Raw genomic sequence first — 144179 nt, 5'->3', positions numbered from 1 at the left:
TTTCTTGAGCATATTGTGCAACCTATGTTTCATTGCAGCATAAATTGAAGCTGATAAAGGCACCAATCTTTTTTAAACTGGTGATGTTTTGACTTGCAGTCCTTGGAAGCCAGCATATGCAGTTCAGTCCAGATTTTACTTAAATATACAAAATTTAGCCATTGAGGCTGGTCTTCATATTCAGGTTCATGGTATAAAACTAAATTATAGCTGACCCAGAACGCTGCTGTTGGTGTTCTCACTAAAACCAGGAAGACAGACGTCTACAGTCCTTCCACTGGCTCCCTGCCGCTCAGGGAATAGACTTTAAAATACTGTTGTTGGTTTATAAACCATAATGTATTGTGGCTCAGCACCACAATATATTAAAGATCTGCTGTTGTTGTCTCGACCTTCCAGAACTCTCAGGTCTTCTGGTTCTGGTCTGATCTGGATCTCCAGAACCAGAACCAAACATACAGAAGCAGCATTCAGCTTCTATGCACCAGAAATCTGGAACAAACTTCCAGAAAACTGAAAAACTGTTGAAACACTGAATGCTAAATAATAAACTTGATTAATTGCTAAAACTCAAATAAACACATTTAACTTTGTGATTGTAACTGGATGAAATCTGAAAAGCATTGAAACATTCCTGTTGTTATAAATGTAATAAATTAGCCAAACATACAAAGGATGTGTTGAATGCATTTCTAAACCTAGCAGAAATCGTTTTGAGCTAATAATTCTACCAGTAGAATAATTCTATTCCATTGTAGAAAGTTTCAACTACCAAACCATGGGTTGCAGTCTTCAGGAGGATAATGAATGTCAAAGCAGTAGTACAAACAGAGTTTGGCTCTGCTAACAGCGCGACATAGCTACAACGCACCAGCAGGCTCCACTGCCCATCCAATGTTTGGGTGGAAGCACATTACAGCAGACTGCGCTGTGAAAAGCTGCCTCCGTCTACTGCAGTCCTCTAATGAGGTTGGGACTGTCAACAGGCTTTGCTAGCATTTCTTCAGCCAACCAGGAAGCTTGTTCCCAAATCACAGTCTACTCCCTCTGGGCCTGCCACACACTTTACACTTTCTGCACCGATTAATCAAATAAGGCCTTCTGCTGCTCTCTTTTGCATTTTTTTTTCCAGATTACAGTCCTTGATAAGTGAGTCTGACACTATAATAATTGCGAACTCTACTAGCATCATTAGCAAGGCTAAACTAGGGTGATGATCATTCTCCCATGCTGTAATTAAATATTTGCAGCAGCAGCGCTCCAGCGACATTATGGACACATGTCAGCGTGACAAGATTGTTCTGTGATAAGCATCTGTCAAGACTCTCCAGTCTACATCTACATACACGCTCAAAACTGAATGAAAGAACATTCTACAGTAGAACAGTAAAATGCATACTGAAGATAAGATATTTTGAGAGTACTATGGGATGTGATGATAAATACAAATGTCTATTTGTAGTTCCTTGAAAGACAAAGTATGTAAAAAATATTGTCTTAATCAATGACAAACTTATTGATCTGAAAAGATGCCTTCACCCCCCTAACAGCATTTGAATTGTTCTACTGTTGTTCATGTCTTTTGATGTTTGATAGCACACAAAACAAAGGGTGCCAGGTGAAGGAATAAGTACTTTATGATGAAAAAAAGGTGCAAGAAACACAAGAAGTTTGATAGCAAAACATCCTAATTAATATGAAGGTGAGGCCAATTAAGGAAAAAAGGGTTTGAGTTGATTTGCACACAAAACAAAAACAGGAAGACGCCTAGATGGAAAAGCACAACTGAAATGCATTAACCTTCACTCAAACAACTCCTTTTAGTGTCAGACACAGTTTGCAAGTGTATGTACTCTAAATGTTGCTGCATTCAAAACAATCACATTTGGGTCAATTTGGTAAACTATTCATGGTTCAAATACTGACTGATCCAGCCCTGGGTTGACTCAACACAACAGAGTAATAGATTCGACCCCAAATGTTTGAGTTTTCAACTCGAAAAATGCCTTAGTGTCAAATGTCTAACTTTCAGGCTACCAACGCACAAGTAAAAGAATATTTCTTAACCTGGATTATTAGTACTTTCTGGATTGAAAGGAATTATTAGTCAGCATGTAAGACTATAAAATATGTCCTGTCAATATTGATCTTCTTTGATCAAAAAGTGGGTAGAAGATAGCTAGCATTAGCTCGTGCTAATAAAAAGTAAAAAGCTAATCTGATCAGAAATGAAGAAACTTGCCCAATAAAATGAACACAATGCTTTGACATTATTTTACTGCACCAACATAAACGCCTTTATTCCACTTTTCATTCAGCTATAAAAAAAATTACACAGTAACACCTATCAGTTTACATAATGTTTTTACTTTGCAAAATATAGAAGACTGAAATATGAAAACAGGATTGGAGGGGGAAAAAAAGTAATTTGTAATAACGAGTGTATCTCATGGCGTGGCGTGTGTTTTAATGACTTATCTCATGAACAAACTTGTTCATGTATAATTTCAGCTGCATTTCTTATTTAATGGAAACACAGCAATAGTAAAATTGTGTTTTTTCAACATTAGTGGAAAATTGACAAATGTGTGCAAAACAAAAGCTTTGCACACATTTGTAATTACAAATCTGACTCAGGTCTGATAACATTAAGAAACATGACAAACGCTAGCTTTGAATCAAAAATACAACTTTGTGAAGGAAAAAAGAACAACATGACAAACCCCAACATTAAAGATCCAGGAGAAACTCCAACATACTAGAATAAATCCTAAAGGCATTTTACTTGCTAAACCCTTAACCACCAATTAAGTAGCAACATGTTCATATTTTCTTATGATTTCAACACTTTAATTACAACAAAAATGCAGTTTTTTGTTGCCAGTCGCCACAGATTTTACAATCAACCTCCAAGCCAAACGAGCTGTTTCCTATTAGACCAAACAAACATATGCTCTAACTCTCACATTGCCTGGAGCCGAGCTGAGTCAGTCTCCTGAAGCTTTAATTACGTACCTTTTTTTGTTGTTGTTTTCACAATTAATGACTGTTTGAGCATGATTGTAATTTAGGCCTATTGCTTTCTTTAGCTGTAGCTTGTAGGGAAATAATGTAATGAAAGCAAAAGGAAAATAAGCACAGAAAAAATATGGGTGTATTTGCTGAACAGAACATTTTCACTATTGATACACATGAACTCACCTTTGTTTTGCTTATATTGGAAGTCTAGTTGATATGAAGATACAGAGTTTTTGGACACATTAAATCTTCAAATGTTTTTCTAACAATCTCATTTTGAACCAGACATGGAGCCAAAATGTTTCGATAAGACTCTCCTCATTCTGCATGATGGAGTATTTCATTTTCCCAGACTCTTTCCAGGATCTTAAACAAGCAAAACTACAACATGTCACTGTCATATTTCAATAAATCAGAATATGTTCAGATGAGGCCCATTTTGAAAAAAAAAATAATAATTAGGCAGGTATTAATACTTTTCATTAAACAAATTTTTCTGTGTTATAAAATGTTTTTTAATTGGTCTGGTGTAAAAGTGTAATTATAAATGTCATATTTTCATTACATGTAAGTGGGAAATGATCATATTTAACAGAAATAAAGACTTTCAAACATCCATCAGTGTGTAACTAATCTATATAATGTAATGCTAAAGTTCATGAAATCAATCAACTTTTCACTGACATTCTAAGTTTTTGAATGGGTGTGATTATTAAAGTACGTTATGAGCCACTACCTATCTGCAGTCTGTGAATGTGTACAAATCAAGCGCACCTTTTCACAGTGCATGCAGCTACAGCTTACACACCAGCCTGCTTTCACGCCTGATAACATGAACTAAAGAGTATTTATAAGATTTGAGTCACAAATCACAGGTACAAGTCACGTAATGAGACTTTAGAGTATAAGTCGAGTCTTTTTGTTTTTGTACCTTCAGTAGAACTTGAGTCCATGTCTCAAACTCGTCTCATCACCTCTGGAAATGTCCGTGTGCTTATGCATTTCTGCTTCGTAATTATGAATGGTGAAGGTGGAAACATTTAGTCAGTCATGGGAGGAATCCATTCTGAGTACAAATATTATTCAACAAAAGAAAATGGAAAATGAAATGAGGAAGGATTCAGCAGGGGGATAATTTCCCAGAGCTACAGGTGCATCTCAGTGAATTAGAATTTCACAGAAAAGCTCCTTTCTTTTAGTAATTCAGTTTGTAAATTGAAAGTCATGTTTTGCATAGATTCAATGCACACAGTGTATTTTACCCCTGCACCACCACAGCACCCGCTTCTGACTCTTTTCTGACTATCAGAACAACAGTCTATTGTCCCTGGAAGAACAGCGTCCATGAGGTTAAGCCTGGTACTGCATGAACCAGAGAAACTCTGTGTGTTGGGGGAACCCAAGTTTGACTCTGGTTCCTTGCGGTGCCTTCCTCCAGCTCTGCCGAGTTGCGAGGCCAATTCTTGACAGTTGAGGAAGGCACCGGTTTGGGCCGGTTAGAAAGCTGATAAAAAATATTCGAAAAGTTTTGAAACATATTGAAGTATTAAGTAATGTACTGGTTATAGGTCTGAGAACAAACACACAAACCGTATGGTTCCACTTGTACACTCACAGTTAAATTAATAAGGACATGCCAATGAATCATGAATATTTATGTTAATGTTGACATATATAAACACACATTTGCCTATCAAGCTGCAGCATAGGCACAAAACGCTGTAGTTATTTAACAATAAACACAGTTAAGATAAAAGAAATATCAAAAGTGCTCAGAGTAGAATACAGTTCAGAAGCAGGTTGCACCAAGTCAGCAGCAAAGAGGCTGTGTGGTTGGAACGAACCACCAGTGTAAAAAGAGGGGGTGAACCGCTCCACTGCTTGTAGTGGAGCGGTTCAATACAATATGCAATACCTTGCATATTGTGTCAACACAATATGCAAGGTCAGTAATGACTTTTACATACAAGTAATAAAATGTACAGAAAAGAATCACAATACTGCATAATTTAAAATGTGATAAACCCCTGTCCAATAATAGAATTTTTCCTTAACCAAAAATCAACCTTTTTGATCATAGTTCAACATTGAATTACCATCTTTGGCTATCTGGGCTGAGACTGTAGAAAACACTTTTCCTTCTTGTTGTTTTATTTTCTTTATGTAACTAAATCTTTATGTAAAATGCTCATTTATTTACTGACGGTAGACCACAGTATTCTGAATTCTAATAAAAGTGCAACCTGCTTCCCAGGTTTTTCTTTCTGGTTATTAATGTTTAAAAATCTAGAAAAAACAATAAAATAAAATAAATAATAATAATAATAATAATAATAATAATAATAATAATAATAATAATAATAATAATAATAATAATAATAATAATGTTGTTCAATACAATATAATTAAAAAACACACATGGTTTCATAGTGATTTGCATTGAAAAGGGTCAAATATTATTATTTTTTTTTTTTGCATGATTTTCTTCACGCACGTGTGAATTCTCCCCAGGGACTCGAGTTTTCTCCCACAGTCTAAACGCACGTGTGTTAGCTTAATTGGCCGCTCTAAATTGTCCCGAGGCGTTAGCGTGTGCACGCGCTGCTGTCTGTCCTTGTGTGTCTCTGCATCATGTAACCGCGATAAATGTTTTTCCCTGAGCCTAGTAACTCACAGTTACTGGTGTTATTTATGAAGGCACAGTGGCTTGAAATGGCTATTGAGAAAAAATATAAAATGAGGGCGGAAAAAAATAAGGTTTGCTGAAAGTGCGGCGCCAACAACGACTGTGGAGTGAGAGCTGGGTGGCTCACAATATGGAGACAGTTTAAGGGTGAGTGCAGTTCTGTCTCTGTCGTCTGTTCGCTGCACTTTGGCAACAGGAGAAAGCAGAGCATATCTGAAGCCTGTTCTGGTGCTTCATTTGGACCTAGATACATACTGTGAAAAAAAGAGCAGCAGCCTTTTTTTTTTCTTTTTTTTTTTGGAAGCTTAACATGCTCGAGCTCGGTGATTTTGCTTTTTATTCGACAACCTCTGCGTTCAGTGCAACATCTGGAAAAGTGGCCAATATGTGCAGGGGTGTGAATGGCAATTTCTTTTTTCCTTGGAGAGGCGGGTGCCAAATTTGGAGGGGGGTCTGGCGGCAGATGGTGCGGGTGTGAGATTAGAGTAGGAATTGACACATGGCGGGAGGCTGAGCTGGTGTGAAGCCACAGTGGATGAGAGCAGAGTTCAGAGATCTTCTCTATGGGGATGCATCACCGGCTCTGTAGTTTCTTTCAACTTTAGGGGAAAAATATTAAATGCAACAACTATTTTTTAAATAGTGTGTTGATTTAAAATACAGAGTGGACACACTCTGTAGACAGTATGATTAAAAAAAAAAATGTTTCATTTTCCCCGCCGGCCTGAGCTGTGCCTGGGGTTTATATATAACAAAATGAATAACTAAGTAATCACTGGCCAGGACTACTTTGCATATGGCTGTGTTGTGGGAATAAAGTTCTTTATATTACTGCTGCCAAAAAACGGGATGATACTGCTGCCGGAGTTCATTAATAACAATCGTGGCCCATAATTTTTCAAGAAATATGATGTGTGCTTTTATGTGCAGGGCCATATCAGAACAACTCTATTTTCACTGGTGCAATTAAGGACAAGATGGTTGCTCAAGGGCATAAACATGGCTCTTTGATTCATCTCCCTGGTGCTAAATCACAAGGCTTTTGACCCTGTGTAATACCCACTGCTGACCCGGCAGAAAAAAAGACTAATTACAGAGCTGCAAAAAACTGTTGCGATACACTGGAGGCCGGGAAATAATTTTTAATAATAATAATAATAATGATAATAATGGTAATAAGTTGTTGGTTTTTTACTTCTCTTCCTATAAACAGCCAGGAAAGACTAAAACATAACTTTAATCTTTACGCCTCTGATCAAACATGTTGAATGTTCTCATGATTTAGATATGTAGTAACCAATATAGGCAGAAGAGGGCGACAGAGACTAAAAATTAAAAATAATGCATAGTTAAAAAAAAAATTGTTTTGTCCAACAGAGGGAGGCAGAGGATTATGGGGGAAAACACCAGCATTTCTGCAATAGTCTAAACGGGTCTGATTCTAGGCTGGCTGGCTCTGTATTCTTTATCCCTGAATCAAAAATGTATTAGATTACACTTTCCTCCAACAACACCTGTAATTGCTTTTTGAAATCTGCAGCTTTTTTTGTATTATTATTTCTATTGGCTATCTGTTTGTTTTTGCAAAATGGCTAAAGCTGAGTGTAACTTAATGGATTTTAGTTTGTTTTCTTTTGCCTCAGATTTCCAGCTGAATTTAGGTTTGACCCAAATCAACTGAGTGTAGCTCCAGTTCTATATTCAGGGTTGGGGTTCTGCCTCTCATGTCTGGCAGCTTCTTAAAGTTTTTCTTCCAGTACCTTATATTTAGTTCTGTTAGCGCTGAGCTACTTAAGGTAGCCAAGTAAATAGATAAATATCATATTGTTTAAAGCTAATTATTTAGTTCACTAACTGAATAGTTTCACTAACTGAACTTGAAGCTAAATATTTAGCTTGCAACTTAGCATTTTGTTAGTAGCTCATTATTTAGCTTGATAACTGAATATTTACTTTGCAGTTAACATTTAGCTTACCTAAATGTTTCATTTGTAGCTAAACATTTTTGTTTGAAACTGATTATTTAGCTTCTGTCAGGACTCTGGGTTTTTGGGTTTGGTTTTGATCTTTATCATTATGTCTTTGTTCTCTTTAGGTTAGCCCTTTATGGACCTTTTGATTTTATTATTTGAGATATTTAGTGTTATTACAACTGTCTTGTTATTGCTCTCCTTATTTTCAATCCTTCATAGTGTTTATAGTTAGTTTTTTTTTCTTTAGTTACCTTAGGTTCTGTTATTCTTGAATGTCCATGTCGAGCTTTCTTTAGTGATTGTAGTTTATTTTTATTTAACCCTTCTAGTTATTCCTTATTTCAGTCTCCCTGTAGTGTTTCTAGTAATGTTTATTTCTTAGTTATTTTCATCACCCCAGGTTCAGTTATTCTTACATGTCTGAGTTTAGGTTTACCTTTCTTTAGTAGTTCTAGTTATTTCTTAAGTCCTTCTAGCTTTCCCCAGTAGTGTTTCTAGTTTTCTTATTTTGTCACTTTAGGTTTAGTTAGTCTTTTGTCTGAATCTATGTCCATCCTTCTTTAGCGATTCTAGTTAGGTTATTTTTTTGTTTAGTCCTTCTAGTCACCCTAGCTCTACGTCCCCTAGGTCTTATTATTGTTAGATCAGCCTTCTTCCTGTTTAGATTTATGGTTTTTTTCCCTCATGTCTTCTAGTTTATCAGGTTTTCTTTAGTATTAGTGTTTCTTTAGTCTTAGAAGTATTTTCAGCTCCCTGGTGTTTCCTCTCTTTGTTTTCTGCAGTATATTTTCTTAGCCTCCCTGTGCCACCGTCTCCCCTCCAGCTCCTGTGCCAACTACTCATACCTGCAGTCAGTTATCTCATCTAGTTAGGCCCATTGTTCCATTTACTACCTCCCAGTACTTAAGCTCCTCTATCTCAGTCACAACTCACCAGTCCGTCTTGTTACCCTGCTCATCACTATACTTCTTTCTACCCATGTAACACTTCCTGGATTACCTGTTGTTCCCTGTTGTCTTCAGTTTGCTTTGTTTTTCTCTTTGGATTTCCCTGGATCATTTAATTTTTTGTAATTTGAATTTCTTTATTAAAACATCCACAACATTCAACTTCTTCTGCCTGCTGCTACTGGGTCCCAATCTACACACATCATGACAGCTTCATAACTAATTGTTTAGTTTGAAGTTACCACTTAGCTCGCTAACTAAATAGTTTAGAGCTAAATATTTAGTTTGTAAACTATTTAGCTAGCTGATTAAATATTTATGTAATTTTTAAATATTTATAAGTTATTTTTTCTGCTATGACAGGCTAAATAACCAAAATTATTGCTCTTAATTTATTTCACTGTGTAACTTTACAAGCAGCACCCCACAGTATGATAAGAGTCAGTTTCAGCATCACTTTCCCAACAAACCATTTGCATGTTTGTGTGTTTCCCATACATGGTCAGTGTTGGTCCCATCTGACAAGAATGCTTTGTTTCACATGTTCTCCGTGTCCCTTATATGACCTGTGCCAAATTGCAGTGCAGATTGTTTCTATTCTTTTGAGCAGTCTTTTGTTTGTTTCCTTGTCTGGTCTTTTCTTCTGGTTCCCCAAAGACAAGATTTGTGGCGTACATGGCGGTCACTGCACTGAGCAGAGGAACTCTGCAGCTCATTTTATTACCCAACTCTGCTCCAAACATCTCCACAAGTTTCTCCTTGACTGTCAAACAAGTTACTTCAAATAGAATTTAGAAAATTAATTGGTTGCACTGGGTTTTATTTAGGGGGATCAGAGTTGGGGTGTGAATAAAAATGCACTTGACACTTGAAAATATGACAGGTCACACTTTTACAAAGTCATCCATGATACAAAACCAGGACTGGGTTTTTTTAACTCAAACATTGCCAAGCGAATTAACGATCTGCTGCTTGATGGTTTTCCAAGTCAGTCATGAAATGAGTAAAAGTGCCAGAGGCAGGCAATTGATCTTAGTCAGAGGGGTTTTTTTCTCAGATATCAACATGAGAAGCTATGTTTGAGCCCATAAATGACACAAATGACAAAAATAATGAGTAAAAATGATTGTTATCCCAGGAGAGATGGCTGCCTGGTAGCTCAAGTGCATAATTGGGAGTTTGCAGCAGGGATCAGAGGTCGGTCAAAGCCATGGGTTTTAAACAGACCATGTTGGAATGGACTGAAAGAAGAATTTTGTTGTAAGGCTGATGCAGAGATTTTTAGGCTGTGTGTGATATCTGCTAAGAGTTTAAATGAGTTGGAGAGAGATAAAGGATACCATTCCTTCTCATAATTTCTTAGGCTGTGTGTTTTTTCTACAAAGACCTGAAAAGCTTTAATAGTAACGTTTATTATTCTTTGAAAATAATCCATGAAACATTTCTGACAATCTGCTCTATGTCTAACCACATGTCCAGGTTTACAGGCTGCAGCTAAAATGGTTTTAAGGAAATTGCTAGATATTCTGAAGGGGTCTTAGTTCTCCAGAGAAGGTTTAAATCATTCATTGTCTGTGTTTACCTCAGTTATTCTTGGTTTTAATCAGACCTGCCTTGTTTCTGTTCTGCTTTAGTTCACTCTAAAGCAGAACAGAGTTGTCTTAGTTAAAAATATGTATTTCTTGTGTTTAGTTATTCTTTATTTCACATTTCCATTGACATTATTGCAAAAATTTGAATTCCGAAAATAAATTCTGTTTAATGGAAACATGTCAATTTTGGAAGAAATTTCTGTTTTTGGATAAAATGTTTTTGTGTAAGGATGTGGTGGTTTTTCAGCTGTATCAAAATTAGTGTATTTCACAGAACTGCATTGGAAACACTTTTTTTTGCATTACACTAGTCATTTGATCAACCGACAGATGTTAGCACTGGCAGAAACCATGAAGAAGGTGACAGGAAGTGGTTGGAGAATGGTGGCATGGCAGGTTTTTCAATGACACGTTTTAGTGAAAACATTTATTTTAATTGTGTTTCTGATTTAATGGAAACACCTCAAATGTCAAATTATGTTTTGTCGACATTAGTGGAATATCGACAACATTTTCCAATTGTAATGGAAACACAGCTTTTGATCATTTACAGTAGTTGTTCCTCTTATGTTTTAAATAAAAACAGTTTGATCATGTTGTGCATTTTTGTTTTAAGTATTTACTGTATTATCACAATACAGTGACACAAGGTTGGCATACATTGACATTGACATATGGGGAGAATCTCGTAAAAGTCCCAAGCCTAATCTTGACCTAAACAAACATGGAGAAAAGCAAATGACCTAGTAATTATTCAAAACTAATAATGTCTTTTCAGTCTTGTGACATGTTCTCATTATGTTCACTGGAGAGAGAAATAAGAAGACGCAAACTGTTAGATGGGTGATATTCTAAGCAGGAAAGAAAAGGGGGCAGAGGTGGTGGGGAGGGTTGACTTCATCAGGGCTTGGTGTGAGCACCAAGAGGTCAGTCAGAAACTCGATTACTGGGAAATGGAAGTCTGTTGTTGTGTGACTCTGACAGTGTGTAGTGATGGGTGGAGGGGGTGAGGGGAGGCATGACTCCAAGATGATACCATCAAAGTCCTCCTTTATTTTGCCTGATGAGGAAGCGACGTCCCATCTCCCTGAGCTGTCAGAGGCCATGCTGATCTCATCTGGCTGTCAGACGCAATGATGGGAAGGCTTCTTGCTTCCCCCAGAGCCACAAGTAAATGAACGAATTAGTGAATGGACTCTGCATCAGGTCTCACAATGAAACTGGATGGAGTGCATTAGCATTTTTTCAGTTAAACTGACTGGATATATCCTGTGCTGTGATAAGACGTGTGCTATCTTTGATGAATCCAAGTTGCGCTACGCCGCTTGGTGCTGGAAATTCAAAGCACTGTTATGAGACACTCCTCGGTGCATCTGGGGGTTGGTTTAGGTTGTTCTCCCCTCTTGTGCTCCACCCTTGATCCTCAGAGACACAATAGAAATGGCAAAACAGAAAAGAAAGCAACTGCTTTGGAGTATTTTTAGAGGCAGATGCAAATCATTGCATTTATAAAAATGTATATAAAAAAAAGTTTGCTACATATTTGTTAAAACTGTCACCATGTTGTGACAGTTTGCTTTGAGACAGATATGAAAAGATCAGTCTCCTCCACCTCCTCTCTGAGCTACTATTGCCACCTGAAGAAATGCACCGCTCCCAACCAAAAACAACCAAACAGAGCCAGTAGGAGGGGTTTAGTGCTGTAAATCAATGTCATGTACTTGCTTCTAATTGTGCTAGAGGCAGAGAAACAACTTAATGTTACATGAATACTGTTTAGCTGCCATCATAGTCCAGTTAACACCAGGAGAAGGCAGAGCAGCTCAATCCTTTCACAGATGTTCTATCTCATGCCATACTATCACAGCATAGTGACAGTTCAACAAATATTTAAAAATATATTTTTTTATAAAAGTTACATACTGCAGCTTTAAATAATTCAAACCTAAAATAACTAGATACTTTTTGTTTAGTTGTACATAAACTAAATAGCAAAGACATTGTACGTTACATTGGAAAAAGCCATTTGGTCAAGACTTTTTCAGGGTAAGCTATATTCTTAAACTGATCTGAAAGTGTCATTTTTCATCATCAACAACAGCCTTATTGTGTTACATGAGATTAAAGAATGCATGCATGTCGACATGCATGCATGCCTGCATGCATTACAGAATCATGATGTCATCAGAGCATCCATCCATCCATTATCTTACACCCTTGTCTCTAGTGGAGTGGGGAGGGATGCTGGTCCAGCAGGTGAGGGGCGGGGTCACCCCGGACAGGTCACCAGTCCATCGCAGGTCATCAGAGCATATTTTAGTTTGCAACAAGTTGTACACATGTTGAAAACTTTCTCTTTCATTTGGTTTTTAAATGAGTAGAAAAGGAGTAGCTTCCTGACCCTTTACAATCCAAAATCCTCATCACTTTCAAACACTTCAGAGTTGATGAGAACTAAGCTATGTTCACTTGAAATCTTTTATTAAACAGAATGTTTTGTTGTACAATGTGGTTTGAGAATAACAGCCATGTAGGGGATGTTTAAATTGTGGGATTTCACGCCGACGGCAGGTCACAGATGCCTGGGTTGTAAACAGACTGCGCCCTGTTGAAGCTAGCAGCGGAGTCTGACACCCTTAAACGCTCCGAAGAGCAACACCGCCTGGTGAAATAAATCCAAACCTTGACTACTCCTCCAGTCAGACAGTGCTTAATGAGATGCAGCCAAAATACTAATTGACTTCCCTGGATACCACGTTGCATACATCGCCATGGTAACTGAACCAGCCATAGCTTTTCATACTCAAACGAAATAAAATCCTTTTTTATCCATATCTCCATTTTTTCCGAGTCTGAATAAAACATTTCCTTTTCGTAATCATCCCAATCTGTTAACTGCTAATCTTATTAAAGAAATAATGAGGTTTAATAAATGTAAGACATGATTAAACAGATTATATCTGCTTGAGGAATTGGTTATAATGGCTCCAACGTATGAGGCATGAAGAGTGAAGTGCTGTGGATGGAGGCCGTTAAAGGAGATGCTGTTAGTGCAGGGAGGAGGAGGAAGCGCCTGGATCCCCGCTGACACCAACACGGCCCGTTCTGTTCCCTGTCACAGTGACATAAAGCAGTCCTGAGTCACTGCTGAATCGCCTCCTGAATCCCTCTGCTTGGCTGACACCCTGACCCCCGCTACTCCACAACCCCCACCCCCTCCACACATCAGATCATGTATCCTAATCAGATGGATAACAAGATCCAGAATGTCTCCTCCTGGGGAACAGACACTTGGGCAATAAGCTGGAGAGCAACATGTTAATTGCACAGAAACATGGTGAAAGCAGTGCAACGTTTCTGCAGGTTTCACCAACTCAACTTTAAGACGTTATGAGACCTTTTAAGACCATTATGAATACAATTTAAGATCATATCATGATTATCATAGTTAACCAAAAATAACGAAAACTGAAATTGAAAAAATATTTTTAACTTTCATTAATAAAGATGTTAATTAATAGTTAACATAAACTATTTGGAATTATATTGTGCATTTATAATACTATTTGCAACATGCTAAAAATATAGATACAATATCCTTTGTTTTTATGTATATGAATCTTTTGAAATGATGTGAAATAGATTTTTTTCCCCAACACAAGCAGCTGTCGGCATGATACCGAACTCCATTCTCCTCCTGGCGGCTCTTAAGCCAGTCCACAAAATGGTTACAGCTAAAGTCCAGCCAACTGAGAAGACATTTGCACTTACCCAAAAAGCTACTTATCTAGCTGGTAAGGGCATATTAGCAGCTAGTTAGCGGTAGCTACAACTGCCGCGAGTCACAGAACATAATGCAGGTTTGCACACAGTTCAAAACCCCCCAAACGACTATTTAATATACAAGATTAAATAGTCCTGGCATGACAACATTTAAGACCTGTGATGTATTTAAAGCCATCTTACTTTTTTTAATGAATAAGACATTTTAAGGCCTTAATTCTTACATTTAAAGATGCGCGGACACCCTGTAGGGATTTGGCCCAGGCTTCACTAAGCTGGGCAGTTTACAACCTGCATATCATTTCCTCTGCTGAGGAAGAATGTTGTAAACTTGAGTCTTTATGGTTCTCTAATATTTCAAACTGACAGTTTGGGATTTCTGCATGTATCCAGGCCCCATGGCTCTATAAAACAGCTTGTTTTAGAGTGTTAATATTTTAATGCAGGGCAGCGCACTGTGCCCATCCATTGTTTAGATACATTAGATTAATAACAGCAGAAACTGGGCTGCCAGCATCATGTTTTAGTGGCTTTAAGTGCTTAATGTGAGACAGACTCCATTGTCACACTGGATTCTGTTCTCATGTTGTGAAATGAATACTGTTGTAACAAATATTCAGACACTTTGATCCAAAGTGTCTTAGATGTCAGGAACAAATTGGGGCCAGTGTGGTTTACAGTATTTGACCAAAGGACAGTTTGACATGGCATGGATGATAGGAATAATACCAGACTTCAAATTGTCTAATGATTACTCAGAATATAGTTTCTAACTGTACTAGAAAGTCAAACAAGTCCAGAAAATCATTAAAGTTTAAGAAAATAAACTTTGACTACAATTGTCTTACTGGATATTCAGATTTAATAGCTCTACAGCAGAGACCAAAACCTACAGTTTTCTTTATCTCTGTGGTATAGCCAATCAGTGCCATGGAAAATGAATGCCACTCCTGGATTGGCTTTGCAAATGCCAGCCAATAGCACATCGAGCCTATAGCTGCATGCTTCAGGTTCCAAAGTGGCATTTTCTAGTAAATGTTTTAGGTTTATTCAATGAAGAATTTTATGCGAATAATTTGGAGTTACTGTTCACAGAAAAATACGTAAACAAGTGACTTAGCGAATATGCAAGGGTACACAGATATTATTAAGCTGTTACTATTTTATTACAGTGTAAAATATAACTTTAATATTTCTGTGAAATAATTATAGTTACCAAAATAATTCAATGCAAAACAAGAAAATGTTTTATTCTATAAAAAATTCAAATCAAGTGTAAGCTTGTGAAACATTTCTACAGCAGAAAAATGTCAATAGTATGAATTCCTTTAAAACTTTAGCATAAGAAATTCATTTTAAAATCTGACATAAGATTCTTCAAGAGTTTTCAAGTTTCAGCTAGAAAGGCTTTTCTGTCAGTTATTGAGAAGGTTATGAATAATGTTGGATTTATGTATCCAAATAAACATTTGGATAAATATAAATTTTAAAAAGCTAATGTTTTAAACAGTAATACTTATCTTTTGAGACGTACCTGTGTCAGTTTCCAAACAACTTTCAGTAAATCAAAGTCCTCTTTAAGTGTAAATTTACCAGTCAACATAGAAATTACACAGGATTTCTATGTTATTTCCATGGCTGTCCATGGCAAGTGTGCCACATATAACTGTATGTATAACTGAGGCACTTTGTTTGACTATAAAGTATTTAGTCAAACAAAGTGCAAAGTGGATTAATTTCTTCTACCCCTGCTGAACCTTCAGTGGGTGTCACAAATCAAAAGAGTGGAAGAAACTCCATCTGTCTTCCAGTAACTAAATTAATAACATTAGCTAAATGCCTCTTGTCAATCTTTAGAAGGTCATGATAAAATAGAGCTCAGCTTGTCATGTTCCGTGTAAGATTTGATTTGAGGCTTCCGAGTGTTGGTTGCTAAATAGCTGAAGAAGAAAATGTGGCAGAGATCGATATGTATTCATACCAAATTCTTTGTTTTTTTGTTTTTAATTATCTAACCAAACAATAAGGGGTGCAACTGCATAAACTTGTGATTTATCACTCCACCTAATGCTTCACATTAATGAGAACGTGAGAAGACAATGAAGCAAATGAAAGGGATTATTTCCATTGATTGCAGGTGTGTTTCTCTTTAATTCGCCTTAGGGCTAAAGACTTGGTTAGATGGGGTTGTAGATTTAAGTTTATTGATCTGTTGTTGGGCCCTGCTTTAAAGCCACTTCGCTGGTTATAACCTGTCCTCCCATTCCCCTGTGGGCAGCGTTTGCCCCTGCTACCAAGCATGCTGCACCCCCCCCACACACACACACACACACGCCCCCATCTCAGATGGCTCCATAGGACATTTAATTGAAACAGACAAAATAACACCACTGTTATCCCGTGGGCTTGATTCTATTAGCATCTTACGTGGGGGCTTAGGGAACGCAGCCGCAAGCGAAGGGGGTAACACGGACAAAACCATCCACATCTTTGGAACTCCTCTGGGGGATGATCGCATTGCCTACAGGGCTGAGATGGAATCTTTCCCCCATTCCACCAGAGCTGATGAAAGACATCCTGCTTATCAGGGTCCCGATGATGTTTGTCCAAAATGTCTGTTCACACAGAAATGAATTCACATCCAAACACGGATGGCTGTAGATGGATTTGAGCTTCCACTCGTCTTCGAAGAGACATCGACCTTTTTGCCCTGGTACGAGCGGACAGGCAATTATTTGCATGATCACACAGTCATTGTGTTGCGTCCAACCACTGAGAAATTTAATTATCTCATGGTAAATTCTTTCGTAGAAGACAAGTCAGGCCCGTCCTCATTTCCCGCAGTGGTTCATGTCCATCACTGTGTCTATGTGATTGGATTTTTACTCCGTAAGGATTCATGTGTGAAAAACTACGCCTGTTTGCTTGCTTTGACTAATGCAGCACATATTAATTATAAGTGGCCACCTTCTGCTGCGTTGTCTGATTCTCAGAAATAATGGTTGATAGAATTGGAGTATGGATTCTGCTGAGCAGTGGAATCAATTGTCTCACCTGAGTAGTCACATAAACAATAGGCTTCAACAGACAGTAATGCTGCTGCACGCCTGTAAGACCCACATACGCCTCATTCAGTGACAGCACTCCACTTTATCAAGAGGGCCGCACTCATATCACTGAAGGAACAAGAGAGTAGAACCTTATTCCCCATTTCCTCCTTTGTTAAATGATTGACGGCCGCCTGGTACCATTCTAACTCAAATCTCATTGCAGCAATATTTGGATTGCTATGGAAACGGCTTTTCACCCAGACATGATGGTGTCTCCCAGCTTTTATTGGGTAACAGGATGCTCCTATACAGTCACTCTCATAAAGAGGAAATGATTCCACGAAGACATACGATGAATCTCCACCAACAGAGCAAAGCACGGTCCCTGGGGAACAAGTGCCTACGCAAAGAGCAACCTGCCACGGTAAAAAAAAAAAGCCTTCTCCCAGCCGGCTGCTGATATTAATTACCAATTGAAAGATGTGCCTCCAGCATTTCCTAAGTATGGCTGGGAGGGGAAGCTACCGATGTTCACACACACACGTGTGCACCCCCACACACACCCCGACATGTCTTCTGGTAGAAAAATGGGAGATGCTCTTGCTTTATTCTCAGCTCCTTGCAGCACGTGTCCTGGTAAGAAGTGGGAGAAAGCCTTCTTGTAATAAATCACAGCTCCCTCCAGATAACATGCCATGCGCTCACTCTACCTCTGTGTCAACTCCCATAATGCTTCTGTGCAGTGTAGCCTACAGCGTGCAGAAAATCACAAATAACTCTGAATAATTTCCTTCCTGACTTGTTTTTGCAGGAAACCTTTCCTCAATAACTGTATTGCTTTTGACAAAAATTTGAGATAAATGTAACCAAATTCACTCCTAGCCTATGAATATATCACCAATTCACAACATGCCATCTGAAAGCCCTTTACAATACAAACAGATCCCATTTTAATACAGGGATACAGTGGTGGGCACTCTTCTGCTAATCTGCTAATAGTGGAGCAAAGTTTTTGTTTAGCGCTTTAGTGTTTTGGCTAACTTTAAAAATGTTTAGTTGACTTAGCTTCCCCTAAATTAATTCTTCTAGATCAATTTTAAAGCTCAAATTTACTTGGCTGTTTTGTGAGCTTTTAATTGAAAAAAGTTTGACATCTCTGTTGAAGTTATTGACTGTTGAATGTTGACTGATGTTTACATTCATGCTCTTATTTTAAAGTGAGTGAAGACTGTTCAGTTTCCTCTCCTCTCGTTCTTTATTCTCCCCAATAACTTTATTTTAATCAAAACATACAGGAACAAAATGGATACTCAAAGTCAATGTAAATACAATAACTAAGGGCTTAGTAGAACATGTACAATATAATGTCAGCATTAATTTAGTTCTCCAGGTATATCTACCTTTTAAGGGTAGATATAATGTGAATTGAAGTTAGCACTTTAGCATTAGCTCTTAGAAATTATTTGTTTGTGAATACAGCAGATGTGTGCGCAACTTGACTGCATCAAGAGCCGGTTGGCCTTTGAACTCTCACTGGTTGCCATAGTTACCCACCCTTATTTAGTTGTTTTAGCAATGTTGTCAACAATACAACTGTTTATCACAGTATGATAAAATAAGTTATTCTACCAAATTAACATTAGTGGATGAGATGCAAATTAATAACCCATAAGCAGCGTTAGTGTTAATGCAACTAACCTTTTGGCTATCGGTTCCCACCACTGGAGAATATAATCAAATCAGCTAAATTATGTTGATGGAATACCATGCAAATACATACATTTTGTTGCATTCAGGTTATTAAGGAAATACAGTCAAAAAAGTAGTGCAGCATAAAATTTAGTGATTGTTTTTGCAATATACCATAATGCACAATATTATTTGTCTCCAATCTTAGATGGATCTCATTTGTTTTGGTTCTGTATTTCCTTTAATTAAATACAGACATGTTTCAGTTTTGGACTTAATCAGACTTTCAGTTTGACATATGACCCTATTTAGGACACAGAGGACATATATTTTCAAAATGTTTTACTTAATGGATTTTAGCAGCCTCGCCCTGCTGTACACAGTTGGCAGCCCTAAGGTCTGCACTATTTAGATTGAATGAAAAGAAAGCCTGTGTTGTACCGAATAACATCCTTGGAAAACCCAACAAAATCAGTTTTATATTGACCTTGCGTTGTGATTTGTCAGTAAACCTAACAAATTTACAATCAGAAATGTTTGAACTGGGAGCAGACTAAAGTATTTTCATTGCAAGTTGCAATAAATATTTTAAACATTAGCCATATTTAAAGTGCCTCCACCTCTGTGTGTGTTTCCAGGGCTAAAAGTGCGGCATGCTCACCCACCACTAACTAAAGGTAGTCTTTGATAATGCGTGCAATTAAAAATAAAATTTTCCGTCCATTTGGTGGGTCTGGTTTGAGCTTTGTGCCTCTTTTCATTTCTGCTTAACCAATTCACATTGACCTTGCAAGCAGAGCCACTTACTGAATGCTCTCCAGTTTATTTTTTTTGTTCTGAATTTCAATAAATCCTAAGTAATTTAATTATACATCTCCTTTTGCAGTGGCTTCTGGGGACCACTGCTGACTTAAGTGGCCCATATTGCAAATAATGAAACCACCAACTGAGCTACAAGAGGATGGGGGGAGGAGCAGCTGAAGGAGTTTCGGGGCCCACTGCTGCGACACAAGGTAGAAAAACCTTGTTCATACCCCACTGTGAGGAAAGAAAAGCACATGTTGGATGTTCTCTTTGTGTAGGTGTGAAATGACAGTATAAATGAAACCTAACTTATTGAATCATTGCCTTAGTATTCCCTTAATGCAAACATCTGCAACAAGAGAAAACAAATGATCCAAACTGGAATGAATGAACAGGTTAAATCTTTTGTGAAGGCGTTGAATTCCACTTTAAATAAATAAAACACTGGTCAGCATTGTTATGAGCTCCTGACAACATAATCCATCTTCATTTTTGATGAAAGCCTATAGGCTGTCTCAAATAGAGCAGGCGAGGCAGCACACAGGCTGCATATTTACTTCCAGCTCATTTATTCTCATTATGCAGCTCTGAGGACGTCAATGAGGGGATTTCTGCCCCACAGTGATATTCACAGTGATATTTGAAGATGCAGTAGGAGAGAGAGGGAGAGCAGGGAGAGAGATAGTAGGGGTGGGGGTGATGCATCAGACGGAAGAGGAGCAAGGGGGGTGCATGCCGTCATGCTCTGCCCATGAACTTTGACACCTTTGACAGTGGTACCCTCTGTTTTCAGTCCCCTTGTTGACGGCACCAGCTCATTCTTTTCCCCCTTGTTCAGTCTCCGTTGGAAATGTCACCACCCCCCTCACATAATGAGACCCTGCCCAGTCTAGCTGAGACAGATTCACAAATTTGAAACTTTGTTTTACCTCTGTGCAGTAATTAGGGTTTCCAGCACTCTCAATACTTGAGAAATGCTCCTGAGTCAGTGTGAGGTATTACTGTAGATATTCTAAAAACAAAGCTGTCCTTGTCCATTTAATGGTACTAGACTTTTTCAAACTCAGATATTTTTTCTGATTGATTTAGGAGCTGCTTTTCCACTAACCATAAAAGAGTGCAAATTAAGATTGAAAAAATAAATTTGCTCAAGGGAAACAGAACAATTTCAGAAAAAATTGTTTTTTGATAAAATGTGTATGTTCTAGGATGAGGTGGTTTCTCAGCCTTATTGAAATTGGTTTATTTTGCAAAACTGCCATGGAAACTCGTTTGACAGAATTACTGAATTACTAGGGGGACAGTTAGTTCCCCTCATAATTGGTCGCAGTACAGGAAGTGTGGCCTAAAACTTCTGTTGTTCTAAGCCAAGAATCTGCTGACGGTAATGACCAGAGCGTTGTGGAGAGCCTGTGTCTTGTCAGTGTGTGGCGTATCGTTGGCACTCTCCAACTCTGTTGACATTTTTCAGGGTCACTGAGTGAAAGAGATCACTTGGATTGGCTGTGCACTATAACAAATTAGTGCAATAGAAGTGATGTGGCTGATACATACACAAACTTCCAAAACTTCTTGTACATTGCAATTTTCTTCTCCACAAAACAGGAACACAACAATAAGGAATTTAAATAACAGCTAATAACTGATTCATTGTCAAAGTATTTTATTTTATCAACAGTAGACTGACTCTAGAAAGGGGAAGAAAAGGCTTTGTTCCCTTAATCTTTTAATGATTAAGGGAAGAAAATGATCCAATACAACTAAGATCCTTGTGAAGAATAATTCATGATCTTTTTCAATCTTGAATTAACTGTGATTTACTTTTTTATTGTTCACAATCTCTAAATACTCCCAAACCTGGGAGTATTTAGAGATTACTCCCAAACCTGGGAGGATTAATACATCACTTACCTTAAGTAAACCTGTCTGACAACATGGAGCTGACTAATTGATCTGTAGAAAGAACACATCGGGCCCCAATTTAAAGACATTCAAGAACAGGTGAGGGAGGAAGTCACTGACACCTGTCAATCTGGAAAGGGTTACAAAGCCATTTCTAAAACTTTGGGATTCCTGTGAACCACACTAAAAACCATTATCCACAACTGCAGAACACATGGAATGGTGGAGAACTTTTGTAGAAGTGACTGACCAACTAAAACATTCTCCAGGACTGCACCGACGACTCATCGTGGAGGTCACAGAAAAGCTGGAACAACCTCTAAAGTACTGCGAGCCTCATGGTTCTGTCAAGAACAGTGTTCAGTATTTAATACTAATGCCTCATTTCATCAAAAATTAAGTTCAGTTTTATTAGACCACAACACATTCCCCTCAAAAGTCACAGGAAATTTTAGCTCTGTCAAGAAAAAGGCTTCTACATGCAACCCTACTCCGCTGCTTAGAGACATGGACAACAGATGACATTGTTGGTACATTAAATACTAATGGATAAATATGCAGGTTTAGTTATGTACCATATTTCCTCTAATTGTTGTTGGATGCCTCAATAATAGTATTGGGTGGTTTGCTATTTTATCCTGACTGATACCTTTGCTCAATGTTTCCCTTGATTTGTGATTTTGTCAATAATTTCTTGCTTATGATAAGATGACTCCTTAAACTAATTCATTAGTTGTTTTTGCAATTGTAAGACACTGATCAATTTGAGTGAGAATGATTAATTTATGATAAATAAAATTAGCTGAGCCTAAAACTGATGGTGTTTTCCATAGATTGAAAATTATTCCCACACACAAATCTATGAAAGTATCCATGTGTTTTACAGATGATGCCACAGTGTTGTGAGAACTTAAAGACACAACTGAGAACTAAGACTAAGGGCTATAATAATGAAACAGGAGCAATGGAAAGGGTACACTTGTAAATACATGAGTAATTACAGAGCATAAGCAAACTCAATAGATATTGACAGAAATGTTCACCATAAACAGTCTGAATTGGTTGCCTTGAGGTGTCGTTAGGTTTGCCTTTCAACTGCAACAAACCCCAACGCTTCTCACATTTTCATTTAAATTTTGTTCAATGTTTTCAAATCATAGCCTGTGACATGTGCTTTTTAATGCTGCTTTAAGCCTTTATATGCAAACAAAGACAGAATATCATGGTGACAGCAGGAAAATAGGAACCAGCCTAATCAGTTTACATATAAGTACACCTCTTTTAACCGGCCCTCCTACAGGTTAGCTGAGAACAAGACCTTAAGCCACTGTATCTCATTTAACACTTACAGCCGAGCCAGATTCACACTGAGAGTAGGAAAGAAGCAGATGTTCCACCAAATCTAATTAGATTTGATAAGAGCACCCGCTGCAGCACGGTGCACCTCGCAGAGGTATCGTATTCCATTCGTTGCTCTGTCTAACCATTGTGTAATCCACTCAGTGCAATTATGATGACCTAAATCAAGTTATTTGGATTCAGTTCAATCTGTTCATTTCCTTTCTTTGGGAACAGAGAGCTCTCAAGGCTTTTCTTTTTGGTAACACCCAGATGAAGATGATTCCAGGGGAGGAAGAAAACCGGGACATTTCCAGTTAGCTTTTAACCAGAGCCCTGTTGTAGATTTACACCTTCTGAGACTATAGAGTGTACATATTAAATATGGTTTCCTGCCAAGGAAGCATAACCCATTCATTTCAGACATTGGATCCATTACCACTGACCGCATAATTGTGCAATTTAACATTTAAAAAATAAATTAACTTAAAGGAAATACGCTGATTTTGAAAAACTAATTTTTTCATAAAGTTTTGGCGCTAGGATGAGGTGACTTTTTTGACTGTATCAAAATTGGTTTATTTCGTAAAGCTGCAATGGTAACACTTTAATCACATCACAAAGTCACATGATCAACAACCAGATTTTGCCACTGGCACAAAATATGAAGAAGAAGAAAAAAGGAAGTAGTTTGAATTTGATGGCGCAGCATGTTTTTTTAATGACTTGATGTGTGAACAAACCTATTCACTTGCAATTTTAGTTGTATTTCTTATTTAATGGAATTGCAAAATTTTGTGTTTTGACATTAGTATAATAAAGACAAAGTTTTGTGCACATTTGAAATGAAAACTGTTTTTATAAAAAGATAAATAAAGCTGTCTTTCTTGACTTAAAATAACATAAATACTTGGTTTAAAAAAATAAAATAGACTTACTTGTTTTGCATTAAAGTCAAGCTTTTGTTGTTTGGGTGGTAGGGAAACTCCTGCATTAGTCGCTGCCTGTTGGAACTTTACCAAGTTGGACTGTGCTGCGATACAACCACCGGTCATCACATCATCCACTCGAGGTTATGCACCAGCATTGACTTATCTTGAATTTTCAAAACACACTTCTTCTCAATGTGGCCAAATATCCCAGTTCAAGTCTTGTCTGACCATCACCTTTAATTTTCCTGAAGGCTTTTGGTTTGTCCAAGTTGACAGATGGACATTCATGGTAAGCTGTAGGGTGCCAACTTTGGAACAGTGGCTTCTTTCTTGGACATTTCTGTAAATGTAAAACTGGGTTCTGTGTGATAACCATTGTGATCCTGGGTTAACCTGGTTTCTGGACTGTTATTAAACATTTTAACCATCTTCCTTATGCATTAGATTCTTGAAACCTAATGCATAAGGTTAGACAATGGGTTTTCCAACAGGACAATGAACCCAAAGAAATATCTTATAATATCTTATAGTAAAATATTCATTATATAATCTATCTCAAAGCCCTGATGGAAGCCATATTGTAAATTTGTGGACTATGCTAAAAGACATTCACTGCTCTCCCAGTTCTGTCATAAAAATTAATGAAATGTGCAGCCAGACCAATACAAGAAACTTGAAGAAGTTAACTAAAGAGAGGTTTCATTTTCAACTTTTTATGGCGTATGCATCCACATGTACACATTTGAGCCTCTTCTGACCCTATGTGAATTAGCACAAAATTAGCCTTAGCACTTAGCCACAGGATAATCAATTCTTTTATCAGTTGAAACCTTTTTCCATTTCCAAGCTCAAATCAGGAGACTTCCTGTCTTACATATATATCTCAAACGCCCCGATGAGTCAAAGATGACCGACAGCAAGCTCTTCAATATTCCTGGCACCGGCCAGGAAGCTCTTCCCACCTTGTCATTTCCCAGGTTGGAGATCGGCCCCATCTCTGCATCTGAGCCTGAGGTTATTGGATAAATTGATTTCTTGCTGACCTTTCCTGCTCGCTCCACTGATGCGAAGAGTTCCTAATGATCCCGAACTGTCAGAGGTGCTGAAATCACAGATCCCAACAGACACCATTAGCGTGCAATACTGGGACTGGCTGTGTGATCAAAGCAGTGGAGTTCCCTTGATATACACCAGGTTGACAGCACAAGAGCACCTGTTAATGTGCCGCAATCCGTCACTTGCAAAAAGCGAGACCACAGAGGTGAGGCAGATGATACAACTTTGTGCTAAGGTTTTAGATGTTTGATGACTTTAAGGATTTAGATGTTTGATGACTTTAAGGTTTTAGATGTTTGATGACTTTAAGGTTTTAGATGTTTGATGACTTTAAGGTTTTAGATGTTTGATGACTTTTTCTTGCCCATTACCTAGTAAAACAAAAGAACAGTCCTATGAGTTAAAATGTACATTTTGTTCAACTTTTTAATCACGTCTTACTGAAATGTTTTGTTGCATTTATGTTTAACAGAATGAAATCACTTTTAGACAGTAAGGTGACATTGTCAAAGGAACTGACATCTGAACGGGGATCAGTTCTAGTTCTGATTTTCGGTTTCTTCAGATTTTGAGATGTGAAACATTTTGAAAGGACAAAAAATTTCCGATTTTTGTTTTTCTACAGCTACCAATTTCCAAACAGACTTTATCCTCACATTTTAGAAAATGTATGGGGACAAAAAAATGTATTAAAAATGTTTATTCAGGGAATATCTTAAGAGAGACTTAAGATAAAAAGAAGATGGCTTTTAATCAAAAACATGAAAATGTACTTAAATACTGTAACAAACAGAACAGTATTTAAGTACATGTCAGTTTCATGTATTATCTGACAAGATCAAGCCTGGCTTTATTTTATTTGGTTTTTATTTGACACATCAGGTTTAGAAAATGGATGGATAGTGTGTATTTATTATTTTTATGTTGTCTTGGTCAAACATATGAAAACCTTGCAAAATACATTCAATGGCACAAAGTGGAAAAAGTTGCAGGGGTATAAATACTTTTATAAAGCACTATAATCAAAACCCATCATGTGGACATGTTAGTGTTACAGGAGCTGCTGTAACTCCAGTTTGAAGCACGGAAATTCGTTAAATTCTGTGCAGGGAAACGCATTAAACTGCTTACTGATGTAGGAAATTGAAACGTTTTTGACTCTCTCCATGTTTGAACAACATCCTCACCAGCAGAGTTTAGTCCCCGTCCCTCCTCTCCGCCTCCACCCTTTTTAACCTGCTCTCTGTGAAGCCTGGGAATAATGTCAGTCACAGTTTTTGGGGGGTCTGGACAGAAAGAGGTGGGGGCGCTTTAACCCGGTCACAACGCGGGGAAGTTGTGTTACTGCGTTGCCATGGGGTTTTGTGAAACCTATTGACTGCGATAGGGTCCCTGCTTTTCTTCTGAGTCTGTCTTTGTTGAAGGAGGAGGAAGAGACCCCTATTACTTTTTTTTCTTCCCCCACCAAGTCTGGCGGAGGCGCGTGAGGAGGAGAGAGGAGGAGGAGAAACGAAAGGAGCAGCCGCATCCAGGAAAGGTGGAGAGGGAAGAGGAGGAGAAACGGAGCTGCTCCGGTTAAGACCAACAGCGAAACGAAGAGGCTCTACGTTTTTACCGGTTACACCTCCAACCTCTTTCTTCCGGCGGTGGATGCAAATCAACTTTGGAAAGAAGAGCTGCGGCATGAGTTGCACCTGAGGGTGAGTTTCTGGCTCTGTCTAAAATTCTCCTAGTTGAGAGTTGTTGATTTTATAGCATGTGAATGTCGCTGGTTTGAACACGGAGGTATTTGGTATCACCACTAGAGTGGGCGAAGCACCTGCGTTTGTTTCATACTGGCAGGTGTCGGCTGTGTTCATGTTTTTAAAAAGGGGGAAACTGAGATAGTGAGGCGTATTTTGGGTTTTTCTGGACTCCTTTTTAATATTTTCATGACTTGAGTGTAAAAGTGTGTAAAAAGTAGCGGGGAACCTAGGTTAAGGTATATTTTATCATTTCCCCCGATAAGTAAAATGACAGTAACGATAAAACTCTACAGCTGATTTTGAATTGTATATATTTTAGAAAAAAAATGTATGATTGGTATTTTTCCGACGTAAATGTATTTAATTTAATTTTATTTTTTATGACAAGTAATGACCAGAAATCATCCTATGTTCTATTCCTCTAGAGTGATTTGAATTTCGTCTCTTTACTGAGATTCTAATCATTCGGCTAAGCAGGAGAAGAGTCGGCGGTTCTCTCTCTCATAAGCGGCTTCAGTGTTTCTAGACACAGTGGTTCATATCTGCCATCTTCATATTTATACTCTTGGGTGTATTTTTTCACAGTAGAAATGAACAGTATGAGGTTGCAAATCAAGAAGCAATTCTTCATTTGTTATTTGTTATTCTTCATTTGTTAATGATATAAATATTAAGAGCATACTTAGAAATAGTTAAAAAAATAAATAAATGAAATTCCACTTTATGTTGTCATTGTACCCCTGGTTAATTTATACTCTGGGTCACTTGTTACTTTGTAGTTTGGCAGATAAAATAATAAGTGCTTGCAGGAAGTATTCACCTTTTTGGTTATTTTATCCTTCTTACTGTTTTTATGAATCAATAATGATAAAAATATAAATAAAAAATTGGCTTCTTTGACAAAAAATGTTTGTTTTTTTTACCCCCCTTCAAGTCCATATTAAGAAGATGTACTTTTGGTCATTTCAGTTTTTCTCCATTGATCTTTGCAAAGCTGTTCAGGTTCTGACAGGTTGCATGGAAATATTCTTTGAACAGCCCTATTAAAGTTCTGCCACAAATTCTATATTGAATTGAGGTGTCGGCTTTGACTAGGCCACTCTAGAACATTCACCTTATTGTCTTGAAACTATTTCTGTGTAGCTTTAGCTGGATGCTTCAGGTCGTTGTCTTGCTGGATAATAAATGTTCTTATGGGTAAATGGACCTTCCAGACACAATCACTCACTACACTCAGGTGATCTCCATCCGACCTGTGTTAATTGGGGTAAGTCACTTTAAAGGGGAATAATATTTTTCAGGCACTCATTTTTGGTTATATATTTATTTAATTGTCCTTATTTAGTAGAAATCAGTTTTACTATGACAATAAAGAATGTTTTTTGTTTTTTATTTTGTTTAAAAAAAGCCCAAATTGTTGATCATGATTAATTTATAAAGCAATAAAAGGAATAAAACATCCAACAGGGTGAGTACTTTCTATTGGGACTACACCTTTATCCCTTGATTCAATCCATTTAGATTTATACACCAATGCCAAGTCCCACACCTCTATTTTTATTGAAATTAGTAAAATCAATGTCATGTCTGTGCTTGAAAACATGGTAGTGGTAAAATAACACAATATTTCATCATTCAAAGGTTTCAGTCAACGATCAATTCTGTTCATATTTCTGCAGTATCTCCTCTGTATTTTGCTGTGAGTGATGTATTGTCCCAAAATTTGTCTTAAAATGCTGCTCTAACATAGGTGAACTCATGCCAATGTTGGCATGTTTTCTTTTTGTTTTGACATAAGTTGTTGAGAATTTGGCTAGTAACAGATTTATTGGTGTTCCTAGTTAAACATGTGGGAGCAAACCTTCCAGAAAAAATGACTGTTACTCTTCAAACTTAGTGCTCCGCTTTGAAGGCTGAATAAAAGCTGGCTGCAGAAAATGAAACTGCAAAGTCTGTATGTCATGCAACTGGCAAACTTAAGGACAGTACAGCAGCAGCAGGTAGCAGAGGTCAGGATTTGTTAGAGTGTCCACTACAGAGCATTAAAAAAAAATCCTGTATTGGGAGTCTGGCTTGATACTGTGGATCATTAACAGAACATTAGTATGCACTGAATCATAGTAAGGCTGTGTGGATGCAGTATATAATTTGCAGGCTCTTTGTAAACAGTAATGGTCTGCAAAAACACAGCTAGGTGATTAGTACAGATGAATAAATATGACACAATTTATATAAATATACAAAGTGCAATGTTTACCTGTTAAACTAGTTAGAACAATCTGGAGAAAATCTGGTTACTTAATGTACATTAACACAAATAAAGAATAAAAATACCAAAATAACTGTACAAAAATGATATACTTGTTACACAAAAATGAATGTGACTAAAACCTACTTACATAAGAATTAATGGCCACGCCTCACCTTTTCTGTTCTTTTATGCCCTCATAAGGAGTATACCACTGTGCTCTCCCTCTGACTATACTTTACTGTGATTGTCTAGGTTTCTCTTGTACTGCTACAGTGTTTTTAACTTGATGAAATGATTCTGACCTGATGCTGGAGAAGTATTAGCTTTGGTTCAGCGGTGGGTAAATATCAAGTCAGATTTGCATAACACAAATACAATATTTGAAGAATTTTATTTATTTAATCATTTATACTTTTTTATTAATTTTTTTTTATCTATATATTTTTTATTATTATTTTTGTTAATTTTTTATTTAATATTTTTGTTAATTGAAGAGAGACGTTTGCTTTTCATTTACATGAGCAAGTCAGTAAATAGAAACGGTTTGGTCACTGCCCATAACACAGGCGTGTTCACTATTCGCTCACATGATGAGAACTCACCAACACTGCAGGACGGATGAGACTAGGGCTGTTGTAAACGAATATTTTAGTAATCGAGTAATCTGTCAATTATTCTTACGATTAATCGAGTAATCAGATAAAATAAGATAAAATAAAACCAATGTTGATATTCACTGCTTTGTGATTAATCTGCACTGCATAGTGGTGTCCAGGTTTGCATACATGTAGTTCAATTCCAGCAGATTTTCTGTTGTGCTGTGAATTTATCACAAATTTCATAGTGTGATACAAAATACCCTCAAAAGCCAAAATATGTTTACAGGCAAACTCAACCCTCCCAGCCCCCTAAGATGTTTCCATGATTAAATTACCTGAGCTCTCCTGAATCCCACTGCACACTTGAGGAAACAGCTCATCATTACAGGCATCAACGACTGAGCGTAAACACGCCTGCCAACAGATTACGATGAGTGATGAGAGTTAAATCTGCATTATTAAAATCGCATTAGAGTGACATTTAAATCAGAGACCTGGTAGCGCTTATCAGTGGATTCTGTAATCGATGGGATGTGGATGGAAAACTTGTTAGCTATTTCTGTTGGGCTTTAACAAACACCCCCTCTTTCTCATATGGTTGATGGAGAGATTCCCCTTGTTATGAATATTAATAAGGTATGGAAATGCATGTATGGAGCTAAGTGTTTTGTTTCCTCACTGCTGTTTTTCGGTGTCTCTGTGCAGTCATCTGCCTTTGAGGGAATCCCAGAAAACAGCAATTCTCTGTAGTTTACTCCTAATTCGGTATTTGTATTCTCTTTGATGCTTTTCTCGGTTTGCTTCAAAAGCAACTTTCAACTTGGCCTATATTGTCACAGAAGAAAGCAAAAAATCTCCTAGTAAACATGCCACCAAAAGAAAACTTCTTCAGCTGGTGCTTTGGGTGCCTGGTGATATTTAACACTAAGACCATGTGAAGTGGAGGACACCGTGAGTTCTTTTAATTGTCTTCCTTTTATGAGATGTCCGACTCAAACCAGCGGGTGGGGGGTGCCCAAAAGCACATAGGTCCTCCAAAGTTCATTATCACCCATCAGGTGAGCAGAGGAAGCCTAAATTTAATTTCTAGGCCAAAGACAACAACCTCTAATAGCACTTGTTATCACACGTGGACTCCTGCCTCCCCCCTCTGAATTCAGGCCAGCAGCGCTTTGTGTCCAGAAGTAGGTCGAATGCTTCTCACCAAAGAACATTTGAACCAGAGCCAGTAATTGGACAAGCAATGTGTCGAGCATCTCTCAGCCCGTTCCATGTCAGGCAGTGCCACTTAATATGCAGCTCCAACCTGCCGCATTTCATGGACCCTTTTTCATCCCTTTTAATCATCCGTTTAATCATTTGGATTTCAACACAGCAGCAAACAGAACATCCGTTGTGGCCGAAGTCATACAGATTCTCAATCAGGATTCAGCTGACTGAGAGTTCCAACTTTAAGGGACACCTGGACTTTCTCTTGCCCCTCACGTAGATGTTTAAGGAGTAAAATATACAAAACCAGTTGTCTTTTTAGAAACTGTAAGAGTGCCACCTCATAACAGTCAAAGCTAACAAAGAATCTGTTCCTCAACAGCTACTCTGTACCTTCTAGGTTCAGCCCTTCTCCAACACACCAATCAGGTCTCTGCTGCACCTAACAACGTCTGGAGGAGGTAATTCAGCCATTAAATTCAGCTGAAAATTCAGCTGTATTATGTGCTTTGTGTGTATTTCATTCCTATAAAATACATTCAAGTTTGTAACTGTAATGTGGCCGAATGTGACCAAATGGTTCTTGTCGACTGAAGTTGCAGACCTCAATTTAAAAGCATTCCATCGTAGCTGTGGGACTATCTAAGGGTGGTTGGCCAGCTGGAAGTGGAACCTACATCCCACTGTCTCAAGTGTTTTGTAACCTGTAACAGGTTTACTTCCAGGGTTGCCCTAGAAGTACACTCATCAGCTCTTCTGCTTCTATTGTAGAAAGAACTCCCACAATGTAGAAGTGTATTTTTACAGGACCCTGTTGTATATCTGCGTGCCTGGGTGTATGCTTGCCTTGCAGCGTCAGTGTTTAAGCCGATGGAGCGCGTTCTCTTTTACTGTCCCGGTTGCAGCATGTGGGGCTCGAGAGTTGGAAGCAAGAAAGAAACAAAGTGCTCTTTGTTGGTAGCCACAGGCAGCACAGGCAGACCTGATATGGAACACAGGAGACCCAAAAATGCACTCCGCCTCAGTCGAATTGAGAAATAAACACGTTCTCTGGTTGAATATTTGAAAGGTCTGATGGTTTACTGTCTTCATACTGCAACAGATACATTTCTTATCAGCCGCAGGAATGTAATTTCAGGTTGTAATCCAGCTTGTCGAATAAAATCTGGAGTATCAGATGGATTTTAGAGATTAGAGAATCCTCTCTGCCAACAGTGAGCGTCAACTTACCTGCACTATCAGACTAATTGTCTATCTAAGCAGCCACCCTATCAGGAGTGCTGGTGCTGTCTGTGAGGGAAGTCAACCTCGAAGGTGAGGCATGTATGTCTTGAAAGCACAGTGCCTAGCAATTGCCCGGGCCCTAATTCATGTTCAGCTCAGGCTCCAGCGCTAGAAGCAATTACAAGGAGGACCGGTGCTCCTGGTGCTGCAGGCGGAGTAGGGGGGTGCCGCACCTCAACCGTACTGGAGCCCTCCTCTTTCATGTCTGTCATCGATGACAGCTGGAAGGGGCACGATTTTACACAGCGTGTTTGGTTACATGAAATATTCATCCCGTTGCCTACTCTCTGGCAATATACATATATTAATACACCAGATTTATTTTTAGCGTACCTGTGAGTGGTCCAGAGAGGAGCCTGATTCCTTCCACTAAAGAAAAAGATAAGAAGTGCTGATTACTAGAATCAAGGTTTATTTCTTATTTAACAGGTCAGTGCATCATCAATGGAAAATGTAGCTGGTGTGATCTACGGCTCGGCGCTGTGCACGGATAATTAACCTGGAGAGTCAGGACAGAAGGACAAACCTGTGGTGTGGTCAATGTTATCTGGTACGCTCAGCGCTTCTAGCAGCTCAAGGGAGGAAGGAGCCAGGAGCCTGAGCTGACGGAGTGTTATGCATGCATCCCTGCACCTCTTAGGGTGTAGCTCTGCTTGTCATTGTTCTCTATTTTTGCTATCAGAGGTTGTTTTCTTGGAACATTTTTTACTGGTATTTTCTGCCAACTATTGAAGACATTTGGAACAATCAGCAGCTCAAATACGACAAGATGGTTTTGTTCTATAAATTTAATGTCTACAGCAATGATCCCCGAACTTTTTTTAGTCTACATGAACATCAACCAACAGTATATTCTTGTGCTCTTTTTTGAATTCAGTACAACTCAGATGGTTTTCAAGAAATATTAAAAATTAAATTGGGATAATCTGGTAAGCTCTTAATTTTCTCTTTAATTTTAAACCAACTGTATTAAAGAGCCTGCAACACATTTTTCTGTTTTATTTGCTAATTTCAGTTTCTATAAGTAATGGTAATAAATTGGATTTCAGTTCAACTATATATTGACAAATTAGGCAACATTTTCAATTTAAAAAAACATTTTTGCTGCTAAATTATTGAATAAATAGAAATATGAGCTCAATAGTAGATACAATATATTTATTGTTTTTAATCTGTTATTTGACAATTGATGGCTATATTATACTCACCTCCTGTAAGTAGAACTTGAACATAGCAATAGTCTTTTGCATCATCTTATCAGATTGTTTTGTGAAGCAAAATTTAACCCCCAGTAGGCCAAGAGAAGCGACTTTGTTGTATATTGCTGTTGCTCGTGGATGATGCTTGTGCATCACATTTACCGGTGTAAGAAAATCACCTGAATACAAAGATTCCTGGCGTAACCTTTGTATGTAAACAAAAAAGCAATTAAATGCATAATTTTTTTTATGCATTAAAATTAATCAATCATAATTAACAAGTAAAAGTACTGGCCCTACTTATAATTCTTGAAAACACTCAAAGTAGAAGCCAAGAAGATAAGAAACTCAGAACTAGAACCACCAACAGAAAAATCCAATCAGTAGATCTCCACTTCCAGTCATCCCATGTTGTTTGCCATTTCTTTGTGCTTAAATATCTCAAAACCAAAAAGAAGATAAAAAAAGCAACAAAGAGAGTGCCTTGTTCTGATTATGTCCTAGTGACTGTGTTCCACTTGTTGTGTTCTAATCCCAGCCTCCAGGCTGCTTTTCAGAAGCGTTTCCCCTCCTTTGTGGCATTCACTGTGAAGGCTGTGATATGTGGTGCTATTTTGCTTCATCTGGCTTTGAAATTGTAGTCTTTATGTTTAATTAATCATCTGAGATTAGGCTTACATGAAAACCATAAGCAATAATGAGGACCAATGAAAGGAGCTTTTATGAGTGGGTAACCGCAATCCCATGATGAACTGCTGTCAGCTTCAAGCTCATTCTCCAAACTGGTTGTCCTGGTTTTGGCTAGTCAGCACAGAATTATAATACCTCTATTGGGCCAGTGTACATATCCTCTGCCTTCCCTGTTCATATATTAAAACATCGACACATGCATGAGATTCTCAAAGGAACAACAAGCTTGACATTTATACCTTAAAGAGGGAAGAGTTATTATCCTATAGTCGGTGTGTAACATGGGTGATTTCCATTTCTATTGGAGGCTTGGTTTGGAATAATTCATTCATCCTGAGGTGAAATGAACAAAGATCACAAGCGCAAAAGTGACAAATGCAGAGAATGGAACAGAGGAGCATGCTATCTCCGGCTTTGTGTCCAATGAAGGGTATTGTGCATGGCTGCATGGATAAGGTTACTGAAGGACCCTTGGGAGATCAAAGTGAAGGGCACCAAGAGGAGCATTTTGACAGGCAGGGGACACAGAGGACAGCACAGTGAAGAAATGCAACATACCCAGCGCTGCAGAGCTGGGACATTTGCTAGTAAATGTGTCAAAATTGCTTCTTTCAATGCAACAACATCCACACATAGTTGTTATTTCAATAAATGGCCCAGGAAAATACAGGGGCAGATGACTGAGACCGACAAAAACAATGATGCAGACTTTAGTCAGTTTGACTGATGTTCCAGCAAGCATGCACTTTATTCTGATGAATAGCTTTTTCTAACCATGTGCCTGCAACCTGAAGTTACTTAATCAGTCCTGGTCAGAGGAGAGTCCAAGATCAAGTTGATTTTTATTTTTATTTATTTTTTACCATTCTCAATCAACTCTTATTCACAAAATGTCATACCTTCTTCACAGAAGCCTGAAGGAAATAAAGACAAGACATTTTTTGCATATCCTTTACAGGCACATTAAGAAGCTGTTTGCCTATGTCTGCCAGCTGAGATTTCTACCTAAACCACACCTCAACATGGAATCCTGACTGACTGACTGACTTTATCAAGTAATAAAATCAGCAGCTTGTACTTTCTGATCAAGTCTAGTTATAGCTATAAATATTTGGACATCAAAGGTATATTATCTATGCAATACTTAGAATTTTTTGTGTTTCCAGAACAAAATCACTAAAGTGTTACCATACTGATCTGTAATTGGTGTGTATGAGATAATCTCTGTCTGGACATAGGCGATGACGATGAGTTGTAGACCTGGGAATGTCATAATGGCAGCAATTCTCCGTGTTCCCCTGGGATCTCATTACGTCGTGTCGGGGGCCTGTTGGGTCCTGGAAGTGGACTGTTCACCTCCGTGTATGTTGATGTGGTGTGAACCTATGAGGCCAGTGTCTGATGTGCATACAAAGAGGCTGTTTACAGACCCATCGCGCCTCAGAGTCAATCACAGAGAGAGCAGATCAAGCATGATTAAAGCCCTGAAACAAAGAGGTAGAGTTGAGTGGTCAATTTGTTAAGTGGGCAAACACATGAACAGAGTAATCTATGAGCATAATCACGGTGTTCTCACATCCTCTAAAGCTCTTAAAGTTATGCATCTAAAATCAAGGCCTTAAAATTACTTTAGAAATGCAAGTTGGCCTTAAGATTGATAAAGTCTTAAACTTTTTGTTGTGGCAGGACTACTTAATCAAGTTAATGTAGTTTTTTTCACAGTAATCTTGTCAAACGTTTTTGCATCTATCACAGGGAAATGCAAATTTATTACCAGATGGCTGGACGTCCTGCCTTGTCTAACCCACATGATGCTAACTGTACAGTGCTAACCTATATGATGCTACATTCACAGAAAGCTTGGCACTGTGGTTCCTATTGCTGTCAAACAGACACAAAACAGATCCTTCTACTACTAACGTAAGAATGTGGCAAAACCTTTAGTTAATCTCACACTTATTTATATTTTTTAAAATCTATACAATACATACTTTTTTGCACATTTCAGTTGTAATATAGGGCTTATATTACATAAGGTCATAATGGTCTTAAAAAGTTTAAAATTTGAGTTGGTGAAAACAGCAGAAACCCCAATAATGTTACATTTTTTATTTAAACCACAAGATAAGAGATAATACATAAACTTAACTTTTCATGCAAACATACATTAAATACTCCACATTTGTACTGATTCTGGACCTGTGTGTCGTTTCGCAACAAGAACAATTTCAATATTCTTCTCCATTCGCTTATTTTGAGAACTTTTCTCAGAACAAACTTCCCAGCAACTTGGGAAGGTTATTTATCTCTGAAAGTCTTTGCAGTTGCCCTTCAGGGTCCTGCACAGTGAGCCAGATCTCAGCATGAATATTTCTTAATGTTCTCACCCCCAGACACAGCAAATGTTAGCGTAAAAGAATCTTGCCAAGCTGGTGCAGATCCAAATCAATTCATCGGCTTGAGGAAAGCTCCCATCTTCATTCTTTTTTTCTTTTTCTTTTTTTTAACAAGCATGAACCACAGAGCTCCTTGACCTCATTTTTATCACAGCTCCAGAAATCAAGACTTCTTGTTTTTACAGCTCTATATTAAATTGGAATATTTAAATGGTTTACAGTGGAATTTTAACAAAAATTGGAGGGTCGCCTGTTAGTAAAGTTGCAAGGCTGGGTGCCTGTTCGTGGGACCGCTGGTGTGTTTGGGGGGTTAAAAAAATAGCTTGGTGCTAAATTACTTCACAGTTTAGTCACTAATGGACTCATTTAGAGACACAGCAGGTCAGTGGTAGGAATGTAAGTTTAATTGCTGGAGCTAATCAGTCTCATGTAGCCTTTGCTAAGCGCAGCTCCAGCACCAGAGTGAAGTGTTCACTATGAAATCTGAACCATATCAGTATTAATTGTAAAAAAGATTCATCATCTCATGGTAGAGCTTAATACACATTTAGTTCTTTTCGAAATATGACACAGACGTCGAACTTTTCCACATGTTGTCACAACTACAAACTGAATTGTCTTTTATTGGGATTTTTTGTACATGTGAAGTGGAAGAAAGAGGATGTGTCGTTTTTAAAATGTTTTTTTTTTTTCTTGAATGAAGAAGAATCTGAAAAGTTTATATTTGGAATCCACCTATTCTTGGAATTACTGCTGCATGCATTCTTTGCTAAATAATTCAAGCTTAGTGGCATTAGAAAGAGAGCATCTGTGAACATCAGTTTTGTGATGTGAACATCACTGTATGCCTGGACTTTGATTAAGCCTCATCAACATGGATCTCGGGCTGTTTAGGAACCTCTGACCTAGTGCCATATCTATTATGTCTTTTCCCTGGATTGCCCTGTATTTAACTGCATTCATCTTCCTATGAATTCTGATAAGCTTCCTTATACATGGTTAGAAGAAGAAGAAGAAACATCTCCTTTTTTGGTTTTGTTGGCTTTAGTTGCCTTTGAGAGAGCTCAGTCAGGAACCTGGGTAGTGAGAGAGGGGGAAGACATGCAGCAAAGGTCATCAGGCCGAGAATCGAACCTGCGACAGCCGAGTCGAGGACTAAGGCCTCCTTACGTGGGTTGTGCTTTACCTTTGCACCACCACAGCAACCCACTAATCATAATTTAATTGAAAACTGAATAGCAACATTTTCATTTCAAAATCCTTTTTTACTGCCAAATTATTGAATAAATAGATATAAGAGCTCAACAACAAAGATATTGTCTGATATTGTTATTCAACCATCAGATTGGTTACTATTGTATTGCTGACATTAGCGTTGGGGCCATCTGTGCTGCTGCAGTATGTTTAGCATAGAGATGCTATTTTAGGCTTAAGAAGTTTCACTAAAATGGCTAACTCATTTTAGCACAACTTGAACACAATAGTGTTTTTGAGTGTCCAATCAGATTGTGTTTTGAAGCAAAAACCTAACTCCCTTTTGGCCAGGAGAAGCAGTTTTGTCCATTGCTTTTGCTTGCTGATGTCGCTTAGAAACACATGAATACAAAGGTCCCAGCTCTGGATTTTTGTATGTAAAAAAAAAAATAAATTATGTAAAAAATTTTAACACGTTAAAATCAATGTAATTGATGAATTAAAATGAATACATTACAGGTCCAGCCCTAAAAGTAGCATGACTTGATGTAAAAAAATAAAAAATCTAATAGGTTTGAATATTTCACAAGGCACTATGAGAAAATAGTTTTTGTCCCAGTGTAATTTTAGCTTTAAATTTCTTCTATCAAAGCTTTTAAGGTTCCTCTTTATGAAGCATTCACGCTTCGTTCAGCTACAGAAATACAGCTGCGGGCTGTTTCCATCACCCATGAACCCATGAGAGAGATAACATTGTGTCTGTGAGCTCTGAGTGGAGGGCGAACTGTGAATATTTCCAGCAGAAAGCAAAACACTGAATATCTATAATGACCTGCTGCAGTAAACTGAACAAAAGGCTCAGAATGAAAATATTGGCGACAGTTTTGTGTCATAAAAGCAGAACCTGATTAAGTGCCGCTTGCTAATTAGCTGTGAGGGAAACCTGTGTGTACCTCTGGAGGGTGGGCGGTTTGTTTCAAATAAATCATGTTGTTCTTAAAGGAAACATGTACGTTTATAGATAGAATAACACCCTGCAGCTATGGAATTAGTGCTTTTGCTTGTCTGCATTCATCAGTGAAGATCTGTATTAGTCTACCGTGGCTAAGACAGAAAAAAAAACAACCAGGAAAAGAAAAGAGCAAATGGTAGAGCATTTCGCTGAGTGCCCCACCCGTTTGAAGAGGCTTAAAGGCTTAAACCAGAGGCTTTGGGAAACAAAAGCAGATCAATAGTTGTGATCCGATCAAAATCCTGCTTTGATATCTTGGAATCACACTCGACAGTCTTCGCATGTAGTGCAACTCTGACTCGTTTCTCCATTGCCTGCCACACTCCGAGGCGAGTGTGTCATCTGTCACCGGTAAAACTTTGAGGCGCTCGTCTAGTTTTAGAATGCACCTTCTTCACCAGGGCTTTTCCAGAGAGTGTTGTCTTAAGCGCTGGAATTTGCATTTAAATTGACTTTCACACGTCGCCACTTATTTTCTCGAGACCGAGAGTTTTATCATTGACTCGGCTCTTAATTCTCTTGGATCTGCTACAAGTGTGATAACCAAGACAGGATTAATATTCGGGGAAATTGCAGTCCCAGGTTTGTTCCATGGTCTGCTGTAGATATTCTCCAACCGCCCCACTACCAGTGTGTGACAAACTTCACAAAAACTAGAGATTATGTTCACATCATTCACACACAAGGAATTTCTTCAGGAATTATTCCAGCTTTGAAATTTTTGTGGACCTTGTAAAATGTTACATTTTTTCCCAGTTTTTCAAAAAGTCATTTTTCATTCTTAACTTATACCAAAGTTTCTCCATATTGTCAATCTAACCGTTACCCATTCTTTATCATTAGTGTCAATCTTAAGCCTTCTTAAGACAGCTTAAGATTGCCCAGTCTCCACACGTTTTAAATGCTTACATTTGGATTTGGACTGTTCTAAAATATCTAATCAGGTTCTTCCTAGTTAATTCCCTGCATCTTGGTGATTATGTGATGCTTTGATATACTGTACCTGTAGAGAACCTATGCAGGCACAGAGAGAACATGCAAACTCCATGCAGAAAGGAAATAAATTTGAGTCCAGGGCCTTCTTGTTGCAAAATAACTGCTCCACCATGCTACCCTAAAATAATCTTTCAGGTGTAACATTGTGAAAAGATTATTTGCAAGATTGCTTGCATTTTTAATATCTTCAGAACATTTTAGTCAACCTTGTTGATCATAATAGAGTCGTTATACATTCTCCCATCAATTGTTTCTGATAATTAAATATTTATGATTACTAATGAGCTCATCAGCTTCTTTGCACCAGTAATACCTTTATATTTTTACATTTTTTATAGCTTTTCAATATTTTCTCTGAATACTCTGGTAGCCAAGCAACATGTTTTTTTTTTTTCGAAATTCACTGTTGTCTTTGTGCAATGACAGTAAAGTAAGTCTAAGCACATTTAAAACTGTAGTCTAATTTTCATGGTATTGTAACGCTTGGGTTGTGTTCAGTGGTGGAGAGGAGACTCATCAGTACAGTGAAAAACTCCCAACCACACTGATACTGGGAATTCCTCAGTTTGTCTTTTAATAAACACTCTTCACCAACCTTACAAAGCTCTGTTGAATGGCTGCTCTATTATCAAACATGAAAAATAAGCAAAGTAAAAGCAACCTGTAATGTTACTAGAGTTAGGGAGATAAAATATACATGTCCGTCTCAGTAACACATTTCTTCCACGCTCTGTACAGAGAAGCAGTGGCGCATACTTGTGACATCACTCACAATAACTGTCTTAAAGAGACAGTACATAATTATTACGGCTGTTACAGTATGACATTTTTATGATTCATTTTAAACTTCCTTATCCAGTGTTACTTGTTTAACTGGCAAGTGCCACACATTTAGAGTTAGTGATAGTATGAATATGCTGGTAAAAGCGTTAAATAGAGGAGCCATGTTGTGATAATTTCCTGCAGGCAGGGTTCTTGAAATAGTGGGAGTTTTGAAAGAGTATGAGGCCCAATTTCAAGGCATTGAATTACAATGTAAATTTTCTTTTAAGTCATATGTGATATACAGTATATAGCATTTTTATAATAACTGAAGGTAACATATTTACTTGAATATTCTACAAAATGCCACTATATCTGAAAAATATGTTATTTTGTGTGGAGTTTCCACCATATTTTCCCTAGTGTTAGTATTTAATTTAAATGTTTTCACATGATATAGTTAGAATTTTTCACACAATATATTTATAATTTCACATTTTTGTGGTGGTTATTGCATTAGGCTGTTTACTATTATGGGTGCGTTTAGTAAACATCTTATGTTTATTTGGATCGTTAACTGTTTTGTTTTGCTGAGTTTGAAGGACTGGCTTTGGGAGAGGACTGGTTGTAAGGCAAACCAGGAAGTGGAACAATCCATCAGGCTGCTGGAAGCAGGGGACTTGATGATGAACAGTCTCCCTCTCTCTGCTAATAGCACATCCGGTAAAATATTTTTGGTGTTAGGTTGTTTTGTTTTTACAGTTGTGTTGTAGTCAAAATGTCTTGGTTTGAATTAGTTATTTATGTTTATGCATTGTTTGTCTCTGTCTCATCTCCCACCCCTCCTCGTTTGTGTAAGCTAGCCTTTGTGTATAAATTCCCCTGTGTGTTCATGGTGTGAGATCAGTTTTTGGTTTGTTCTCCTGAGTTAGGTATGCCTTAGATCAGTGATCCCCAACCCCCGGGCTGCGCAAGAAATAATTAAATATTTCCGTGTTATGTATTGAGTCTGGAGGATCTTTTATTTTGAAAATCCTTTAACTGGATTCTGTCGGTTACGTCTTGCGCGGCAACATTGAGCCCACAAGCAGCATCGGTTTCGGTCTCCTCCTTACGTGCGCGTAGGGAGGAGACTTAACCGGTCCGCGGTACTAAAAATTTTGGGGACCACTGCCTTAGATGATTTATTTTGGGCCCATTTTGCTATATTCTTGAGATTGTTAAGAATTTTTGGAAAAATAAACAGAAGATATTTTTTTATATATGCCTTTGTCCTTGTGCCTTACTGGTTGGACCGTAACATTCTGCCCCATAAAAAAATTTGCAAATTTGACCTCAACTTTTTGAAACATTTTTACTTTTAGGCTGCATTAATCACAAAAAATATAGCAACATCCTGGAGGAACTGATTTATTTCTGTCCACTGCACAGCTATGCACCACATAATGTTGATCTAACATGAAACATACCAGTAAAATACACTGAAGTCATGTGGTAGTAATTTGCTAAAATGTGAAAAAGTTCTGGCAGTATGAATACTTTCGTAAGACTCTGTAAAACAGAAGAGTCCAAGCCAAGAAACAAATCTGCAGCTCTTTTGAGTCATGTCAATGTGACCTCTGTGATTAATCCACCTCGCAGAAATAGAGGAGCAAGAGTCAGTCGTCTCTGCGGGGGGTCATGATAATTTAGGGGGCCGCGGTGCTTCTGGGCTGACAGTTTGACGTGGAGATCACCCCAGAAATCCTGTTTAATTGACACCATTACCCCCGAGGTGTGTCGGCTTTCTGACACGTGTGTGAGCTCACACATGTTTTTCTCTTGCCCTAAATAGTAAATCCATGCTTCATGTTTTTAAAGCATTGTACACCTCAGTAATCCTCTCTTTAACAGCTGCTAGTCCCAGCTGAGCCACAGTAGGTGTCTTGTGTCAGCGGGGAATGGGGGGAGGTTTGCAATGACCCTTTTTATGATTGACTCAGAGACCAATATACTTTCACTAGACAGTCCGCAGGTCGTTTCCTCCCTCTGGGTTTGTTCTCCTAGCCCTGACGTTGAACCTGCGCATTAAAGTCCCCTTGCACTGTAACTCACCCGCTGTTTAAACATTTGGACCGCATACCCCAAGCCCCAAGCCATCCTCTGTCGGCTGTTCACGGGCATCGCCTGGCCACAGATGGCTCTCCTTCTTCCTGAGATGTGCTGGCAGAGGAGGCGTGAAGAGTGTGAAGGTTACTAGGTCTTCCTCTCTGGTTCCCTCTTCAATTGCTGTCGTTAACACCCGGAGACCTTTTGATACTTGAGCCACTCATATCCGCATCACTTGCGGTATGAGGAGATTTTATTTTGGGCCAAAAGTTTGCCAAGAGCACTACTGTTAACCCCCCAGTTCTGTGTCTGCCGGTGAAGGGCAGACTCTTTGTCACTACATCAAAGAACAGAAATGACAAGAGAGCATTTAGACTTCACTATTTTGCTACAGAGGATGCTCTTTTCCTCCTCCTTCCACAAACTTGAGGTAAACAATCAGAGGGTAAAACAATGTGTGTAGGAGTTTGTCCAAAAGAGTGATGCTTGTAAATTGACAGGGGAGGTTTTTCTAGCGTTGACGACAATCAATGCTTGATGTGCCGGATCAGGAGGATGAGGATGCTGCTGTTATAGAAAAGAAGGAAGAATCTGCATCTGAAATAGCTCATCTAATATGCACCATGTGTCTGCTTACAATCCTCAGTATACAATCAAAAGTAGTCCCCTGCAGTCTTTTCACATTTACAATCCAAAACTTTGGAATTTATTGGGTAAACCATCAAATATTAGTGTGTAATCGCAAAGTGGAAGAGAACTTCCACTCTGTTCAAAAACACTTCACTTATCCCTTATAGGAAAATGAAAATTCATTACTCATATCATCCAAGTCCAAAGAGTTGTTGTGGATGGTGAAGCTGTGGACAGCAATAGGCCTGCTGTCACAATAAGACGTTTTGCTGGACAATAAATTGTCCAAGAAATTATTACAATAATATTGTCGTTTTGAGACCATTCTCAGTATCAAGATGTTTGGTATATTTTCACCCTCACAAAGGCGAAGTAACTTAAATTTTATACAGGACACTCCACACTGGAAGACATTTTGAATTTCCAAAATAAAACAAGAAAGCCAAAAACAGAAACCAGACCACACATAAAATGGATTATGTAAACAAAATTGCCTTTTCAAAAAATATTAATCATCAAAACGGAAGTTGTCAATCTCATTTTCATTTATTATGGCATTCATTGATTAATTGCTATTTGCGACAGGCTTTGGAAGGAATGGTCTCCAGTAGCAGTCTGAGGCTTCTGACTAAAGACTGTTGCTGTTTGTCATTTTGGAAAGCTTAAGCTTAATCCGGTAGGATTGAGTGTACTTGTGAATATTTGTCACACTTCACCACAGATTTATAATTGTATTTAAGTTTGAACTTTGACTAGGCCATCCTAACAAGCTACAGCAACTCTGGCAGGCAGGGAAAGACCTGGGGTACAGAGTTGGAGCAAGGCTGCCACTACCCGAGACCTACACCAATGGAACCACTCAAATGTTCGAGGAAAGGCCTCCACACCTTAACATATCTTGATACATTATTATTGAGAGTGGATCGTACTTTTTCAAGATGTAAACAAGAAACCATATTATTCAGCCAGCACTTAAAACAGGGTTTTTGAGGCAGACTTCCACTCTATAAGAATGACACATTTAGCAACAACCATCCCAAATAAATAATGGCAGTACCAGAACTGATGTCCAAGGGTAGCTTTAGGGTGTCCACACATGCTGCAAACACTTGAAAGATTTGGGAATATTTTACTTAACCATGCTTTAGAATAGTGCAGGCGATGTACCACTTTAAACTGGATTAACTGCAGCCTAGCGTTAATCGAGTAGTCCTTTATTCCTATCAGAATGTGATCCAAAAGTGCAGCGGAAATTGTAACTCCTAGATCTTTGAACCATGCACCCGTGAGACCGACTTTTCAGATCACTCAGTTTCACCTTCAGAATGCCCTAGCAGTCCACTTCCTGCTTTTGGAGCAGCCTCTGGTCCACTTGCATCTACATACATCTTTGAACTGAACCGAGACCTGGGATTTTAGGTGGAGTAGAGTTCGATTGCACATTCTCACCAAACGAACCGGACTTTCTGGACAAACAAACTGGAGTTTGATTAAAACGGACCAGATGGGGCTGGTGTGAAAGCACCTTATCATTTTTCTTCCATTTCACTATTTTGTTTAGGTCTATCATAAAATCTCAACACAATAGAATAAGGTTTGCAGTTTTAATTTGATCAAATGTAAAACAAAAGAAGAAAAGTTCAGAGTAAGACTACTTTTCAAGGCGCTGTTTTTTTGTAACTCAGTCTCAGTTAATTACTCATTAATGATATTTGCCTGTAAACTGCACACACTGTAGCTGAGACCAAATAAGTCTCTAACTGTGGCGCTGTACTACAGATGGCAGAACAGCTGCCATCGAATTAGTAAATTAGGGGAAAAAAAGGATCAAATAATCTAGCAGGCCTAGACTCATCTGCATCGTTTTCTGTTGGCCCTTGAGAATCGCAGCAGATAGTCATCTAGTGTGGAGGCTGTATGAGCACCGGAGGAACATATTGCTACTAAGATTGTGTTGGTATTGCCAGTGGAGTCACGTCTGTCTTCCTCTTTTTTTTTTTTTGTTTTCTGAAAGCTGTGAAATGGGGACCAGTACTGATCAAGCCAACCATAAGCTAGCTCCATGCGGGGGACTCCATTACGGTGCTCAGAGCCCATAGTGGCTCCAAAAGGAACCAGAGGGGGGGATTTGATTTGTTTTGGTCAATAAGTGGTGAAAATGGCTGGAAATGCCCCCCTCCTCCTCCTCTTTCTCTACACAGTGGCTGATTTATAATCCTGCCTGTCTCCAGTTTCCTGCCGCTGTGTTAAAGTGGGAGGTGGGGCTATTAAACGGATGGTGTAGCATTGCATCTCTGTCACTGACAGCACGGAGCCCCCAGGTTGAGGGATGACGCTAGCCACTATTTGTGTGGAGCTTTTCTTCTTTTTCAGTGCAAACTGTTTTAAGTCGAACATTAGAGCCTTTAGATAAAAGAGACAGCAGCATACAGAAGCACAGGATTGATCAAAGCAGCGTGAGCTTCAGTGGATCAAAGGAACATTGTTTCCCAGACTCCCTTGCATTACCACTATTATTTCTGTAAACTGTTTTAGTAGGGGTGCACTGATTGTAGTTTTCTGGCCGATCTCTGATTATCAATCTTTAAAAAGCCTGACTGCCGATTCTGATTTTGGCCAATTTCTCTCAGTTGGCAACAGTGAGGTGAGTATTGTTAAATGCAAATGTGCACATATGACCTGGTGGGCGGGAACGATCAAACTTTTCTCATGGGAGAGCAGAGACGAAGATTATGATGATGATGATTTTTAGGCCTTTGCTGAGGTAGATAAGATCGGAGGATAAGATCAGCTTCAGATGTAAACATTGGCCAACACTAATCTCCTGGAATTAAGGAAATTGACTGATCGATAAATCGGTGCACTCCTAGTTTTTACTGTTGCTAAAAACTATCAGTCATTCATGGGTCACCAATTTGGGGTTTACCACATTTTGTTATGCTTGATTTGAGTATGACCTACTTTCTGATGTGCTAAATACTTAGCTCATCCAAATGAACTATTATGCTTGCTAACTAAATAGTTAGTTTCAAAGTAAATATTCACCTTGGTAAATGCGTAGCTTGCTACATAAATATTTACCGTAGTTGTAAAAAAAATATTTAGCACTATGACTAAATATTTTATTTGATATTTAGCTTACTAACTAAATATTTGCTTAGTTAGCAAATATTTAACTAATATTTTAGCTTTATACTTATAAAGCTAAATATTTGGCTTTATAACACTATTTAGCTTTCTGGGCTAAATATTTTTTAAGTTAGTTATCTAGCTTGCTAACTAGATTTTTTGCGTGAAACTGAAAATTAAAAAATTAAATGAATGAGTAACATGGAGAAAATACGATTTTGGCTAAATAACCCAAATTGATGTTGATTTTTGATTGTGTAACTTTATAAATGGTGCCCCAGAGTGGAGCATCTTCAGATCCAACCTATAAAAATCCCAAATTCAAATGACATCATATTTCTTGTTGCAATTTTGGTTAGCCATTTTGTCTTTGGCATAGAGTTGGTGAAATTTGCGGTTATTTTTTTGGTTTAATTTTGTTCCTCACGTTACCACCTCAAAGAAAAGCCCAGTTCTAAGCAGTGTGGTTCCAGTTGTAACTTTGTATAGGCAGATCTGGTATTATCTTCCATGTTGGGCAAATCCTCTTCCGTCTAGTCAGAGCCAAAATGCAGAGCACAGCAACTTCACAGCCATCATCATTAGAGCTGTGGGGCTGTGGACCCCGATGGCCGTCCCTGCACTGCTGCTGCAGCACATTCAGGAAACCCATACAAGACTCCAGGGTGTGAACACATGAACTGATTCAGATGGATGAATTCATAACTTCCATTTCTTGCTTTAAAGCAGAGTTCAAAACACAAGAACCTCTGCAGCAAAGAGCCACAATGAGCACATTAGCTGTGCTGTCCTCTGTGTACCCTACTGAAACCATTAAAGGAGGCTAATTGGAAAGTTTGCCCCCATTTGTCTTCACTCTGAAGGCAGGAAGAGACGGTGCTGTTTACAAGTTGCAATATTGAGAGTGGGGACAGTCCCAGTGGTGACTGCCAGTGGTGGTAGTTTTGGGTGGGGGAGGGCTTTGTAGAATCAATGCTGTTGGAATAAGCCGTCCCCAGACTCCTAATTTTCTTCTACGATTTCAAATAACCCAGAAAAGACTTTGCTCAGTGGATGCTAGCAGGTCAAGTGGCAAATCTGTATGCAGATTATAGCAGAAGAGAGATTTATTATGCACATTTATCAAGAAAGGGGCAAACCCCGTATTTGAAAATCAATACAAGATTATAACAAGGCTCATTAATCACGTTTATTTATTTTCACAGTCCTGGTAAAAAGCTCTCAGTGGTCATCTTTTACGAATTACATGTTGTTTTTAGTGGGCCAGTATGGATTTCTAGCCACCCAAATGAACTCTTTTAGAGCCTGGAGTCATTGTTCTCTGCTTTGCCTCTGGTTTCGGGCACCATTTCCCCTCCTCCTCCTCCACATGTACTCTTTCCCAATCAATACATTTTCACAGTACTATAACTTCATGTGCCCCTGAGAGCTTGTGGTAAATTCACCAGCATACTACAGGTTGGAATTAAATCAGTGCATTTCCTCATTGTCCTGTCTTCTGTTAGCCTTGTTACTTGATGGCAGGGCTATATACTGGACACTTTGTTGAAGTTACACACATTTATTTTTGTGCCATTTACCCAGCATTTCTCTACAGATGGTTCACAATTTATGTTTTCACCTCAGAGTCTGATTGGGGGGATGGTGGAGTTGCAAAGTTTAACACTACTGATTCTCATTAGTTCAGTGACTGTGCTCAGCTCTTACCTGATGACAATCAATACTCATACAGCATCAAATCAATTCCCCCTATGGAGTGGAGGCTGGGGACCACAGTACTAATTTGTGTGTTGGAATCTACCCAAAATCTAATTTCTGATCATGAGTTTCAGCCAAAAAAAAAGACTATCAGTTTTTCAAGTCATTAGATGATATTGTTGTGAATTATTCTTAGTGTTCATGTTGCAGTCTTTTTAATTTGCAAAGATGTGGTATGCTGCTTTTCTGTCTCACGTGTACGCCGACACCAATCTGTCTTTGCTCAGACAAATGGCTTCACCAATAATGGGAATCTAATTTAGTTTCCTTCTGATCTATGGAGGCTTGGAAATGTCAAATCGAAACAGGGGTTATTTGGGAGTGAAATGGTACAAAATCTTAAAGGATCAAATTAATACAAAACTAGAAAAATATTAAATATAAATAAGTCACCATGAGCCACAGCATTGTTTTTCATATATGTTATCTAATTATTCAAATCCAACTTGTGGACACAAAAACTCCCTGCTCTCAAAACCAGGCATTACTACATATGGATTAGACGCAGCCTGATTAATACAACTGTTTAATACAGAAAAGCATTTAATGCTTTATCTTCTGACTGTCAAAAACCTCTAGTGGTCTCTACAGATGGTATTATTATATTAAATCAATAAATAGTCTCCTCAAACGTTCTTTTAATTTCTATTCATGGTAATCTTCTGCAGCAGCCATTTGTTTTTTCTCAGTATCTGAGCAAAATAAAGCACAGTTTGGCCAGGCCATGTTTATTAATAAAAACATATTCTTAAACACTGCGATGGACTGGCAACCCGTGCAGGGTGACCCCGCCTCTCGCCTGAAATGTCTTGCTGGAGGTAGCCACCAGCATCCGTCCTGACCCCACTAAGGACCAGGGTGTAAGAAAATGGATGGATGTTCTTAAACATTTTATGTAACAGAAATCCTTTGTCCGTTTGCAAGCCGTTTGCTTGGCTTGTTTGATCGTGTCAAACAAGCCAGTTAGCTTCACATTGTACTTTTTTGGAATTAGACTATAATTTGTAACTAAAGCCACAGGGGGGCGGACAGAGCACAGGCCAAGAAAAACTAACTTCAAAAGTTCTGCTTGCTGCATTTTTGTTGTGGACATTTGTGTTATTACAACTTCAATACCATTTTGAATGTTAAGAGCGACTCATGCAACGCAAGTTTTGCAAGGTGACATTTGAAATTTTGGAAGTGCATTTGAAAAAGCCACAGCATGCGTCTAAGCAAAAAACGTCAGATCAGCAAAATAACTACATTCAGTAGGAATGTTGGTAACTTTAAATGGCTCATTTTTACCATAATTTTGGCTCGTGAAGTCCAAAAAGACAAATATTTCCTGTAGTTGGTTCGTATTGAGGCTGGTCTGTATTCACACCGGAAGCAAACCGCACCAGAATTTATTTGGAAGCGGACCGAGGCCAATTCCAAAAGTGGTCTGGGTCTGATTGTTCACTTGAGTGTGTTCACACTGGCACAAAAGGTCTGGACTAAGGTGGAAATAAACTGGCAGGTGTGAATAGACCCGAATTAAATAAATTCTAAAGGTGTATAGGCTAAATTAATATTTTAACTTCCCCTCCAGCCAGCATGTGTACCGTTTGATTATTTTTAGGACAAAAGAACTTGTTTTGAGGACATTAACATTAAGTTTATAGGGTTAAAGTGGAATGGCAGACCGTGTCCTCAGAACACCATGTGATGTAATTTCATTCCAATTGAAACAAAGGTAAAGGTAATTTTATTTATATAGCACATTTTCAGCAACAAGGCAATACAAAGTGCTTCACAAGTGAGACTGAATGTGAGTAGAAAAGTAAAACTTTCAGCTCCTTCTGTTCACTATTGCTGTTCTACAAACCCACTGTGTGGCTAGCTGATTTGAAAATAGTGTAATTTTAAAAAAAAAATTATTGTGTCTAGTGCGCGTAGTACTACAGAGAGGTATTCATTTCTAGGTTGGGTGCCGGTTTGATAAGTCTCCTATAGACCACCTTTCTCCTGACTCCTTCCTCCTTCCCCATGGAAATCATCGTGTCATTAACTGACATTGAAGCTGAAGACTTTGATATCCCTCAGTCTTCCACGGATGACATAGCCAATTTCTGGCTACTTCTGACTGTATATTTTTTAAGAGTTCCTGACTTTTAAAATAGAAAATATGCAATTATTTTGTGCAACAAGCCTGAAAACAATTGAAAAATAAATGTGTTATGTTATTAAAAACAGACTGAAGCATGCTGTCCAAGAAGATAGTCTTTATCCTTTGATACTAGCACATTCATTAATACTCCATACCAATCCAATTCTTATCCTTGTCATGATTTATTTTTTCAAAATGTAAAACAAAAAACACATCACTATAACCTCCCACCACTTCCAGCCTGATTGTCCACAATCACAATGTTTCTCCATCCTTTGAATTTCAATCAGTCCTCTCAATAAGCTCATTTGGGATTAGCAGCTGCTCACTTGATGGCCACCTACAAATGCTGATTGACTATCAGCGCTGCACACTGAGGTGTACCCACGCTAAGGTACAGCTCACCCGCCATTGTTCCATCATCGGCCACAGCTGAACAACATGCATTATGGATGAAACTCGCCCTCTGCATGCAACACGTGAACCGTCGAAAAGCTCAAAGATGAAAGCGAGAGACGTCAGACGGCGGAGAGTCTGCCTCACGCTGATCGCGGTTCCTGCTGCGACCGCAGCATGAGGTGGAATCACAGATCAATCACAAGGCTTCGTTAATGGACTGAACAGCACTGACGGATTCTGCTCGGCCCGTTACCAGCTTCACATAAGAACATCATTGCTCAGTCTTTTAAGCTCTTCTGTCTCTGCAAGACCTTCAATCTGTTTTTGTCTGAACAAAGACGGACAGCCAAATGATGTGTAAATATGAAGGCACAGCAGCCTGTTTGAGTTGGCTTTTATCAGATGAAGGATGTAGAGAGGAATGTAGGGTTAAAATGAGTGAAAATTGCAGAGAAACTAGTCAAAGTTGAAATAATTTTAGTGCTTCCTGTTTTAGAGGTGGCGAAGCGTCTGTTTACGAAACATTTTGTTGCGTAATTGTTGAAGACTATTTTGTTTTCTTGGAAAATCTACTGTTAAATGTTCTCTCCATGCTCTCCCCAGTCCAAAACAGAGCAATTCCTAAACCTCCCTTTAATAGAGTCTTTCAGGGAGGCACAGGAAGAGGAACAAATGGCTCTATTCAGCGGCGTCCAAAATGCTAATGCCTCCAGCCCTTTATAACGTTTACACGTTTATAAGGGTTCCCATGTCACGACATGGCATGGTCCACTCCTAATGGTGGCTGTGGCCGGGGACAGCACGAAAACGGGCAGGCGCCACAGAATATGAGAAATATGACGAGATGGGAGGTTTCCCCTGGAGACAGAGCATCTGAATCTGCTTTTCCTCATCAAAGGTTCTGACTGCAAAAGTACAAAACCTTACCAAGTATTTTGGTCTAGTTTCTAGTGAAAACATGAGTACACATGAACTTTTGAGCAAGATGTAGGGGCTTGTTTTTGGTCAGAAAGATAAAAAGTACAACTTCCTCTGGCAGATTAGTTCACTTATAACAGGACAATTTTCCCTTGTCACAAGTGAACAAATATGCCAGTAGCAGTAGTTCTTTTTCATTACTAAGAAATTATTGACTTAAAACATTCACTTATATATTTCTTAAAAGTTGCTTCTAAGTTAGTTTTGTCCTATTTCAAGTATACTAAAATGTTTCCACTAGAACACTGACCAAAAATTTGGTGTGTGAGAAATTAGAGGGTTTTTTTTGTCTTTGTTGTTTCTTCAGTCACTGAAGTTTGTGTTTTGAACACTTTCTTAGCCCCGGTGTTTGATCTAACGCCACTGAGTGTTCTTCTTCTAATTTTCTGGTTTTACAAGAAAATTAGGCAGCAATGCGACTGATAACAGTTTCAGTTGGTTGTACCATTATAGCAAATTCCAGTAACGCAATAAGTTTCTAAATTGAATAAGTTTTCTGGAGTCAAACACATGAAGGGCCAGGCAGCGGTTAGTGATTGCTTGGGAAAGTAATTATGGCTTATCTGTATGGCTGCTGGAAGGCAGTTTATAGACCTGTGGCTCCAGCCTCTGCAAGGCTCTTTTTGAATTGAGACTACGTCAAATGCTTCGAAGCCGTCGAACAGTTCCAGTGTGGTATCGACCTGTTGGAATGATTGGATCAGAGTCCATCAAAGTTTTCTGCTAACTTCTAATTCCATTTATGATACCACAGAGGTTATTCCCTGATTCAAAGCATGTTCGGGTGTTTGGATTGACGTTAGTGAACTGCTTTAGGTGATACTACTGATGTTTGAGTTAAGACTACCCCATAAACAAAGGTGAAACAGAGAGAAAGCAATGGGGGGATGACTGGTGATGACTGCTATCAGTGTCGTTTTTAATAAGTCTCCAGTCCTCCATATGTGGACTATACTATGACAGAAAGTTTGTTGCCGTTTATTTTTACATGTTTGACCAAGGTAGTTTAACCCATTGTTTTAGTCAGTCTCTATTTATTTATTATTTATTTTACATTGGTAAATAAATTTATAAATAAGTACATTTATGTCTGCGTTGAAAAAAAGGAACGTCTTAAGTCAATTAAGCTGTTTTTCTGTATTGCATCGGAATCAGGCAATAATAAACCTCAGATATCTGTATCGATATCAGAAGTCAAAAAAGGGGAGTGATGCATCCTTTAGTCATGTATTATCACATTAGGAAGTTTTCAGACAAAACAGGTTATCAACACGTCAGGCTTTTTTAAAGATCGGACAAAAAACTGCAATCAATGCACTGCTGATTACAATTGCACACCTTAATTTATTGGAATTTTACGTGCTAGAAGAACACAAAGTACATAGTGGAAATGAAAATGTGTGACAGTTTTAAAAGTCTTTGACAAATTCAAATGTGTCATTTTCATTCATCTTCCCATCAGTTCTTATTAGCTTCCCTGTTGAAGAAAATCATCCCTACAGCGTGGCGATTGTGTTTAGGGTGTTAGGTTTTCTTTTAACATAGGACTTTGAATGAAAATAATAATAATAAAAAGTTTCATTTTGATCTCATCTGACCAAAACACCTTCTTTCCTGTTTGCAGTGTATTCATCTGGACTTGTGGCAAAAGAAAGACAAGGTTTTCTTTTCATTCTTCTTTGATCGCCAAACTTTGGAATCACACGATCAAACAATCCCAGCTGAGTTTGGGATCTTTGTCACTTCTCCAGAGTTCCTGTGGTCCTCTAGATTGCTTTTTTGAAAAATATTCAGCATTCTTAGATAATGGATGGTGGATATTCAAGCTTTTTAACCAAACCCTCATTTCAACATCTTCCCAATGTTCTCTTTGACCTCCCTGCTGTGTTTTTATCTTCATAATGCTGTGTTTTCCCCTAATGTTTGCAAATGTGGTGGGCATTTAATACTGGGATTAAATGCCCACCACACTTTTAAGATTTTTCTCTGTAAAAAATATTTAGAAAATTATGCATTCATTTCTTTCTACTCCACAATTTTTTCACTACTCTGTTAGTTTTGCAGCTTAAAAGCATTGAAGTCTAAAGTTGCAACGTGATGCAAGAATGTAAGATATCATTTTGAAATTATTTTTCGAATGTTTATGGCATAGAGAGTCACACCAAAACCAAATGAGTGTTAAATTATTCCTCTTCATCACAGTTTTATAAAGCTGTGATGATGAGTTTGATGGCATGGATCAGATTTCTTCCTACCACGTTGAAAGGCTTCTATTCAGGATGAAATATTTGTGCACTGTGGAGTGAATGAAAACTCAACAATTGTGCCAAAGGAAATCACTTTACCCATCATGCGGCTCTGCAAAGTGAGTCATCTCTTTTCTGTTTTTTTGTCTACCCCCTTTTGTTGCAGTTCTGTTCTTTTGTCCCTTCAGTTTGCTGTCACGTTTTGTCTCCAAACCAAAAAGCAGAGGCACTACTTTTAAAACCATCAAAGTAACATATTGAGACTGAGGTTGCTGCTGGTTTCCCAGTAAACATCAGCTCTTTGCTTTGGTTTCAGTTGCCTTTTGTGGACAAAATAAAGTTGCTTGATGAGTCACTGGTTGACTCTTGTATCCAACCAATGCATGGAGGTTGTACATCAGCTGAGCTGCGTTGTGTTCTGGAAACTGCCAAACCAACCCACATTGTGGGGGTTTCTGCAGCAGTAATCGATGGCAGAGTGCACAGCTACAGATGGCACACCAGCATTAATGATTTTTATCTTTATTTCCTCCCCTCGCTGTGTCCTGTTGGAGGTTCGATTTTATGATTAAGCAAATTGGATTTGATCCCACTCAGCGCCGAGCGCAGCAACAACAGCTAAATGATGCTGCTCCATCAGCACTTTAATAACCCACTCTCCACCTGAGGAGGCCCAACTCTTTTTTGCTCCAGCCACTCAGGGCCTCTTGAGACCTGAATGAACTCCCCCTCACCCCCCCAACCTCTCTTGCTCATTTGGAAACATCCAGCTTTTATTGCTGTTATTTCTTTAGCGTTCTACATCCTAAAATGTTGAGCAACATGCAGCAGTGAATGCTAAGTGAATGCTTTGCAAACTTAACACTATGTAGGGTCGAAATTGTGAAAACCAGGAGCCGGAATGAACATTCAGAAAACGGAACTGGGACATTCATGTTGCCAGGATATGTGACACGAATGTTATTGATTGCCCTGCACAGATTACTGTAACAGCCTCCAACAAAGCTCGATGTGACTGTATCAGTTTATGAAGCTGCAACATGTGACTAAACTAATTGCTACATTGTGGGACAATTTTAATAGCATAATTCCTACACATTTTATTGTTCTGCAAAGATTTTTTTGTTGCTGCTTTTTTTATTTGAAGAACAATCTTGGAAACTCTCTAAAGAACACTTAAAAAACCAAAAGTAATCTTTTTGCACAACTTTTTCAGTGCTTCCAAATTCTAATTCTAACAGCAGGATGTGGAATTGTTGAAGTGGAGGGGTCTGGAATTAGAATAAAGTTTAGTTTTGAATGAAACATAGACCTTATATTAACGAGATACTAAACATAGGACGAAACATAACATGATCACAAGAAGGAAGTCAGACATATTTAACAATATTTCGTGGATAACTAAGAATTCCTGTTTTGTTGTTGCCACAAGTAAAGTAAAAGTTTCTCAAAGGTCAAATATGTTTTTAAAATGTGTGGTCAATGTAGGATATTAAAGTCATATTAGTTTCTCAATTTAAGATAGTATTGTCAAAAAGCTAAGCCTAAATCTCAAGCTTTGTTTTAAAAAATAGTGCAGAATGAAGAAAAAAATAACTGTGAATAGTCCTTTACATTAGTGCTGATAAGAAGTAGACCAAAACTTTAGCATCTAATTGTTAGCCAATTGTAACCAATTATTGTCGAGCAGAACAACAAACAGACTTTGTTAGTCTACTTGGTCCACACAGTGGGACAGCGAAAGTCCAACTTCCTGTTTTTTCTTTCACAATAAAAGTCTCAAACAGAAATATTTATCCACACGACAGGATGCAGCACCACTGAAAACACGGTAGCAGATATTGCAAACCAATCGGCAGTGCTGTCATACCAGCACAACACCTGCACAACGCCATGTTTGTTATTGGCCAGAGTGAGGTCAGGTAGAGAGAGAAATGGAGCTACAATATTATTGTTTCAAAAATGTTGTGGCTCACATGAACACACAGAAAGATGTACCCACTCTGGGACACGGTTTCAAAAATAATCATCTTTATGTTTTCCAAAATACAGAATCTGTGTGGACATACAGTCTAAATGACAAAAATTATTTTGTGGGTAGCTACACCTGAAATCATTTCAGTGTGGACAGGGACTTATGGTGTAGACTTGGTTTGATTTGGGGACCAAAGTTAAAACATTTTTTACATTTTCAGCTGCTGCAGTTTGCTTTTACTGTGTCCAATGATCCAAACCCTTTGAAAAGCCTGCTCCCCTCCTCACCTGTGGGGGCGCTGCATCACTGAAGGAAATGACATGAAAACCTCTGAAGAAGATGAAAGTGAATTGTAGCCGTTGTAGGATTTCCTTTTGTCGTTGTCAAAAGACTACGACCCATTTCACCTCTGGCGAGTTTGTTTTGGTTGTATTTACCCAGAATACCATGCGCTATAGTCTGCTTCCTGGTTCTGGAGCAGTCTCCAGTCTGCTTGGCATTCACATATGAATTCAAATCATTCCAGAGTTTACTTCAACCGAACCAAAGCTTTGGTTTTTAGGTGGACCAGAGTTCATTTTTCTCGTTCGCATCAGAGTTCCATTCCACATTCACATCTCTCTAAATGAAACAGACTTTCTAGGCAAACGAATTGACATTTGATTAAAGCGACATAGCAGGGCTGATCAGAATGCAGCCTTTGTGTATTTTACCATAAAGACTGTCAGCATCTGGACAGAGCATCATAAAGCAGATTGTGTCACCTCCCAGACTTTTCTTCACAATGTCTGTGAGCTTTAGTGAATCGGCCACTGTAGACATACATCAGGTGTGGGGATTAAGGACAACCGCATAGATTCATTTTTGCTTTGCAGAGCATGACTGAATGACTCTTGATGTTTCCAAGTCTTATGTCCAAACAGTATTTAGGAATTTTACACACTGACATTTCAATGATAATTGTGATGTGATAAATTATGCTGCTTTTCATCACACTCCTTCTAATTAGTGGGTAGACTAACAGTTCTCAGTCTTCTGTGATAACAGGGGACTGTTATCATGGTGGCTATCTAGTGAATTATTGTGATGATAAATGACAATAAGTGGAAGATTAATCTGCTTCAATGTGACTTGAGTTCAGCAAACAGTTGCCCTCCACCTACTCAGAGAAAAGTCAAGTGATTATCTGTCTGCAGGCGAAGCGTTTGATGTTACCCTGTCAAAGGCACACACTCCATAAGTCCTTTCACTGGATTTTTTACCCCCCTGTTGGGGGATGTACTTCCTATTCCCTTTTTAAGTGATGAAAAAATAACTTTCAGGGTGTGCCTTGTTTTGCAGTTCGAAACAGACATTTGTTTCATTTGTTCAAGCTCCCTTTCATGTGGCAGCAACTCTTGAGAGCCTTGAGTTCTTGATCTGGCATCCAGCTTTATTTTACTGGAGACACCCATGATGAAATCAGAGGACACCCATAATCCTCTGATTTCATCTCCTGTGTGTTGGTCGCATTCCTTCTACTGTACATTTACAGTCATAAACTAAACACGCACTAGAATATTGTGGATAATTCTACACAAATGATAAGTTTGTTGCATTCTTATATTGTTAAGATATCATCGGTGTTACGTGTCATCTTGTCTTGTTAGTCAAATTTGTCGAATCAAAATAAAACGCTCCCATTTTTTCAGTCTGTAAACACATTGCTCAAGGATTTTGAGATTGTCTTTGGGATATTTTTAAAATCAAAATTACAGATTTTTTTTAAACTACTTTAGAAATATTTGCAATATCTTTTCTCCAGTAAACCATTTCCAAAATCTACATAATCCACAAACAAAAAATGTGGGGAATTTGAGGGAATTTGGCAATTGTGAAATCACGAAAAAGGAAATGACTGTTTATTAGTAATAATCCTTTGATGCTTTGGTTTTTTGGTGTTATTTCAAATCCACTTCAAGGAACAAGCACTTTTTTTATTCAGAAAGTCTAGAACGTGAACTTGAATGAAATCAAATTATAAGAAAATTCCAAATTGGTATTGGCCTGATTAGTGCAAATCTGCTTCTGTAACAAGGAGACAGTTTTTCCCTCCAAGTCACCAGGTGCTGCTTTATGCACGGCTCTAAATTTTCCAGGCAGCGATGTTATTTATGAAGCTGCCTGTGTCATTCACTGGCCTGTAGGAAAATGTCACTTCCTCAACAAGCCCTCCAAGGCGCAGTGAATAATTTCAAATGATTTTAGCTGTAATAAGTCATTACTGCCCCAGGATCTCAAACATATTTCATTTTCTAGAACACATGGAGCATAAATGACCCAATCAAACCCTGAGAACTAATAACTCTACTGTTGCTGTGGTCCTGGGCCCACACACGCAGTGAAGAGCTCTTTTTATGCGCTCGCTGAATGGACATGACGATGAGGTTTAAAAAGTTATGCAGCCAGCCTTTTGATGAGTTTGTCTGGATAAAAAAACACACACATACACATTCACCCATCTTTTAATTTGTCTCAAATATTGCGCCTGCCTCTCCGTTTCTATCCCACGTTGTCCAAGTGAGACGAAGCCCTCCATGGTTTTTCCACCGCAGGATTAGTGGTGTGCTGCAGCAGGCTGATGCGCCTCAGTGGGCCTGAAGGGCTGACCCCTGTAGGGCTGACCCTGAGGTGAGGCGCCCAGCAGGACGCTCCTTAAAAGGTTGTTAGATCCATGTGGCTTATTATGACGTTTCCCGCTCAACCTTTTCAGTTAAATATAGACTGGAAAAAAGACAGTTTTCTGGAAATAATTAATCCCAATTGTTGCCGTTGTGTTATGCAGGTGAAAACATGTCTGCTGCTTTGGATTCCTTTATGAACTTTTTAACAACGGTCATGGAGCAGTATTATGTGTTTTCCAGCCACATAGTGTAGTTTTATAGGACAACCAAGTAACTATATTATCTTCAGTTGTCATATAAATCAAATATGACTTAAAGGAGAAGTAAATCAACTTATTTGAGTTTCACTTGATGTTATTCCCTCATAAAAACATACCTGGCACATGCCTAGATTCTTTCATGCACATTTGAGAACAAACAGCTCCCCCACTCAGCTCCTTCAGACTAGCCAGCAGCCATTAGCAAACACCTGAAACTGCTGAGCTCATTATAGGAGCTACTTCTCAGAGCACTGCTGGTAAAAATGTTGTTAAAGGGTTAATAGAGGAGCCATGTTGGGATGACTTGATGAAAGTGGAGTTTCAGGAAGAGCAGGAGGAAGACAAATTGGCAACCATTCAGCTGTGCAAAAACATACCTCCAGGTATATGGAATAACATTATAACAAGAAGTAAAACTAAAAAAAATGTATTTCACATAGTACATAGTACATAGTAAATTTGGAAAAATCAAGCTTCACTTGTGTGTTCATCAGTGGAGGTCTGAGCACACTGTGTTGGTATGGATGTGCACCCCTGCTTATCCCTCCACCCGTTTGGAAGGTGTGTGTCCAGGGTATATCTTAGAGCAGAGCCAATCACCAAGCCCGGTTACCATGCCGACACGTCTCACCGAGTCACCACGTTTATCTTAATGAATTCATTTTCAAGCTCATGTTTGCCTCTCTATTCTCTGTCAGCTGTGTACACACACTTAATGGTGGTGGACTGTTGTTAGTGACCTGGGGGAAATACCTTATTGATTCTGGGTGGGTGGGGCACGGGGCGGATTATTGCATTTTCTTCTTAGCTGACGCTTCTTATGAACTTATCCACAGAGGAGGGAGGAAAGATGAAGTGCTAATCTACTTGAATACTTGAGAATTTAGGCATTTCTTTTTACCAGTCACCTGATATGTTGAAATTTCAGAATTTTTCCAGAATTCTCGTGCTCTCTGTGTACAGAAATACACAAAGAGCACATTTAGTGTTTGCTAAATGTGTTTACTCACCTCTCTGAGGTGTTGTACACACAACATACAACACCCAGGGAGACGGAGCAGACGGTGTTGTTATCATTGTGTTCAGTTGGTGTGCTAATCAGGACCAGGGATCCCCCGATTGCTGCCACAATTGCTGAGCTCACCATCTGTGGTGCTCTGACGGCCGGCAGCCTCGCTGAGCGAGCAGCAGAACCGTCTGGCCCAATTTTACCTCAGTCTTCACACGTCCTTACAACCCTACTGTCAGTCTGAAGATGCTTCTTAACAATACTCATTTCAATTATGTCACTGTGCAAACACAAATGTTTTTGTATTTTATTGGGGTCTTGTGCAATAGACCAGCAGAAAGATTCTACATTTTTTAATGGAAGGAAAACGATACAATAATAATCATAACAGAATAAATACTTTAGAAGCTTTTGTAGCTTAGGGTTTTCTTCCATAATTGCTATGTTGGTCCATCCATCTTCCTGTCATCTCTGCTGAGGAAAGCAACTTCACAGCATGTTGTTACCACCATGTTGAGGATGGTATGTCCATGCCAGAATGATTTTAAGTATAGATATGTGCCAGTTTAATTTGGTTTCCTCTGACCAGGACGCCTTCATCTACATATTTATAAGCATGTCTCTAAATATTATGGCTTTGTTTTAAAAATGGCTTTCCAATAATCAGAGATGCACTGATATAAAATTTGGGCCAATATCCGATATTTATATTTCGTTTTTGATAACTGATATTTATCTATATTGCTTATGTTATATTTCTATTACTCTACCCTTTCAACACCATTAAAAAAACACTCTGCTGACATTGCATGATCACTATCACATGACCAAACAAATACGACATGACCAACTATCTTTCTACTCCTCGTAATGAAAAACAAATGTGAACGACAACAGGATGGAAATAAACAACAGTTATTGGTATCGGGCCGATACCGATAAATTAAAAAGTGAACAGCAAGTTACTGGTACACAGAAAAAAAGAATTGTACAATAAGAGATTGTACAATAAGGCAAGTTTTAGGGGTGCACTGATTGCAGTTTTCTGGCTGGTCACCAATTATGATCTTTATAAACCCTGACCTACCCATTCTGATTTTGGCTGATGCCATTTTTTTTTCTGAATTGTTGCTAAATATAGCAAGAAAGTCTCTGAGTTGGTAATAGTGGGGTGAGTATTCTTAACTGCAAATGTGCTGACTTGACCTGGTGGGTGGGGGGAACAGTCAGATCTCTCTCAGGGGAGCAGAAGAGGACAGTGGTTGATTTTTAGGCTTTTGCTTAAGTAGATAAGATCAGCTTCACGTCAGCATCAACCGATCACAGATCTGACAAAATAAAGGAAATCAAAGCTGGTGAATGGGCTGGGCAATGAATCTGTGTGATGCTGTGAGAGCTTGGTGGAGCCAGCTGCACATTGTCTAAGGAGGCCGGAGCCTGCAAATAAGGATGATGCAAACTGGTGTGACTTGTGCGTCACAAAAAAAAAAAAGTTTCCGTTGTAGTTTTGCAAAATACACTAATTTTGATACGGTTGAATTTTTTTTATCAAAAGATTTTTTGAAATTGGAGTGTTTCCATTACACAAATTTATTTTCAGAATTTCAATTTTATGGTCAATAGAAATGCAGCTAATGATGTAAAAGTAGGATAAAATGTGACATGACAATTCAGAAAACTATCAGATATGCATTTGATGTGTGACATAATTCAGATTTTCTGCTGTGAAAAGTTGGATTTAGGTTGCATCTGCCTGCCTAACAGCCTAATTGTTGTCTGGTCTACAGATTCTTCTGGAGAAGCTGGAGAAGTTCTCTTTTTGCTCAGCTGATTAGGTTTTTGTAGTAGCATAAGGATAATGGGTTGATGTGAAGCTTTGAACATTGCTTGTAACCTAATCCTGCATGTGACATGACATGATGTTTCAGAGTGATGTGGGACTTCCTGTTCAGATTAAACAGCTTCAGATTGTGACTGCTGCAGAATGCTGCAACCCTGTGAAACTTTTAAAACCTCGATAAGAATAAAGATAGGGGCACCTGTTACCATGGTAACTCCAAGTAAAACCGCACAGAAAACCATAGTGGTTTTCATATTGATTCAGAATACAGAATGAAGACCTTGGTATCAGTGAAAAGCAGGTTGCCCAGCTTCTATCTTTCCAGTGCCAGGTTAGAGGCTTATTGACCGTTTTTTTTGACAGACTGACTAACAGACGAGTTTTTCAGTGAAATGGGCCGCGAGCCCGAAGTTCAATTAAAAGCCCCGCTCTGCATGAGAGCAGCATATTTGCCAAACTGGGAGAAAAGTGTAAATCAGTCTTCATGCTTCCTCAGCAACCTGCTTGTCCTTGGGGAGTATTGATGGTTCTGGCTCAACTCATTTTTTAAAAACACCCATCAAAGCTGCTACATTTATCTTATCCTGACAGGTTGAGGGGGATTTTATGCGGCACGAGTGCTTTGGAAACACATGGCTTCATTTTAACATGCTAGCAAGGCTGAAAGCTGCACATGAAAACCACCTGCCTTTTTTTTTCTGTCCCAAGCAGCAGGAAAGCAACCTGGCTTTAGCTCGAAGCATGCTTTTGTTTTCTCATTCAGCTTTCTCTTGCTTAACAGACTCAGCAGGTCAACAGAGCATTAGTCTAATTCCATGCTCACGATATGGCTGCAGACTTTCATTTTGTAGTGGTCAGATAAGGTTGTGTGAATCCTGCTGAAGGAAGATAAGAGACTTGTCATAAATTAAGACTCTTGTGGGGAACCGTGAATTTTTTGATATTATATCGTCACCTTCCTAAAATAATGGTCTAAGTAAGTTTTTGCCAAAAGGAATTTTGTGAAAAAAATATCACCCCTATTTTAGAGGAATTAGACAAAAACAATCACTATGGCAGTAAATAACCATTATTTAAGGAATGTGACAATATTGATTACTGAAGTACATCTGACAGTTGCTGAGTGTCCAAAACAAATGTGCGCCAAACTTTGTCGCTATTCTGCTAATGTTGAAAAATGTGCCAGTTTAACACTATGAAGCTTACTGGAAATTTGCCTGCGCTGTAAACAACTGTCCTCCACTGAGAAGAGAGAAGTGCCAAACCGAATGAGATAGTTGTTGATGTTATCTCAACATTTAGAAGTGTGACCAACATGGACTGAATGGCTTCCTTGACTTCCTTCCTTACATTGCTAAACCTACAGGTACACTGCAATTCTAAAAAGAGTATAAAATTGATGTCATTATTTACAACTTCTTCTGTTCGCTGACTGACCCGGTAGAAATTGACCAGAGACAATCTGAGTTAAGGGGAGTGTGCTGGAAGTAAACATTTATTTCAAGCGGAATTGCACAGGAAGGCAATGGACAGGCTAGTGTTTCCAACAAGCAAATTTATTTTCGGATTTCCAATTTGCACAATTTTAAGGTCAATGAAAATACTTTTAGTATAAGGTATGACAAATATCCCCAAATACAATGAAAATAGAAACTAGTCCTTCACAGGATGTTGCTGGTTGGTTCCTGGTGTGAATAAATGTTTGCCTTCTCACCCGTGTTTGTCGTGTCCGGATGGTTTAATCAGCAGGGCTCAGAGTGTGAATGAGCCGCGGCGGCGGACAGAAAGGGGAAGAGGCTTTTCCCGGGGCAGTGCCCGGGACAATGTCAGGTTTGTCTGGCCCGAGTGCACCAACACTAAGCGTCTCGGAACTGGCAGCCCGCCTCGGGACCTACCCATCCCGTCCGGCTTCCAGGGCCGTCCAGCCCCGGAGCACTAAGCAAAGTTCATAAGGCTTCCTTCTGTTTGTGCGGCTACAAAGGAGGCTCCATCCTGTTGTAGCTCAAAGAGGAGCTTATGGGCTCGCAGATTCTGGCACTGGCTGTGCAGAGGAGTGAGAGTGTTCTCAGTTACTGACTCTGGCTGACTGCTTTCAGTCATTGATGAAGATATTCCCGCTCCTCATCACCCCAGCTACCGCCATACCTCCTCATTAGATCCAGATCTGGGCCTTCACTAACAACACTTAATTTGTTCTCAAGTTATTCACCTTAATCTCCAGGTGAATTAGCATCCATCCATCTCTCCGTCAGTCCATTCATCCATCGTCCATCCATCATTCATCCAACATCCATCCAATATATTCGTTCGCCAATCCATCCATCCATCTATCCATCATGCATCCAACATCCATCCATCTATCCATCCAATATGTCTGTCTACCTATCCACCTTCCATCCTATCTCACTCCTTTTTCTAAGAGTAACTGCAATATTTAAAGTCTAACCACTGAAGAAATGTCTTCATTCATAAAATGCAGCAGAAAAGGACAAAGAACATGGAAATCTTGATTTCTGGAAATATATTAACTCTTGACATAGGAAATGTGTAAAAACTCTGAGTAGTGGTGTTCTGTCTCATTAGGACTGTCAGCTTTTTCCGATTCTCCCCGTCTGCCCTCCGTAACCTCCCACCGAGGTAACAACCTTGTCATCTCAGGCTGTAAGTCTGCTCCAAGCAGCCGTGCTTTGGTTGCTGTTTTTCCACCGTGGTTACGACCCACATCAGCATAATTCAAGCATGACCCTCCTCCCTTCCTTTCATTTTCTGCCTTTTCTCTCTCATTTAAACGCAAGCCTCTGTCCTGAGTCCACATTGTACATCATCCAGCACCGAGGTTTGCCCTCTCTCTCCACCTCCCCCTGCATGTCGTGGGAGAATTTCCTCCCCCCGGTCCTTTTCTTTTACGTTTGAAAACCGGCATCAACAGCACAAGCCCTCACTCCACAATGTCGGATGTTCTAGGCCAGGTAACAGACATGGTTCCCTTTCTGACGTAGACCACGCTCCTGCAAGCTTCTTAAGACATTTGAACATTTTCTTGCATTAAGGAAGGGGGAGAATAAAACAAAAGGTCATCCAACAAAGTGCAGCGCTAATGCTGGCTGACAGTCTTAAGCAATTTGATGTGAGTCTCCAGCAGCATTAGCAGAGAATTAAGCAGATTGTCAGTGGCTGACAGAACGAGCTTGCAGCAGAAGCAAAACTCAACAGATTCCCAGTCAGCGGGGAATCTGGCTTCCCATCCTGGATTCTGCTTTCCATCGGTTCTCCCAGCCGATTATTGCAAATAAACACTTTGCTGAGCCTACAGGTGCATCAAACGTCTTTCATTATGCAAATATAGGAAGCAGGAGACGGGGCTGGGGGTGCAAGATGAAACTCACATTCCTCAACTCTGGTTTGTGCACACCCGCTGAATAGCCCTTAGATCAGCCTTTGTGGGAGTGATTGTCAGCAGCTTAATGAGCTTCTTTGCCAAGCTAAAGGCTTTGGCAACATATGTGACTACAGTGCCTCTTCGCCTCTGTCTCCAACCTGCATGATACAACATAGAGCAAGCTCAGCGTTCTTCCTCCCTGTAGACGTCTGAACTCCCATAACTCATCATTTTCCTGTTTACTCTGGATTTGCGCGACCTGGAAAAAGGAATTGCAACTCCTCTCATGGGGACCAGGACTGAGAATGAGAAAGTCCGATTTTGTAGGTAACTATATGCTACATCTAACGATACCTTCTAGGGAATGTTCTGGTTCCTCCAGGTTCACTTCAGCCAACACTAATAATCCTACACTGTCTCAATAGGATTTTATTTAATATGGAATACAAGGATGCATAAGTAATACTTTCAGCGATATTTTCATTATATTATTGATTGTAGTTCTTACTGTCACTCTTTCCTCTTAGTGGTTGTCTTTATAAGCCTTGGATTAATTTTAGTTGACCTTAATGCAGCCAAAAAAACTGTCTTAGAGACGTAGATGTTACTTGATGTTTTGGAAAAAGACACTGATAGCAGGTATTTTTTTGATGAAATACCTTCTATAGGAAATTTTTAAAATAACTTTTATTTTATTTCAATTTGTCTTTATTTTATTTCGCTTTCTTGCTTTCAAAATAAGAAAAACATAAAACTATTCCAAAAGCAAAATGGATATGTTTTCTATTACATATTGTGAAAAATGATGTTAAAAAAGGCAGTTTCCAACTGTTGAAAAAAAGGAAAACCTTTTGGAAATTTAGTGCAATTATTCCATTAAAAATGTAAAATAAAATCTTGCTCTTGTTATTATGTCTATTTCTAAAAATAGTTGGTCCTTATTCTTTTTAGCCTGTTAGTAAGAGTCATTGAGGAAGATTAAAATGTGTGTTGTAGACAAAGCAGCAACACAAGTCATCCCCCGCCTCATCCAGCCTCTTGCATCTAGTTATGTTTGGATTAATGGTGAATTTCATGCAGATCAAAACCATCTGTACTAGATCTGCACTGATCAGGGTTCTGGTTTTTTATTAAGTCTTTGTTCTGCCATCTCTAATTTTATCTGGTTTTACAGTTACAGTCAACAGTGATCAAATAATTATTACCAGCCTTGCCACATTTAATGAGTGGTCATTAACCAATTATATGAGGAGCAGAGGTGATGTCATACTACGTGTTATGAGAGCAGAGTTTTGCTAGTTAAAATACACAGATGACTGTTAAGTTGACATTTTAAGCTGTCTGTGAAGTTCCCCTCAGGCTGCAGGGTTTGTTATGCACATGCAACAAAAACAATGGTGAATAACATCGTGCTGTGTGTGCTGCTTAACCTGTTCAATTTAACACAACTTCTGATACGGAACATTATGTGTGATATGAGCATGTGGCTTATGGCAGATTATTGTTCTCTAAATAAAGTGAAAGCAAATGAATTGGTAGCTGAGTATCAAAAGCACATGGTGTTTTGATGACATGCTAAAATCACAACATCATCCAGTGCCCTGGCATGACAACTAGAGTGGATTCAAGGTGTCTTGGTGGTGTCATGTAAATGTGATATTTTAGCTCAGTCAACATCTGAAAATACTAAGGGTACATTTAGCCTTAGTGATTAGCAGAATTGGCATAGTAGCTGTAAATACGTATTTTCTGTTAGCATGCTTCCTCAGACTGATTAGTTGTTATGGAATAGGTTCAGATTGCGTGCCTTTGACCATCAATGTTTTGTCTAGAGTTGGTGCCTATATCTATCCTTTCTAGGAACTAATCATGTATCATTAGCAGGGGGCAAGATGGTGAATGCCCTGTGTCACTGCCACGCTTTTTATTTGTCTTCAGTCTGACCAAGGGTGACGTCACGATTCGTACTGAAAAACAACGTATTCCACAGTGTGTAGCTGAAACCAGATTTGGCATTCTGGAGCTTTGCTTGGTCACCCAGTGGAAACGTGACACTGGTTCAAAACCATTGAATGGACTATGAATCATGTTGGTAGCAAAGCCTTATGTCAGTTGCCTTGGTTTCCAGTATATTCTAAGATTCATTTGCTGAATTCTCAAATATAAAATCCCAAAGTTTCTTGAAATACTTCTTGTTTTCTTTAAACATGGATTTGCTTTGAGTCTTCATTGATTAAAAATGAAAGGATCATTCAACAGAGTCATAAAAGTGAAATGAAAAGCAGTTTGGGCCGTGTCAGGATGATAAATCATCTCCTCCTGAGGGATCAGGGTCACCTTTAAGTCACATTTTCAGCTTTCACAGTCTGCCGCTTTGACCTCAGAAAGCCTGAATCTTGACTTGTTTAAAGCGGCAGCAGTCTAGAGACACAATAGAGAGAGGGCGGATGAGTTCCAGAGCACTCACTGAACAAATACAGACTGTATCCACATGTAGCTAAAGGTCTGTCTGTGCTGAGCTTCCTGCCAAGGCAAATTTACATCAGGGAGGAAAGGGAACTGTTTCATTAATGACTTTAAATAGACTTCCAGGACCATCGCTTTGGTTTTCTTAATTAGGATTATTTACCAGGATGGTCATCCTTTGAGAATCTGACCTTAACTGACTGTAAAAATCATGTAACTCTACATGGATACATTTTATTTTGGCCTACATTCTGATGTCTTTCTCTTACATCAAAGTGAAATATTCATCAGAATGTAAAATTCTCCAATGCTTTACTTAAAAACTAAACCTTTTAGCCTTAAATCTTTCTATGTGATGTGTTTGAACGCAGGCCGTTAGGCAGCAGAGAGCCACAGGAACTGGGCCACATATCCGGCAACTGTGTCAAACAGCTTACCCCGAGTAACACTGTCCAGATGTTCTGCTGCTACACAGGACAGGATTTTCAAATGATACATTTTGGGGCGAGGGAACATTTCATTTTATTTCACAGGCTGAAATCCTCGCTTTAATTGCGTGTTTGAGACTCCAGGAGGGAGTACAATGTGGACCGAGCAGCAGACATTTCCGTTGTTTCTTTCCCACTACAGGGATGCTCGTTGGTATAATTAAATTGCTTGAAGAGCCGACAGAGGTAAGGATTGGGGATATAAGAGCCATTGATCATGCCTTGCTGCGGCATGGTCTCGTCAGGGTTGGTAGACATTGCCGGCATTATTCAGTCAGACGAAGAGCGAGAGGAGCATCCTGCATTAGTTCACTCAAAATATTATTCCTGTCCTCAAAGTCCAGCTCATGAATTCATCTCTCTGCCTGTTCCTCTGAGGGGATCACACATTAATGTGATTATTGTCCTGAGCAAGAGGCACTCCTGGGAGACTTCAAAGAGAGCAGATGAGAGGGAGAGGCAATGAAAACCTGGGACAGGTGCAGTCCACTTTCTGAAACACCTTCTTTCACCTCTGACTTCAGGATGATCAGAACATCTGTGTTGCTTTTCAGACACAGCTTGTACAACCTGCGTGGCTTAGAACCATTCTCTGTCCTGCTCTGTTCAGCTCTTCAGGTTTGTTAATTGAACTCATGACTTTGATTGGAAATAATTCAGAAAGAAATTTTGTCATCTTATTGTTATTTGTCCTGCATATTACAGCACCGCAGTGAAGCAAATTCTTCTATACGAGACATTAGTCATGTTCTTTGCCTCTAGAAAAATGACTGAAATGTCTAATTCACTTATGGTTTGAAACCTTTCAAGCTGTTTGTTTTTTGTCAAACCTGTTCATACCTGTTTTACTGGAACCAGCTGGTGACATGATTGTCCAGTTGCTGCATTGCTCGTAGTTAGACCAGGGGCTGCAGGATGGATGCCCCCTTTCACAGAGGACTTGGTTCACCCAGGGTCAGAAAGGTTCTGGATAATTAGTTCATTCAGAACATAGGGGGCAGAAATGGTGCAGTCCATCAGTGGATCCCTGAGTGTTTGTGGCCAACTAGCACTTGCTCCCTTGCACCTGAGACACTTCCTCTCTTCTCCTGCCTTGTATAAGTGGTAGGGTCAGGCTGCATCCTCCATACTGGTCCTGTTTGTCTTTATCCCCTGACACCCCAAAATATGAATGGCATTGTAAAGGAATTACATTGAGTGAGTTTTTCACAAGGTTTCCTGTGGAATTTGAATTGGATGATTTCTGGGTATGCACTATGAAGATAAAGTATTGAAAAACAGTTTTATTTCCAGACTTTATGCTCTGTCTAAATGTCCATTCCCTTCCTCCATTCATCTTTCCATTCTTTCATCTAATCTGTCCATCCATCTTTACAATCTGTCTATCATTCGTCCATCAATCCCTGCCTCCATCCAGTCTCTTCGTCCATTATTCCATCTGTCCATCTAGCTAATCTGTCTATCCTTTCTTAAAATATGTCTGTCTATTCCTCCATTTATCTATCATTGAAATATATTTGTGAATGTACCTTTTTCTTGTTTACTGCTGTGGGTTAAATTTCATTCTGGAAAAGTATGAATATTTGGTAAAAAATAAATGTGTTGGAAAAAAGACATACATGACCTTGACATTATGCTTTACCAAGAGATGTGTTTTTCAGTCCATTAAACTTATCAAGGTTGGAAAAGCATTTCCTTTCAGATTTCAGAGATGAAAACTTTATGCTCTGTCGGTCCATTCCCTTCCTCCATTCATCCATCCATCCTTCCATCCTTTCATCTAATCTGTCAGAGATCAAATCTGAAAGAAAACGAAAGCTGAAAGAAGAGAATCAGGCTGATTCTTTGGTTTCACACTCTACAGCCATTGTTTTCCTCTTTCCAGACTGCTTTTGAAATCTTTAAGTCAACTGAGAAACCGGCCTCTTGAAAACTTTTGTGGTCTTTCTAAATGAACAAGAAGCAACTCGAGTCCTCTCAGAGTTAATCAGCTCAGCTGCTGTCTTAATTGTTCTCCAATGATCAAATGGGAATGAATGCGGAGGGATTCTGGACCGTGAGAGGGAAGCGTGGAGCTGCTGTCTACCCGTTGCAGGTCTTTAGCAAAGTGAATATATTAATCCAGCCTGACAAGACGAGGATCTGCTTAATCCTATTAAGGGTCTGCACATTAAACTACAGTAGGTCCGCACTTCTCCTCCTGTTGTCTTTGTGTGAGAAAGGAGCAGATGGTGCCAAATTAACAGCCTAGTCTACTGTAGTGAACTTTGAATGGCTGAGCTCGGACTGGCACCCTGTTACTAAACAACACGATCACAAGTGGAGGGAATTCTCCAGATTTCTTCTCTTGGTGGGAGTACATTGTCTTTGACTTTATATCAGTTTATATTAGGTGGGTGGTCTTCTCGATTTTGAATAGTATATTTGGATGTTTTCAGTAAAATAAAACACTCTCATTTAATTTACTTTACCATTAGTTTTTGAAGTATATTCTTCTTTTTCATTAGTAAATGCAACAAAGACAACTTTTTTACTTTTACAAGGTGTTCTAAATAAATAATATTTTCCTTTAATTCTGCAAATATTGCTAAAGATGACAGTTTGACAGGCATAACAAATCTTTAGTATAATAAGGTGATTTTTATAAAGCTATTAGGCAACATACACAAGCCGGTGTGTGTTTGTTGTGTGTCTGAAAAACTGGATTAAAGTAGTCAAGTTGAGGTGAAAAGAACTGTGTCAAAACCTATTCCCCATATAAAAGATATTAAATATATGTTGTTTTTAATAAATATGGAAAAAGCATACTGCCTGTCTCATTCTCAACCAATGGCTCTTTAAGAATCATTGTGCTGAAGCTAAAACTGCCACTTCAGAAGTTTTGAGTAGAATAGATTTACATACAAAGGGTTTTTTTTATTCCTAAATGCAAATTGTATATTTGCTTAATATACAATTTTAAGCTTAATTATGGCTCTGACTACACTGTTCTTTTAGCAAATGACCTTTTCTTTGGTCTGTACACTCCAGTTAACGATTAATTGAATTCTAAAGTAGCTGACTATTATTTCATCACGATTAATCGTGCAGCCCTACAAAAAACTTACATTTCTCACTGGAGGTAAGGGAATGTAAGGTTACAGACACCAACAACTTAACTGTTGTTTTTGAACCATTGCCTGTCAATGTAAGAAGTAATGGAAACATTGTTTTCATGGAATGGGGCTCCTCCACACTTGTACCAGTGTTATCTGAAAATGGTTGTACCTTTGGTCAGGTAGGTAATAGTCGACGGTGTTTTTAAACTGTCAGGCAGAACAAAGACAGTCTTTTCTTGGCTCACATTGCTTTATTTCCCCTCCAGCACTGAGCTTGTTGGGCTTCACGCTGGCCTTCCCACAGCGAGCAGCATTTAACCCCCCACTGTCTCCCTCAATCTCAGGATGGTGTGATGGCTCTAGAGAGAGGCAGGGATTAGGAACAGCCTGTGGTCAGTAAATCAGACATGAGTTCAGGGCTGGGCCTCAATGATATAGGCACCATACCCTCAGAGTTCAACGTACACATTATTGCTCACAGCAGTTTGGTTTTGACCGGGCCTCTCTCTCAGCCAGATGGCCGGGTCGGGCCTCAGCAAATCATTGGGCAGGAGGAGAACAAATTAAATCACCAGGCCCAGTTTGAACTAACTGTAATCCATCTAAGCCGGTGTTAGGAAGGTAGAAGATTTTGGCCAGGACCATAAGATAATGGGAAACACTCTCTTGTGAGGATTGAATGGCCCACTTTGCTTAACCCGGCCAATCTCACCGATAAAGCACAAACCAATTAGAGTGAAGGGCTCACCGTTTCCATTTTAATTTGTTTTCAACTACATAAATCACACACTGTCTGGGAAAGATTAAACAACGGAACGAGTGCCCTGGGCTGCTCTTTGAGATCACTTAAATCTTAAGCATGAACTAAAATCAATGGGTAAGAACTGTGATTAGATCGGGTTCATTTGGATCACGTGCAGTACCTTTCCAGAGCATTCATTCCTCTTGAGATTTTTCACACAAACCAAGAACTTTCTTCTAGTTTTCACTGATTTTATGTGATTGACCAACACTACGTTGTGCCTAATTGTGAGATTAAAGCAAAAATGTTCTTCATTTTTATTTTGGAATGTACAGTATTTAAATGTATTCAGCTCCCTTCACACAGATACACCAAATTATAAATCAGCCACAATATGTATGTCATGTGGTGGAAAATCCACAGTTTTTAGCATGACTTGAAAATCGATGTTCACAGAAGCTTTGAATTCAAACTGCCTGAGTTTGATCTGTGTTGATGGTGAATTACTTAGAATTTCAGGCACCAGGGAGATCAGGTGTATTCCACAAAGGTTTTTTTTTTTTTTAGGTTTAGGCTCTGCATCCACACAGATCCGACATTTTGGGAGACCTGAAACAGTAATTGTTTGAAAACGGGTCCCAGTATGGAATAATTTCAAATACTTGTTTCATGTTTCAGCATACAATTGCAGGCCATGTTTTTCTAATAACAAACATGTTGCCGTTTGGTGTTTTTCGCGTCGTTCTGCAGCAATCTCACAGTACCACCAATTGGCCCAGCATACCTACTACCGTATTTTCTGTGGTGGATGAACATTTTCTCTTAATTGTTTGCAAAGATTGATGTCTCCATGTGGATGAGGCTCCAGGTGTGCAAACTTTACAAACTTTACACTTTACAACTTTGCACTACTTTTTTCAGTATAACACTTATAATCATTATTAAATAAATAGAAAAAAAGGTCAAAGGGCAAGGAATCAGCAATGAGTATTTATCATATCATTGATTGATATCATGAATCATCATTAGAAATTGGGGAAAATTTTTTGTAAAAACAATAAATTCCAGTTGAAGTTTGAAAACTCCAAAACCTGGCTGTATTGACATAATTGTTACTTTTACTATTTTTTCCACAGGATTTTGCATTTACTGTTAGTGATAAAAATCACTTTGTTAAGTAATAATTAATAAATTATTTTATTTTATCTACAACTACTACTCAGTGGTAGTTGTTATTGTGTCTTGTCTCTATGCTGTAACTGCGAAGTAATTTCCCTGCTGGGATGAATAAAGTACTTCTATTCTATTCTATTCTATTCTATTCTATTGTTGTCCTGAAGAAGCATATTCTGAATGGAAAAGTTTTTCAAGAGCATTATTTGTGTTGTGCCATGCAGTCACAGCCATAGTGTTATCTAAACAAGATGGCAAAGAAGCAATAAAAATTTTATACCTTAACTTTTGTCATAATATTATTACAAAATAATGTGAAAAATCTTATGTTCTTACCCACCACCCCTACTAAGAACATGTTTCCAAGACTACTTTAGTTTGTACGATGAACACTTCGATCAAAGGCCTATTCAGAATCGTTGTAGTACAGTCAGTCATCAGCACCTACGACAACTCTTTGAAAATTGTGGAATATGAGTTAAAACATTTAGCTTCACCCTGGGGGGAATAAAGCACTGAATTGAAACCTGAGCACTGCTGTAGGCTGGTAGCTAGAGGTCCCTGTTAGTTTAGGAAGGCTCTTGTTGGGTCACGGTTAATATTATTAAGTGTGGATGAGAAGTTCAGAGTTCATGTTCATATAAAAAGAGGCTCAATGGAGCCAAATGAAGTGTGCTGTTCAGCGGTCGGTTATTCAATTCCAGCTCTTGACCAGGAGGCTGACCTCAGTGCTGCCTATTGATTCTACTGAGGCAGAAGGAAGATTAGACCAGAGCACCAAGAACATTCCAGTCTCCTAATGTCTCTTAGTTGAATATCTCCACATAAAGAAGGTCTGCACCCATGGACACCTACTTTGAGATTATATAGACTTAGAGTTTAGATTGGACCTAAAAAGTCCAACCCAAACCAAATCTATAGGCATTATCTTAACCCGATCCGACCAGGCTAATTAACTTTAATCATAGTCCTGAGGCCGAAGTAAACCTAATATTATTTTAATTATGACTTTACTGCTTTGATTTTTAGACCATAGTTTAAGTAAGGTTTAAGTTTTAAATTTTTAGCTTTTGGTTAACCTCTTCCAGCTCCGTTTTGTCACTTGTTGTAACCGCAGGGTGAGTCATGTACAAATTTTATGGGATGTGTGATGCAGTGCACTTGTTGCAGTCTGATTAACTTGTACTTAGTTACTTTATTCCTTCAACAAGTTCAACTACCTACTTCTCTAGTTACACTATAAGTAGATTAACACAACTGTATTGTACATTCTTATTTGGTTTTCTCTGTGCTGTATAGTAAATCAATAACAGTATTGTGATATATTTAAAATTTAATAATTTTACTGAACTTTGATTCAGAACAGGACAGTGTTCTGGGGGATGTAGGCAGAGAAAAGGTTTTAGCTGCTCAACCTCTCACAGCCAGCTAAGTAAAAGGAGTGGCATCAACTAGCTCTTTGGTTACTTAGCAACAACCTGTTGAGTAACTTGTGGGTATCTAGCAATAACCTGTTGAGTAAAGTATGGTTACCTAGCAACAACCTGTTGAGTAACTTATGGTTACCTAGTAACAACCTGTTGAGTAACTTATGGTTACCTAGCAATAACTTGTTGAGTAACTTATGGTTACCTAGTAACAACCTGTTGAGTAACTTATGGTTACCTAGCAATAACTTGTTGAGTAACTTGCACAGCAGCAGTTTCAATCAATAATTATCAACATCGACTGATAGGAAATGTCCAGCCGTACCGTCCAGCTTAAACTGTATGTACTTCAGGCTTATTAAACGTGTCACAGAAGATCGAGCTGACCCTGTCTTCAAAGAACTCTCACCTGAATTTCAGGTCAGGCTCTGGCTATAAATCTAAACTCTAATTGGACTCCCTATCTCAGCTGCAATAAGTGTAATTTCTGGACTTTTGCCATTTTATTTGCAGCCTGAAGTCCTTCTAATGGAATTCCAACATCTTCATGACATCATGTTTCTCTGTTCCCCTATAATCACTCTATTCCGTTATTAGGGTGAGCTAGCTATTGTGCTAATTACTCCACTGTGACCCGCTAAGCCAGGTCAGAGCTAATATAAGGAAGAGTAATGAAGGGACACTCTAGAGGTTTCCTAGAGAGAGCATCATTCCCGGCATTGGCGTTCCCATAGCTACCTTCCTGTCCTCCTCTGGTTCAGCAGCCTGGACCTCTCACACTTCTGTTCTGTTAGCTGCTGAACGAAGCGCCGCTGTGTTCTTCTTCTGTCTGATTCCAAACTTCGCTTTGCTTTTTTGTCTCCCCTAAGGCGAGCCTGCAGTATCTGCAGTAATAGATAAAATTGCGGCCGCATTCTTGAAGTCTTTCAGTCAACGTTATCCAAAATCTGCATCTCCAGATGAAAACAACACAATGATTAAATCAGCCGAGCTTTGATGTAATGTGGCTTCAGTTTTTCCTCTCTTCTCAGCAAGGCTGAACATCTGCCATGCATTATTAAACCCACAAGGTCCTGGTGTTTTATTTTTTATTTCTTTTTATTGTTGCATTAGAAAAGTACTCTGTGAAGCTCACCTCAGCAGACAATAAAATATCTAAAGAGGGGGAAAAGCAGAACTTGAGTGAGTTCACAGTGTGGACTTGTGTCTGGGTGGAAAACGAAAACGTGTGACGCTGAGCAGAGAGCTGTTGTGTTCCCGGTCAGGGAGGCGGGGGATTTATTACGTGTGGGTTTTGCCGGAACGTGGGTTGGATTCATGGGGGCTTCTCCATCTGTGCTGCCTTCACAGGTACGGCATCTTCAGCCCGTCCCGGAAATGAACTGAGCTCATCGAGGAGAGCGCTGGTTGGTCGATGAAGTCCTGAATCCTGCAGTGAAACCATGAGGTCACAACGAAACTCCGGATTGGCTGGCAGGCTGACGCTGCTGGTGGTCACCTGCCTCTGTGCCTTTCACACAACCACAGCCATCGATATTCCTCTTGAGGGTGAGTTCAGATCAGACAGGAAAATATGGCTTCTTTTGTGACGGGTAGCGTCATAAAAGGCATCCCTGTCTTTTTAGGTTATATATTAATATGAGGGGTCGCTTTAACGGAATATTTTCCATATTTGATCGGCTTTGTTTTTAAACGACGGAAAAATCTCACCGAAGTTGTAAAATAGTCCACTTACATGTAAGTTAGCTCTAAATTACTGGACATTACTCTGTTATATACTGGATAAGTTTATAGCAGAGTTGTTATAAAATAATTAGGTTTATCCAAGTAAATTTATTAAGTGTATTAAGTTGTCATGCTAAACAAATTTTAAAAAAGTACATTTAACAAACTTAATTCGATTATATGTGACGAATTAACACAATTGTTTTTAAGTTGGAGCTCCATTCTTTTTTTCCAGTGTACAAATAAATGCTGTTGCAGCTTTTAAACCCAAATGACTCTGCTCAAACTGTAGCTTCAAACAAGTGCAGGTTAACTTGGAGTCAAATCATGTCTGATTTCAACCAAAAAAGCAGCTTTTCATTTCACTTCCAACAGAAAAAAACAGACTTTTCATTTGAAAAGCTGTCATTAAACTATCAGCTTGCATTACTCATCATCCCTCTTCTTTTCTTTATTCTTTTCTTTTCTAACGCAATGCCTGGACTGTAAAAACAGCGTGAATAACATCCTTTATGGCAACCTGAGCACCACAGTGGTGACATTGTGATAGAAAACATTATGGAAACTCTACCAGCTCAGCCTGACTCATTATGAGTGCAATAGATGATAGGAAATGAAGAAAAAATATTTTTTTAACTAGTCAGAATCACAGATGTAGAGGATAAAGAAATGCTTTGGCACTGATTTTGCTTTGCATGCATATTTTAACCTTGGATGGGTTAAATAAAGAAGTATTTAGTAATAAATCACCCCACAGAGATCTGTTACGATTGCCATGCATCATGTGGACCGAACACATTCACAGACATTATCATGTTTGAATCAGGTTTTTGCTTCATTCTGTGTTAGATCTGCGTGTCTCTCCCTGTTCCCTTGGAAACGCATCTCAAACACGTCCTTGTAAATTATTCAAATATTTCTTAAGCCTTGAGGAAAAAGAAGAGTTCTAACAGGTTATCTAAAAAGGCTAATGCATTGTGGGATCACTGTCAGACAATTTCTCTTGATTGTTGTTCTTGTGTGTGTGCTTCAAGCCTTTCGTGTCGAGAGATTACTTATGACAGGCAGGGATTATTCCCAAACCGCTGACTGTTTTTTGTTTTGTTTATTTCCCCCCTTGCTGCCATGGATTATGTAGTTTTGGGTCACGTAAACAGTAAGTTCACTCTGCATTACTGTTGTTGTATTAAAGGGTTCTCGTTTTCCCTCTGTGGCATCTTTACTGACGGTCATGTTCTGAAAGTCATCGGCAACAGTCATTAATCCATACAACTTTTTTTGTCTCTTTGACCCTAATCTCAGTTTATGGGTAAATGTTTCATCAGATTGAGTTGAGCATGTTTCATTTCACCGAACATCATCATCACATTTGTGACAATTCTTTCAGTAAAAGGTGGATTTTATTGCATTTATTTAATAATTTATTTTTTAAGTTTTGGGTACACCCATAAATCTGATGCACAAGTAACATCCTCAAGCAGCAGCAACAGATGTTTTAAATGTGCTACAGGAAATGCACACAGACCACTGAAGTTTACACTAGTGAATCACACAATACACTATCAACTACTGGCCATCCACTGCAAGTGCAAGAAATTTTTTCTTAAATCCAAAACAGGCGAAAAAGCATGAAGACTAACTTAGGAATATCCAGTCCCTCTGTCTACCGTACAGATCTCTTGCAGATAAAAAAAATATTGTGAAATCAAGTAACCCCTAAAGACGAATACTACGGATGTATTTTCCAAAAAACAACTTTGTATTTAGAGAAAATTACAACTGATCACCTAGAAAAAAAAGATCCTATAATTTTTTTTTTTACAAAAATCTTTCCATCTTTATGCCTTAAAAAAATAAAAACACTTTTGAAAAAAATCCTGACATAAAGGATCATAATTCATGCATCAAGAGTTAATAAGTTTTAAGTACAAACAACACCTTCCACATTTACGTTTCATCCTAGTAAATATGGGAAAAGAGCCTGTAAATGAATATAAATTTTATAATATTTTATGCATAATCCATCTTTGAAAAAGTAGAAAAATCCAATCGATAATTTATTCACTGCAGATCTCATAAAATTCAGAAAAATGAACTCATGTTAAAGGAATGAGTCATATCAACATCCTTGGTGATGAATCAGTGACTCCCTCTAACAATACTTGTGAGATCAAAGGAACTGAGGCATATCTGTTGATAAAAGTTTACTTTTTTCATCTTAGCAAAGTCTTGGGGAATTTTTAAAAGGTTACCCATGATTCCATGTTTCCCTGGGGCAACAATATGATGTAACACAGTGGTTCATTTCTTTTAGTCGCAATAAACAAAATGAAGTAACTTTCCATTTAAAAAGCAGATGTCTGTTCATTTTCCATTAAATTTCAACATTAAAACAAGTTCATCTCATCGAGTTACAGAACCGCAATTCTGTCTGACACCTCAGGGTCAACAAATCTCCATAGTAACACCATTTTAAGGCTTTTGTGCATCTTTGACACGAGTAAAAATAATTGTGGAGGATGCTATATTTCTATAGCTGCATAACCATGATGCTAGATAAAAATGTGCAGCTTTCAGATGTGCATCACTCAATAACCTCCCATAGTGACCATCATCTGTAGCATTAAACATTAGATCCACTGTGCATTAAGCTTAATTAGTTATTTTTAAATGTGGAAAAACCAAGCAGAAAACCATTAAGCAAAATAAATAAATAAAAACATTTCCAATACGCTAGAGAAGACGAGGATCTTCCCTGACCCCTGCACCGTGTAACTGCTGTGAAAAGAATCCATTAAGGGATTAAAGTGAACACTGGCACAGAAACGGAGCTCGTGTAATTAACTCACGCAGTGAGTGTAAACAGGAACCATCAGCATTCACAGAGACAAGACAAACTTTTAACAATCAAAGCTTTCAGGACGTCAATTTGCCCTCTGCTTCATCACAACACACTGGCAGGATGACAATAAAATAGAATTATTCTTCCTCAGCATCAAGTATAAAGGTTTTTACAAAACGCGTTTTTATAGGGACAATATTATGCAAAATCAACTTTTTTGAGCTTCGCATCATGTTATAATGTTATTTTATCAAAACATACCTGGAGTGTTTATGTAGATTCTTTAATGCATGTTTTCGAAATCTTTTAATCTCGCTTACAACCATTCAGCTGTGATACACAAGCTGCCTTCAAGCTGCAGTTTCCAAGCTTCAACACTCAGCTCCTTCAGACTAGCCAGCAGCAATCAGCAAACACCTGGTGGAACTGAACATCTGCTGAGCTCATTATAGAGAAATATTAGTGAAAACGTTTTAAAGGGTTAATGGAGGAGCCATGTTGTAATGACTTTATGAAGGCGGAGTTCCAGAAAGAGCAGAAGCTTCTTAAAGAGGCATGTATCCTATAAACAGTATTTATAACAACTGACGTTACTTTGTGTTATAAAATGGCACTCTACACTTAATACTGCCCTATTAAGTGTTAAAAGCAATATGTAAAAAACAATATTAACAATAGTAATGATAATAGCAATAATAACAGTATACTAACGGAAAATACTGTGCAGTTTTTGCAAATAAAAATATAGGATTTACGAGTTAGACCACGTTTCCAAAAATGTACATAATGTGCGTCTGAATTGTACATTAAAAACTGTTTACAACATGCTGTAGCATCACCAAAACGGCCACCTGTCAGTCTGTGTCATATGTGTGCATTCATCATCTGCATTTAATGCTTTTTATTATATTAATACAAAGACAGACATGGTAGTGTACTGCTTCCCAACCTGTGTGTCCAAATGCCTCAGATTAAACCAAATTAAATGACCTGGCCTTTTTACTTCTTCGGTAAGCAGATGAAACACAAAGCCCCTGTTGCAGAGAGTTTCCTCTGAACAGCAGAATAAGTGTTGAGTTTTGTTTGATGAACCAGGTTTGGAAGCAGCGCTGTAGCAGATAAAACGTTCTTTGACGGGATGAAGGGCCTGCGCCGGGTCTTTGATTTCAATGTGTGCTCTACTGTTCACTTCCCAGTTGAGCAGCTGCCCACCATCACAGATCAGGCTCCCAGCTCCCTCATCGCCTTTCCTTTCGACGAGAGCTTCCCCATGACATGCGAGGCCAAAGGGAATCCCGAACCAAAGTAAGTGACTCTTCCAATGCTTTTCACACAAGAGTACCATCACATTCCAAACAACAACAGCTCACCATCAGCGTGTTGCGTTCCAGGGTTCCCGGTTTGGGCTTTGACATTTTCACACTTCCTTTATGCAGATTCCAGTGGGAAAAAAACGGGGAAGATTTTGACCCTTATCTAGATCCTCGACTGATGAAAGAGGAGAATTCTGGGACTTTTGTGATCCCCAACAACGGGAACCTCACAGAGTACCAGGGAACCTACCGCTGTCACGCTTCAAACAAACTGGGGACGGCCATATCCAAGGAGATTGAGTTCATCGTACCCAGTGAGCAACATTTGTGGGGGGGTGTGTGTGCGGGTGCGTGCGTGCGAGCTGCATGAATGTGTGTGTTTATATGGGGTGCCATGTTACAGTGTTCTGGAAATTATTCCAAACCTCTTCATTATGAGAAGTGACTGAATATCAATGTAAAACAATGTTACATAGAGTTCAGAAAATGTTGTACGAGAAAGTAGCGGTGCACCGATTTCTGTTTTCTTGCCAATCACTAAACTTTAAAAAAATCTGACCTGCTGATATCAATTTATTCTTGCTGGAAAGTTGCTAATTTGGCAACAATGATGTGACAACTTTTACTACTGCAGAGTTAAAAGATCTTATCTTCAGATCTTTGCGGAGAAAGATAATATTGGTTTCTAGTGCAAGTATTGTCTGATTGCCAATTTCCCAAATTGAAGGAAATCGGGTCCCATTTATTGGCGCACCCCTACTAAAAGTGTTTATAGTGTTGCAGTGTATTCTTAATTAGCAAAATACGGTTCCTTGCAAAAATATTCACACGCTTCTGATCTTTTTTTTTTTTTTTTTACATTTTCTTATGTTACAACCATAAAATTCTATGTATTTTGTTGGGATTTTATGTAAAAAAAAACAGTAATGTGTCTTTTTTTAAGTGAAAGAAAACTGATGGTTTTCATCAATTTATGCAAATTAAAATTTTTAATTCTTGGTAAGAGGATCTCCTACCAGCCTAGCAGTGTATTGGGACATGTCTCTACTAGCTTTGGGCGTACGGATACTGATATTTATGACCATCTCTTTTTTTTTCCAAGCTCTAAGCCAGGAATTAAAATACCTTTTCAGTATATCTCTGGTATGTTTGTTTACTTTGTCGTAATGGAAGATGAACCTCCATCTTAGTTTTACATCTTCTACTTCCTCTAACAGGTTTTCTTTCCTGTTTTTAGGAAGTATGCTGGTGAAAAGCATCCTCACCACCATGCTTCATGGCTGTGTTGTCCCTGACCTGTCTGCTGTGTTCCTTTGTTTTCATGCTGCTGTTGGTTCTCTGAGGCCAGAAACAGCAGCTGGATTTTTACTGAGGTTCAGTTACACACAGATGGACTCTGTTTACTCATTAGACCTGTTACCAAGGCAAATGGGTGAAATAGATTTTACTTAGGGGATATCAGAGAAAAGTGGTGGTTGATTACAAATGGACACCACAATGTTGGATTTGTGGTTATGAAAAAAAAATAACACAGTGCATAATTGTTTCAACTTCACAGTGCTCTTTTGTTGGCCAGTCACATAAAATGTTAATAAAATACATCAAAGTTTGTAGTTATGTGACAAAATGTGAAAATGTGTTACATAGAAGTACAGTTCTTGCAATACGGGTCTCTGTTTGATTTTCAGAATTATCTTACTGCCCTCTTCTGGAACAGAAACTGAACTGCAGTGTGATTTCAATTCATTTCCTCCACCAACTCATCAGTTTGCTCTGCTGTTTTTTTCTCCCAGATGTTCCAAAATTCCCTAAAGAGAAGCTGGACCCTGTGGAGGTGGAAGAGGGCCAGCCTTTCATTCTGAAATGTGACCCCCCCACCGGCATCCCGCCCCTGCAGATCTACTGGATGACTATCAGTAAGTGACGCCTCATTTCTTTCTCTGTCTTCTTTATTAATAGACGAGGTGAATATTTTTGCCTTCTGAATCACGTTATGAGAGGTATATATAGGCTTTTAAACAGCCCTAAGCTGCAGTAATCCATTTAAACATCCCTGATCTGAATATGTGTCAGTACTCACAATCTCAAACATTTGACTTTTAATCCAATTTTGGAGCTTCACATTGCCAAAGGCAGTAAATGTGTCAGGAGAAATTCTGCCAAAAAAAGAGAAAAAAACCATACGTTTTAACACACCACATGTGAATGTAGCATAAAGTGATTTTCCCTTACTTCTTTAAATACATGTTAAAGCGGCAGAATTATGTAAAATAAAATGTTGAATATACCTCATGTTATGATGTTATTCCCTCATCAAAACATACCTGAAGTGTTGCCTTGATTCTTTCATGTTTGAGAAATCCTTTAATTTCCATGGCAACCATTGAGCCATGCAAAACGCCTGGGTGGACCTAGTACTGTCTTCAAGGTAGAAGCTCCTCTTCCTGCGGTTTCCAAAGTCCCGCCTCACAGAGCAGTCTTCACCCACTCAGTTCCTTCAGACTAGCCAGAGAAAATTAGCAAACACCTGTTGTAAATGGACATCAGCTGAGCTCATTATAGGAGCTACTTCTCAGAGCATCGCTGGTAAAAACATTGTTAAAGGGTTAATAGAGGAGCCGTTTTGTGATGACTACCTGAAGGCGGGGTTTCAGTAAGAGCAGGAGTTTCTTAAAGAGACAGAGGCCCAATTTCAGGACGTCAATTGAAATCAAATTTCTTTTTAGTTATATGTGATATATGTAGCATTTCTATAAAAACTGAAGGTAACAGTTACTTGATTGTGCTATAAAATGGCACTATATGCGTAAAATGATTTAGTACTGCCCCTTTAAATGTGTAAGAAATCAGTTTTATTTCTGCTGCCTTGTTGCTCTCAGACCTCCAGCACATCGAGCAGGACGAACGGGTGTCCACCGGCCTCAACGGAGACCTCTACTTCTCACACGCCGTGGAGAAGGACAGCCGGAGGGACTACTGCTGCTTCGCCGCCTTCCACAGGATACGCACCATCGTTCAGAAGACCGCCATGTCTGTCAACGTCAAGACAAGTAGGTCGCCGAGCCACATGCCGTGACGTAAACTTTGATTTTCCATCTCCAACAATCACAAAAATCCATTTCGATGTCACCTTGTCTGATTTATTTGCATGTTTTTAGTTGTTTGGGTTATTTTTTTATCTTTTCATGATTCACCCACATTGTCCTCGATGTGTGTGTGCATTGGTGTGTCATCCAACTTCCATGTCAGGAGGAGGTGACAGGTCTGAAAGTGGTAAGTTAGAAGAGGGAATTTCAGTCTTTTTGTCTTTACAGTTCTATGATATTGTCATATTCTCTCTTGTTCACCAGCCAATGCAATCCTGGAGAGGAAACCCTCACTTCTGACGCCCCCTGGTGGCAGTTCAGAGAAACAGCTGGTCAAAGGAGAGGACTTGGAATTGGAGTGTATTCCAGAAGGAATGTGAGTAACACCACATAAAGTGATGACGTTTGAAATGCGGTTTTATGTTTAACTCGATTTCTTTTTTGCAGTCCAACTCCACAGGTGGAGTGGATAAAAATTGGTGACCAGCTTCCTGTTAAAGCAAAGCTGGAGAATCACAGGAAGCTGCTGATCGTTCCCAGAGCCCAACAGGAGGACAGCGGGAAGTACATGTGCAGAGCAAGGAACCCACTGGGAGAAGTTGTCCATTACTTCACAGTGACAGTTGAAGGTAAAAAAAAAGTCAATAATTAGGTTAAATCACTTTACCTTTCCTCATCAAATCCACAACATGTAGGTCTCCTCTGACCCTGCATTGCTGTAAGTTAGGATTACAAACCTGTCCTGTCTTTCCTTAGGCCTCAATTATTGAATTAACATTCAGTAATTACCTTTCAAATTTTAATATTTACTAGCAGTTATCTTTCAACAATTTAAACTTTCTGTTTGCTACCCAAAAATGTGCCGAAGGCTGCTTTATTGAAATATGAATAAGCATTTATTCTAAAATAAAAAAAATAGAAAAAGATTAATCAAAGTATTTTTTGGCGTAGTAATGTTTAATGGCTATTGTCTTCTCATTTTTTAAATATTGCACAAAATATGGCTTGGAGGTGTGGTTTTTATTTTCTTGTTTAGCTGCCAGTGATACTGGTGTATTGCACAAAGAGGACAGCATGAGAAAGAAACACCAATGTCACATCATTAACCTTCACTTTAAATCTGCAGCTATGTGGTTAAAACAGGTGCATGTTGATACAGAACCAGGATCAGAACTGGTTTCGGAACATACAAAGTAAGCTAAGATTCAGCTGGTTTAATGGTTCTGATCTCAAACCCACCTAAGCTTTCTGACTGTATTGGCTCTGGGCCCTTTGTCCAATTAGTAGTGGGGTTGATCTTATTCACTGATCTTATCTACTTCAGCAAAGATCTAAGAGTCACCCACTGTCCTCTTCTCTGTGCAGTGAGAGAGGTTTGACTGTTAGTCCCGCCCACCAGGTCCTGTCTGCATGTTGGCAGTTAACAATATTCACCTCACTGTTACCAACTCTGCAACTTTCTTGCTATATTTAGCAAAAATTCAGACGAAAAGAATCGGTATCGGCCAAAATCAGAATCTGCAGCTCAGGCTTTTGAAAGATCGATAATCAGCCAGAAATGTGCAATTGGTGCACCCCTAGTTGTGTGTTTATATTTGAGTCTGTATGTATAATAATGACACTACATTAAGTAGAAAAATCTTCCCTAAGATGTCAAATTGACTTGAACTGTTGTTGACATGTTTTCATGGTCACCTCATTTGTTTATGTTCTAGGTTCTCTGCCCTTTGATGACATTTCATTTAGTTTTCTTTGTTTAATACATTTGTGATTTTATAGATATTTTTGCATTTTGAATCAAAAGACTTTTTGTGGATGGACAGATTAGCGTAAATTCTACAGGCTGCTGTAGAGGAGGTTCTTAGCGCCATCAGTCATTCTTGTGTATGTGCTGCTAAATGTGCTAATGGCGGAGACGCAACTTATCATTACAGTTCATTTACTGTCATCACTGTCATGCTATAAAGATATTTGCACTATTTACCCTTCTGACAACTTTTAAGTTAGATTTGGCTTATTCTAAGACATTTACACTAAAAATTAGACCAAAAATACATGTTAGGATTTTATGTTTTTTGTGTGTAAAGCCCAATTTATACAGTTTATCTGCAAAAAAAAGTTGATTTGATGTTTAGTTACTCTTTAATTCATCCAGTCAATCTACAGAGGGCAACAATAACATTGTTGTCCCTTTAACTGCAGGTCATGGAAACCATCAGGTATAAAAATGACGGTAATGAATTATAATGCTTGATCACTTTGTACCACTTATGACACAGAAGACAGAAAAGCCACAATTACGATAGATTCACTATAGCTGCTCAGATTTTGTTTTAAAGAGGACATCTACAGCGACGTCCTTGTGAGTGACCCTGAGCAGGTGTTATTGTTTAAGTGTTGGGTTTATGTAAGAATTACACCTGATTCTATCATGAGCAGAGTCACTCAAGGGAGAAATGTTCCTTTGTCGGTCCATGTCTGCAGGCCTTGGATAAAAAAAGTATAAAGTATTACTTTATACTACATAGCAACCAGTGAAGAAGCGACTGTCTCTCTGTGCAGTGTCTCTATGGCAGTGATAACATGGAGCTGACTGTGTGTTCCCAGGGCCTCCAGAGTGGGAGTCGGAGCCACAGAGCCAGCTCAGTATGATCGGCTCCCACGTCCACATCAAGTGCTCGGCCCGCGGCGTCCCGGAGCCCACCATCACATGGAGGGTGAACGGCCAGCTGCTGCAGGGTCAGTCCCACGACACTGATCATTAAACACTGCAAAAACCCTGGATCTTACCAAGAATCTTTGCTCTAGTTTCTAGTACAAATACATTTCTACATTTGATTGTTATTGTTATTTTACTATCATTATCAACATTTGACATTTGTTTTTTTATTATTTTAGTTGGTATACTATATAGATTATGAAGAATATGGTGTATCAACCAATTAATTAGGAGTTAGGAGTGTCAGTTTGTAATCATTTTGTTTTAGGTAATATTATTTATTTGTAGACTCCTTAGCACAGTAAATTGCTTGTTTTTAATTACACATTTCTGATCATTATTGAGTTGGTAAGTGATGATTTTTACTAACTTCTGGCAGATTATCTCACTTATAACATAAGAAAATATTATGCCGGTGGAAGTAGTACTTTTTCATCAATATTAAGAAATTATTGACTTAAAACAAGCTCCTACATTTTGCTGAAAAGTTACGTTTAAGTTAGTTTGTCAGTGCACTAATATATTTGTACCAGAACTAGACCAAAATTACTTGGTAAGATTTTGTGGTTTGGCAGTGAAAAAGAAAACTTTTTCTGCTTTTGGCTTTAAAACAAAAGAAAAAAAATTGTTGGAAAGTTGGAAAGTCAAGAAAATAAAAATGGAATCAACTGTTCTTTTCTGCAATATCTGGTTTATTTTAAGGGAGAAGGATTGTGTTATCTGAGACCGAGCTGACCGGTTTCACTTATTTCATTTCTCATTTTCTTAGGAAGCTGAAATGTCTCAGTTTTTAATTTTCTTGTTCTTGAGAGTTGTGCTGCTGTTTCACAAGGAACAGAATTTTGGAAGGTTTACTTGCCAGACCTGGTTGGTTAAATTAGCTGCAGCTAAACTGTTAAACAAAGCTAATATTCAGATCATTGTGGCAAATGAGCACTAAGAGCTCATATTTCTATAAGCTTGCATTTTAATGTAGCTGGAAGAGGTTTGCTGGCATAAAAGTAATAAAGAAATCTCAATTTGTTTTGTAGTTTTCTTCAGCCAACATCTCTAATAATCCTTACAAATTCCAACAATGTGAAATAAACACTAAAAAGCATCTGATAGCCTCAAAAATAATCTTTCATGAATTCATTTGACTTTAGATGAGACAAATGATTCAGTATGAGATTCTCACGTTGAAATACCACAGCAATCATTTTATACAGTATTAGAAATGCTTGAAAAAACACAAATAAACAAACCAGACCTGTTCCAAATAGTAATAATGTAAAACATTTGCATTTTCCCTGTTGCAGACTCCCCAGCGGCCAACAGGAAGATTCTCGGCGATACCGTCTTCTTACAGAACGCCAAAGCCTCTGACAGCGCCGTCTATCAGTGTGAGGCCTCCAACAGACATGGGACCCTTCTGTCCAACGCCAACATCATGATCATGAGTGAGTAAAACAACCTCTACTGAAGAGAATGAGAAAAACAAAAAATCTCTGCAAAGCCTTTGTGAGGATGTGTCAGACTTTACCGCCGGAGAGCCGACATGCGCCCATAGAGCGGTGAGGAGCCCAGGGAAGAACGCTGTCTGCTGGCTGTTTCACTCAGCCTGGCTGCTCCCCCAACAAGAAGCAACAACATTCTGTTCTCTGCCATTTATATGCTAACAAGTTTGCCCTACATTCTGCGCACATTTCAACGCTATAAGACCAGCACAGGAGTGCAGATAAAAAAGAAACATACCAAACACAGTCCAGCGCTTTCTGTCTCCGTGTGGAGTTTCCGCTCAGCGACACAGGAGTTAATAAAGCTGGACAGCTTCTGAATGCTAAGTCCTGCTTGCTGCTGCTTCGCCAAACAAAAAGGAGAGACGGAGCATTTTAATGGGGACGCTGTGGCTCAAACTGATAAGGTGCATGTGCTCCACTAACTCATTATTGCATTGTTTTCTGCTGTCGTTTCATGTTCGCATTCCTGATAACCAGACTGCCGAGTTATTTATTTCACTTACACAAAGGAATTTGTAGTTAATACACACATACGATAACTGTCAAATGCTGCCACCTCATTTAACCTCCAGTTGAATTTGCTGTTTTTTTTCATGTGTCTGCTTCCTTAAAAAGTCTCAAATTCATGTCTAAAATTAAGACCAGAAATGTCTTAAATTCATAAAAATGTCAATTGACCTTGAAAACATTAATCACAGATCTTAAAATTTGTCATGGCAGAACAATTTAATATAGTTTTGTTTTCTATGAGGGACTTTCCTGTCAGGGAAACATTTCAGTCACACACAAACATGTTTGTTGCATTCCTCGCTAAAAATCAGGACAAAAATCTATATTCCTTATTTGACAGCTAATCAGCTAGCTATATTTTTTACCTCTATCATGGACACAAAGCCCAGCCATCGTCCAACCATCAATCCCCAATATGTTTCTTTTCTGTCTTAAATTTCATGTAAGATGACATTAAAATGGTCTTTAAAACCTTAAATTCATGTGTCTAAAATTGAAGCCTTAAAATGTCTTAAATTTATTTGGGGGGGAAATATTTCACCTTAAATATGTTAATTACAGTTCATAAATTTTGTAATGGCAGTACTGTTTGAGTGACACACAAACAACAAAGTCAGGTTGACCATTTTTGTTATGCTTTATTGTTATGCAACTAGCTCTTACCATCCTTTATATTTATAGTTTTTTCAGTCTTAAATTTCTTTCAGGCGGTGATTAAAAAAGGTGTTAAAAAGTCTTAAATTTGAGTTACTGAACCCTGCAGACACCCTGGGTTAAAAAGACTCTAATCTCACAACCTGCCAGGTTTAAAATTTTTAAAAAAAGCAACCTCTTGATTTGTACACACTTTTTGCCTTTTTAAAGAAGTTAAATTTTGTTGTTTTGTTCTTTTCAGATTTGCAGCCTATGATTCTGACAAATAACGGGGAGGATTACTCTGCAGTGGAGGGAAAGGGAGTGATGATGCACTGTAAGGTCTTCAGTTCCCCTCCTTCAGCAATCACTTGGTAAGCCCAACACACCAGCAGGGAGCAGTAGAGTCTCAGTGGGTTCATCTGTGTTGTGCCCTACTAGTCAGATTCAAGCCATTGCTTCAAAACATGCCACTTGCAGTGCATTGTAAAAGTATTGGCTCCCCTTAAACATGTCGGTGTTCTGTCACATGACAGCTGCAAACTTGAATGTATTTATTCGACAGACCAGGGTCTGCAGCCTGAACCTTACACAACAGCTCTTAGTAACACTGACTTAAAAGGATTGAGTCAACTAATATTTTGAAAAGAAATTTAATAAAAAAGTGCTGGTTAAAGCACTTTTTTCTTATAATAAATTGATATTCTTTGACTGAATCACACTAATAAAACAGTGGTATTGTTTTAGATCTGTTTTAGACAGAGGCAGACAACAACCACAACCATTACAACAAGAGCTCCAATGTAAAGGTTTCCTTGTTCATGTGTGTGATTTTATACTTCCATCATGTTCAAAATAAATGAATAAAATAAATAAAGCATATGTCTGTGCTAGGGCGGCCCAGAATTTGTGCCCAGTCACAATTTGTGCCCAGTCACAAATTCTCAGACTTAAATCTGAGAATTTGACAGATTCTCTGTCTAATCTAACTAAACTATTTTGCAAAGATGAATGGACAAAAGGTGGGTAGAGAAACACCAACGATATGGACGTAAAGTTTTACCATCATATTTTGAGATAGTATTGTGATAACAATAAAAGTGAAAGTTGCTTATTACTGTTTTTGTTAACTGTATAGTTGTAAAATAAACTCAAGCATTGGTTATGGCACAGTAATAATAACCCCACAAATATAACCTCTGCTCTTAAAAAAAACAGTGAGTTTTAGGGAATTTTGAAAATGATTAATTAGAATTTATTGTGACAGAGATAAAATTATCATAAGAAATTTATCACAATAAATGGTAAAAAATATGATAAATGCCCACTACTAGAAACACCCGAAAGATTCACTGCTGCAAACGTAGTATTGACTCAGATGTACCAAATACAAATACATTCTACACTATTCAGGTTTGTATTGATAAAAAATATTAAAAACCATCATTCCACTTCATACACTGCTTTGAGTGGATCTATCACAGCAAATCCCATAAAAATACATAGAATTTTGCTTTGATAACAGGACAAAAAGTGTCATGTAAAAGTGTTCCACTTTTGCAGGTATGTGTGTATATTTTCTTACAGTTGCCTTTCTTCATATGTATTCGTACTGAAGTTACCTCAGACTGAATCCTTTTTGTTTTTCCTCCTGTCCTCAGGAGCAGGGATGACTCCTCTGAGTCGGTGGCAGGGCCCCGGTTTACGTTTCATGACAACGGTTCGCTGGAGATCCACTCGGCAGAGAAAGGCGATGCGGGACAGTACACCTGTTTGGCTAAAAACACGGAGGGATCATCCGCCATCGACGCTGTGCTCTACATAAAAGGTAAACACTCGTTCCTTTGCAAACATGTGGCAGCAGCGGTGTGTGTGCTCTGCAGCTAACTCGTCCTTCCTGTGGAAGATCCCACCAGAATAGTGGTGGCCCCAAAGGACCTGCAGATCTTAAAAGGCAGCGCAGCCCAGCTCTCCTGCCTGGCAGAGTACGACGAGTCCTTCAGCAACGACTTTGAGCTCCTGTGGGAGAAAGATAACACACAGATAGTGCTCAACTACACAGAGAATCCCAGGTAAGGCACAGAATTTTGTTTATTTTTAAAATATGGCTGATTTGGTCTCAGCTCAAGTAGTAGTTTTCCTTCTCACAGTACTTGGCAAAAAAATATTTCCACCTTTTGAAGGTTTTTCACATTTCATACCCAAACTTTAAGGTATTTCATGGGGAGTTTTTTGGGGGAATAGCGCAACGTTAAAGGAAAGGAAAGAAAACAATACATATAAAAATCTGAAAAGTGTGGCATGAATGTTTACTTATATGATTTACTTACTTTAATCTTTCTGTTTATCGACTTTTTTTCTTCCTCTTGTCTGGATTTAATGATTTTGTGTGCTCTGTTACTACTTCTTATACTAAAGCTGTGAAGAGTTGAAATTATTTGTAATGAACATATAAGCTTCAGTCTTCACCTCTTCAACACATGAATTATTTTTATTTGACTTCGTTTTGAATTTCTTTGATTTGCAGTTAGAATGTTGATTATTATTATGTGTGCAATTGAGTGTTTTGGACCGAATAAACTATTTGGTCCAAATACACATTTTAAAGCTAAAATGTGTATTTTTTTTTCCTTAATGTTTCTACACTGTGTGTATAACCACATTTTGCCTTCTGCTTTCCTCCATTCAGAACTAACTACCACATTCCCTCAGCATGATGCTGCCACCAACATCTTTCACAGTTTTTAAAGTGTTCAGAGTAATGTTCAGTGGACTTTCTACCACACACTGTAAAAGCACAAAATCTTACAAAGTTTTTTTGGTCTGGTTTTCAGTGCAATCAAAATGAACTTACAAGTAACTTTTCAGCAAGATGTAGGAGTTTGTTTTAAGTCAATAATTTCTTAACATTAATAAAAAATAAAAAACAGTACTAGTTTTACTGGCACTGGCACTAGTTTCACTTTTAACAATATATTCTCCCATGTTATAAGTGAAATAATCTGCCAGTGAAACAAGTACTTTACATCAGTACTAAGGAGTTGTTGGCTTAAAACAAACTCCTGTATCCTGCTGGAAAGTTACTTTAAGTTAGTTTTGTTTACACTAGAAACTAGAAAAAAAACTCTTGGTTAACGTTTTCAGTGTAGTGTTCTATTTGTAGACCAAAAAGTTCAGTTTTGGTCTGTTTTCATAATTGAGACTTCTTGAGGCTTTTTTACCAGTGGTTCTTTACTTGCCACTCAGTAGTAATAGCCATTTCAGTCATAAACTTAATCATGTGATTTACTAGTTGCTCTGGATTTTATTTAAGGGTTCAGAGTTCAGAGGGTGAATAAATAAGCATGGCTCACTTTTCAAATTTTTAGTGGTAAAATAATTAAACATCCATCTTATTTTGTTCCATTTCACAATAAAATCATTTGAATGTGGAAAAGTTGAAAGGGTTTGAATACTGGTTCATTGTTGATTTTGTGTCTGGATGTCTCTGTGAACAGATACATCATGGAGGATGGCTATCTTAACATCAGCGACGTTAGCCATGGAGATCAGGGTGTGTACATTTGTGTGGCGAAGACTCCGCTGGACAGAGACACAGCTTCGGCCTTCCTCATGGTGTTAGGTGAGCACATGCCACAGCATCAGCAAACCCCACAGCTCTGGATTATTGTTTGTGAAGAGATCAGAATGTCAGAAAACACAGAGCAGCAGCGTATCTGACAAGACACGGCTGATGCCTCTCGACCAAAAACACACAGTGCCGGCGATTCAGCTCGTTCCACATCCTCTGACTCTTGGGACGACTTGATCGAACATTTGCTGCTTTGGCCTTTCCTTGCTAGCAGAGATTGATGCCCCTTTGTGTGATTTTGTTTTGTTCTGTTGGGTTGATTTCCAGATGTCCCCGTCGCTCCAGAGAACTTGGTTTTATCTGAGCACAAGAGTAAAAGCGTAAAGCTGGAGTGGATCCCCGGGGACGACCACAACAGCTCCCCTACAGGTACGTAGGTGTAAATGCACATCAAAGCATCAAGGTGTGAATGGCATTAGGACTGCCTTTTGCTCATCATGCTGCATACATAATAAAATTGTTGGATAAAATCTCAAATCCATTATTACTTCATGCAAACATGAATTGTGGTTTGTGCCCCAGAGGAAGAGAGAAGCCAGGAGCGCTCTGCTCAGCGGAGGGTCACAGAAGTGATCTTTGGAAACAGGACACTTTGATTATGTTTCTGTCTCTCACCAGAGTTCATCATCGAGTTTGAGGAAAACAAGTGGGAGCCAGGAAACTGGAAGGAGCTGCTCCGAGTCCCTGGGAACCACAACTCTGCCATCCTCAGGCTCCATGGTCACGTTGAGTATCGCTTCCGTGTTTACGCCATCAGCGCCATCGGAGCGGGGCTGCCTAGCGAACCCACGGAGAGATACAAGACCCCCCCGTCAGGTGGGACACGCCCTCCTCTGTTATTCCACAATGTGATACGTTCCCCGACAACTCCACAGTTCAGGACACTTTAGGCATCCTTAAAAAGTCTTAAGTTAATTTGGCTAAAATTAAGGTCTTGAAATGTCTTCAATTAGTAAAAATCAGGGTCCATACACACAAAAGTTTTTAAACTTTTGCTGCACTAACTTTGGAGATAAAAACAATTCAAATGAACTACAGAAGACAGTCTCAAATGAGATGGTTGAAGCTACCGCTAACTAGTAGCTAATATACTTTTGCTAGCTAGTTGGCTAGATTTTTTGCTTCTATCATTGGCACAAACCCGGGTTCACAGTGCTGGTTGTGCTTTATTTTTATGCAGTGAAGTTCCCCCAACCATCCCCTATATTTATAGTTTTTTCTGTCTTAAATTTCATTCAAGGTGGCATTAAAAAGGTCTTAAAACATCTGAAATGTGACTTGTTGAAACCTGCAGATACCTTGTTAAAGGGAGCCACTCCTGCCACTGTTGTTGAAAATCTGCTCTCTTTCACTGCTGACGTCTCCTACTAACAATGCTGACAAAAATCTATATCCTTTCTTTTTTACAGCCCCTGACAAGAACCCAGAAAATATCAAAATCGAAGGTCATTTGCCACATGAAATGAATATCAACTGGGAGGTAAGAAGCAGAGCCTGGCCTTTTATTATCCTGTTATTTCCATATTCTGCAATTCGTCCTACCTTTGCATAGCGAACCCCCCATCCACCCCCACGCCTCCTTCTGCTTCAGTTCATAGAATTCCTCTCAGCGATCACAGATGAAGTTTTATCAATGTTTCATTTGCAAGCAGCAATAATTTAAGAAGCAGAAACGGTCCATTTCTGATATTTTCACGTTCCGTGGAGATCTGAAGAAAAACCTTCTTATCTGGGATCACTGTGAATATGTTTCTATTGAACGCGGCTCCTTTTCTTTGATTAGAAAGCAAACGAGAAGACTGTGAAAAGAAAACCTTTTAACACTGGCAGTCATCCATTTGGCTTTTATTGTAGAAAGATGAATCTCTCCTTCACTTATTATCTGCTTGCCCTGTCTTGGTAATGCAGCCCCTGATTTGTAGATTCCAGCTCTCCCATTGTTAATGATTTTCTTTTGTGGATAATGGCATCTTATTCTATTTCTCACACTTTTGATTCCTATGAGGAGAGGAATCTTTTCATCTGCGGCGTATGTATTAAACAAATCTGACCACGTCAGCGGCTCCATTGTTTTATTACACATTGTGATGAAATTCTCCCACAGAGCCTTGTGCAGCTCACCACACACTCTGGGATTTGACACCAACCGGTGACAATACATCAATGAAACTTTTCTATTCTTCCTGTCTCCGCCGTCCAGCCGCTGCTGCCCATCGAGCACAACGGCCCCGGCCTGGAGTACAAGGTGAGCTACAGGCGGCAGGATGGGCAGGAGGAGTGGACGGAGCACACCGTGAAGAGGCACTCGTTTGTGGTGCGGAACACTCCCACCTTCGTTCCCTACGAGGTGAAGATCCAGGCCAGGAACAACCAGGGCTGGGGGCCCGAGCCCAGGATTGTGAGCGGATACTCAGGAGAGGACTGTGAGTTTTGATGGAAGCTACTGTCGTTCATGTTTCAGTCTTAGGTGACTTTATGGCACAGGAAGAAGCTAGTTGACGAGGATGCATTTCAGAGATTCTTTCTCTTTCCTTCTTAAAGGGACATTATTATGTAAAATCCACTTTTTTAGCTTTATATCATATTATGTCATTCTCTCATCAAAAGGAAGCACTGTTGTGATGACCAGGAAGTGTCGTAAAGAGCAGGAGCTTCTTAAAAAGACAGAGACCAGTTTCAAGGCATCAAAGTCAAACTTTTTTTAAGTCACTTGTGGTTACTTGGTTGTGCTATAAAGTGGCTTTAAAAAAGATGAAAAAGACATATTAAAAAATTTAATTTATCATTTATTCAACAAGAAAATAAAATCGATGCGAAAAAATAATTAGAGATTAGAATTTAACATTAAATAATCTAGAATAAAATGAAGAAAATCATCCTCACCACCACTGCCATGTTTCACTTGGAGATATGATAAATGAATAGATAAATAGATACCAGAGCAGAGTCATCTAAAACTAAACTCTGCTCAAAGATTAATCACATCATGATGAAGATGCTGCTTAGACTATCTGCTCATGTATCGCTCACTGTTTTAAATCTCATTTCACACATTTTTTCCATTAACAAGACACAAAATTAAAGAAAATAGAACATCCCAACACTTAGCTGAGAAATGGTAGCTTTCATGAAAAAATTAAATGGTGTGAGAATTGAGTTTGTACAGTTTGGAATAGAGAGGAAAATGGAGGAAAAAACTATAATTAAGTCTCAAGCTAGTTACTTAAAGCTGAATGTCTTATTCCTATTTTTTAATTATAAAATCAGATATTTTAGATGAACAGACTTCACATATCCAGACATGAAACATAACAAATCCAGCCCATCTTATTTATTACTTCCATTTTTGCAGTGTAAGTGCAGTATGTTGGAGTTTAAAGGGAGCATCTTCTCATTTCTGTGTGCATTGCCTGCTGCGGTGTTGTAGTCCAAAAGAAAAATAAACTCAGGCATTGGTTGAAAGCAAACTAGTTATGTACTATAAAAAATGACTTCCACTGCTTATAGCAGAGGGTCATACCCTGTTTTTATCCTGTTTCTGTCTGGTGGTTTGTTATTTTTTGTGTAAATGTCAATTTTTACTTCTTACTATGTGAACTGTGCTCTGTCCTGTGAATTCCATGGTGACACTTTTGGTTTTTTCTGCTTACTTATCTTAGGACAAAGGGTGAAGTTTAGCTATTGTGCTAATTCCTGCATATTGACACTGCCGTGAATTGTGGTAATGTACATTAATGTGCACTGTCCTAATGAAGTAAAATAAAATTGAGTTAAATAAGTGCACATTATTAACCTGAACACATCATCCCCACTGTGAAACATAGTGGTGGAGATGCTTCTCTTCTTCATGTTTTGTGATGTTGTGGATAGTTCAGCTCATTATAGAGAAGAGGCAGATTGTTTTGGTTTTGGACCTAATCTTGTTTTGATGTTCAGGTACAGCTTGGCTCTAGCTGGGTCTGGGGTAGGAAGTGGGGGTAAGTTGTGGAGGGGGGGGACAAGAGGGAGGTGTGAATTGTATGACTTCCTCTGAGGCTTAAAACTAGGAGTCACACAAACCTGTACTTCCTGTGTTCAGCCTTCTTCTGGACGTGTCCTGTGGAGGTCACCTCAGGTCATGACTCCTCTTTAGTGTCGTGTGCTGTCAGTAATGTAGCGCTAGCTCATTAGCCCAACCCTGTAAGTCCGTTTTTTATAGATATCCATGAGAGAAGATTTGTGAATCATAAGTGTGTTTTGTTTTTGTAGATTATTAGGTTTTCTTAGAAAAGCTGCAGTTCCTCTAACTTCTGACGTGTGTGTTTGCCTCTGCAGTTCCCTCTGCTGCACCTGACGACGTAGCTGTGGAGGTGATGAACAGCTCAGCAATCAGAGTGACCTGGACACGCGTCCACAAGGACAGTCTCCATGGACATCTGGGAGGCTACAGGGTAATGCCTCAGAAAACATGGCTTTGCTTTCAGACCCAGCTTAAGAGGAGTGGCCACAACCTTGCTACTCCCAACATGTGTATAAGGTAGAAACTGTCTGTCCTCTGCTTCAGATAAACTGGTGGCGCCTGCGCAGCCTGGTGGACTCCAAGAAAAGCCACAGAGACAAACACTCTCTGGCGTTCCCCGGGGATCGGACCCACGGCACCGTGCCAGGCCTGACGCCCTTCTCTGAGTACAGTCTCATCGTCATGACCTTCAACGGGAGAGGCAACGGTCCGGGCAGCCATCCGGTCAACTTCAAAACCCCAGAGGGAGGTAGGGTTGTAGAAAAGCAGCGTGAGGCGCATTGATTCACAGCCTCTGAAGGAAACATCCAATAATAACCAAGAAAGTAGGTTACTGCTGCCGACAGTGCTTATTGTGTGTGTTTGTTCTTCGCCCCACAGTCCCAGAGAAAAACCCAGTTTTGAGGGTCACGGATGTAAAGAGGAACTCAGTGTCTCTGGCCTGGGCCCCTCCTTTGGAGCCCAATGGGATTCTAACAGGATATGTACTGGAGTACCAGCTCAGTATGTATCGCTCAGGAAAATGACATGCTTTCTTTTTATGCTTCCACCACAAAGTTTATAAATATGAGTGCATAAATATTTAAGTATTTACAGTTTGGGAACAGTAACAATATTATGAGCTTAGTTTAAAACAAATGAAATGTTTATGCTTAGTTTATACTTCCTTTGTTACATTGGACTAAGTTTAGGCCGGTATGAGATTCTCACTGGCTGCGTTTCCATTGACTACCTGGACATTTCCAATTTAAACTTGCTTAATGAAAACATGCCAGTTTCAAAAAAACTTGTCTTTTGATCAAAAGTTTTTGGTGCTAGGATGAGGTGGCTTATTCGACCGTTTCAAAATTGGTTTGTTTCCCAAAACTGTAAAGGAAACACTTTTTTAAAGCACATGTTCAACAATCGCATGTTACCACTGGCATAAACCACGAAGAAGAAGACGACAGGAAATATGTGAACAAACTTGTTCATGTGTGTTTTTAATTGTTTCTTATTTAATGGAAACACCTCAATTTCAAAATTGTGTTTTTTTTTTTTACATTAACGGAGTATAGACAAGGTCTTGTACACATTTGTAATGGAAATGCAGCTATTGTGTGATATCATTTAGTAAAACTACTGTTTTAAGTAAGCATAGTGTTTGCACAAAAATTTCAAAACAAAAATGTATATTATGATGTAATACATGAGCAGATGATGCTCATGTTCAATTCAATTTCTTTATATTGCACCAATTCACAACGAATGACGTCTAGAAACAATTTACAAAAAAATTACTTCAATTCAGTCACACATATATTCCAAATGATCCTAGTTATCAAACGTTGCAATAAGCTGATTAATTACTGACTTGCAGCTTTCACTCCTCCCAGACGAACATTCAGAGACGATATGTTGTTAAATTTACATTAGTCCCTCACACAGAGCATGCATGTAGCGACAGTAGAGAGGGAAAAAAAAACCTTTCAACAGGAAGAAACATCCATCAGAACCAGAACCGTTTTCAATATGAAGACTGATACCGAAGAAGAAAGGTCAGATACACAGGGGTACTTTCTATGTTAATGAAAAGTAAAACGTTAACAGCAGAAGAGGCAGAACGGTTAGTTGTTGGCAGCATTGTCTCAGCCAGGAAGGCACCACCACTCAGCAGTACGCTAGACCAAGTGTAGCTTAAATGGAGAAAAAAATAACAGAGAAAACATAAACCTAGCAGCAAATAATGTAAATTGGGGAGTAGTAGAAGAAGAACGTGATGAAAAATGGTCAGTGTGTCCTCCAGAAGCCTACTGCAGCATCAGTACAGAAATGGGTCAGAATATTTTAAGCCAGCCTAACTAAAAGCTTTACAAAAAATCAAACTTTTGGTCCTACTTTTAAAAGTCGACAACATCAATTTGACTTAACATCACTTTTGCTTTATTTTCAGGATCACAAATTGGCTTTTTTCCACATTTTTCAAACTTTGCTAGATACAAAAAGTGTTTTCAGAGAAAGAGTTTATCCATATGCTATTGTCATCACTAATAATACATAAAAAACAATTAAACACTTAGGGAATTAGAAACCTTTGTTTTGTTCAAGATAACAAACAAGAGAGCATTTTAAATGGTTCAGAATCTGGTTCTTTTTTAGAAAATACAAAGTAAATAAATAGAAGTTTTGAAACCAGAACCTTTAAAATGTTGGTATACCATGAGACCAAAACTCGATCCAGCCTAAATTAGACTATAAATGTGTAGTTTTTGACATTGGCTTTAAGAAGGATGTCTGAAAAGACAGAAGGTGAGTTTCTGGCCTGTTGTTGATGATTGTGCATGCAGCCCTTGGTTTTTAACAGAGAAGCATATTCATCCTGGTATAAGGATATGTTGGGCAGGATAGGTGTTTTGCATCACAATCATGAGCAGTTCTGGCTCAGTCCATTAGAATCTAATTGTCCTGACTCAAATACATCCCTATTTGGATATCCTTAGCTTGCAGTTCCTGAGGACATTATCCAGACACATCACATGTCCAAATGCTTTGCTGATCTTAAGCAGAAGTCATAAGAAAGGTAATGACCAACTTCTAATAACGTCGTAGTGCAACATTTCCTCGGCTAATTGGGTCTGATTTGGTCACTGCGCAGGAGGGCCAGGCATCAGGCGGCATTCAGGAAAGGACTTTTCTGGTTGTGCGCCACAGCAATTAGGCTGATAGGCTCTCTGAAGTGTGACTTTTTGTTGAAGTCCCCTTGACGGAAGTCATGCGCGAAACGTTGAGGATAATGCAGCCAGCTGTTGAGAGTATCATCAATGACACAAGTGGAGTCTCAAGCTCCAGCGCATCTGTTCAGCAATAATATCAGATCCTACAGGTTTCTGATGAACGTCTGCTGTGACACTTTTCAGAGTTTGCAACAGGATTTGAATCCCTGGCAAATTTCCTTGAAGTAGTTTATTTTTTTAAGTTGTCATCAGAACAGACCAGCAACATTCCAGACACTGAACTGCTGACAGAAATGCTCATTAAACTACAATGAAATTAATTTATTATTTCATTATTTAATATATCATATAAGTAAATACACCCCTCAATTTTCTGCAGATATTCCATTATTTCTTTGATTCGGTACAATCACTGCTACCAGTTTATTTGTTGGGAAGAATCACGGTTTCTGTACTTAAACAAACATTAGACAGGGGCGTTTTACTGTGTGCACATTTTTAATTATTCTTTGTCCCAAAACAATGAAATCCAACATTGCAGCTGTCTGGCATTATATATGCTTTAAATGTTTTCCCAATGACATTTACTAGCCAAACTAAAATCTTCAATTTAGCAGAGAGCTAACATATTACAAAACACAGTCATCATTTTAACTTAGTCACAATATACAAGAACAGCCTGGAACACCTAAACACAAAACAGCAAGTCTAAATACAATAAATCTTCCTGCAGCTGGGTACATAACCATTAATACAGAATGTGACAGAAACAATTCAGGATACACTAGCTGACTGCAAAATTATCAGGGTAACTAGCATGCTAGCACCGAATTGCTACCACTATCTCATCATTTCCGTCTCAAAACAGAGTCTACATAAGACCAGTTAATTTTATATCAAATAGTATTTGTTTAAAACCATGTGATAATTTTATCTGTGGTGCTTAATAAACTTTACCAACATGTAATTAAACAATGTGTAATTACAAAATTAGGGCTAGCCAAGTAGACCAAGAGACTTCAGGGAAGCACTGCCACCTTGTGGTGTGCCTGGGTACAACACGGCCACGCCACATTCTTTACCCATCTAATGTTTGTTGCACTTTCACTGTACAAGCCATACGTGATAGAAAATACAGTTATCTTTTATCTAACAAGGTCCTTTTACTGGCAAATTTCTACAGATACCAGTAAATTTTAAGGAGTCCCTTATTCAGAATTCCACTGAAAACACAATTTTTGCTTAATTCTTTGTTTCAAAGTATCATTTGGATTTAAAATGCAAAACTGCTGAACGTATCATTCCTTTTTTATTTGCAGCTTTTGTGTTTGTGCAGATGGGGTTGAGGCACAATACGAACACTTCCAACCAGTCTAGTGTAGCTTGCACTGTTCTGAACTGAAATACTGTTCTAAGTGGGAGTCGAAAACAACGTTGGCTTTGGTTCATTCTGTGTAGCAAAATCCTGGCTTGTTTCACACTTCATAAAGCCAACCGTGTTTGGCGCCGGCTGAAGAATATTTGGACTTGTTGTTGTTTGTCGCGAGTGTGCAAGCCAGAGTCTGCAGCCTTTCGCCAGTTCACTGTACAAGATAGAGAACACAAGCTGGCAGGCCACAGGGTTTCTGGGAAAGTTACAACATAAAGCATTAGCAAGATGGAAACATCCGGCTGGTGGCCTTTTTTTCTCTCTCTGCTCCAGTGTGGATTGCATAATTTGCCAAAAAGACAATTTCATCCCTTGAAAGAAAACTGAACAAGAATCAAAATTTTTACTGAAGAGGAGAGGAGGACCCGGGTGGAAGGAATTCACACTGAAGCATTCATGTCAGCATTTCTGTTGCTCTTAAAGTGAGGAAAAACATTGCACCTCTTCCACAGCAAAGGTCACCTTAACACCTGCTGGGTTTGTTTTTGTTACTAAGAACATAAATGTCATCTTTATACCTAGTTGGCTGCCTTACAGTCTGAAAAATGAGATGCAATCAGAAAGCAGACATCAAAAACACAAAGACGATTGAGTTTTAAATGGACAGTAGGTAACATACTGAGTTCACTTTTTAAAAAGAAAGAAGAGGTGCATTATCTACCTGTTTCTTTGTGAGTTTTTATCAACTGAAGAACATTAAGTTAAATCCAAATTATTTATACTTTCTGAAAATCTTGGTTTAAAGTTTTTCTTACCAGCACATTTTCTACTTACTGTTTTCCTGCAAGTGATAAATGAAGCAAAACCTTCCAAGTTTGTGTCAGTTAACAAGTAGATAGTTATAACTGAATGTTCTACCAGAATTAAAGCTGTATTTTCCTTAATTTCTTTAGTTAATGACACAGAGGAAGTTGGGCCTCTGCAGGCTGTGAACATCAGCAACCCTGACACCACGAAGTGGATCCTGCATGAATTAGAGCCTCTGAGCAAATACAAGTTGTATCTTCGCTCCTGCACTGCGGTTGGCTGTGGGCCCGTTGTCAGCGAGGAGAGCACCACCGCCCTGGAAACAAGTGAGTGACTGTTTAGACTGTAGCTGCATTTCCATTACAAATGTGGGCAAAACTTTGTTGATATTCTGCAAATGTTGAAAAGACACAATTTTGCATGTGTGGTGTTTCTATTCAAAAGGAAACACAATTAAAATCACACATGAATAAGTTTGTGATAAGTCATTAAAAACATGCCACGCCACCATGCGCCTTCCATTTTCTGTTGACCATGTGACTCTTGAGGCAAAAAAAGTTTCCATTGCAGTTTTGCGAAATACACCACCTCATTTTAGAGCAAAAGCTTTTTATTGAAAGATGTGTGTTTTTTTAAATTTCCGTGTTTCCATTAAGCAAATTTATTTTCAGAATTCCAAGTTGCGCAATTTTCAATTTAATGGCCAATAGAACTGCAGGTAATGTCCACTAAGAGGCAGGCAGAAATTAGTGCATTCTCCTCTGCGAGGCGTTCACAGGCCACCTGTTCATGAAAATATCTTTCCCTTTGTCACCATGACAACGCAGGATAAGAAATAAAACAATGAAATGATCATCTGAAAGAGGGCTTTACATTTAGTAGCGTAAAATAAACTATCACAAATAGCTGATGTGTTGGAATTAATTACCAGCTAGTTTGTAGCTTCTAATCTTTTCAAATGCATACTTGACTTCAGAAAGCCATTTTTATTTACCTGCGTATCTGTTAACACCAATAATTGCTGGATGGCTTTTTTTTTTTTTTTTATCCAAGAAATTGGCAGCACAGGGGCTCATTATGCAAAAAAATCCTCAGTGTTTACAGACAGAATCCTCATAATCACAGAAATACACTTAATTGGCTTTTGTTTATTTGTAAGCTGAAAAGCCAGTGGAAATGATTACAGGGAGGATGACTCACTTTTGTCATGTCGCTACTTGTAATTTTGCCGGGTGGCTTTGTGCATGTTGGAGGGAGAATGAAAACCTTTTGTGGCAGCTCTGCTTTCAGTCTGAGCTCCAAACATGTCGGTGTTGTTTCTGCTAATGGTCCTCTGTCTGCACTCTCATACGCCACTAAATAGTGCATTGCTTTCTGATTTTGCTTTGATCATGACAGTGTGTGTGGTGAATTTGTATGTGAAGGTGTGTGTCTACTTGGCCATGCAATGTCTGTCTCCTCTTCCTTTCATTTTTGTTCTTTGGTTGTGTTTTCTTGCAGCTTCTTCTTTGGCTCCTACTGTTGGCATCAGTATGTTGATCTATGTTTATGCAGAAAGCGGGGTGTCGTACCAACACACACTCTGTTTGTAACTTTATGCAGTTTACAATGGTATTCATGTGTTGTCATTTTACAACCACAGACTTCAACATATTTTATTGGATTTTAACTTATAGGCCAAAACATATTAGAACAAAATTGAATCTGTGATTTTCAAACTTTTTTGTTGGTAAAATTTTGAAAAGTCTTTTCTCAGTCTTTCCAGTTTTTCACAATTCTGCAACACAAAGAAATTCACATGAAGGCAACAGAGCCCCACATTTTTGCATCCTCCCGATCAACATCAAAACTCTGAAACATTTGATTATGCACAAGGGGAGGACAATTAACATCAATTTACTCTGTTTCCTTCTTGCAGACTTTGGAGAGGGTTTAATGAGGAAAAGGTGTCGCAAAATTCCTTGCAAATATCTGTAAAATAGCACAGTAAAATCAGTGATTTTGATTGAAATAAAACAGCAAAAAATCTGAGTGATTAACTTCTATCCAGTCTCACTAATGTCAATGTTGTAAATCAGTCATTTGCTGCGATTCCAACTGTAAGTCGTTTGGGGTCTGTCTGTCTCTACGTCTAAAGACAGATTTGTTTTAGATATTCTTCTATTCTTGTTTTTTAATTGCTGTGGTTCTCTGACTGGGTGGAGAGCAATGATTGTGGCCATTAATTTTTTAGTCTTGCTACAAATTCTCAGTTGGATCTGGACTGGGCCATTCCAACACAGGTTTTGATCTAATTATTTACATGGTAGCTGCATCTTTGGAGTTGTTCTCCTGCAGCAAGATTAACCTTCACCTCACTGTCATGTCTTTACAGTCACTAAAAAGGTTTGCTTCAAGAACTGCCTTGAAGTTAGTTTCAACCATTTCATCATCAACTTTGTGTGGCTTTCCTGTTCCTACAGAAAAATCGCATCCCCACAGCATGATGCAGCCGCCACCATTTGTCACACATAGGAATTTGTACCATGCACCTGTCTGCTGTGTTCCTTGGTCTTCATGATGTGTTTGTTCTCTAATGTTCTCTAACAAATCTCTGAGATTTATACTTTTCATATAATTGTTGAGGTGATTTCTGAAGGCAGTTTGGATAATATTTGATTAAGTGACAGTAGGCTGAACAGGTCCAAATATAAATGTATAGCAGACTTTCTCAGAAATGTATGTGTTCAAATTTATTATTTCCGTTTTCTTCTTCATGTTCTACATAAATGTTCACATAAATTCCCATTAAAATTGTTTGAAGTTTGTGGGTGTAATGTAGTGCAACACTTGAATACCTTCCCCAGGTTCTGTCTGAATTTTAAAATGGTGTTTGTTGGTATGAGTCGTCCTGTGATGTACATAGCAGTTGCATGTTGTAGCCGTAGCAGGGCAGACATCAGTGCATGCTGTAGGCCTCAGTTCCAACCAACAGGAAGCGTTTTATTTGTCTGATGTTCCAGCTCGCCCTCAGATGTTTGACCCCCTCTGTTGTTTGCAGAGAGCACTTGGTGCCTCCTTTCATTAGAAAAATGTCAACTTCCTTACACTAAAAGTTCGTGGCTTCCTCTCTAATAACAGTGCTAATGAGTAAGCTAATTATAAACTCCTATTAATCGTCCCCTATTAGCACCTGTAAATGAATGTTGACTTTTTATCCTAGCAACAGCAGCCTCAGTGCTTCATGTCAAAACTCTAGCTAAGGTAATAAATTATGCTTTGTATAATTTATACTGCCTTGTGTTTGGAAACTAGTGGAGCTCTTTTGTAGATTTGTAGTCACTAATTTTAGCCCAGGATAGCGCTATGCTAACAATAGAATGTAGCTCCTGCTAGCTTTGCTTCTGGTAACCACAAGATGTGTTTTTCTTTTAGGAAAGTCTCTCTCAACTCCGACCACTCCAAAGTCACATGTGACCAAACCCACTCGTCCCAACATAGGTATAGCAGCAGTTCTGATACAAACAGCAAGAAAACACGTAAAAATGCTGACAAAGCTTTTTGTAAAATCAACCCAACTCACTAAAGAATATGTGACAAATTATTTTTCTTTCTTTCTTTGGGTTTATTTCAAATGTAATGGACAAAGATGACAAGAAAGGGAGAAAGGTGGGGAAAAAGTTTCAAAAGAAAGAAAGCAGAGGATAGAAGCTTAGAGAAAGCACAAGTCAACACACTAGAAGTCAGCCTCTAAACCAGCAGAATGAGAAAAAAGTATTCACAAAAAAACTTAACTAACTACTAATAAATGCCTTTATTATGGAGGCACTGCAGGATTAATATGCAGCCAATTCAAACATGTCAACACATGTGAAAGTACATTTATTTGAGCATTTTCAAACATTTACACACAGTAAGTAGAATAGCTAATTAGAGTGTTATTACGCATGTATAGACATTGAGTATGTTGCTTTTGGTAGTAGTTAGTCATTATGGGGAAAGCATTAATAAATGTGTTCATTTATAGCTTGTTAAGTATGAATCATCCTTAATTAATTAATGTTTTGTAGGTTAATTAACTATTAATGGTTAAAAAAGGCTACATCAAGATTGACTTGATGTACATTATAAAGTGCTACCCATTTTCCTAGAACGGCCACAGGACCCGTTTGGTCTGCAGAGCAACATGAAGCAGAAACCACCAACTGTTTCTCTTACTGTTGCCGTAGTTTAATATCTTGGCAACACCATAGGGAAATCTAGGACAGCAGATCTATATTGTGAGCCGGCAGTGTGACTGCAGAGAGGAGTCACTTGAACGGGACAAATACGTCTAATTGTAAGTGATTGATTTGTTGGGCCCCGGCGCCACCTGTACACTTCAACAGATTGACCCGAGAGCCACCAGAGATTTCCATGAAATCTTCAAGTCAGTAAACAGCCACACAGCTCTAATGAGTAGAAGAAGAAGAAAGAAAAAAAGAGAGGAAAGCTCATATTGATGTTTGAACAACCATAAGTGGAAGCTGATGAAAGCACCTATATTAGAATATTTCACAGCTTTGCCTTTGTGACTTTGAAGGGCAGTCTTCTCTTCTGGGCTCCCTGCTGGCTGAGCAGCTGCTCTGTGCTCCGTTTAATAGCAGGCTGAGCAAAGAGGTGACAAAAACACGGCTGTATTTTTAGTCATCTGCCCGTTTCAGCAGTTTGAATTACCGCGGTTGCACGCTAATCCATCTGCATTAGCCAGAGAGACAGAGTGTCAGGCTGTGGTTAGGGGACGGACCGGCCCAGGTGTGTTTGTGAACTGAATTATCACCTGGAAATTAAAAAAAAAAAAAAAACCAGAAGCGAGGCACCTGAGCTGGAGATGGAGAGGAAGATTTGCATGTTTGCCTTGTTGGGGGGGAGAGAGGCGGATGGTGCCTTATTCACCTGAAGGCTTAGAAAGATCCTGTTTGTCAAACTGATGATGCAAATCACACCCAACATGAGAAAACTGCAGAGAAAAGTTTAAATATTAATACACCAGCTTTGACATCACTTTTTAAATGTGACCATTTAGACAAGAAAATAAACTGTATACAGTCTGATGGAAGTACACATGGATGACACTAACTTTCAGTCATCTTTCATAAATGTGTGTATTTTCAGGATTGTTTTCAAGGATATTTTCATCAAACTGCTCCTTTTCATTCAAAACCTTTGTTTATGCTAACATGTGACATGTTCATTTTCAACTGTAAATGAATCAATACATAACATTGAGGTAATTAGAATGGAACTGAACTCGGTTAAATAATCCTCACCACTCTCAGGATTGAAAAAACAAATCCATTAGCAAAGAAAGCACATGTTTAATGTCATGAAATGAACATAGACAGGAACAAGATGAGTCCATCTGTAATATTTACATCGTATCAATTCAATTAAAAACACTTTTTGTACTCCCAAAGGGAAATGAAATCTTGTAACCCATATTATGTAACTTTCTTCAGAGTTGTTGTAGAGGCTTTAGGTTGTGGGATTACATCTGTTAACAACAGTCACCAACTCAGTGACTTTGTTACTAAATTCATCAACTTTTCAGACTGAAAAAATCTGTATCAGTCAAAACCAGAATTGGCAGGTCAGGCCTTTTAAAGATCTGTGATCTTCCAGAAAAGTGTAATAGGTACACCTCTAGAAACAACATTCATCACCTGGAGTTTACATTGTTTGGGAAAAAATGAATATGATAGAGATAAGCAGATGATTAAATGACCTTTTTTGTATTTTGGTTCTGTTTATTTTTCATCTAGTAAAAGGTTAAAACAACACAGATTGCAGATGTACAGTATTAAACATCAATAAGGTGTTTATATGTTCTTCATAGTCCACCTTTGATTCAATCTCAATATTATCATTTTTAATGAGGGAAATCATACTAATACTGCTGTGAGTAGAATCAGACACTTCCTACTGAACACTCTGCTACATCCTCTGTTTCCTTTCCCCTTCACCAACGCTTCCTCTCCTCTCTCTCTCACTCTGTCTCATCACTCCATCATTCCCGGTCCTGTTGAATGTCAGCTCAGCTGTTAACAGTGGCTCTGTTAATATCAGCTGGATTCCTGCAGGTTTTCTGCAACATGTATGAACAGCTGCAGGTTCTTCTCTCCTCAGCTCCTGGTTCCTGTAAGTGGCAGCAGTAACATCTGCAGTGCCTTGAAAAAGTATAAATGACCACATGCCTGTTCATTTTTTCCCCTGGCAGATAAAATCTGATAAGTGTGGCATGCACTTGTTTTTCTAATTTAGTGCAGCCAAATGCCTTCAAAAATGAAAATGTATTTTTTTATTATTAAATCCAGTGAGTTATTCAGAACAAATTGTTACTTAATAAACAAAATAAATCTGTGAATTATTTAATCTGAGTATAAAGCAGTCCCTCAAAGACTTCCTAATTGTTTGTTTGATTTGTTTTAGTCAAAATCATTTTGAATGTGATGCTACTTTAGAAACATTTGTGAGCAGTTTAGTGATGTTTTTCCCTCATTAAATCCTTTTCTAAATTCTCCATTTAGAAGATTAAAGAGGAGAAAAATAGTCAGTAAGTTACTGTTACTTCCTGATTATTTTCACAAACATTTTCATTCTTACATACACAGCTCCATTTTGCTAATTGTCACATCGATCACAGACTATAAATGCAGACGTAAGAAATCCTGCCACCTGCAGTTTGGAGTTATTTAAATTAGTAATTTAAATGTAATGTTTTAATCATTTTTATGGCAAAAAATTGGCAATAAACTCACAATTATTCAAATTAAGGACAGCAGTAAAGTGTTCAAAGTAGAGGGTAGAAGCATAAACCTATTTTTACACCCACCTCTCTTACAACAATAGCATCACCCAATAAATGACTATTCAGGTTAACTTGGTTATAACATTCTTTTTTAGTTAGTATAGATCCATATCTATGACTGGTACAATGCATTCATATTTTCATACCTTTATGAGCAAGCATCACTCATTTTGAAAATTGAAATTGAAATCAAAATTATTTCTGTAGAACACTGGAAACTGGAGTTTCTCCTTCCAGCAGGACACACACATAGCCTGAGGTCCAGTAGAATGAGTTGGATGAAAAGGTTTAATCAAAGTCCAAATGTAAATGTAATGAATTTATTGCAAAAACTGAAAACTAGATTTTTATCAATTTAATTCATGCCACAGTTTTATGGTTGTCATTTAGAAAACATTTTGGAAAACCACTTTGTTGGGGTTTTGAACTCTTCAAAGGACTGCAGCATCCGTAGCCTTGGGCTGTTTTTTTATATTATTTCTTCATCACTAGGTGTGTGTTTTCAAGACACCTTACAACCCCTCCCCCCGGGAGTACAGGTGAAGGTCACTGGAGGACATCAGAGCTTTAAACTCTTCTCTCACTTTTCATTGACGGACTCAAGCCTGAGACTGAATTCAGCGTGTGCCTGATTTCTAACAGCCGGCTTGATAAAGCTGGTATGTTTGAAGAGGTTATCACAAGCAGGGCTAAAGGTGAGGAGGGAAAAAAAGTAATTGACCTCCTGATGAGGAGAGCTCAGTCGCGTCCTTGAAGCGACATGGCGACGTGGCGGTCCTTCACGCCGTCACTAGAATTCCATTTAGCTCACTAAGAGGAATTACATTTGTTCAGCGTTCCCCGCTTGATTAATTAGACAAGCAGGATTAGCTGTTTAATATTAATACTGGAGCGTTTCCATCAGCGCCTCGGCCCGAGCATCAGATTAGCTTGGTCGATGTAAACATTCAATCAAGTGTCCAATGCAAAGGCCAAGGCCAGTCAAAGTCACGCCGTCTTGTCCTCCACAGGCCTGGCCAGCGTCCACGGAGGAATCTCCACCCAGGGCTGGTTTATCGGCCTCATGTCTGCCATCGCTCTGCTCACACTCATCGTGTTGATTGCTTGCTTTGTCAACAGAAATAAAGGAGGAAAGTATTCCGGTAGGCACACACACAACACACACACACACACCCCTATTCCCTTGTTTGAATACTAATTGTTGCCTAAAGCATCATTTTAATTCCATATTGTTGTTTGTTCATGCGAGAGAGGTGATCAATCATCAGGCGGTGTACACCACACCACACAGTCATTTACTGCAGCAGTAGACAGAACAGGCTGCTGCTGTGTTTGCTCCAGAATGCCTCACAGTTACATTTTTTACGTTGTTGGTGTGGCGGGTTTATCTAATTCTGTGCATGAGGTCACTTCATAAAGAGTGACGGCCTGAGCTGGGCCTGCCTGACAGTTTGTTGTTCTCCTCATCAGAGGAAGCAGAGACATCATCGGCGTCATTATTCACAGCTAATGACCATGAAGGGCGGGGAGAACAACCACACACAGATCTGTGTTTCCTCATTTTACTCTCACTACCACTGACAGCTAGTGGCTGCTTTTCATAGGGTTCAGGTGGCTCACCACCCCGGGCGTCATGGTCTGGGGGACGCCACAGGTTCACACGTGTCCCTCCCTGTTCTACTCAGTGTAAAAGACTGGGGTTGAGAACTAAAACTGACATCTAATGTCAGGGGTTGTGTTGCTCCTTAGTGCTAAATTAAAGGAATATTACACAGTTTTCACAGAATCAAACATGTATACTAATGAGAAGCTCAAATTGGTGCTAAACTTTATGTTGTACAAAAACATCTTTCCTTTTATTAGATAGATAGATAGATAGATAGATAGATAGATAGATAGATAGATAGATAGATAGATAGATAGATAGATAGATAGATAGATAGATAGATAGATAGATAGATAGATAGATAGATCATGCAAAAATTAGCATTCTTCCTGTTGACATTAACAGAGAGCATACAAACTATTCACAATCCAGAGTTTTCTTTTCCATCCATCCATCCATTTTCTGTTCACCCTTTGTCCCTAATGGGGTCGGAAGGGTTGCTGGTGCCCATCTCCAGCTACGTTCCGGGCGGGAGGCGGGGTTCACCCTGGACAGGTCGCCAGTCTGCCGCAGGGCAACACAAAGACATACAGGACAAACAACCATTCACACACACACTCACCTCTAGGGATAATTTAGAGAGACCAATTAACCTAACAGTCATGTTTTTGGACTGTGGGAGGAAGCTGGAGTACCCGGAGAGAACCCACGCATGGACAGGGAGAACATGCAAACTCCATGCAGAAAGACCCGGGCCGGGAATCGAACCCAGGCAACAGTGCTACCAACTGCGCCACTGTGCAGCCCTTTTCTTTTCCATAAGCTCTGAATTGTGAAGTGATTGAAATCTTTTCCTAAATGCTGCCATTGATGTTTGAAGTGGGAAAATGACTGCATATAATTGGGAGCAGTCAGGCGACTTGTCCAGCTGCAGCAGCGGCTGTCCGTCTGTCTGTCTGTCTCCTGTGGAAATCTCTCAGCTCTTTTCATCACTTTGTGTGCAGTGAAAGAAAAAGAAGACCTTCATCCAGATGTGGAGTCCCAGGGCATTAATGATGACACATTCTGTGAATACAGGTAAGCACTCCCTCTACCATCCCCATGAGGACAGCGTCTCACCACGTCACTGCATCCCCGTGAATGTTTGCCCCTCTTCTTTTTCTCCATCTTCTCCTCGCTAAATTCTCTCTGCCTTTTTTTGCTCTCGCCGAAAAGACGGCCCAGATTCCATGAGGCTCCCGCAGAGCCTCGCTCCTCTCCTGCCGGAGACGTTAGACGGGCCGAGTAACCGTGAAGTATGTGATAACCGGTTTACATGTGGGCGTGGTCAGAGTAGCTGCTTTTAGACTCGGTGTTGTGTGTGGTGAACAGTTCTGCTCTGATGTCACAGTTTTCTGCTCCCTGCTGAAGCCTCAAACCAGTCAGAGTCATTGAATGTTCCTCATCTCCAGGGCAGTAATATCAGGGCATGTGTCATTGGTCCTTTAGTGGTTCTATTCATAACCGTCTGCCACAGCATGAGTCCCAATCTAATTCTCCAATCAGTGGGATCCTCACTGCTAAACAAATGCTGATGTGATGAGGTTAAAGTGGCTCAGTGTGGCAGCAGTTAGATTTCATCATGTTCACTTCAGGAGCCTGTTGCCCTCAATGTTTAAAAAGGTTTCTACCAAATACTATCAAGTTCAAATTATTGACTAATAATCATCATTTAGAGCTGTTAAATTCAGTCAAAAAATGCATAATTTCACCAAAAAAGAGCTGAATTTTTAAAAATGTCTTGCAGTGAGGCTCTTTGAAGGTATTACAAGTAATAGTTTTACTATTGAAGCTAAAAGCTGCAGTATGGAGCTTTAACAGAAGTAGGAGTTTTAACATTTGTTAAAAGTGTCATCATGTTGTGGCAGAATAATATGAGACAGATAATCTGTGAAAAGATTCATCTCCTTCACCTCCTGCCTGAGCTGCTATTGCCATCTGAACAAATGCTCACATTCAAAACCAACCAATCAGAGTCAGTAGGAGGAGCTTAGCACTGTCACTCTCCCTCATATATACACTTCCAAATATGTTAATGGCAAAGAAACAACTTACCATTGCAGAAAAACTGTTTATCCACCATCACTAGATAGACAGTTGGTAAGCTAGTTAGCATTAACTAACTCTAGCTAAAACTAACTAGTCTCACATTCATGGCATCTGTTAGGAAGGAGCTGTGGCAGAGCAGAGAGCACAGGGAGGGTAGGGGTGTGAGTTGTGCATACATGAGGATGATTGACAGCGTTTAGACCCTCCTACTGGTTCTGATTGGTTGTTTCTGACGTAGCAGTGTATTTGTTCAGATGACACCGTTTTTTTCACAGATAATGTGTCTTATATTATACTGTCACGACATAATAATTTTAACAAAAATGCAAAAAAACATTTTCTATAAAAGTAAGATATTGCAGTTTTATGTCATATGGCAGAGAGACTGTAGGAAAGTGAAGGAATCCTCATGAGTAAAAAGCTGACAGCCAATAAGATGAACTGCAGTTTTAACCATTTAAAGCAACACTGAACATCTCTGTACATGGAATACAACGCTATATTAGCAAATATTAAACTTCTACAATTACAGGTTGCATTTATCACACTAGATGTTAGTCATAGCCGTCTGGATTAATTTACAAACTCACTGTGGTATAATATATTTCTGCTACAGGTAAGAAAACTGCTACCGATAATAACACCAAAAAATCTGAAATGAAAGCAGACCAGGTTCAAAAAGTTTGGCATCATTTTTGCTGGAAGCCAAATAAGATTAATATTACTCTGTAAGGAAATGGCAGCAGTCAGCTAGCTTAGCTTAGCATAGCGTTTTTGAGTCATGACTGTAAGTCATAGTTGTGAATGTAGCTCTGTGTTTAGATTCACTAGCACTGTTTGCCTTGTTGGTTTAGAGTTTGTAGCTGTATTTGCTGTGACTCCTGAGGTAAAAACCACCAGCTGCTCCTGACAGAACACAACTTCAACTACCTGGGCCATGTGTATTTTCATATTTTTGCTATTTTGTGCTGTAGTCCATATTAACAATCACATATTACCTCTTGGTGTGATATAATGTTCCTTTAGGAATGGGCCAGAATGAGATTCTGTGGCATTATACCAAGAACCAAAGTCTCTGTTTTACATGCTTACAGCTTACTCTGACTATTCACAGATTCACCAGTTTGCAGATATTTTTGTGGAACATTTTTCTATGTTCCACAGAACATAGAAACCACTTCAAATTGTTCATGGAAAATTCACCTGTTTGTGAATTTGTTTGTAGCTTGAGAAGCTGAAATAGCTGGGCACAATGCTACTGGGCAAACCAATGAGCGGTGTTAGCCAAACAGTAAGCAGTGTTTCTTCAACATTTATTTTCAATGCCACTGATTGTCTGCCAGGCTGATTGATTGGCTGATAGGCTGTACTCCCAAGAACTAGAATAAGGAAGACTGTTATAGTGCCAGTTTTCACTGTGCGTATCGATGCACTTTAAAGTATATTTGATGTCTGAACTAATGAAATAGGCAGTTCTGAATGTGTTTAGAGGGAATCTCAAGTATTCCCAGATTTTAGTTATTTATGGATTTTAGTTATTTATTAGTTATTATGTAAACATAAAAAGCTACAAATATAACTCCTGCTCCTGATGTAAGATCAGTACTGACTACAGATACTTTCTGTGTAAGATCAAAGTTAATTGTGCAGCTTCCAACATTCAGTAAACTCACCACTTCTGCCTATTTTGTCAAAGCTTCTGCAATCGGCTCCTGAATACGCGGCTCTTACATAATGCTACATAGAGTATTCTATGTAACACTTTGCATTACAGGATGACAGCATGAGCATCACCATCACCAGCCTCGACCCAATGCACCCCGCCCCTCTTTATGGCTCATCTGTCTTCCTTTGTAAAAAAATACATCGTTGCATGTTGAGTCCAACCTGTTACTTTGAGAATCTATGGAAGCATCTGTGACTACGATCCATCGGTCAGCCTGAGGTAGAAGCCGGTGTCCCTCACTAAAACCTGGGTGGAGGCAGCGATAGCGCCGGCCTGCACCTCCATCTCTCCCCTGTGACCCACAGAGCGGAGCTCCGTGTGGAATGCTGGGAAATCTAAACCCACTGTGCCTCTCCCACAGCGACAACGACGAGAAGCCACTGAAGGGCAGCCAGCGCTCCCTCAGCAGGGAGATCAAGGCAGCGGACAGCGGGGACAGCCTGGTGGACTACGGCGACGAGGACGTTCAGTTCAACGAAGACGGCTCATTCATCGGCGAGTACGGGAGCCGCAAAGAGAAGAGGGCGTCGGCCGAGGTCAAAGCCTCCACTCAGACCCCAGCGTGAGGAACAGAACGCCCAGCCAGCATCACTCTACCCACATGGAACCGACAAACCCAGGAGGACAGAAACGTTATCGAAGACTGCCGAACATTTTGTGTCAAAACGTAATGAGTCATTGCCAACTGCACACTGCCATACTCATTCTCTAAAGCTCTGTTCCTTCACACTGCAACACAAGCGTTACTAAATACCATGTATATATAGTGTATATTGTATGTGTTGAGTGTTCCTTTTTTTATAATTATTATCACAAAAACTTTAGAGGTGGTGATTTGTTTTGTATTGTTTGCTCTTCATGTTGGTGTTTTCAGCTGCACTCTGGTTTGTATAAATGGTGAACTCTCACATGGCGCTCTGTCATTACATGAACCACTGATGTCACTGTGTTGCAGGTCACAGGCGAGTGGGGAGAAGTTGATATTTTTCCAGTCGAGCAATTATTACTGACCTTTTTATATCTGAAACAATTCATTAAATTTGATGTAATTTGTGTATGAAAGTTTGCCTATTAACTTATTTTTTCTCAGTGGTTTATACCTGATAAAATAATGAGGAAATCTACATATCACTTCTCCACCGTAACTATCCTGAGACATGAGTGTCCCTGTTATCTGCCTCAGCAGCTTCAGTCTTTGGTTAATGTGAAGCTCCTTCTCCATGGGCGTCCTCTGGCCACATTCCTCTCAGTTTGCAGATCCTTCCTGATTCCTCTCAGTTTGTTGGCACCACTGCAGATTTTGGTAAGCGTTGGTGTTTTCACATCTGATAGGCCAGTAGACTCGGTTCGATTGGGAACCAAAACTCCAACATTTGTTCCATTTTCAGCTGCTGTGGTTCACTTTCACACTGAACTGAGTGAAACAAACCAAACCCTCTGAGCGACCCAACAACAACAGACGAAAACATGAAAACCTCTGAAGAAGACTCCTAGTGCAGATTCCTCCTTCACAAATTGTGAACAAAATTTTACTGGTTGTAATTTTTTTTTTGTCTTTGGTAAAAGACTACAACCATTGTTCCCCCAAGCGCTAGACTAGCACATTTGTTTTGGTTGTATTTACCCAGAATGCTCTGCACTGCAGTCTGCTTCCAGCTCTTGGAGTGGTCTCTGGTCTGCTTGCATTCACATGTGCATTCAAAGCACACTAGAGTTCACTTCAGTCCAACTTAGACCAGAATTAGTATTTTTGTCTGAGTTCGATTGCACATTCACACCTCCCTAAACAAACTGGACTGTCTCTAGGCAAACAGACTGGAGTTCAGTTAAAGTGGACTATAGAAGGATGATGTGAATGCATTATCTATCAACTTTGCTAGAAGAGAACATACAGCGTCAACTGGACAGGGAAATTTGCAACAAATATAGCGAGAAATTTCTGAAATCTGTCCGCCCACAAAATGACATTATTGGAGCACAAACGGCCCTCCCACATTTTTGCCCATATGGGCAACCCTACACCCAACCTACACCCACATGGTGAGGATCACACACCCAGGTTGGCTAAAACTGAACCAGACATTGACCGTCTAGACACTTGATAATGGAGAAAGGGTTTTATTTTTCCACATATTCTCACATTCCTGAAATAATGGCCTAGGTGATTTTTTTGCCAAAAATATTTTTTTATAGCCCACGTTTCTTTTATGAAGAAAAATATGTTCTTTATTTCTGCAAAAAATACTTAGATCATTATTTTAGTAAAGTGACAATATATCAGTGCCAGGTTTGGAACTGTGGTTCATTCCAGGTGATCAATGATTATTTATTTCATAAAACATTCCAGACACTGATGTTTAAATGAGAAACCTTTGGCTGAGACAAGAAAGCTCAGGAGTTTTTAGCAGCTGTTTCCCACTCCAGCAAATCTGAAGTTCAAATCTACTGTCAGCGGTTATTTAGCTTAGAAATAACCTTTATCGTCCCTCAGTGGGGAAATTCAGGCAGACCTGCAGCAAAGCGACAGGCAGGTTGAAACGTAAACTCACACCAAGATTTAAACAATGTACCAAGTAAAACCCTGTTAAAAAGGCTGGATACTCTGATGATTCACCTAGTAACAGCCAAATGAAGCAGTTTGATCTGATTCAGTGGGTCAAGATATTACAGCTGGATGTCACATCTCAGGTGTGTGTGTGTGAGTGTGTGTTTGCCACATTCCTCATTGATCTGAAAGGACCATCTGGTGGTACTTAACCTGAAAACTGCTATCTTAACATGAATATTTTAATTTCCATCTAAAGTGCCTTGCAAAAGTATTCCTAGCCCTTGAAATTTTTACATTTTGTGACATAACAACCACAAGCTTTAGTGTAATTTAATGGGATTTTTATGTAACAGACCAAAGTTCTATCTGATTTTCAAAAATAAAATTGTAGCATGTAGATACATTGGTGCCTTTATTTAAACAGGAAGAGGAAAAACTCATTGAGATTTAAAGTCTCATTTATTAAAGCGTCCTGGGCTATTCAGCAGCAAAACCAGATAAAACAAGACAATTGCAATTTTCTTAAAATGATAAACAGCCTGAAGCATTACTATCTTAAATAACACTTGTCAAAAAGTGCCATTTCCATTTAATTTAAAATAATTTAAGGAGGCTTCTACTTTTTAACCTCTACAAGAGAATTTAACTACAGCTTAAATGAATGTGACCAGGCCAAGAGACCTGAAAGACATCTGCATAGCAGTGAAAAGAGACTTTATGCTGTGAAATAAATTGACGTCAGAGCAGCAAGAACAATGCAAACAAGGCTGGTCTCAAAACTGAGCCCTGGAGGATCCACAAATTAAGAGGGGTCAGTTTTGATTTGCTATCTCCATCAATCATGGGGCCAGAAGCCGAGGTCCACTCTGGACATTCATCAGTTCATCACAGTGAAACACAAACACAGTTACACCAACGGGCAATTTAGATCCCAACAGACACAGAAAAACATGCAAAATAATTCTGATATATTCAAAATAAATTTTAATGAGAGGATGTCTGGCTGTGGAAATTAAAGTGCTAGTAGAGCAAAGGAAGTTGAATACAAACACACAGCTTACTTTTAAGATTTGTTTTTTCCAAAAAATGTAAATACAGCGTATAATTTTCCTTCCACTTAATAACTATACACCATTGTGTTGCTCTGTCACATTAAGTACTTTAAAGTTTCATGGTTGGAAGGTGAACACAGCGATTAGAGAGGTTAGGATACTTTTACAAGATATTGTAACCACAAAGATTCAGGATTTTTATTGCACACACACCTGTTGGCTGACACACTGAACAGTTTCACCTGGCAGTCATCACAGAGCCTGTAGGTGGCGCAGAAAACTTCAAACTGCCAGTAAGAATTGTGTTAATGTGGGACCAGCAATGATCATTTCCATCTAATGCCTGAAATGAAAATGTGAAACTATCCCTTTAAAGGGTTTTTCTTTTTTAAAGCAAAATAGAACGTGCCTCAGACTGATCAATAACATGATCACTAAGATGTTCGGACCGTTAAAAAGAAAAACCAGAGTCTTAGTTTCTTACTTCTCTGAGTCAGATGATTAAAACCACAGAATTCAACTGAGTTTCTTTTATTAACATTTCCCTGTTAAGTTCAACCCAACCTGGACCAAAAAGCCTTTCTGTAATCAGATTACTTCATCTGGCTGCAGGTGCTTGTCATTCACCTGTTTCAGTCATTCGATAGTTTTTCAGTGAAATGTCTTAAAATGCCTTGTTATCTCCACACTGTCAAGCAAAACACACTTCTGTATTCATATTGCAAATAACCAACATGGGTGTGTTCTGTAAAGATTCAGCCATTGCATGTTATGAATGTTAATCTGTATTCTTTTTTATGCCATTAAATTGCATTACTTTCCTATATTTGTGGTCTCCTCTGTCTGTCTGACCGGAGGTCATGAATGCTCCTTTATCACTATTTGCACGTTCCAGATATTAAACCCTCCTTGAATAAATCTTTTGACCTTTAACCTGCAGGTCGGAATGGAGAGGAAGAGGTCAGTAAAAGCCACTTCGCTCCCTCTGAATAAACTGCAGGGTGTTTGATGAGCTCATCCAGTTTGGAGGATGATTTTCACCACCGTCACTCTGGGGGTGAAGCCTCAGTTTGAGTCGAGCGTCACGTTTGATCACTTTGGCTGCAGGAGAGAAAATCAAAGCAGCAGGCAAGAGGCAGAGGCTGGATGAAGGAGCAAGAGCTGTAATCATGTCTGAAGGTTGATATTAGGGAGCGGAGAGTGTCAATGTGACGGTTCTGACCACATGGGCCACACCTGCTTCAAATACTGCCAGCCTCTCCTCATTCAACCCTGAGGTGTCGGCAGGGCAACCGTGTTCTTTCTTATGTGTATTCAGTAACATTAGGCAGTGCCATGCCTCTGTTACTGATCATATAAACATGCAAACAGCTGTTCAATACAACAAACACCAACAAGAAATACATTTTACACCATTTCTTTTTGGATTCCACTTTATCTCAGTGCCCCATACTAGATGTGAAGGCCCTGCTGTGTGGCAATGTGGCCGGTAAATCGTTTGTCAATTCAGGTCCTTGATTGTGGGAGGTGCCTCTGATTACGTGGCCACCTGGATTGTATTTAAGGAGCGCCGTTCCACTCATGAGAAGAAGCAGGCGCAGACGGCAAGAACCAGGCCCAGAGAAGATCCAGGGCCCGGCCGAGTCCCAGGCCCAGTCGGATCCTGAGGTGGCGCCAGCAGATCTCTTGACACGTTGTGGGAGTTGGGAGCAGAGACCTGTAGGGGCCAACCGGGTCCATGACTGGGGGAGGACCAGGCTGAGGGAGCACGTGCTGGAAGCACATCTTGGACTGCCGCTCATTATTCCCTAGACAGTAACTTTGAATAAATACCTCTGAAGGGCTAAAAATATTTCTGGTTGCCGTGTCCTCCCTATTTTCTGTTGCGGCCATCTGAGCTGGGCCATAACATAGATAATAGCTGTGTACAGATTAAACATATATTTTTTGTCATTATTTTGGCATCCCCTTTATAGTTGGTCCCATATGTGGCGCACTAGGTTTCTGTATTTAAAAACAGTTTATGAAAACAGTTGTTAAATACAGAAACTGTCCACTAGAAACCATTTTTCTGACTTCGCCCCTCCAGCACTCCACCAGGCAACATGCTGGATTTCTGTAAGACATTTTTCTGCCTTTGATTTGGTGCACAGATTTCTGTATTTAGTGGCTATATTTCAATGATAATTAAGTACAGAAAATGCTAGTGCGGCGCCCCTGTGCACTGGAGTTCTGTAATGATCAGCTGTATAATACAAAAGATGCCGACTGGAAATAATTTTTCCACAATCATTTAGGCACCCCCTCTAGAGTGGCACCCATTTGCATCACATACAGTGCATCACCAGTGTTTGTGCCACTAGGTGTCACTAATGGACCCTCTGGAAGACATTCTGAATCACTGGGTGTTTCTATACATACAGTCAGAGCTGGCGTTGCCACTTCCTGCACCTAATTGTTCAACTCAACAGTTTGCAGCTTTCTAGAATAAAATTGAATCTCCTCACACAGGGGAAAATGTGAGGAAACTGCAAAATGCCGACAGTTTTACTCATTTCCTGTGCAGCGCTGAAGAGATTCTGCTGATTTGGAAAGCATCATCGTTCAGATATCACTTAGCCAGATTCAAATAGGTCTGCTAAATCTCTGGTCACATTTAACAAGCAATACTCCATCTGGAAGAACAGGAAAAAAGAGTGTTCTTTGTATTCAGCATTGGGCCTCCATGGGCCAGATGTTAGAAAGTAGCAATAGGTCTATGGTAATCTCTGCTGCAGAGGACGCTGAGGCTGCTTTGGATTCTGGCTGGCAGAATGCTGCAGTGATACTTAGAGAGGAAAGGCCAAAATTACCTCAGGAAGTTCTAAAACTGCAACTTTTTTTTTTTCAAATTACCTTACTCACCGTTTACAGTTGAACCCATAAGTTTACATACACCAACTGGACTTATACTTTTCAGTGTGCTGTGTTTAGTAAAAGTAACAAAAAAGGCAGTAAAGTAAAAAAGTTTTGGATAAGTCACGTATGCATATGATTCCAGATTCAGAAACAGAAAGTTTTTTTTTACCAATCTGACCTAAAAATCCAATATGGCTGCCTTGCATGACGAAAATCCTCTCTAAGCACTTTTACCTCCATAAATCCTTCACACACATTATGACAGAACGGCTTATTTACATGGGATTTTGATTTAATTTCTTATTTAACTAAAACATCACAATTGCAAAATGATGTTTTTTCAACATTAGTAGAATATCTATAAAGATTTGTAATGGGGAAGCAGCTTGTGATGCTTGTCTTGTCCACTTGTCAAAAGAAACGGGCAAATATTGGGATCAGACATCCTCAACTCACTGAACCAGCGCCCCCTTGATTCAACATGCTGTTGAATCAAGGGGGCGCACTGAGGGCTCTAACACTCCACCACGTCTCTGGATTTGTATTTAGCGCAGAGAAAAGCCTGAGTGTGACAGGGGTGAGCCACCAGGTCCCTATTTTGGTATTTGCAGCAAATCACAGGGTCACTCAGTTAAATAAAAGATGTTATTCGGACGACACCTCTGGTTGCGTTAGAGGTGAAAGGCATAAAAGTACAGCAGCATAGACTTAAGCAGTCCTATATTCTTCAAAGCTTCCATATCATGTCACGACCCCCTCAGTCCATTACAATAGCAATTTCAACGACTCTGGAAAAGAAAAGAAAAAGCTCCATTGTGTGTGTCTGTGCTGCTAATGGAATTCTCAGCAGGGAATAGAAGGCTAGCCTCTTTCTTTGGGTATCACCATTTGTTGAGTGATGAATAGAGCAGAGAGAGGGTCAATGACTTCAAGCACAAGGTGGACTTCCAAGAGCCTCTCAGACGTGAGAGAGCCTTTTCCCCCAGACAAAGCACTCCAGCAGCGTTTCATCAAAATCAGAGGTATAAATAATACAACACTCAAATGAACGTCAGAATTGCCTCGAAGGTCCTGTACTAGACCCGGGTAAAAAAAAAATACCTGCATTCAGTAAAAAAAAAAAAAAGGAGTCTTTTCTTCTGCTATATAAATTTCTTCTAATGTTCCACCCAGCAGAGCTGCGAGGGAAACAAAGAAAACAGATCAAGTGTTCGCTCAGCGTAGAGATGATGCAACCGCCGTGCCGCTGAGTTTACCCCGGTTAGAACCATGGGTTTTTCCTACGTTCAAGCAGGACCATGAATAAATCATTTCTAAATGTTTTCCACATAATGGGACATTTCAGTCTGTATGGTTCAGTTGGAAAATACATAAATCTGTTGGAAAGAAATAAAAGAGTTGGATGTAAGAGTCCATATTCTGCCCTCTCTGGAGCAAACGGCATGTTTTCTACTCCAGTCTTGGACTAACGGCTCATTTCAAAACATTCATGTTCCTCGTGTGAAGACATCTTCGTGAATTTGGATTTACGCCTAAAACTGCAATTTCTAACCATTAATAACTTCCTCCACATCTACAACAAATGAAGTTCCTTCTAAAACAAAGTGAGGCCAGATCGAATTAAGAATAAAAACATTTTTTAACTTTACATCATGTTAAATTTCCTCATAAAAACAAATCTGGAGTGTTGCCTTGATTCTTTCATACATGTTTGAGAAATCCTTTAATCACCATGGCGACCATTCAGCTGTGGAAAAATGCCTTGATGGACCTAGCTCCGCCTTCAAGGACAAAGCTCCTCCTCCTGCTCACAGAGCAGCTCTTCCCTGTGGCTCCCACACCAAACTATTGATGGAATAGTTGAACTAAATATCCAAACATGACTCCCGAACAAGCAGTAATCTTTTAGGAGTTTTTCTTTAGAGTGTCATCAGGTTGGAAGCCATGTACCTTTTCAGAATCAGTTTTATTGGTTAAGATTTTTTGGCCCAAATAAGAACTTTGACTTTGATCTGAAGCGCTCACAGCGTACTGATATTAGATATAAACTAGAAAACATTTTCCACAAATATCGGCATCATTGAAGATATTGTCTCCAGCCACTTCACTGCAAAGACTATTGCATCTTTTTGTTGTTTTAAAACCTAAAAATAGAAATAAAATGATGATTGTTCAAACACAAAAAATTTTCTATAGTAGAAAAATTTTGACATTTTTGAAATCCAGAGTTTGTAGGTTTAAATGTCCCTATATTCAACATTTTGTTTTTGATTTCAATGTGACATCATTGGAAAGCTTAAAATCTACACTTTTACAATCTGTAAATAACTCAAAGCCCAACAAGGCGGCTTCTTCCTACTTTGACCAGTCATGTTTATCACAAATTATAAGCATTTTTTTTTCTTTTTCAAAAGATCATGTAAAATTAGCGACTGAGTTATCTTCTATATTTCTGGATTATCAGATTCACCAGAAGATAAAAATGAATTTTTACACAACTGGTTAGGATTGTTGCAGCTTTTTGTTTGCCCCAATTCTTTCCTCAAAAATGCGTTTCTTTGGCTGAATTTTTATGAAATGATTCATCTTTGACCAACCCTGCAGTTGGAAGAACTGCATTGCTTTAGAACCTGTTGGTTATAAAGCAAAACAACAAGCTACTTATTAACCCACTCTGTTTATCAGAAAGCTTTTCATCTCAGAGCGAAGCAGCAGATGTCTGATTCATGCTGACAGGTAATGAGGAAATCCTGCAGAAGTCACTGCTGAGCGTTTTGCTCCAGGAAGCGCAGATCCACTCAGATTTGAGGCTGAGCTCCCAGTGCCAGCTCAGCTCTGCGGCTCTCTCTTCAAAATGCACAGGCGTCAGGGACCGATCCAAACATATCACACTAGCGCTGCAAATGAATTGGTTCCCCCCCCAGAGCCCCCAGCTCCCAGAAGCTGTCAGCAACTCACATTGTATGAGAGCTTCATTCATCAACACGTTTTTCCTTCAAGCAGCGACTTTCTGGAGGTAAGAAGGCAAAAGAGGGGGAGGGGGGGGGGAGTAAAGAAGCAAACCTAAACCAAAAATCTGTTAGGATGTGTTAAAGGGGCAGTATCATGTGTTTGCAGGCACATAGTGTCATTTTCAAATAACTGTGTTACCTTCAGCTGTTACAGAAAAAAACTATATCAAGAGAGTGAGTTAAATGAAATGTAACTTAATAATTAGATTAAATTGGGTTCTGTCTCTTTAAGAACTTCTGCTCTTTCTGAAACTCCGCCTTCAGGGAGTCATCACAACATGGCTCCTCTATGAACCCAATTTAATCTGATTAAATTGGGTTTTTACCAGCGTTGCTCTGAGACGCAGCTCCTATAATGAGCTCAGCAGATGCTCAGATCCAGGTGTTTGCTAATTATCAGAGGCAGAAGGTTATTAGCTTCGAACCTGCAACTTAGAGGAGGAGCTTCGTCCTTGAAGGCGGAGCCAGGTCCACCAGGCATATTTCACAGCTGATTGGTTGCCATGGAGATTCAATGGCTTCTCAAACATGCATGAAGGAATCAAAGTAACACGCGTTTTTGATGAGGGAACAATATAACATAATCTAAAGATCTAAAGATGAGACTACAATATCACAAAGAACAGTTTGTCCTTCAACAATTATTTGCTCATTATTAAATAACATGCAGTCAGGCTCTCTGTTACTAATCCGATGACTCCCCCAAAATGAATTCCATATATCGCTCTGAGTCAGAAAACCAAACCTACAGGGCAGATTATCTGCAGCCCATTGGCTAATTTGGGTGATTGACACATCCAAAAACCAATAGAATCAAGGGGATTACAAAATCCTATAGCAACATCATTCACCAATCACAACGAGCAAAAATGTATTTGTGTAAATGAGGGAAAGCCCCAGGGGCGCGCAAGAACCAGTGGAGTTTATTGGCGGTATCCATGGAGACAGAAAAGTTGAAAAATAGTGAGGAATCACATCAGAGTGACACAAGGACAATGGATTACAGGATCTGAGAGGAAATATTTACTCTAACATGGATTATGACCGCGACACAGCAAAGGTAGAACTGAATTGATGTTTTTAACTTGGTGAAATTAGCTGTGTGTTGTTTTTGTCTTCTTTGGCTGCTGGTTCAGTGAGTTTTGCACGTGGCATGATGATTCTGGTATTGTTGGAAACAGCAGAGTTTGGGTTTTAATATGACTGGTAGTTTGTGTGTGTTGGACCGCTGCGTGTCTACTAGGTGTAAATCATTAGCGTCTAATTATGTTTTTTTTTTCATAAAGCTGATTAGTGTTGGAGCTGGATGTTGTTGAGGTAGAAAATATTGGTATTATTTAGATGAGCTTTTGCTCATACATACATATGCAATATGCCTATATTGGTTATTGTATAGCATGTGCTTAGATTGATCTTGTTAGCAGAAGTGCTGCAGGAGCTTAATTTGGAGCTGCTAGCTTTCCTGTGGATCTAGCAAGACCAAAGGTGGAGGTGTATGTTTCTACATCAGCAATGGCTGGTGCAACGATGTGACTGATCTAATAACATTGTTCTCCTGCTCTGGAATATCTCTGGAAGTTTCTGTGTGGAGAGAACTTTTCTGGACTCCTTAGTCATAACATCTTGGAGCATTGGTTCCTCTCAGGGTTGTGTACTTTCACCTCAGCTGTTCTCCCTGTAAACCAGCTGCTGCACACAGCCACTTCATCCACCTGCTACTCTGCACATACATAAATATTTTTCTTTTTCATATTCATATTTTGTTTTATTATTTCTTTATTTGATTTTGCATCATTACCTCAAAACCATTTCCTAGCCTGTGAGCTTGTTTACTGACAGAAGCAATAAAGTGACTCTGATTCTGATGGATATCTTTAAAGAAATTTCTGATAACAAGTCAGCTTTTCAAAAAGACAAGAAGGTTAGGATTTGTTACATTAAAGACATATTCCACAGAACATATTCCATAATCTGTTCCATACAATTAGAACACTTCTTCAGGACATATTGTCTGAGAAAGCAGCTTTTCAGATCTCATCTCACTGTTGTTGTATATAAGCTTTTTTTTTCGTCATTTCATTAACTTTGCATATTTAGAGAGTAGCAGATAAAGTCCACCTCCTCAGATTCCCAGCATTTAATGTGAGGCTCTTGAACCCAGACTAACCTGCATCTCTGCTTGAGAAGCAGAAGTGAGGATAATGATGATTACACAGCAGTGTCAGTCGTCTGAACCTGGCACTCTGTGATTAGCAATCCAAACGTTAGCGTAGCGCTTTCTTTCCGGGTGAGGTGGTGATTTAGCGGAGGCGTGTGGGAAAGCCTGCAAGGATTCAGTGGCGGCACTGCAACTGAGGGGCCGGGGGCCGGACTGACGTATCTAGAACAGACACACTGACTGAGAGCCTGGCTGGCTGCTTTGTGGTAATGTAGGCTACAGCAGGGTGGAGGGGGAGCATGGCAGGGAGCAAAGGTATCAGCAGACAGATGGGCCTTTGTTTCTCTCTGGACCCATCCCAGCAGCACCGGGTCAGATTAAAGCATGGGCCTCGTTCTAACCAGGTGCGCTCCACCTTCCCTCCCTCTCTGCTCTGCCGTCTCTTCTTCTGCTCTGCTTAAATCACCCATTAGGAGGAAAACCTTTCCTTCCTTTAAAGGGCCAGTATCATGTAAAATCAAATTTTTTGAGTTCTGTATTGTGTTATGATGATTCTCCTCAGAGCTGAGGATGCTGTTTCTAAGCATCCACCTCACAGAGCAGCTCTGTCCCACCACTCCCCCACTCAGCTCCTTCAGACTAGCCAGCAGCAATTAGCAAACACATGGTGGACCTGCTGAGCTCATTGTAGGAGCTACTACTCAATGCAATGCTGGTAAAAACGTTGCTAAAGGGTTAATAGAGGAGTCATGTTGTGATGACTTTTTAAAATAATCATAGAATCTTCTATTCAGCAATCCATGTCTCTATTTGCCTGTATTATAAATATTATTACATAGTATTTTGATGTTATAAAAAATCACAGTTTTTTTGGCCACTAGGCTCGATGAGGGCCAGTACTGCCTCCTAGCACAGAGAGCAGGATGCTAGTAGGTATTAAAAACATCTCCAAAGCTCACGGTAAGAACTTCCTCAAGGAGAGACATCTTGGGGTCATTTAGTCTTAGAGAGTAGCGGATAAAGTCCACCTCCTCAGATGTTATGTGGAAGCAATGCACAAAACTAAAAACAAACCCAAAACTTTCTGTCTGTCCTGTCAGAAAAACCACTAAGACTTTAATTTTTTCAGCAACAAACACTCCAGGTGCCTTTGTTGCGAAACCATCATAAAGTTGTCAAAATTCAAAGAGATTTTAAACAGAAGCTGCTTTGCCAGAAAAGTGCAAACTAGTTAGACTGTTCAGCAGAATAACGATCCAAATCAACGTAACAGTTGTCCTGTTGTTAAAAGACAGAAGGGTTGTCAATTATTCAATTAAAAAATATTTTATTTATCCGAAAAGGACATAAAATCTTGTTGGAACTCACTGTCCCAGTGTTGTGGCTGCCTGGTGACGCTGTGGGCAGGAAGGATCTCCAGTATTGCAACACGTCTGAATTCTGTGACTAAACTGTAAAAAAAAAATCACCTCAACCAGTAAACTCCTCAAAGAACAAAATCCCAGCTAACTCAACAGAGCTGCAGTACTTTCAATATGTTGCCACTATGAGCAGGGCAATATTAGCTGTATTATAACTAAATTATTATAAGTGCCAGTGGTGATTTTGAGCCAAACAGTTACTAAAAACAAGGGTGGAATTTTTAATGACTTAAGATGAATTTATTTATTTTGTACATATCTTTATTTATGGGGAAAAGGTTGTAAGGCTAGATTAATTAATATTGACAAACGCATTAAATCTCAGTCAGGATATTCCTGAGTTTAACGCCTCACAGCAGGAAGTGGTAAACTTGTGTGTTCATGCAGTTTCTGTGTTTCTTGTATCACTGAAAGGCTTTGAAAGTGATTTATTTTTATTTTTTTTTTTCCTGTTAGGGCTTAGGGTAGTTTGGGTCGGGACTCACATTTTAATACACAGACTCAGTGGTGAAAATCTTTTCGGGGCATTAGCCGTTTAATCTACAGGCCATCTGGGGAAGTGTAACATCAGACTTTGTGCGGTTTTGATGGATACTCGGGCAGCTCTCCCTCCCTCCACAAATTACGTTTTTATTGCGGCGCCGCGACGGATATGGGGAGGAGATTCACGGCCTAATGATCATCACCTGCTTCGATTTTCAGAACGGGAGCAAAAGCAGGAGGATGGAAACGCGGCGCGATGCATCAAACCAGAAGGCAAAGCGGGATGGGAAGTGATGTTCGGCTGAATGGAGCTAATTGTGTGCAACACTCCGGTGCTGAAACAAGTTATTAATCCAGCTTCCTCAGCCGTGTGTGTGGTAGTGGGACCAACAGCGGATTCTGTCCACACTGGAGGAACACAGCATATACACGCAGTCAGACTAGTCTGCTAAATATTCAGTTCTTCTACAAGAAATGATTATTTATAGCAATAAGTACCAAGGATTAACAAAAGATAACTGTATTATAACTGAGAAAAAAGTGAGGACACCCCTCTGCCTCTGGAGTTCTTTCTTGCTTGTTTCAAGTCACGCTGCATCTGAGTAGCTGCGTTTCTGTTACAAATGTACGGAAAACTTTGTCAATATTCTGAAAAAAAACACAATTTTGCCTTTGTGCTGTTTCCATTAAATAAGAAATGAAATTAAAGTCACAAATGAATAAGTTTCATGTGTTTCTTCTTCTTCATAGTTTCTGCTAGTAGTAACATCCTGTTGTTGATCATGTGACTCATGATGCAAAACGTGTTTCCATTGCAGTTTTGTAAAACACACTCATTTTGATTCGGCTGAGAAACCACCTCATCCTGGCGCAAAAACTTATCATCAAAAAGTTATTTTTGAAATTGGCATGTTTCCAATTTCAAAATTGGAAACATTAACCAAATGTACTTTAAAAATTCCAGTTTGTGCCATTATATTATTTTGCTAATGGAAGTACAGACAGAGATCAAGATATGGACTTTGTCTTTCCCAAGAACTTTCCATTTCTTAAATCTTAGCCGGTATATAAACATTTAGTTTATATATTTCACTCTAAAGGATATGTTCTTTCAGGAATTAGAACAAACTTAGAATCCAGAGGATTTGATCAACATTATCAGAACAAGAATCCAGAGAAACCCCTACTAGTTTATAAATTACGGACTACTTATTCCTAAACATGGGGAACTTATATGTAGTTTTATGCTTTTCTTCTTTTGCTCTTTCCTTTGGTTTATTTTGTCTGTATTTCCATCTAATTCATGTAAAGCACTTTGAACTGCTGTGTTGCTGAAAATGTGCTATATAAATAAAATGACCTTTGCTTACCTCAAGGTAATGCCATGAATTTACTTTGGTAGAAGTTAGTCTTCCTTAAAAATTATTACTTGAGTAAAAATCTTAATGTATCCAATATTTATTGTACTAAAAGCTCAAAAGTAAATTTCCCATATAAAATGTACCTAAAGTAAAAGTATTAAGTACAAGAAAACAGAATTTCTAAGATAACATTTATTTTGTGCGATATCAATGACAAAAACTTGAGTTGCATGAATTCAGTCGGGCTCTTCTTGGACTGATGATAAATGTTGCGGTGGCTCTCTACCTGCTGAGGCTGGAGAGGAGACAGAGTTCAGCTTCAAAAGAAGCCTGAACACCACCAGGAAGGATTTCACTAAGTCCATGTTATCAGCTGAACAGACCGAGTATCCATCTCATCCTTGAGACGACTGCAGAGCAGAGAAGAAGTGACATCATCATCATCATCATCAGATGAACTGGATTGGTTGGATGCTCACTGTAGAACAGACTCTTCCATGTGTGTCTGTTGTAGTCAATTCCTGAAGTATTGAGGAAAATACATATTAAATAAACTAATGATAGTCTTTAGTGCAGTTCATCAGAATGGAGTTTGTCATTTAAAAGTGTTTAGTCCAGTGTTGCATCTACAAACCAGTGTGATGCAAAAACAGTGGTTCCATTTCAGTTTTGCGAAACACAAATTTCTACAGGTTTGAAAAACCACCACATCCTAACGCAAAAAACCCTGAGCTTTTTTGCGTTAACATTAAGCAAATGTATTTTTGTAACTCCAATTTTTATGGTCAATGGAGACGCAGCTACAGACGTCACATTACAGTAGAATGTAATCTCTGATTTTAGTCTTTACTGCGCTCCGTTCTCTGGGCTCACAGCTGCTTCTCGACTCCTAAACCAGCCAGGATTTATATCAGCTGCAGGTTTTCCTGCGCAGACTGCAGGGAGGAGACGTCAGATGTTTGTGTGTCAGGGATTTGGCTCACACTTTAGCAGCAATTACAGCAGGATGAGCTTTGAATGCACTTCTGCTTTGAGGCAATCAAAGTCTATGAGGTATAGTAGTCACAGCAGGCAGAGCCCCCGTTCCTTTGAGCTTTAGAAGTAAAACCAAGAGTGGAGAGCATTAATAGATGTAATGAGTAAGGGTCCATATTTCAGCTATGTTTACCTCAATGCGTCTATGCGATTGGCCATAGGCTCCTGATTGGTGATATCTGGTTGCCTGAACTTCCTTCGTCTGGGCGGTGGCACCGTTCCACCTGATACAACATGCTCCACTGGCAGACACATCAAAACCCAAATGCTCTCTTGGTGAGTAAAGGATCCACTGCTTCCAAGTCTTTCTCTGTTTCTGCCAGGCAAGCCGGCATATGGGTCAGGACCACAGCTTGGAGAACATTGTTCAAAACCACAAATATTCAATGGTAATTTGTAATATTTTATTAAGATTATATTATATGCTATTTTCTAAAAAAAAAATCAAAGCAGAAAGCAATTTAGCTTTTTTCTTTTATTAAATAGAAAACATAAGTTTGTCATATGTTGCTTTCTTATCCAAACCCGTGGCTTTCAGACTGAGTTACAAGAACCTCCAGAAATGTACAGAAGCTATTTACAAGGTAAACATGAAGTCAATAAACTGTCATAAAGTGAACTGTGATGTACAGAGACAGTCATGACCAGTGGGGGGCACACTTCCATTAACAGTGGAGCTAATTGTTGGTTTAGCGCATTTACTAAAACAATTAGCTTCCCCTAGTTTAAATTTCCAGATCAGGTCCATTTTCGTTTAGTGCACCAAATTGGATAATGCTTATCCATTTTTTAATTTTGGTTTAATAAACGAAAAATGAAAAAGCTAGTGTTTTTTTTTTTTATGTACACAGACCCTACATATAGGAACAATCAAACCAGGCTATCTGAGCCAGATTTGGACTTTACACTGACATGTATTTTTCCATAATTTATTCCACTTTTTTTGGACTTTGGAGTTTGCTACTATGTTATTTTTGCAGAGAATGAACAAGAATCAGTTTGAAGTTGAAGATCAACGTCTAAAAACATTACACTCTTTTAAGAGGAGTCACAGTGTTCCAGGGGAGAGATTTCCAGGAATGACGGCCTCGTTGAGATTGATCTCCTCTACATGAGAGGAGATGAAAGAAGCTAACAGGTGATGCTTATCTGATGTTGCAGCGGATTATCTGATTTCATTGTCTAACTGACCGGAATCCGGCTGCATCTGTTTTGCTTCTGCAGAGCTCACATATCTTCACTTGATCTCTGTCTCTAAATCAATTTGAAGCTATGTGTTTATTCCTGTGTCTTGAGGATGTTGATGGAACAGTACACTCCAGCATGAGCTCAGACAGAGTAGCTGTCACTGAAAGCACTATATGTGAAATATTGTAAATTCTTTGATAAAATCTTTTTTTTTCTTCTAATAACAATTGGTGATTTGTTTTAGTGAAATAAAACCATCTAAAAAGGACAAAGTTCCATCTCATTGGTAAGGTAATGATGTGTGCATGGGTCAGGCCACAAATGGAGATAATGATGGTAGTCATTTACCATATTTACTGGATTACCATCTGCAATTTTATGGCTGATTTAAAGCCGCTTTATCCACTCTGTTGTAACACGGTTTTCATAATCAAATGTACATCAGGCGTTCTTTGATCATTATTGCTGAAGCAGCAAGGAGCAGTTTGGTTCAGTTCAGAAAAAGTATTTAATCACATCACAATCCAGATGATTCATATTTACATTCAGCATCTTCCTGTTCTCTGCTCAGATTCTAAGTGAGTTATTGGCCTGAGAGATAATGGATTAAAAGTTGAGCACATCCTTCCATCCTAACTGAATTACACAGAAATTGCTATAGGTGTTCGTGGACTTCTGCTGTTACTGTATGCACTGCAAAATATTTTTGATCAGTTTTTAATTTAATAAATGTAATTTCAATACATTTGATTGTTGATAATTATTAAATATAGTGTCATTCCATTTCCACATACTGATCTGATATATTTAATTAGACAAAAGAATTAAATTCAATAAAATTATTTCAATTTGGTGCACAATGCCCTGTTTATTAAAATTGTTGCTTTTATATTAAGGGCTATCTACTATGTGTCTATCTAGCTATCTAGTAACTGGATAGATGAGCACAGCTGTATGACTACAACATAACTTATATTAAGCTGGCGAGCTTATGTGTAAACTGCAACATACCTCTCACCCATACCTCTTATTCTCAGCCTCTCTCTGCCCAGACAAATTAGTTTTATTAAAGAGAGCTGGTTAATGATACAGAAACATTGTTTTCCAAAGGACGGTCTGTGATCGGTTTTTCCAAACAGTGGGAGTTTAACCATCTGTTGTTTTTTGTGTGTTTTGTTTTGGAAGACGGGCTGCGCTAACTTTGATGCTAGCCTTGCGAAATACTGAGATTTACTGGATAAACATGTATTATAGTAAAACTGCATCCCATGTCCAGGGAAAAATGTCATTCCAAGCTCTTATTTGGAGTGAGTGGCAGCCTAACGTTAGTACTGTTAGCAGATAGTCACAGTTTTGCTTGCAGGTGGAAATGCCATGTCTCTGTTATTTAGCGCTCTGGTCAGCCAAAAATAACATTAGCTGTTGGGTTTCCTCAGCTCACCACTGACCAGTCTTCGCTGTCATGTTTGTTGTTTCTTTGTTCAGCTTACTAAGTTTATTTCTCTGTTGACTGGCGGTGATGACTGTGACATCATGGCATGAGCAGAAAAAAACAGTTATTCTGCAGTGGCAGAGTTGAACAACAGTTCATGAAGAGGAACCTCTTTTTTTCTGCATAATCAGGCACCTATGGTTCAACAACAAATCCAAATCGTGTTGGTGGAAAAGGCTTCTGTGGGGCTTGTCTTTGCTGGAGCGAGGCACAGAGCGTCCCGATCTGTGATCGTCAGCCCCTCACCAGCTTCTTGTCGCTGGGCTGTAGGACTGAGCGCTGCAGGAGGTCCGTTTTCCTCACAGCCATCAGAATACACAACTCCAACTGTCAGTAACTAATGACCTCTTTGATTAGCCCTTTCATGCATGAATTATGATCCTTTGTGTCAGAATTTTTTTTCCATTTTTAAAAATTGTTTTCTTAAGGCATAAAAAAAGGTAGGACATTTTTTTTGTAAAAATAATTTTTTTTATTTTTATGTGATCAATTGTAATTTTGTCCAAATACAAAGTTATTTGAAAAATACATCAGCAGTATTGTTCCTTAGGGGTTATCTGATGTCACAATATTTTTTTTACTAGCAAGAGTCGTCTACAGTAGAAGGAGGACCGGGTCGGTTCTCATGCTTTTTTGTCTGTCGGCCATATTGTATTTAACAAAAATAATTTCTTGCATTTGCAGCTGATGGCCAGTAGTTGATGGTATATTTTATGATGCATCAGTGTCCACTTCAGTGGTCTGTGTGCATTTATAACATAAAAATCCACAGGAAGCACAAGAAAATGGCTTTTAGATAGCTGTCCACTGTAGTGACCACTATGCATGAAAGGGTTAGACTGTACTGTCTCTGGTACGTTGCACTGTTTGGCTAACTGCATAATGAAATACATTTCCCTTTGCTTTCTTGTTTTATTCTATATTTTTTTTACTGCATTTTATGTGATTTTGATTTACAGAATCACACTTCAAAAAAAATTTTATAGCTTATTTCACACTTAGCCTCTGTAACATATAAAGGTGTTTGAAACATGTGAACAGATGGCATACTAACCCCAAATCTATTCCTACTGCACATTTTATTGAGCTGTATACGGCAGATAGAGGTATTCTTGAGTTTTTATGTTTAAAAGTTGCTTTATCCTGTCAGGAGGAGGAAAGCATTTAATTTCTCAGAGCAGATATTTTCCTTGACTTTAAAGTGTTCGATACATTAAGTATATTTAAAGTTTTCTGCTATGATTTGTTTGTAACCTTCACTTTCCTGTGTGTTCTATTGGAGTTTCTCTGCCCCTGAAGGGCTTAGTTAGCCCACTTTGACCCACCTCCTTCTGTTGACTTGTGAAATGTGTCTCACTCCCTTCTGAGGAAATGGCTCCCGATATGTCCAGTGCACAAACAGGCTGCAGTGTATATGAACCATCTGTCAAGCAGCAACAGATTTCTGATTTCTCAGAGGATGAGGAGCTTGAAAAGAAAAATGCAAACTGAGAATCCCTCAAATGGAACCACTTGAACTGCAGGAGGCAGTGTGTGTGGGACTGAGAATTTATTCTGATGGTTGTAAACTAGAGATTTATGTAGGATTATTTCATTTTTGGTCTGTATATCTCAATTTTTAGTCACTGTTGAAAACATGGACTCTTTATATGCTCCTTTGGCAGAACAATCCTGTCCATTTTCTACATTTCAGTTTCACTATTCTTTAGAAGTGAAAACTAGTTTGAAGAAAAAGAATGAAGACTTTTCTTCAGCTTGCTACCTGACATTAACGTCCTTTCTCTTGCTGCCATGGTAACCTGCTGTAAGCAATCCCACAACAAGGCTACTTGCCAGTTCTCGGTAACACCACGGCATGTGGCCAACTTTACACCTTCCTGTTGTCAAATTTTGAGCAGTGTGTACTGCAGCTGCCTTTTTAAAAATTAAAACATTAATAAGAGGAAACAGATGGTCGTAAAAACTGATTACCCAGGAGGCATAAATAAAAAAAGCAAAAGTCAGAGTCAGCTGCAACTGTTTACTACAAGATAAAGAATTTCTTCTAAAAGATAGGATTCTATTTCCCATCCTGAGGTACAGGAGCTTAGTGGGACAATTCTGAAATCTAACAGAGATGTAAGGTTAAGTTAAAGGTCATGCAAACCTTTTAGGAACATTTAAAATATTCAGTTTTTCCTAAATTAATCAAATAAAGAACTGCTTTCCATTGGAGTCCTGGTAGATGGAGGACATAACCTACCATGGCAGATGTATTTTACACCTACCAAAAATCAGATTGGAAACTCTGAAAGGAGTTAATATGAACACTAATTTGTGTTAAAATGCTAATTTTGCTAATTGGCTAACGATAGAATGTCCATTGTGCATTTAAATCAGAAAATAGTTCAAATGCAAAATTATGTTTTTTCTACATTAGTGGAATATTGACAAAGTTTTGCGTACACTTGTCATGGAAATGCAGCTACTCAGATGCAGTGAGGTGACTTGAAACAGGAAAGAAAGAAAGAACTCCAGTAGTGATCATGTTGTTGATCAAGATGTTACTGCTGGCAGAAAACACAAAGACGAAAACAGGAGGTGGTAGGACCACCATGAGCACTGGATGTTTTTTAATGACTCATCGCATGAACGAGCTTGATCATTCAAGTGAGTGAACGATCAAGCTTTCTTATCGTTCACGTGTGATTTTATTTGCGCTTTGTTTCATGGAAACACCACAATTGCAAAATTGTTTTTTATTGACATTAGTGGAATAGCGACAAATTTTTGTGCATAGTTGTAATTTATTTTGCAGCAGCTTTTTCTCTTTTTACAGCTTTAACTGTTTAAAAGACATTTTATTTGAGTCCATAAGTTGAAAAAGAAACACACAAGGAGATAATTAACTGTTTCACAGCTCACCGAATGCTGAATCTAAATAAGTAATACCAAGTTTTTACCCACAGTGCATAAACATATCTTTCCCAGAATTATATAGGCAACATTTTAACTCCAACCAGCACATATTCATCTCATCTTTAATATATATTTTGTGCCTCCGTATTACTTGCCTGCATATGGAAAGCTGGCTCAGCTATGTGGGGCATTTCACGTTCCTCATTTAAAAGATAAAAGACACTCAGAGTGGGATAACACAACGGCTTTATTCAGTTCTGCCAATTTGAGTCAAAAGTCTTTCATCAGCTCTCTGCTTGATGAATGAGAGAGCCGGCTGGGCTGTGAGCCGTACTGTACGCCGATGCACCAATACTGTGACAAATGACTGTGAGTCTGGTGACTACAAACACAGTAAACAGAGCCGCAGCCTCCACCGCTTCACACGGCCCATCTTTCCACGCTCGAACTCGTTCATCTCCTTCACAGCTTGATAGCGCTGTGTAGAATGGGGATAGCATCATAGTTAATGCTGCTCACATGAAGGCACAACTCTTTTCTGCTTCTTCCCCCTTTTTCTCAGAAATGTGGGAAGGAATTTTGTGGATACAACCATCTCTGGAAAAAAATACACTTGAATCTGAAGGTTATGGGTTGGAGGAATACTGAAGGTAGAACTCCCTCTAACCTGAAGTAATGAGAGCATGAGGTCAACTAGTAGCATCAGCTAGTGGTAGTATGTGAGGCAGATTATGGGTTTGGAGAAACAGCCAAGAGAATATAAAATTTGGATTTATGTGATGTATTGTTGTATGTCTTTTCATGATGGCTATGTTGTAAAAAATGTAGATTGTAGATAAATCCACAAATCATTTGGAGCTCCTTCAGCTATATTTTTCCAATCTCTCTCAGGCTTCGAAATGGAGAAAAGGCCTGGCTACATTCAAATCTCTCCTCACAGCTCTGTCTGGGCTTTCTCCTATTGACTTGAATTCATCCAGTAAAATTTCAACTAGGCCAATAAGCAAACAGAAGCTGTGAATGCTGATGATGATTTTCGAGGCTCAATGCAGGAAAAAAAGAGGGAGGGTCAGACAGCAGGAAAATCAAGCCTAGGCGCAAATTCAAACTGGAAGACTCTCTAGCCTCACCTGCATCATCCAATCGGCACGTCCCGCTCATCACCGCCGACCTATCAACGCTGGACCAAGCCACGTCATGGCCAATCACCGACCAAGCCCCAGTTGATAAGGACCTCCATCCATGACATCTTCCGCTTTCCAGCTGCACTCAACCCTCCTCCACCCCTTCTCCACCTCCACTCTCCCGGCTCACCAGGTACACATCACCCACCGACCTCCACCACCTGTGTCGGGTCCTGGGGGATGACATTCCTAACCTACATCGGGAATGCTCATCCGAGCTTATTGCAATTCACAGCTCGATGTCCTCAGCCAGGGCCCGAGCGCCAAAGAACTTTAATATATGTATGTCAATAAACCCTTTTAATCGCTGTCTTTCTCCGTCTGAGTTTCTCCAGATTGAAAGCAGCTCACAACTACCAACACTCACCCTGAAGAGCATGAAAGCTAAACATATAACCCAAAAAATAATTCAAGCGAGCTAGCGGTGTAAGACGCTGGTTCTGCTCTCACTGTTGGATCGCCGCTACTGGTAGTAATATTTCACAGACGTAGCGCCGCTCAACTTCCACCAGACAGTGAACTCTCACACTGAACATCTGCTTAAAGTTGCAGCTTATAACTTAAAGAACAAAAAAAAAAGATTTTACATATGTATTAAAACTTTCGCTGTTTTAACATAAGACAGATAATCTCTGAAAAATAATCTTTCTCTTCTGCCTCCTCCCTGTGTTTTGCAGAATTATTCAGTGCAGACAGAAACAGCCAATCAGCTAACCATGCTCTGAGGAAGTTTTGATTCAGAAACTTAGGATTGTTCACTTTAATGCAACCTGCATTGGACTTTGAATGAATGTTTCCTGTTTTACTTTAAGTTATTTGATATAGGCAATGTTATGAGATTTTTTTGGCTCATGTATAATTTATGTTACAGAGATCCTTACGGTTAAATATTGTTTTACTGATTGCAGGTTTTTCAGTTGTCCTTTTGACTGAATAGCTGCTGTATTGTGCCTGCAAATATTTTTCCATGCTTATGTCTAAATTAGATGAATTTATTTATTTATTTTATTTGTTTATTTAATTTTGCCAGATCACATAGTAGCATTTATACCTAAAGCAAAAAATTAACAGCCAATCCAGGTGATCAGCAGTGATCGGTGATTGGAATTGGCAGCAAAAACCTGATCGGAGCATCCCCAGTAAATATGCTTACGTTCCCATAGTGATGATGGTGTGATTATTGTTGATGTGTTCAGGAGTAAAACGACTTCCAGAGGTGATTAGGAAAATTTAACACGGCAAGAAAGTCAATTTCAAAATGACTCAACATAAAGGGCATTGAACATTTACTTTATAGTCTTCTGGTTCTTTGGTTCTCTGCTATGATTTTTTTTCTTGTACTTTTCTTAAGAACAGAAAGAATAACTTTACAAATAAATTGACTGCAGTCATCGTTGCTAAGCAACAAGTTTCCGTTGTCTGTTTTAGTCTGAAGCAAAGCATGTAATTCAAAGCACACAGAGAAATGTGGGGAAGTGTTTTGTTTCCACCAGCACAGTCACTCCAAATCAAACTCCTGCCAGGAGCCTTAAGTCAACTCAGCTGGAAGCCCAGATGCTGTGTGTTCCCTCCAACAGTCCCCAGCGCAGAGCGCACCAAACCCATTTCACAAGCTAGCACCAAGATGGCAAGCCGTGATTCCAGTTCAGGCTCCCACTCGATGGGTGAGCCAGGCCGAGTTTCCATCCGTCTCAGTGCGCTGAACCCGTGTGTTAGGAACAAAGGTCTTATATTATTCATCATTCTGCTTTTATTTCACTCCCACCAGGCTTTAAAGCAGGACACGGCCTCCATTGTGAGCGCCATTCAAAACACATTTCATGAAACCTAATGACATTAAAAGTAGCTACAGGAATAACATAATAATGAGCATAATTTCATCATCGCCTCATGATAAAGTGTGAAGAGGTAATACTAGTAGAAAATGCTTTTAAAGGGATGTACTTATCTAATAATCACTGCTGGCTGGTTCGGTAGAATAAGGTTAATTATATTGTCACTCGGGGCTCTGGATACAGAAAAATAAGCCAATTTAAAGAGCTTGATGGACAAGTTTGAGGTACTGGAAACTTATGTGACTTTTAACAAGCTTGGATGTTGAAAATTTTGATTCTAGTGATTGTTTTGGGGGGCTACTTCAGAAATCCTGATGTGTGTTTTTTGTTTTTATACACTCCAGAAATACAAATCTTATTTGGAAATATGAAACATTATAGTTGCAATGGTTTCTCACATTCTGACCACAAGTACACTTGATTTTTCTGTCATATCCCAACTTATCATAATACAAATTGAGAACTGAAAGGTTTGTCAGATTTCTTACAAATAAAAATCAAAAAAAGGATTTTGTGCATTTGTATGTAAACCCCTAAGGCAACATTTTATGGTACAGTATTGGTGCCAAAATTAAAACCATTAAGGCTGAAGTTGGCTTCAGATTGCAGTTTCTGATTTGGCAAATGGCTACAGGGCAATTCCACCCAGTTTTTCACTACCTTGGGCCTCTTTCATTTGCTCTTATTTAAAAACTTTAATACTTGCGGTTCAAATATGGACTAGATTATTCTACACTTAAAGCAGATTTTTTTAAACATAGTTTGTGAAACTTTTATTTGATTTGTAAAAGTTCAATACAAGGCCACGTTTGTGCATTCACAACTCCTAGGATTTACAAATGTGTGTATAAAGGTAGCGGCAAAGTCCTGGGAGAAAGAACAATGGTTACAAATATCAATTTAACACCACGTTTTCTCCAATTATCCTCTTCAGAGATATTTCTGAGGGAAAGACTCGCCTTTGTAGCCATTACATATTAATTCTTCCCATTTTGCTGGGGTCCGGCTGAGTACAAATAATTCGAAGTCTCTCTCTAGCAGCTAGAGGCAGTGCCTGATCTGAACTTTTTCTTCTTTCCTTGTCACAACTGTTTACTTATCAGCAAAGTTCATTTGTGAGTGTTTATGTTTGATTAGTCTGTCTAAAGCCTGAGAATTTATTAATAGTGTAGAAGAGCCATCACTTCAGGATAATTACAATGTGAATCAGTAAGAAAAAGTAGATAAATAAAACCCACTGAGCCAATATAGTAGAATACTTTAGCAGCTCCTTGTGGTAAGATTGGCTTTGTGAGGTGAAATATATGAAAAAAATGATGGACAAGTATATTTATAGACTCCTTTCTTTGTATTGGGATATAATTTCAACTTTCCACACTGACACATTTCTTGGCATCTTACTAAAATATCTGTAGCATTTCTTGGTTAAAATACACTGAGGCATCTACAAAAGTTAAAAGTCAAACTGCTGCATTTCCATTAACCATATAAATGCACAACTTGACATTTCGAAAATAAATTTGCTTAATGGAAACACGGCCATTTTGTAAAAGCTCTTGCATTTCAATAAGTTTTGGCGCTTATTTGCAGTGGTTATTTCGGCCGGATCAAAATTGGTTTATTTTACAAAACTGCCATGGAAACACCTTTTTCAAATCACGAGTCACATGATTAACAACTGGATGTTACTACAGGTGCAAACCATAAAAATTAAAGGAAGTAGCTGCAGGATGATGGGGCGGCATGTTTTCTACTGACTTAACGTGTGAACAAACTGATTTTAACTGTGTTTATTTAATGGAAACTCCACAATTGCAAAATCTTGTTTTTTACATAAGCGTAATATTGTGGACATTTGTAATGGAAATGCAGCTAGTGACTTTATGTTTTTCACCCAACAATTGATGCAGACAGACCATGCAAGGTTGTATTTCCAGAGGAATATAGCTTTAAAACAGATTTAAACTACAAAGCAAATTTAATCTAAAGCAATAATTAATCCAAATATGAATCTATTATAATGATAAATATTCTGAACCTGTATTGTTGAGGTATAAACTGTGCAAAGTCAGATTTTTTACTTTACACCAGAAAATATAACAAACAAATTCATACATTTTAAAGTTTCTCTGAGGTCACTCTTGTGTTTTTTCTGTTAGTGAAGAGTAAGGTTCCTTTTCAAACTTTGACATTTTCACTGTTGTGCTCTTATTTTTCTTTAAGAAAATCACACAAAGATTTAAGATAAAATTTGTAGCAACAGACATAGAGCTATTATTTCAGATGCATTAATACCATATGTTTAAATCAAAGAGGAAACTGAAAGTGGCAGGATGTCTTCATTCAGAGCAGCTGCTGCTCTTCTGTTACTCAGTTGTGTCTTCAAAACAAAGTATGTATTTACTACAGATGAAACTGCCAAAAAATATTTTCATATGCCAATGAATAGTCACAATATGTAGGAAAATACTACTTTTATTTAGTTTTTGATACATGATTTTATTTTTTTTATATGGAAATAAATTTTCTTTTGTTATCAACATAAAATAGTTTTTGTTGTTTTTCTGCAAAACTGTGAAACATTCCTGATGAAGCTTGTATGTCAGATTAGAAGCACCTTTTGAAATTAACTTTGAGCAGTTAGTAAATGTGATTTTCATTAAACTCACATTCCTACATAAAAATTTTTTTTTTATAAGTCTGATGTAATATTCTAATTTTAAATGTCATGTTTTCAGTTCCATGTAAATGGAAAATCCTTATCAGGAATAAAGGTTTTCAGACATTAATCTCTGTGTAGTTAATCTGTATGTGTTTCATGTCAGGTCCCTGTATGACCGGTGACAGAGTCTGGTCCACATTGCCGGCAGTAAGTCTGGCTTGTTTCCGGTGAGCGATTCCCAGCAGAGTGTGAAGCGGCCGGGATGAGGATCAATGTCTCCAAATCCGAGGCCAGGGTCTTGAGCCAGAAAAGGGTAGATTGCCTTCTCCAGGTTGTGGAGGATGTCCTTTCCCAAGTGGAGAAGTTTAAGTATCTCAGGATTTTGTTCACGAATGAGGGGAAAAATGGAGTGGGAGATCGACAGATGGATTGGAGCAGCATCTGCAGTGAAGCAGGTCTGTCGTGGTGAAGAGAGAGCTGAGTCAAAAAGCCAAGTTCACAATTTACCGGTCGATCTACTTTCCTGCCCTCATCTACGATCATGAGCTTTGGGTCATGACCGAAAGAACGAGGTCATGGATACAAGCGGCCGAAATGACTTTTCTCTGTAGAGATAAGATGAGAAGCTCAGTCAACCAGGAGGGACTCAGAGTAGAGCCGCTGCTCCTTCACGTCGAGAGGAGCCAGTTGAGGAGGCTGGGGCATCTGGTCAGGATGCCTCCTGGACGCCTCCTTGATGATGTGTTCAGGGCACTTCCCCTGGGAGGAGGCCCTGGAGTAGACCCAGGAGGGCCTGTTTCTCAGCTGGCCTGGGAACACTTTGGGGTTCTCCAGGGTGACCTGGCCGACATGGGGGATCTTGCATTAGTGACATCACGGTGCATGAGGTCCATAAGGTATAATAATTATATCCCTGATTCTTGAATGGTTTTGCATTCTAAGTGGTTATAAGCTTCTCATTCACAGAAATTTTATTGGCAGCTTGTGGCCCAACATTTGACCTCACAAAAGATGATTAGCTAAACTGGTTGTTACTTTTATCCAACACAATTCAAGGCCTTTTTATGATGAAATATACATCCACGATGTCTTCATGCCTTTCAAAGCACAAAGGACTCCATTGCGCCAGCGGAAATTCTAGTCAATCAATGCTTTAGAGTGAGCATGTTGACTTTTTCTGCAGCAAGATGGCTCAGCTTACCCAGTGTCATTTTTCATTTTTCTTATCTTCTGCACCTTGAAGGTTGCCTCAGAGGAAAAGTCTCTGGTGTTGCACTCCAAGAATGCTTCAGTGGTCTCCAGAGGGGGGGAAATGCCTTCGTTTAGTATTGAACAGTCCAGTAACCATGTCTTTGAGCTGTGTCTGAGACCATTGCCTCCTCTCTGAAATTTCCAATTGCGGGTTTCAGCAGTGTGGAAATGTTCCCCGTATCTCTGTGGATATCAATGCTATTCCAAGACACTGTCTAGGCTTTGAATTGTTTGCCCACAATTGTAAAAAAAAAAGTAGAATTTCCCCAGCTTATGTTGACAGTTGCTTTGAGGCAATAGGGGGGGAAAATTAGGAAGAATGAGATTTTCCACGGCTGTTCAGCATTTTTTCATGCAGCTCACTCTGGAGGAATGGGAGATGCCTTATTTGCTTTGGGGTGGGATTTAGCTTTAGCAGACAATTTTCACACTTTTGAGTTCTGTGCATCTAAGTAAGCCTTAACCACTTGATAAAAGCAAAGAAAGCAATTCCTACTGTCATCCTTAAAATAGGATTTGAGATATCAGTGCAGCTATTTTTCATCCACTGTTTCCTAACGTGCAAAATATCTAACAACACACCATGTTTTACAGCAGCATGTTTTCATAAACCCATGAGGCTTCAGTCATATAAAAGCTGTTAGTTTTGTGATACCACTCTGACAGATCCAGTAAAGAGTGGATGTATAGTGTCTCATTATTTTGAGATACTCTCATTATATTGAGATCATTTATTTTTATTTTTTTAACAGAGTGGTGAAAACGGGCTTCCATAATTTTGTTTTTATTCATCAATTGAAAATTGAGATGACAAATCTAGATTCTTATCACGATATCAAATTTTTCATGCTAAATGATAAACAATATGATAAATGCTGGAGCCTACGGTAAACCTGACCCTGTATCTCATTTTGTCAAGCGTATAAGTGGACAGTAGCAATTTGAGCCAATGCGGACGGACTACAAGACATTGACTGGTAATTATGAACAAAAAAAATAAAAAATGACCAAGAGAATGTTGTAGAAAAACACGCAAGACCGTAACGGATTGTTTCTCTGTCTTGTGCTTAAGCCGTGTGTTTCAGCTAAACGTGACCAATTATAATCACAATACGCTGCAAAACAAAAGAAGTATATGTGCTTGTAAGATTTGGCTGTTTCTTTCTACAATAAAGTTTTGTGAATATATACAGTACAGACCAAAAGTTTGGACACACTTTCTCATGAATTCAATGAGAAAGTGTGTCCAAACTTTTGGTCTGTACTGTACATATATACTGTATATACATACATATATATATATATATATATATATATAAAGCCTCCCAGGAGGCTGGAGAATGTGAACTGGCTTTGCTGTTGCCTAGCAACATTGCATACATTAGATTATTCGACTGATGGAATCTGATGATGTCACAGTGTTATCATGTCATAAGGGACATCATATCCTTGAATATCCTGCATCTGAATCAAACTTGCAGATCTCAAGCAGCAGAACGGACGTTGGTTTTTCCATATTGGATTTAACGTTGCATTTTTTCATAGCTTTTCTGATCGATCAGTTGGACAGTCAAAATGTCGTCATCTGATACTGATTCATTAACAGAGCACCAAATTAAACGAATGACCAGAGATGAATTGGTCATCGTGCTTGTGGATTGGTTGCAAAGATTAAAAGAGAGATCTGCAATACTTATTAAGGAGAACACACTGCAGGAGGACTTAGAAAAAGCTAATGAACAAATTGAGCTTCTAAATGAGAACATTGATTCACTCAACAAAGAGCTAAACACATCTCTCAAGAAAAACAATGATCTGGAAGGTCAGGTGATCCCAAAGTTAAAACAAGAGATAGAGAACCAGAGATCCCACAGGAATCAATTGTGGTCTGAGGTAATAAGCTACCAAGGTAAAGTCAAAGATCTTCAAACCTCTTTGAAAAACCTTGAAAGGGAATCAAAACTGCAAGTTGAGAAGACATTGGATGAAAAAAAACAAGTGATGTTGCAAATTACAGCATTCACAGTGAAGGGTGAAAAGCATGAAAGTGAAGTGGAGAAACTTGAGCGCGAATTGTCCAGAAAGAAAAACGACATTGGCATGAAGAACATTGAAATTATGAAA

The 144179-nt window shown here is 38.9% G+C and overlaps 1 protein-coding gene across 9 annotated transcripts; it reads left to right on the top strand.

Moving 5' to 3' along the window:
- The first annotated feature begins 26086 nt into the window (after positions 1-26086).
- On the top strand, positions 26087-118004 carry chl1b (cell adhesion molecule L1-like b). 9 transcript variants are annotated; one of them, XM_032548966.1, is made up of 30 exons: positions 26087-26470; positions 75337-75534; positions 76850-76867; positions 79750-79858; positions 79990-80180; positions 81660-81782; positions 82746-82916; positions 83116-83139; positions 83217-83328; positions 83400-83581; positions 85560-85691; positions 86970-87110; positions 88576-88687; positions 89975-90141; positions 90220-90385; positions 91811-91935; positions 92212-92313; positions 92563-92760; positions 93354-93424; positions 94145-94367; positions 96259-96374; positions 96488-96692; positions 96824-96946; positions 101479-101658; positions 102833-102862; positions 104747-104812; positions 109169-109300; positions 110769-110841; positions 110980-111059; positions 113940-114050. In XM_032548966.1, exons 2-29 carry the CDS (start codon positions 75429-75431, stop codon positions 111050-111052), a joined length of 3471 nt encoding a protein of 1156 aa, XP_032404857.1. In that variant the 5' UTR covers positions 26087-26470; positions 75337-75428; the 3' UTR covers positions 111053-111059; positions 113940-114050. The 9 variants fall into 9 exon arrangements, with proteins under 9 accessions (XP_032404857.1, XP_032404849.1, XP_032404848.1 ...); XM_032548958.1 differs by lacking the exon at positions 110980-111059 and adding an exon at positions 30975-31035 and having other exon boundaries at positions 26090-26470; positions 113940-118004; XM_032548957.1 differs by lacking the exon at positions 110980-111059 and having other exon boundaries at positions 26090-26470; positions 113940-118004.
- The last annotated feature ends 26175 nt before the right edge of the window (positions 118005-144179 follow it).

This window comes from Xiphophorus hellerii, chromosome 20, assembly GCF_003331165.1.
Source record: "Xiphophorus hellerii strain 12219 chromosome 20, Xiphophorus_hellerii-4.1, whole genome shotgun sequence".
Lineage (NCBI taxonomy): Eukaryota > Metazoa > Chordata > Actinopteri > Cyprinodontiformes > Poeciliidae > Xiphophorus > Xiphophorus hellerii.
Note: the sequence above shows the minus strand (reverse complement) of the source record. Positions and strands in the feature narration are given on the sequence as shown.

What these genes read in the sequence shown, in the direction of transcription:
- chl1b (XM_032548957.1), top strand. Translation starts at nt 75,429, where the DNA reads ATGAGGTCACAACGAAACTCCGGATTGGCTGGCAGGCTGACGCTGCTG. An exon ending in GAACGGCCAGCTGCTGCAGG is followed by an intron (nt 85,692 to 86,969) that starts GTCAGTCCCACG and finishes TCCCTGTTGCAG; the next exon opens with ACTCCCCAGCGGCCAACAGG. An exon ending in GACACATTCTGTGAATACAG is followed by an intron (nt 110,842 to 113,939) that starts GTAAGCACTCCC and finishes CCTCTCCCACAG; the next exon opens with CGACAACGACGAGAAGCCAC.